Below are 140,419 nucleotides of genomic sequence, written 5' to 3'. Positions count from 1 at the left end.
ATTCTTCCTAATCTAAGATCCAGTATAAAACAGAAAGTAATTATCACAGGTCTCTTGTAGGGAAAAAAGCAAACCAATAGTTTTTTTCTTCAGTACTTTGCATGATTTGACGGTGCCCCATTCACGGAAGTAAGCTTGTATATATCCTTCATTTACGTAGGGATTCAGATCTTCTACAAGCAGTCCATGATCCTGTTAAATAGCAGAAATTCAAGAGCTTCATGAAACATTTAAACATAAAAAGATAAAAGGAAATAAAATAATAGCTTTGCTCAAAGATATGGGAATGAGAAAAGTTGTTTACAAGCTCATATTGCTCGGCCAAAAGATTTATGAGTTTTTTCGGAATACAGATGTATGGCCTTTTGTTGGGCGCTGTCTTCATGCTGTCTGGGGGAAAGGTGAGCAAGAAAATTATAACATAGAAGGGTGATGCATCTAAAGCAGTCGCACAACAATTTGTAATTTCATTTTCTTTAAAGATGAGACATGAAATCAAGAAAGCCCTTACTTACCAGAAGTCATTGTTGAGAGTCGGATGTGAGACAAACCTGCACTTCAGATTAGACCGAGGTAAGGAATAAAATGACCTGCTGCAGAGTGGGTTAATTTGTAAGGTAGGAAAACTCCTCCCACTTTCATTCTTGTGTTTTCATGAAGAAAAGTCAGGAAGAATTTCTGAATAACTGTTCAGAGTTACCCAACTTGTTTAGCAGCTAGGGGGAAACTGTATGGTGGCAAGGGACGGCTGGCATTACTGAAAACTTGTTAATGTAGCAATGTGCTAGTTAACTTACTGTATTTGGACATGGTGGTACACAGGAGCAAGTTGTCATATTTTTAGACTGTTGGTTCATCCAGCTGGACTTTTCTCATTGAAACAGTAAAAAAAAATGTAAATAAAATAATTATAATATTTTTATTTCTTTTGATGAAACATATTCCTTCAGATTTGGCAAATGTTCTTCAATTGTTCACTTGAACTCAAGGATGAACTGACTAAAACTTGGTGGTCCAAACCATGAATATGACTCAATTTGTTTGTACTGGAAAAGAAGAACAACAAAAAGATCAAAGAACAACTTCAAGTCAGCTCAGGTAAGTTTTTACTCACATAACCTTTAAAGGTTTTACAGTCAAGCAAAAGTCGTTCTTCACTGACAACATATCCAACAGGACCCCACTTTACTTTTTCTTTCGCACTTCTGCATATTCTGCATATTTTACCGGTTAAACGATGTCACGTGGAATGTGTTCTTAAGAAATCCATTGTGAAGGTATTGATGATGACTGATTTTAAAGAATCTCGGGTTGTGTGTTGTGTGCTAAGGTCTCCATATCCGGATATGTAAAAAAAAGATCATTTTTTAAAGTAAAAAGACCACTTTTGAGCCGTGTCTTTTTGGCCGTAAAGAATCCGAAAGAACCGGAATTTAACACTTGCCATGTTTGAGCCGATCAGATAAAAGAAACAACAGGGACAAAAACAAAGAAGAAATTTTATTTTGTCTTGTCATAAAATACATTGAAGATCATTGTACACTGTGATAATAAAAGCCTATAAATAAATATTAATAACCCTGCTGAGGTGCCAACAGTCAGTGATTCAGTTTTCAGAGATGACCAAGATTAACATGGAATATATTTAAAAATAGCAAACTTTACGGTTACTGGTTTTACTTTTATTTCGTTCATGTTTTTGTAGCATGTTTTAGACATTCCTGTTTATCTGGACAATCAACTCAGCTTTGAGATAATATAGAAGCCGAAATACTTCTCGGTGAGCCAAACTGCTGCGTAGTGAGAGATGTGTAGTGAGAGAGTGCACTTTGTTCACAGTGTGTTCAGCCAGAGACTGGAGAAGAAAAGAAAGTTCATATTTTGACTTGAAATACTAGTGCAAAGCAAAAAAACTAAACAAAACAAAAATTATGTAGCCTCAGTGAAGAGCTGCAGTATTGAGAATACTCACCCTTGAGAGGAAGTGGGATGATTATTTGCATAAATCTTGCAATTTGGCAATGAGGAACTTTTTGTCCTTACCCTCCTGTGAACAGCATTAAAACAAAACACAATGCATTGACATTAATAATGACAAAAATTTGATTTCAGCAGTTATTAAAAAATAAATTGATTAAATAAATTAAAAACTGTAATAAAATACTGACTGAGCCAACCAGATGAGCTGAGAAAGGCTGTTTCAAAGTTTTAGAGCTACTGCGTGAAAAGCGTGGTCACCTCTGGTTATAAATAGTGTGGAACTATAAACTGATGATCAGAGAAGTTGACTGCTGTTATAAGCTCTGCTATGTAGGCAGGAGCCTACCCATGTCGGGTCTTTTTGATAGGTTTATGTTTGTGGCTAGCTTGATGTTGGTTGTTAACTCTGACTGATCCTGTTCTCAACCAAACACTATATAGTGAAAGTTATATGTTGTGTTTCTTATCTTATCTTGTGTTTTTGGTGACTGTTAACAGGGCTGAGTATGGCAGCTGTTGCTTCTGACTTAAGTTTCTGAAGGAACCTTCATGGACAGAATTGTATTTGTGTAGAAAAGATGATTTGTCTTCCATAGCATAACACTTTGAATTAAATGTGAGCAAGCAAATGCTTATGAGAGATCTGAGAAATGTGGTCTCAAACAAACTTGTGGGCTCGGTTCATCTTGTCCTCCAGTTTCACCTAATAGAGCTACACAAGCAAAATTTGCTCTGCCAGTGGATGATGGGGAATTGGCTGCTATCGAGACACACCCAAAATTGCAAATTGATCTAGCTCAATTAGTTCTTTTCACTTCCTGGAATAAAGGAAGAAGCATTTCTCAAGGAATGTTTAGCAGGATTACAGTTGGAGGCTCAGGATAAAGCATCGGACAGAGTTTGAACTTTGGAAGTTGGAGCTGGGGTGGGGTTAATTAAAACAATTCAAACCCAGAGCCTGATCCATGTTTTGAACAATTTATCTTTCAGGGATCTTTGTCTTTAACAAGCAAACCAGAGGTTGAGCAAACTATAAAGGTCCTGAGGGATACTGGTAGATCTCGGTCACTGATAGTCACTGATTTGTTGCCCTTGAGTGAGTCAGCTCCTCTAATCATAAAGGCTTTTTTACCATCTTTGGCCTCCCAAAGTCCAAAGTAGTTCAGACAGACATAGGCATAAATTTTCTATCAAAACTCACTCAAAAAGATGAAATTGGGTGGTTGTTACATTCAAATTCAAATTTGTAATTTGAACTAAATAATTTCATGTTTCTATGGTGAATGTAATTAAATCATGTAGCATCTGCATGAAATTCAGCAACTTAATTTGTTCTTGTTGAGATGACATGATACAATCTAGTAAGAGTGGTTAGTTGCCTGGACTCACGGAAATCACATTCGATGTCAAACTGCAGGAAAATCGCTGGAGTTTTAAGAGGCAGACAACTACACCCACACCACGTGTATCCTATTGCTATTTATTGCGGTTTAACCTGTCAAGGACAAAAACATACAGAAAATGCTGCATCAAGCCTTGTAATCATAGCTTTCCTAGTTTGTTAAGCCTGGATTGACAGCTTGGTGGTGGGATGGTTAGTGCTGTTGCCTCACAGCAAGCAGGACCTGGGTTCAAATCCACAATCTGGCTAGTTTGCTGTGTGTAGAGTTAGGTTAATTGGTGATTCTAAATTACCCGTAAATGGTTGTTTGTCTCTATAAAATGAGAGACTATGAGACTATGTTTCACAGATCTTTGAACGCTTGTAGCAAGCCCTTTCAGTAGCACTGGAAGCTCTTTTGTCTGTTCAGATCACCATGAAGCGGCATTATAAAAAGCACATGAAAAGTCAGTTACAATGATCAAGACAGGAAAAAAATTAAAGCGTGTATTAAATGTCCAAATTATTGGGTGTCAGTAAAACGGGAGGAAGAGAGAGTGGAAATGTGGAGGGATGCATTGGAGAGAAGAGAAAGGAAAGTCAGTACAAGTAAGACAGAGTATATGTGTATGAATGAGACGGAAGCAGGTGGAAAGGTGAAGATGAGGGGAGTAGAAGTACTGAAGATGGATGAGTTTAAATACCTGGGTCAACCATCCAAAGCAAAGGACAGTATAAAAGAGAGGTGAAGAAGAGACTGTAGGCTGTAAGCTTTAGAGATGATGTCACAGACAAAAAGACAGGAGGAAGAAGTGAAAACCAGGAGGGAAGAGACGAAAGAAGTATTTTCAGGGTCAGCCTTAACATGGTGCGAGTGTTAGCGCTTAAACTCACAAATGCCGCTAACATAGACAAACTTATGCATACATTTTCAATCTGCTTTTCTAACCGGCTGATGATTTTCCTCTGGCCATCAACAACTTGAGCCTGAAAGTATATCACCATTCTGCAAAAACAAAAGCAAAAATAGCAATGGATCATTTCAAAATTTTAAGAGCGTAAAACCGTTTCTGTAAGTCACGAACGTTAAATGTTTCAATGGAGGCGACGCTTGCTGCTACAAATTGCTACCAACAAACAACGCTGACTTGCTAATTAATGAAACGAAATACATAGCAGAAACAGGAGCGTAATCATTACCACTCACAGAAAGACTCCACTGGCGAGGAATAGAAACACTGGATTCTCTACCAAACAGTCGTAGACCCAGCTGAGCCACTTCAGGATTGGATGAGCATCCTCCAGGTGCCTGGTTGACATCTGCCCTCCCTCAAACATTGTTGTGAGATTCCTGAAAGGGCCGCAGTTTTCCGAGGGTTTGATTCTGTGCGTGACAGGCAGATGCATTTAAGAAGATACAGTACAGAGTGTATATATATATATATATATATATATATTCACTGTCATCTTTTTTAGCCTGATCCTTTATGTCTCGTGTTTTTTTGTTTACTCTGATCTGAATCAGTTGATGAGTTTGTAAACTCATTGTCTTTTCCTGTAGTTTTGAATTCACAGAGAGGAAACTCCAAGTCAACTCAAGATGAATCACGTGGGAACCTTCAGCCTGCTTATCTACCAGATGTCTCTTGTCCTACTCTTATTTCCTGTTTTTGTTTTCTTCCTGTGTGATTGCGGCTCAGTGTTGATTCATTACAGCAGTTCTGAAGGCAAAAGAGTGTCCAGCCTGTTACTTCAAAGTGTACCTAATACAGTAGCAAGTGAATATAGAAAGGTTTGAATACATAGATTGTAATCGTTAAGTTTAAACTATTGGTTTTGGTCTTTCTTGAGAAAATGTCATTTCCAGGCCAGACCTTCAGGGTAAAAATATTCCAGTTGTAGTTTTAGTTTGTACTTAAGAGATTGTTGTTTTACTTAAGGTTTGTTTTTAGCGAGCTGCGTGTTTGTGGTTTTGAAACGCTCACAAGCGTTTTCACTCTATAAGCATGAAAACGCTTACGTGCATTCCAAGAAGATTGTTATACTTACGTCCATACTGTATAAATGATAGTCACGACAGTGCCAAGAAATGAGGGGAACCACAGTATGCAAATGAACAGCGTTGTCATTTGAGTGGCCCTCCAGGGCTTTCTCGAGGCCTGACAGTTGAGAATGAGACTTCTCTGGAAAACAAAGAGGAAGAATCATGTTTGCAATGCAGTCTTGGCATACGGTACTACAGCCCCACTGCATACACACTCTACCAACCTTCTTCATGTAAAACAACACAATCAGTTTTATTAGTTGGACTCCAGGAAGAAGTGGTGCAAACAGAACTCCGATCCTACAAGAAGAAATGCAACACATGACCACTGGTTTTCCTTTTTAACGCTGATATTAAAGCTGTGTTTTTACTGAATAATCACCATGTAAGAGTTTGCCCGTATATGAGCTCCAACACGTTACGAGCAATGTCGAACACTGGCTTTCTTTTCTTTTGCAGGATTGTCTGGGAAAAGACCCTACAGGGGAAGAATTAGGCTTTGGCTTAAAACAGAAGTAAAACCAATCACCCGATCTGGCTCTAACTGGTAAACTTGCCTCCATAGGAACTCTCCCAAAAAAGTGTAAAGCACCGTAACGATGAAGTCCATCACAAGGAGCCGGTACAGTTCTTGGCCAACTGAACTCTCCCAACACTGAAAAAAATGTAAAAATGTGGATGTTAAATGCTTTCAGATTCCAAAACTGTAGCTATAATATCGCATGTGTTAAACATCTGCATCCAAAAAGCTTTCTTTAAGGAATAAAAACAATTGCATACAGTAACTGAGTGCTGAATCATGTAAGAGCGTAAGGATGTTACCAACCTCCAGACCATTGGCTGGAATGCTCTCCAGCCAGCGATAACATAGAACTCCAATAACACTGACCTTCAACAGCAGGTTCCTGAAAAATAAATGATCAAATACTTTATTATAAATATTTAAACTTCAATCAATCCACATAACAAAGACATTGTAAATGTTCTCACTATCAGTAAATAATAATTTTACATCGTGTTGAACTATGTTATTCATTTGAAAACTTCTTTTGAGTGTTTTCCTTGTTTTTCCTTACCTGAAGACAGAGACATAGACACGTGTGCCAGGTGATTCATATTGCTCTGCCCAAACGCACAAGTTGAAGAAGCCAGGGAGTAACAGGTTAATGCCCGACACCACTGCTGACAAGACCAGCAACTCAGTGTCTTTGGGCAGATTGTGGGCTTTTAAATTGGTCTAAATCACAATGAAAAATGCAGACGAACAAGTTATAATCAAAACAAGAAATGACGTTCCGCTTAAACATTATATGCAACTGAAGTAAGATCGTCTTGACAACCATGATATTTAAAAATGAAGTATTGATATAGTATCAGTAATCCTCTCATACCATCTACCTGCAGTTGTGTTTGATATCATGGGGACGTGTCCAGGTTATACTGGAAGTCAATCTGCTAATGTTGACTGATTCTGATTTATTACTAAAGAATTGTCTTTAGACTTATTCAGAAAGAGAAGAGTGAAATTGGCGACACCGCTTTGAGTATGTACAGTGCTGTGAAAAAGTAGTTGCCCTCTCTTGTTAATCGTGAATTAACTGCGATGAACCGAATGTTTTAGAAAGCTGAGCCAAGGGTGATACGATCAGCTGTTAGGTTTAGGCGCAGTTACTTTTTCACACATTGTCAGGTAGGTTTTGGCAGCTTTTTTCCCCTAATAAATGAAATAATGTCAAAACTGCATGTAGCATTTATTTTGAAGGTCTGAAACGCGTGCAATATGCAAAAATCTACGAAATAAGGAAGAGGTCAAGTACTTTTTCACCGCACTGTATATGCAGGTGTTCAGGACCATCTTGAGCCTTGTGAGTCATGAGATGATAACACAAAAGTTTATTACTTCTATATTATTCCTGTTATTTCTATTATTATTTGTCCTTGCACAGAAAAGCTTTGAAGCACCAGTATCTTTTTGGGGGTTTTTGTGTGTGTGTGTGCATGTGGGGTGGGGGGGCGCTTATTATCACACAAAGTAGACAGACAAAGATATCAAAAGGTCTAGCAGGAAAGAAAAGAAGAAGTAGCTAACCACAGTGGGTGGGGAATTAAAATTTACATACTTATGGTGCTTGACTGTGCATGAATGCTACCATTTCCTTTTACCAACAATGTACCTTGACGTTGAAGTTGAATTTTTTTCCTGACAGGTAGTGCACTCCTATGGTGCCCAAGAAAATGCTTATTAAGCATGCGGTCCACGCCAACAGATGAACAATAAGGCAGTAAAGTTGTTGCATGCAGGTCTTTTTGTCTTCTCCCTTGATCATCTCAGACAGCTGCTCCTGTTGGAAAAGCACCATTTGTAAACGAAGCCTTTCAAATAGGGTGCTTGTTCTTTTTAAACTAAGAACATGGCCCCGAGGGTGACATAACACGTGAACATGTGATCAGGTTCCTGTGAGCAAACGATAACCACAAACACTACTATGTGTGATGTCAAACTGACAAAGACTGCTGCGAAAACTGAAATACTTGTTGCTAAGAATCATCAAGAAAGCATTCAGTGTAAAGAAACCCTTTTTAAATAGCTTGGTTTGTTTGGTCTATTTTAAAAAGAATTTCAACAAAACAAGAACCAAAAGAAAAGTTTCACACTTCAGTGAGTATTCATATAAGGTCGTACTTTGAGCTGAGTGCTGATTTTCTCAGACTGGAGTCTGACAGATATCTTCTTGCTCACTTTAAAGTCCCAGCAAGAAAAAACTTTCACAGCCATATTCTCGTTAGATTTGAGGACTTGAAAGTTTTTTCCGAAGGATTTGGACAACCTGTCAAAAAAAAACAAAAAAACACCCAGTATAACCAAAAAAGACACAACAAAAATAGAATTAAAGCATAAGTAATTGAGTTAGAGTTCCACCTGTACACAAGGATGATGCAGATAATGAAGAGGGTGAAGCCAATGGTAAAGAAATAGGCTGCTGGCATTCGGTATTGGTCTCCAGGTAATGTTTCATTGGAGTAATAGCCGTAAAACATCAAGCTGTCAGAAAAGTAGCCCTGTCAAAGAAAACATTAAAGATAGTTTAATGTTCTCTGGTTTCTTTGTCGCTGAAATAAGCTTGTAAATACAGCTGGGATATGATGTACAGCCACCTCACCGTGCCCGTGAGAAGCTCAATACCACTGAAGTCTGCTTTAGGACTAGGAGGAGGGTTGATGGCTTGTGGGATGATTAGGAACAAGCCAGTGATGACAAAGAGGAGAAGGTTAAGGAACAGGAGTGTTCTCAGAAAAAGGAAGTAGGACAGCACGCCGGTTCCGTAACGTCCGCTCAGTGTCTTCAAGGCTGAATGCCACAATTTGAACGAACTGAAGACGGGCAGGCAGCTAAAGAGGCAGTGGCGCCAAGTCTGAGGGGAAAGTTACATGAGCGTGTTGCCTACACACATGGCGAAATCTTATCACTGTGTACGCTGTTTGCACCTACCATTGAAATGTACATGCTTAGATGAGTGTAGCAGGGTATATTTCTGCCGATGAATGAACTTTCAGTTTTTAAACTGAAAGCAACTTTTCTAGAAGAAGATAGGGCGATGGAATAATTGTCAAAAATGGTGAGACTCCATCCAAATGGATTCTAAGATTCTTGAAGATGACGTAAAGTACTGATCGTGATTTCCATTGCACGACTCCTCTGGTCACGCCAGTGGTTTGTGTCTCACGTACCTGATTTCGATCTTATCTGCCAAGCTAAGTGGCATTGCTCGCAGCTTGCGGGTGCCTTCACTTACTGAGAGGCCTTGGAGGCTGGACACCAGCTGGTCCATATTATTTTCAGCGGTGCACAAATTGGAATCTGTGGAATAAGAGGGGTCAGATCTCACTGCAGTGAGAGGGTTAAAAGTAGAACGAAAACACTTGTTAACACCTGTCAAAAAATTAGCAAATGCCACCTTCAGTGTTGATTTCCTCCACCTCTGCCAGAACAGAGGCACCCTGGACTGGTCTGGAGAGGTGAGGAGATTCATGGGATGAGGCCTGATATCGCACTCGCCGGGATTTATTTAATTCTGTGTGGATGAGGAATTTTGTTTTGAACAAATGTTGTAGTTAACACGTGTGAATAAATCCTAGCAAACATTTAGACAGCACGGAGAGATTTTCCCCTCACCTGCAGTGCGACTAGGCATCGAGGCGAGCACCTTTACTGTTGCAGCCGACCAGCCATGTCTCTGCAGATGGCTGATCTCTTCTCTGTCGAGTGATTCGTCACTCGTGTAACTGCTTCTGTTTGACTGTACATCTACAAAATGACAGGTTTTATAATGTGTAGACATCAAAAATAAAACTACAGATAGAAATTGGATTCTAACATTTCACTGGGGTGTAAACAGCAAACACTGAGTCATTGTACCTGTGCATTCTTTAAAGACTTCCATCTCCAGTATTTCAGGGCAATTTTGGGTGCTGGTTTCTGGCTCATTGATGGGAATGAAGGAGAAATCCTGAGCTGGTTCTCCATCTGCCAGATTCCTACAAGGCAGTAAACAGAATAATGACCAAAAGTCCCCAAAACCTTTGACCAACATCAAAGGAGCTTGCAAAGAAAAGCGTCTGGACTTCTTTAAGTTACTTGAAGACGTTTCACCTCTCATCCGAGAGGCTTCTTCAGTTCTAAGGTCAAATGGTGGAGAGTCCCAGATATAACCCTAGTGGGAGTGTCCCCCCACAGAGGGACAAAAGGACCCCCTGATGATCCTCTAATCGCCTGAGCCAAGGTGTGGAACTGGGTGTGGGTCCCAATCAGCCAGAGTTTCAGGTGATTTCATTGTGAAACCTGGCCCCACCTTATCATGCGAATTCCTGAGGTCAGATGAGCGACCATCTTTGAACAGAGGCGGTGGTTTACGACACCAACTCTCTGCCATCTATAATCCAGTTTTGAGATCCCTTCCCAGACGCCTTAACGCCCACTCACACCCTGGGCCATCTGACCTCAGGAATTCGCATGATAAGGTGGGGCCAGGTTTCACAATGAAATCACCTGAAACTCTGGCTGATTGGGACCCACACCCAGTTCCACACCTTGGCTCAGGCGATTAGAGGATCATCAGGGGGTCCTTTTGTCCCTCTGTGGGGGGACACTCCCACTAGGGTTATATCTGGGACTCTCCACCATTTGACCTTAGAACTGAAGAAGCCTCTCGGATGAGAGGTGAAACGTCTTCAAGTAACTTAAAGAAGTCCAGACGCTTTTCTTTGCAAGCTCCTTTGACTACGATGACCTGGATGACTGAGAACCTTCACAGACATTTTGACCAACATGAAGAGAAGTTATAGCGCATGTTGTTTTATATGAATAGGTTTTGGAGTTTTTCTTTGGACATTGGCTGCTTTTTCACTTATTTTCAGGGGAGTGCTTTTTTCTTCTGTTACGCCGCCTAACTCTGAACTTTGCATCATTTATGCATAAAAATGGACCCTAACTCAAGTGAGGAAACAGCGTTATGTCTACACATAAAAGACAACTGAGGAAACAACCACAACTGACCATTTTAAATTGTATCTTTAGGCTCTTGTATATTTTAACTCACACAGCTATTAGCTGAAAACTTGGCATATCTTTGCATGTTGGTCAGTGAGTCCTTACGAATTTGAGGAAATTGAACAAGTGGACCACAAAAGAAGAAGCAGTGAGCGTAAAAAGGAAAAGGAAATAATATATACAGCAAATGGACAGGACCTGAAAATCCATAAAAATAGAAAAAATTTCCAAGTAAGACCAAAAACAGGACCTAAAAGATGCATTTGAAACTTTATTTAATCCATCTTTTATTCACTGAAACCTCATCAGAAATGTTTTCAGTGTTTGTCCGAGATATGCCAAGTTGCACAAGAAGTGGAGTGAAAATCAGTGGCAGCAGGTCTGGTGGAGCGATGAACTAGTGATGGGATTTCCGGCTCTTTTTAGAGAACCGGCTCTTTCGGTTCGGCTCACTAAAAAGGTTGTTTTGTTGCTTTAATTAATTTATTATTAACAATAATATAAAATTATGCAAAAAAGGAATTACTAATGTAAAAAAAAGTGGTTTTATTTATATATGTTTATATATAAATATATCCGGTGTCCCCTAGAGACAGAACACGTACAAACTCCAAAAAGTACATACAAACTCCAAAACACATTTCTAGCATGAACTGAACTTCCAAAACAGAGCTACCTAGATCACTTAAATTACACAATTGAAAGCATGAAAGCATATGTGTATTGTTTGTGTATTTACACACAAGCATTCATATATAGTCAAATAATTAAAAAAAAAAAAGTTCATTTACCTGTTACTACCACACACCAAATCCGGTCGTTGATACTTGCTGCCTTGTGTAGCCACTAGGTAACAAAAGCTCAACACTGCCCCTAGCATCCTGGAGCACTTCTGTTGTGTTTTGTATGTGTTTTAAGTTTTTATGTTCTTCTGCGTTTTTACGTGTTTTGGAGTTTGTACGTGCTTCGGAGTTTGTACGTGTTTTTACGTGTTTTGGAGTTTGTACGTGTTTTTACGTGTTTTGGAGTTTTTACGTGTTTTAGAATTTTTACGTGTTTTTACGTGTTTTGGAGTTTGTACGTGCTTCAGGGTTTGTACGTGATTTGAAGTTTGTATGTGCTTTGTCTGTAGGGGCCACTGTAAATATACTTTTATTTATTCACTCCACATAAAATGTAATAAATAAATCATATAATACAAAAATCAACTATTCACATTTCAACTTTTAACTATATAAATTTTCAGCTTTTTCCTTTTACAAATTTAAAGTGAAACAACACAAAACACTGCAAACCACAACACAATTAAATAGAAATTATAATATGAAAACAAAAAGAACATGCATATTCTCTGTTGTATGGACCTGCATGAAAAAACTTTCTGAATCCTTTATCATCTGCAACTGAAAATAGTTGTGGATGATTACTATACCTTTCTAATGTGACATTGTTGTTCCTGGCTCTCTTTCTCTCTCTCCCTCCTGCTCTGTTCCTGTGCTACTGAGTGTAACTACCACCCCTCCCCCCCTCTTCCCAGCGTAAAGCACAAGGCTCGCATGCGGAGTGAAGCTGAAAAAAAGTGCGAGAGAGAGGGTGAGAGAAAGAAGAAAAAACCCACAGCTTGCGATAAGGAGCCGGCTCGCGTCATTCACGTCAAAGAGTGGGCTCTAAGAGCCATTTCGTTTCCGACCGAAACATCACTACGATGAACCCAGATTGGAAAGTTTTTGGTTCAAATCATGGTTAACATGTACGCAAGACGTAACAACAGAGGTGCAGATATGAGTGTTTATAGTTTTAAAACACAGTGGCGGCTCGACCATAGGTTACATTTTATGTGTTGGGCATTTTACCAGAATTGATGGAATTACGAACACAGAAAAGTGTCGTCAGGTTTTGATTCACCACGTAATACTGCAATCTGGAAAACCTGTGATTGGCAATGGCTTTTAGTGATGGGTCGGTCGCGAACGAAATGGCTCTTAGAGCCGGTTCTCTGACATGAATGATGCGAGCCGGCTCCTTGTCGTGAGCCATGGGTTTTTTTTTCTCTTTCTCTCACACTCTCTCTGGCACTTTTTTTTCGCATGCGAGCCTTGTGCTTTACGCTGGGCAGAGGGGGGAGGGGCGGTATTTACACTCAGTAGCACAGGAACAGCAGTGTTGCCAATTTAGCGACTTTGTCGCTATATTTAGCTAGTTTTCAGACCCCCTAGCGACTTTTTTTCTAAAAAAAGTTGCTTAAAAAAATGTGAAAGCGCATATCGCTTTTACTCTCAACAAGCAGCGGGTGCTGTAACGCAGTCAGTTCTTCTTTTACTCTTATGCTGTTTTGTGGATCACAAGGTTTAAAACTACTTATAAACACACACACACACAAAGTAACTCCACCAGAGTGCCTATTTCGGGTCACTTTTGCCGGTCCAAGCCCGGGTAAAGGAGCAGGGTTGGAATTGTGACATTAAAAAAACAATAATTGCTAAAATTAATTTAATTTGTAGTTCTAAATAAATTCTAAATGCATTTAGGACGTTTTTTACTCACTTTATGTCTCTTTCACGATGTTATTTCTCTCTCCAACAACATAGATTACAATTACATTAACATGACCAATTATGCAAATTAGGTGATGACATCATTTAGCGACTTCTAGCGACTTTTAGGACAGCCAATAGCGATTTTCCTTACTGAGGAGTTGGCAACACTGAGGAACAGAGCAGGAGGGAGAGAGAGAAAGAGAGCCAGGGGCAACAACGTCACATTAGAAAGGTATAGTAATCATCCACAACTATTTTCAGTTGCGGATGATAAAGGATTCAGAAAGTTTATTCATGCAGGCCCAAATGACAGAGAATATGCATGTTCTTTTTGTTTTCATATTATAATTTCTATTTAATTGTGTTGTGGTTTGCAGTGTTTTGTGTTGTTTCACTTTAAATTTGTAAAAGGAAAAAGCTGAAAATTTAAATAGTTAAAAGTTGAAATGTGAATAGTTGATTTTTGTATTATATGATTTATTTATTGCATTTTATGTGGAGTGAATAAATAAAAATATATTTACGGTGGCCCCTACAGACAAAGCACGTACAAACTCCAAAACACGTACGAACTCTGAAGCACGTACAAACCCTGAAACACGTACAAACTCCAAAACACGTAAAAACTCCAAAACACGTAAAAACACGTACAAACTCCAAAACACGTAAAAGCTCAGAAGCACATAAAAACTCAAAACACGTACAAAAGACAACAGAAGTGCTCCAGGATGCTAGGGGCAGTGTTGAGTGTTTGTTACCTAGTGGCTACACAAGGCAGCAAGTACCAACGACCGGATTTGGTGTGTGGTAGTAACAGGTAAATGAACTTTTTTTTTTTTTAATTAGTTGACTATATATGAATGCTTGTGTATAAATACACAAACAATACACATATGCTTTCATGCTTTCAATTGTGTAATTTAAGTGATCTAGGTAGCTCTGTTTTGGAAGTTCAGTTCATGCTAGAAATGTGTTTTGGAGTTTGTACGCGTTTTGTCTCTAGGGGCCACCACATATATTTATATATAAACATGTATAAATAAAACTACTTTTTTTTACATTAGTAATTCCTTTTGTGCATAATTTTATATTATTGTTAATAATAAATTAATTAAAGCAACAAAACAACCTGAAGAGCCGGTTCGGAGCCGAAAGAGCCGGCTCTTTTTAGTGAGCCGAACCGAAAGAGACGGTTCTCTAAAAAGAGCCGGAAATCCCATCACTAATGGCTTCATTTTTAATCACAACAATGCAGTAAAAGTAGATGTGGATTTAAAAAAAAAGAATAAAAACACAGTAGAAACACTGTCAGTTATAGCCTGGCATCTCCCCATGCGTGTGCGCGTCGTGTTCATCATTTTCACAACTTTTCATCCACTTGGCAGATGCATTGCAAACGAGTTTAACCTGTTCTTTTTTTCACACTAATGCATAGCATGTTGTAAGGCCAGTTTCCACGGCACCTACGAGGTGCTTTTCAGGAAGATTGTTCAACAAATCGAAAGTACCCAACTGTAATAGGAAGGCTTTTCTTTTTAACTTAAAACTGTCTGATAGGCAATTTTTGTGGAGTAAAATGGAAAACACTGGCAATCTACCCTCATTGGATAATGATTCTTTTGATTGGAGGAGATTTATAAAACAGACTGTTTTGCGCACCCTGTGCTGGGTGAGTGAAATTATATTAGTATCAGAGTTAGCCAGCCACATTACTCACTGCAAAGTAGTGACTAATGCGGGTTTTTAGATATATGTGCTAAAACCTGTCTACATGAGGCATGAACACCCAGTGTAGACAGGTTTAAACATTTTAATTAACTGTAAATTAAATGTAAACTATGCACCGACCGATAGTAGCAAATAACCCTGTGTCACCACACTGCCACCTGATGATGAGTGACATGTCTTAAAGGCTTTAAAGTTTATTTGCTCCTGTAGTTGAAATTTACATTTAAAAGTCAGAGAAGGTGCGCTTCCTTTTTTATAGCACAAAATTTTAAGCAGCGCCTTCTCTTAATCATACAATAGTAAGCGTAGCTAATTGACTATATAAAAATAACTTAGAAAAAGATGCAAATCAACACTATCACAAACAAGGAAGTCAATGCTTTAAAGTATTTATATTCATATATTTATTTAGTATTTGCGGTGGCTGCAGCAGGAGGAGGTAAAACAGGTGGAAGGTTTGTAGTTTGATTTCTCTCTGCAATCACCAATCTGTAGTCCAGAGCAGTGCCCCACCTACAGGACTATGGGAATATCTTTTTTCCAGAAACATGTCAAACATGTTTATTTCATGTTTGACATTCTGTGTAGGCAAGCAAGTGGATGTTGATAGCTATTTTGTTTTCTTTTTTTAGACTGCTTTCTTGCAATATCATGATCTTGCAGTGTTTACCACTTCACCCAGGACTGAACCCTGAGTGTCTCCCCTTTGCAGGTATTTGCCATTGTGGTTTTTGGAACCATCTCAGACCAAGGCTACTATAGCCCCACGAGTAAAGCAAATGGCACCTGCATGTTTAACAACAATGAATGCGTATGCAGCTATGCGGTGGGAGTTGGAGTCCTGGCCTTTGTGGCTTGTGTTGTGTTCCCCATCCTGGACGTCATCATTTCAAAGATCTCTGGTGCCACAGCGAAAGATCGCATTGTCAAAGGAGATCTGGCCTTCTCCAGTAAGTCAGCTTTAACTTCTATGCCATATAGTTCATTAAAGGAACAAAAGAGTGCAAAAGAAGGAAGCGCAACCTGTTATAACTTGAAGCTGTCATCAGCTCTAATCTTTTCCCCTGAATTTGTTTCTCTGCTTTGAATCACCTGACAGTGGCTATGACCGTCCTGTGGTTCATCTGCTTCTGTGTCTTGCTCAACCAGTGGACCAGAACTAACTCCGAATATGTCATGGCTGATGCTGCCCGAGCTGCCATTGCTTTCTCCTTCTTCTCAATCATCACCTGGGTATTTCTGACATACAACTCACAGTTGGTTTGGAATCTCTTGTGCGAACAATTAATGTACTAATTTAAATTTCTCTCAACAGGCTGTTTTGGCGTACGTTGCATATGGAAGGTATAATGTAAACCTGAACACCTGTGAGTGGCTGACTGCTTTATTTCCCAGAATCATTGGAAATGGAAATTCTGAATAGATGTTCTCTCTCCCACGGTGCCCTCTGTACAGCATAGACTTTGATTGTTCAAACCCCACACAGGTGAGATTTGGATTCGAGGCAGCAAATATTAACTTTGAGACTGACTTTCATCAGCCAAACAGATTGGACATGTAGGCTACTAAAAGTAAAAAAAAAAGGAGCCTGTCTGTGTTTGTTGTTTACTTACAGTTTACTTCAACCATTTTCAACCAATGAGAAGCTACATCTGTAAAAGACTTTCCATTTGATTATTTAAAAAATGTTCGGATTAGAAAAAGCTCTGCTCTGTAACAAGACATTTTTAAATTGTACTACAGAAAATGTGTGTTCCTCGTTAGTCATGGTTAAAACAGACACTCGGCACTCCTCTGGCATTAAACGCATCACCTATTATCCCAGGCCTTGAACGTGTGAATTATGTGTTTTTATAGGCAAACTAATGTATAAATAACATGTTTACAGGAAATACCCTAATCTAATAAATGTTGATTTGTGGTAACAGCTTCATTATGTTTTTTCTCTGACAAACCAAATTAATAAACTGCAAACTAGCGTTTAGGTAGCATGTTATTGTGTCTCATTGTCTATTCCCCCTTTTTGCTATTTTTATTTGAAGTGAAGCACTTTGTAATTTTACCTGAAAAGGTGCTATAGAAATACATCTTTATTACTTACTTACATCACAGAAAAATATTTTTAAAAAACTTTTTTTTTTTTAAAGAGACTTACTCGTAGTCGATATCTGTTTCACAAATGTTGACATTGTAATCCATGGTTTTTGATGATCACCGTTTATCTCAAACACGACGTCCAAGTCTGCTGTGTAGTGGAGCAGTGCTGTGTTGCACTTCTGAAAATAAACTATCTGCAAATGAGTACGATGCTTTATTTTGTCACACTGTCTAGCCACTTCTCTGATAACCTCACAGTGTTGCTTTTCTACTTGTGACATCCTGCCACAACCTTTATCATAGCTGCTGGGGTATTAACAACTTCCTGATTTACGATCTCTTTTTTTTTTTCTTTAATCATTTGAATATGATGAATACAGAGCAAAGAGGAGGAGGTTAGGTTAGTCTTTCTTGACTCTTTAAAGACATAAATGTTTCCTGTCAGTTGTTTGCTATAACATTTCATGACCATTCTTTGTATGGGGACAAAGTACATGAGTAACTGTAACACAATAACAACAGCAATAATAGAAAATACATCTAATTAATTTTTTTTCCACTGGAAACATTTGTATTTGCATTCAAGACAGCTGGAAGAATAAGATGAGCATTTTGAGTTATGGTTGACCCTCCAGTGGTCATAATAACAAACTACAACATTATATTAGGAAGCTAAATGAGTTGCAGGAAAAAATATACTGGCTTTTGAAATAAAGGCAAAACCAATGTATTGTAGTACTGTATTTCATGCATTTGAGAGTATATGTCATTGTGTCTTGTATAATTATTTTTAATTATTTTTGTACCATTGTTGGCAAATAGTTTGTGCTTTGTAATTTGTTGCAATGTGCGTGACCTTTTGGTTACCTATGAGTGGGTGAGTGAATAGTATTATGATTGGTTACTTCATGGTTAAATGGCTATTTCCAGCCCTGTGCTTGTTTTAGAAATGACCGTTCTCACTCTGGTGTAGTGAATTTGAGGGACTAGAACAATATTTTCAGGCCTTTAATATAGGACACAAATAAATCAAACCTTGCAAAAATAAGCTAATTATCGAAAGGAAGAGAGATGAGAGGTTTCACCTCTCGGATGAGAGGTGAAACGTCTTCAAGTAACTTAAAGATGTCCAGACGCTATTCTTTGCAAGCTCCTTTGACATCGAAAGGAAGAGATCAGATGAGAACTGAATGCAGAAGGACAATAAATACACAGCACTGAGGTAATAATGTAATGCTGTACTAAATTCAGTAACCACTTTAAAGTGATGTCATTACTTCCGTTACAAAGGCGCAAAGGAATAAAACATAAAAATCAAACATGTCTTTTTCTCCTTGTGCACTTGCACTACAGTCAACTGATGGCAGAGGGGAGGAGTGGAGATGTGAACAGTATCTTTATTTTTATTCCACAAAAGCGCAGGAGTATGATGGCAACGTGGAAAAAAATTCATTATACTGTTAGCTGTTCCTTTTTTCTTTTTTTTTTTTGATAGGGTTGGGTGAGGTTTCACAATGAGCTTACTCGAAACCTGGGCTGATTGTGACCCACACCTGTTTTCACACCTTGGCTCATGTGATTAGGTAGACGATCATTAGAGGGTCCATTGTCCCTCTTGGGGAGAAATCTCTTAAATCTCGGACTCTCCACCATTTGACCCAAGAGCTGAAGAAGCTTATTGGATGAGAGGAGAAACATCTTCAAGCAACTTAAAGAAGTCCAAATGCTTTTCTTTTTCCAAGCTCCTTAGACTACGATGGCCTGGATGACTGATAACCTTCACAGACATGTTCCTTTTTTTGCAAACATCTGCACATGCTGACCCCAGCCCAGCAGCCAGAGATTCAAAAGAGGCAAAAGCAGTGATGAGTAGTCAGTCAAAGGAAAAGTTCACATCTGTGTCCTCATTAGGATGGAGATTTGTGTCTGTTTGTGGGACTGTAGCCTATAGGTTTATATTGTTAACTGGTAATTATGTGATGATCCGTTTCAGGTCATGTTACAGAATAACGAGAAAGTATTGAATGGAGTAGTTACGTTCTTTGATGAGGTTTTAAGTATCACACTGCATCACTTTTAATAAGAATAACAAGTAATTTGTAATGCATTCGTTTTTGAGTTCAGACCCCAGCACTGTTCGTTGATGCCAAAGAAGAATATCCAGGCTGCTTGGAGCTGATAGGCAGATAGACTCCAGGTGGTGCTCAAATACTTGCCCTTTTGTTCTCTTAAGTTCAATTCAGTTTTATTTATATAGCACCAAATCATGACAATTGCCTTTATATTGTAAGGTAAAGACCTAAAATAATAGAGAGAACCCCAAAACAATCAGGTGTCTTCTGTCTATTATTATATAACAATCAAAATAGCTAATGATTAAATGCAAAGAGGTGCATGGGTGACTGAAAACGGAAAACTAATTGCATCATGGAAAGCCCCCAGCACCCTAGCACTATTGCAGCAGAACTAAGGGAGGGTTCAGGGACACTTGATCCTGCCCTCTCTGCAAAACAGTTTCTTTTTTCATCTCAGTGTGAAGTGATAATTTAGTAGAAATCTGTTGATTATGAGTGTTTGTGCGAAATGAAAAAAAATCAGCACATAAAAATGTAACAGATATGCAGCTGTGTAAAAATTTATTAGCTTTTTTTTGATGAGGGATTTTTTTTTTTTGTGCTCATCTGTGGCAAAAGTTATTCAAATAACCATTTGTTACAACTAAGGTATAACAAATGTAGATTTGTTATACCTTAGTTGATAACAAAGATAACAAAAAAAGGCTATTGCTCATTTTAATTCAATGAAAATAAATTATACAGTCATGTGAAATAACATACAGACGCTTTCTGAACATGAAAGCGTCTACCCAGCCTGTCTTGTATCAGTGGTATAGGCTACTGCCGGTGGTGTAATGGTATGGGGATATTATTATTTATTTTATTTTTTGGGCAGATTTAGGGCCCCTTAGCAGCAACTGAGCATCATTTAAATGCCATAACCTTGCTGACCATGTCCATCCCTTTATGAATACCATCTTCTGACAGGTAAAGGTCAAAACATCTTAAACTGGTTTCTTTACCTCACATTCAGTGCTCGACAGTCATTAGATCTTAGCTCAATGAGCACCTTTGGGATGTGTTCGAATAGTTCACATGATTGGTTCATCCATGCTTCACATCATGGATGTGCAGCTTGCAAATCTGGAGACACTGTGTGATGCTATCATGTCAGTATGCACTAAAATCTTTTCAGCACCTTGTTGAATCTGTACCATGAAGAATTAAAGCAGTTCTGGGTGGGAAAAGGGGCCTTGAACACCAAACGGTAAAAGCAAGGTTTACATAATAACACGGCCTGCGTAAAGCCCACGGCGTTGAAAAATTAAACTTCCGGGAGTCCCGTGAACGCATCGCTGCAGGGGCGGCGTTAAAAAAGTTTTGAGGAAGTTTTTTTGACAAATCGAAACTGCCGCAGTTGTGACAGGAAGACTTGTCAGTTTGTCCTTAAACTGTCTGACTGTCGGGGTTTTCTTCACGGGGAAAATGCAGAACAGTGCTTACGGGGCCTCTTTGGCCGGTGGCGCCTTTGATTTAGCGAACTTTCTAAAACAGCCTCAAACTATTTTGCGCTTCCTGAGCTGGGTGAGTGACTTCACGGAAACGTTAGCATCACAGTTAGCCAGCTGTCACTGCACCGAGTTTAGCTTAACAGATGTGCGCTGCCAGCGCCCACCCAAATTAGTGAAAAATGTGTTTTTTTAGCTTTTTGTGCGGTCAACACGGGACATTATCTGAGTGTCACGTTTAAACATTTTAATGAGCTTTCAGTAAAGTGTCAAAAAGGTATTTCTGTGGCTCTGGTTGGTGGTAGCTAATAATAACTAGCAACTGCCCAGTGCTGTGTCACCACACTAACTGCCACATGATGATAAGCGATCTGCTGACTTTTAATTTAAAGTTACTGTGTTACCGTGGTTTAAAAACGAGACAGGTTAAAACAACAGGAGTTGTTTGCTTTTTTCTTGCAGTTTTATAGTTTAGATAATTGTCAGAAATTGAAGCTTCCGCCGTCATCTGTTGTCAAGTCAACTCCAGTTGTCAGGTGATTGGAAATGCTTAATGTGTAGGCACTGCAGTGGAAGCTTACGTATGCAGTGTTACTAAAGCACACCTTCACAGTGCTTTGCAAGAAAAAAACCAATACTAACAGAAAACAGACAGGTAAAAGTTGTGCTACAGTGTTAACACTGTAGCACAACTTTTACCTGTCTGTTTTACCTGTCTGTTGAACTTAAATGCACTTACGGTAAGTGCATTTAAGTTCAGTGGGCCTATTAGTGAAAACCTACATCTGTGAACAAGACTGGTCGAAAACAAGGATATTTTATTTAACTAAAACTATGAATCAACTGTGTTCAAAAGGTTCCTGCACTGATTTTCCTAAATCTCGCTTCTGACATACACCCTCCATACAATAATATTCAAAACAAAGGCGAAAACTAGCACTGAAATTTATAAATATTAAACTAAAACCTTTTCAAACAATATAAAGTAAACTGCAATAAGTCAATCCAGTCTGGAAACTAACTGAAACTAAACCGAAAGAAAAATGAAAAGTCACTATGTAATACAATTCAAAAGAATACAAAACTATAATAACTTCTGTAGGAAAGTTTAAGTGTTCAAATGTTATAAATAAAACCAACATGGTTTTGCAGTTTATATTCTCTTCAGATGTCTTCGTGTAGAGTATTTATGAGAATGCTTAAAACCTGTTCAAAATCATACAAAATGCATGAAGTCTTCATGAATTAAGAAGCTAGAACGGAAGAGGTGTGCTCCAGTGAACAGTGACTCTGTGATTCGGTTGCCTTTTAAAAGTAGTATTTTCATTTTGTGTCACGTAATTGTGTAATGTTTTTCATGTTAGCTGTGTTATGAAAAAGGGGATGTGGGTCACGAATAGCTGAAAAGGTGGTGTTTTACTTGTTTAGATTGGATTGACAGATATTATTTTTTGATTAAAGTAGCTTTCTTGTAATGTGAGTCATGCTAATTCCGCAAACTCCTTAGCTGCGTGGCTTAAACTTGGCCTTGACCTTTTTGTGTCCCGTCTTTGCAGATATTCTCTATTGTGGTTTTTGCAACCATCACAGCCGAAGGCTACACCAACACGAAGGAAAAAGCTGAAAACGAGTGCATGTTCCACAACACTGACAGTGCTTGCAGTTACGGGGTGGGAGTCGGAGTCTTGGCCTTCTTGGCTTGTGTTTTGTTCCTCGTGCTAGATGCCTACTTCCCGAACATCAGCAATGCCAAAGACCGAAAATACATTGTAATAAGTGATCTTGCTTTCTCTGGTAAGAGTTGGTTTTCATTTTTTCACCATATAGTTTAATGAAGGAACTGTGCCATAAATCAGGAAGTGAGACTTAAAGTTAACACATGAAACATGTTTCTCTCCGGTGAACACCTGACAGCGGTGTGGACGTTCCTGTGGTTCATCTGCTTCTGCGTCCTGACGAGCCTGTGGTCCAAGACGACAAACGAAGAAGTCGTGGCCGATGCAGCCCGAGGTGTCATTGCCTTCTCCTTCTTCTCGATCATCACCTGGGTGAGCCTGACGCAGAGTTCGCGCTAGCTTTGAATTTGCTGTGATAAAAGATCCGAGCACTAATTCAAGGTTCTCTCTACAGAGCCTTTTGACCTACTTTGCACTTGCAAGGTATCGCCAAGGAGTGAATGAATTCGAGCAGGAATACAGAGACCCAGCCAACGACCACAATGCTCCTTACCAGAGCAGCCCCTACTCCAGCACCAGCGGGCCCTCTGGCTATCAGCAGTCACCTTTCTCCAACACCCAGGAGACTCCAGGAGCATATCAGCCTCCATCTTATTGAAAGACTAAGATTCAAAGGCAGGAATCAAATGAGGAAATTTTCTTTTTAAATATGTGTGCCAGTTGTTTCTTTTACAGAGCCGGACCGTTCTGTGCACTCCCCTTCTGTTCCTGCTGAACGCGTTTGGTTTTCTGGGTGCACTGATATCTTTTTAGTTTCCTGCAATGGTGGAAGTTTTGCTGTGTTGTTCACAGCGGGTAAAGTCTAAAGATGTTCTTTTATTTGCTAGCGCGTGATTGTCTTGGTTAAAAAAAAAAAAAAAAAAAATGAGAGAGAGAGCATGGCCACGCCTGAATTGCCTTTGTACCAAAACTGCTGCAGATTTTTCAGTGCCTCCTTAAGTTACTATTGCGAGTGCAGTTTGCTGCTGTTCCTATCAAAGCACTAATTATCAGAAAGGTTAGACTTAGTGTAATTCTTTAGGAAATCTGGTTTGCATTGAAAATTTTTACTGAATATGTAACTGTTCAGTGTTTACTTCAATAACTGCAATTCAAACATACAGCTGAGTATACTGCTCTTTCACCACATTGCAAACTCATATTATTCAATTAGTTGGTAGATCAGAAGTATCGGAAGTCTATAACTACTGTAATGCTACGTGTTTGTGTCTTTTTATTAAGTAATCCACCACTAAATAGGCTTTCATGCACTGAAAAACTCAGTTTGTTTCTGTTTGACATTTTAATTTGTCACATTCGCTTCTTTTTATAGTTTGGTTTTTACAGGTGTTTTGATTGATTTGTATTGGATTCTTCTGTTGAATTCTTTGCTTAGGATTTTTAAAGTAATCAATGCCATAAATGTCTCAGCCATAGGTTTAGCAATTCTTTGATGTTGTGGCAAATTTGGTATTTATTTTCTTTCTTAATACTGTTAAATTCAGGTACATGACAATCAAATCGAATCATTTTCCACATTACTTTTTCCCTCTTGCTTTTTCTTCTCCTCTGCACTTTTGCTTTGTCACCGCTTTGCAAATGTTCCTCATTAAAGTGCCTTGCACAGTGATCCTGTATCAGACGGAGTGTGCCAAATAAAAACAGGTTTTAAAACTCTGAGTCAGACTTCTTTAAAAGAAAAGGCAAGACTGTGTGCAGTTCCTGCCTCTGCACCTTTGTCAAATATTTGAATAGTAAATGTGGAGGAACACTTGAGCTGTGGAGACAGTAGGATCCAGACAACGACTGAGGTACTAAGATTTGAGTAATGTATTATAGATCAAAATAAAAGTAAGTAGAAGTGAGAGCTGCTCCCTTGACTTAAGAGGAAACCACAACGGGAAGCTCCACGTTTGATTTGAGATTTACAGCAGTAGTCCTTCCTGATGCAACACTGAAGGGGATTTTTTAAAAGTAAGGCTTAAAACAGTATAAAATAAAATATATCAATTAAAAATGAACTGCAATAAAGCAAAGTAATATATTCAAAGTTAGGTTTTATCTTAATTACGGCAGAATTTTCATTGTAACAAACTTAAATAGACAATGGTTTATACTTTTATTTGAGACATCTACACAAAATCTAGAGTGAATGCTCATATTCTAACACCTATCTTCTCTATCCAATAATAAAAATCATAATAAACATGGAATAGTAGCTTATCTCTTACAGTACTGTAAGCCTTTATCATAAAGGCTTGCAGGCATAAAGGTATAAAGCCTTTATACCTTTGAGCAAAGTGTGTATGTGACACATGTTCTGAACTTCTTAAATGTGATAAACACAACCTGTAAAAGAAACAAAGATAGATGTGATCTCGTGGCCAAGGTAGCAGCCACACAACCCAAAACAAAAAAAGATTCTAAAATACATCGTAAAAAATAACATCCACAACACAACACACAATATTTAAATAGATAAATGAAACATCTCAAAGTCTCTTTTGCATTCCTTATTCTGTTTTTTTTTTTTTCACTAATAGAGAGACATGTTTAAATTTTGGTCTTTCTTTGCATTATTTAATGTATGTAAAACTAAATTAAATTCTAAAGAAATCCATAAAACATAATAAAAGTATAATAATTCTCACAGAGGCTGAAACTTTAAGTTGTCATATTTCCGACAGCCCCTGAAGGCAGCGTTCTCCCCCCTCCCTCTGCATCGACTACACGTAAGCACGACATGGTGCTGTCGTCATCAAACTGACATAGGAAGTAATGATCGGCTGTCCGGACAACGCAAAAAGAGGAAAAGGGGCCGAGGAAGGAAGCGACACAATAATGACATCCAAGCTCCGACCACCGGCGGACTGAGAGCTGAAGATCCCACATCTGCGGTGAGTAACGAAGCGGGAGGAGGGGTTTGATCGGAAACGTTTCAGGTGGCCGTTACTGACGGCATCTGCGTTTTAACCTCTGAGCTCCTGGCAGGAGAGAGCCACAGCAGCTAAAAGCACGCTTGCAAATGAGATGATCGCGTGTGTCAGTCCAAAAGCTTCGCCTTCTTCACCGAGAAAATCAACTATGATGGTCCGGCAGACATTTAATTCCCTTACAGGTTTAGCGTCTCAGCGCTTAAAGGCCTGGAAATAAAAACTTGGGTATTGTCCTGGTTCACCCGCAGCTTCTGTTATCTTCTGGGAATCTGCAGACAGCGCAACCACGTAACATCAGGTCCATAGTGTGTGATGCACATTTGTTTGTGGCTCCTTGACACGCAGGGTGTTTAAAACCCGAGTTAAAGTACTCAGTAAAAGTGTTTATTGGCCTCACACACACTTTGAAGGTCAGCCCTACCAGATGTCATCGTTTATGGGAGCACAGAGGCAAGTTTATGGTCAGAGAGGCGTTTGAATGGACACTCACTCAACATTATGCACAGTTGCTACCAGGCAGGGGAGAACTTTAGAGAACTTTAAATTATTCAAGTAACTTAGAGACCTGCAAACAGAGATTAAAATGCTTGACTATAATGTGTCTGATTGTCATTTTTCTGACCTATTATCCGGTGTTAGTGAGCCTGTGTAAACCGTAGCTTCAGTTTCCTGTTCTTGGATGACAGGAGAGACACCTGGTGTGGTCTTCTGCTGCTGTAGAGATCCAAACGTTTCTGGCCCAACTTCACCTACTTCCAAGGTGCGTGAAGAGGTCCATAGCACACTATGGACCTGGTGAGGTGAAGACTCCAGCAACACATGAAACACTAGGGAACAACTTTATTAGCAGGCCAACACATTTCGGCTTGTGGCCTGAATGACCCCGATGAAGGCCACAAGTGTTCCTGGAGTCTTCATCTCACTCGTTCTGCTGCTTTAGCATGTCTGCTTCAAGGGGCAATGTGTTGTGCACCTTGCTTCTAATAAGTGCTCATTTAACGACTTGAAGCAGCCCAGACTAATCTCCTCTGAGAGGCATTTCCACCCACTGCCACTCACTGGTATTTTTCTCCCTTGTGGACCATGCTCTAGGGATCACAACCCTAGAGATGGTTGTGTGGAAAAATCATCAGTTTGGCACCAGCAACCATGCCAAGTTAAAAGGCACTTCAGTGACCTTTCTTCCCCATTCTGATGCTCAGGTTCTACTCTTACGTTTTTTAATTTTGCTTGTTTGATGTTGTCAAACGGATGTTTTGGGGTGCGGTGCAGCTGCAGAGACACAACTAGCCAAATCTATTGGTTCGTTTTAGGAGAAATGCCGTCAGCTTTTTAACATAAGTGGAACGTGATCATTCCAATGAGCAGCCTTTCACCATCATCACCATCAGCTAGGATGCCAATTCTAAGCAGTTCAGTGTTATATTAGAGGGAAACGTCTATGCTTTTCTTTAAAAACAAAGGCTATTTCAAATTCATCCCAAACTTTTAAGTGTCTTCTTATCACCCAGTGCTGCAGTCTTGTCTATTAGGTCATCTTCACTGTGTGGGGAACCTGAAACATAAAAGTATCGGGCTGAGAAGCTGAAAGGTTGCTTTTTAAGAAGCTGTCTGTGCTCTTAACATGTTTCCAACTAAAGCCCAGAAGGTGTTAATCACTTATTAACAGACATTACTGCGTCTCAGAGTCAGTGAGGTTTCCTGCGCAACTATGCTGCTCGCAGTCCTCAGTGTAATGATTACATCACAGGAACGCCTCTGATTGTAGGTTTGCAGCTAACTTCTATTCATATGTCCAGGGCTGTGGCTTTTCACCTTTATGCCGATAGTCGCTGAGCACTTAATAAAGATTTTCGTAACCCTCAGTACCTGTTCATTCATAGGCGGTGATTAATAACAAACTGAATGAACTGCGTTGTCTCTCAAGAGGCTTTGCCCCTTTGGACTTGGTGATAATCCTCCAAGTGTAGGTAAAGTTCACTAGCTTTGTAACAACATAGTCATGGTTGCAGTGCAAATGATCAGTGAGGAGAAAGACAGCTTTCGAGCTCAGGACTACTTGTGGAAGGACTCGTGGAGTAAACTTAATGACACAGGATCAGCGTGCGGGCAGGAGGAGACGAAGGGGTAAGCCGCGTCATCTGATTGTGTTGTGGGGCACAAGCAATTTTTACACCAACAGTTAATCAGCAACACTGTTTCTATTCTCAGCCACTCACTGAGTGTAGGTACAGTGGCGGGCCTCAGAGAGGGAGACCCGATGCTGCTGCCACAACGGACGGCTGTTTGGCTCAGGGCCCTCGTATGAAAGAGCCTTTCAGCTCCTGCTCCCCTTTAAGAAACGCGTTCAGGTTTTGGGGTATGATCCTGCGGCAGCTGGGCTCAGAGGAGCTTTAGGGTTGCAGAGCTTTTCAGGAGACCCTCTAACAGCGGACAGTTCCACTGCTGTGTTTGGGTTGTGTTGATTCAGCTGAAAGGTCACACGCACTAGTTTATTGGGTGTGTAAGCAAATAACAGGAATGTAGTTTTCCCAAGTTACAGGCCTTTCAGCTCTACGTGAGCTTGTTAAGTAAAATAAAAATGCGTTGTTTAAATTATTCCCAATTAATCCAGCTATTTATCTGTTATCTCACTATCACGTGGTTTATCTGAAAACAAAATATTTAGGACGCTGCAATTCAAAAAGAGGTGAAAACTTCACAAGTTTGGATGATTTACCTGAAATAAAAACAGGGAAGAAGGGACAGAAGGTCCTGACAGATTAATCCAATTGTAACAATCTTTATTTTATATATTTTTAATTAATACGATGGGCTTTTGGACAGCTGGTAGGGCAGGATTTTTCAGTTTTCTGACAGCTTATTGAATGACAATAATTTGTACTCTCTTCAGCTCACGCACACAAAAAATCAGATATATTCAGATATGACAGAAGATGTCTGAATATATCTTTAAAGCGGCTGGACTTACCATATCATTACACTACATGTGACAGCTCATCAGTGTGACAGTTGCTCAGTGATTGTGTATTTCCTGAATAACTTGTTCAGCCGCCCTCTTATTACCTCAGAGCAAGCTCCTCCCATCACCACGTCGACAAGACTCATTGTCAGGCGCATAATATTCACCTAGAGCGGTTTCTTCCTCCTTCTAAGCAATCAATGTTCAACCAGTGGACTCGCTTTTGTCCGCTCTGACGCTAACACTTAGTAGAATAATTAAACCAAAAAAAAAGAATGAAACTATAACCTGAAATGAGTCATCTGCCTGCCATCGTTTATGGAAGTGTGTAAGTTGAAGTTAATTATTTTAATTGCGTTCATTCTATCATTTGTGGATTAAGAGAAATGACTAAAATGAGCCTTTTGGTTAAAATACTAATTGTCATTTTGAGATTTTTTTTTTTTGTTAATACTTTTGCGTTGTCATTTTGGAAAGTCGTGTTTTAACTACGAGCCGAGGTTGCGACTTTTGCTCGGGGTTTAGGATCAACCAAGCCCATTGTTTTAGTTTTGGTGTTTGCTCACAGGTATGATAAGTGTTCATTTCGTAAGGGCTAGAGCAGAGTGTCAAACTCCAGGCCTCGAGGGTCGGTGTCCTGCAGGCTTTAGAGATCACCTTGGGTCAACACACCTGAATCAAATGATTAGTTCATTACCAGCCCTCTGGAGAACTTCAAGACATGATGAGGGGGAAATTTAGCCATTTGAATCAGCTGTGTTGGATCAAGGACACATCTAAAACCTGCAGGACATCGGCCCTCGAGGCCTGGAGTTCGACACACCTGGGCTAGAGCAACTTTATGTGAATAGATAACCTCACTGTGGCTTGGTGCTGAAAAAAGGATCTCCGATAACCTCTATGTTGACACCAGAGAACCAGACTGAAGTATTTTCCAGTGGCCTCTCTGACAGTGAACTCACATTCTCTCTATTTTTCTGTAGGTCACTCCAAGCCTGGTTCCCCCATGCCTGCTTCTCCAGGCTATACTCGACTTGAGCATAATGAGCCTATGAACCCGCTGCGTATCTCCGTAGGAGGCCTCCCCATGTTGGCTTCCATGGCCAATGCCACCGACCCCCGGTTCCGCCTTAAGTGGAGGCCCATCGTGGCAGTAGCTGGCTCTGTGGCGTTAATCCTGCTGCTTTTTATGCACTTCAGCTCGGGCTTACGGTACCGCTCCTACGGCTCACGCAGCTGGAGAGTCAACCCGAGCGACGGCCACCAGTCGGATTTGCAGTACAACGACACCTACCCCCTCAGTCCACCCGAGCGCACGGCGCAGGGCACCCGCTATCGCATCGGCGTCATCGCTGACCTGGACACCAGCTCTCTCAGCGACAAGAAGATGACGTGGTTCAGCTACATGCGGCGGGGGTACCTGCTGGTGTCAGAGAGCGGTGACAAGGTGGCCGTTGAATGGGATGTTGACAGGGTGGTGCTGGAAAGCCACCTGTCGGAGAAAGGCAGGGGCATGGAGCTGTCTGAGCTGGTGGTGTTCAATGGGAAGCTTTACAGTGTCGATGACAGAACGGGTGTAGTCTACCATATAGATGGAGAAAAGGCTGTACCCTGGGTCATCTTACCCGATGGCGATGGCAGCGTTGCAAAAGGTTGGCGTTGCACTGATATCTCTGTTATAAACAGTTCGATCTTGTGTACTTTTAGATGATTTGTTTCCACTTTTCATTTGCTTTGCATTTACATGGTGCCTTCATCTGATAGGATTCAAAGCCGAATGGTTGGCAGTGAAGGACGAGCAACTGTATGTTGGCGGTCTCGGGAAAGAGTGGACCACCACTGAAGGCGAATTTGTCAACAACAATCCAGAATGGGTGAAAGTCGTGGGCTTCAGAGGCGACGTACAGCACAAGAACTGGGTTCCCAAGTACAAATCCCTGAAGTCTGCCGCAGGGATAGAGCAACCAGGTAAAGACACAGATCTGATCTTGCCAACAGCTGCCTCCGTTTCCATCTCCGTGCTTTACTCATTACCGTATTTCCCCGAATCTCCTCAGGCTATTTGATTCACGAGTCTGCAGCATGGAGCGACACCCTACAGCGCTGGTTTTTTCTTCCTCGCCGCGCGAGCAGCGAGCGCTACGAAGAGACGGCGGACGAGAGACGCGGCGCGAACCTCATCCTTAGCTGCTCGCCAGATTTCAACGACATCAAAGTCAGCCGAGTGGGTGTACTTAATCCTACCCATGGTTTCTCCTCCTTCAAGTTTGTCCCCAACACTGATGACCAGATCATCCTGGCGCTCAAGTCTGAAGAGGACGCTGGGAAGATTGCCACGTACATTATGGCCTTCACACTTGATGGGCGCATCCTTTTGCCTGAAACTAAGATCGGGGATGTAAAATATGAGGGCTTGGAGTTTATATAGAGGGCTCACACACAGAGACACTCACACTTGAGGCCACTTCACTGTGGTTCTAGTTTGTTTACAGTCACTGTTGAACTTTTTGCACTCGCTGCTTCCTCATTGAGTCTAAAACACATAACTCCAACCATTGAAGCGACATCGTCAATACAAATAAAAGAACTAATGGCTGAAAGAGTAAAGTTTCAAGAATGTGCGGATCTGGTTGTGGTGGACTGCGTTCTTCCTAGGCCAAATGTGGGCTTAAACAGTACTGTAGCCTTTCTTATAATGAATGTACAAAAGCTAATTTATCAGACTGTGATTTGCTTTGGTTTTTTTCCCTTGGAAAATTCATCTTTATGCACACACTATACACACTCAGAAGGTCTAAGGTTTTTCCCCTTTGCTCCGTTTTCCATAGTATCACTCTGTCCACACAAGTATTGTCAGTGGGATAGCAAAAGCCTTGTTTTTAATCCTGTATATTGTTTGAAGAATGTTTTGGTGATTTTATCCTATGTAGTTTTGTTTGGGTTTTTTTGTGCGTGTGTGTGCGTGTGTGTGTGGAAGGAGGTGACTGAGTAAAATCTTAATTCCTATTTTCTGAGTCCTGTCATATCTTTTTACATGTTCAAAACGCAATCTGCCAAAGTTAGACATTGTCCTCAAACAAGTTCCTGTTAAACCAAGAGCAGTTGTGCAATCAGGTATGTGCTCACAGACCTCGAACACAACTTCGTAACCACAGGAAAGAAGGTAATGCATTTTTATTGCACGTAAGGATTTAGGTAAGTTTGTATTTAAAGTTTCACCTTTTAATTTTTTTGTGCTATCAGTTTCAATTTGAATAGATCTTCCTCTCTATCTCATGGAAATATATAGTATAAACTCTTTGGAAGTACTGAGCAGGTTGATTATTTATTCTTTGGAGGATAATTTTAGGACGTAAAGTAAAGCAGATGGAGCATGTGTCATTTGCCGCTTCTTATTTTTTTGTCTTTGTGTTAGAGTCGTACACTAGCTGTTGGAAATGCTCCCGCCTCGAAATAGTCTTTGTCTTCTCCTACTTCTGTATGTCTCTGGAAGGGCATACAAATTTGACATTTTGAGTGAGTAATCCAAACCACAAATACTTTTAAGTATATTCCTAGTTTTATAATTACACATAATAATAAAAAAGTGTAAATAATATACGTTAGTATCAACGTTATGTAATGACTATGATCATTTAGTTAGTTACATAACGGCTCTCGGGCTTTGGAGACCTGAAACTCTCACTGTGCTCTCTTTACATGCAGTCTTGTTTGACTATCTTTGATAAATGTACTGGCTGGTTTGGAATAGTTTTTAACTGATGTACCTCATATCAGGCACCTTTTATACACAGAATGAAGTCATTTGTGGGATACAGCAGCGATTGATTGCTTTCTCAGTGTTTTCAGAACAAATGGCTCATGAGGTTGTCTCCTAAAAAGGGAGGCAGATTTAGTCATTAACTAGATTTTAGAATTTAAGGCCTGTTTACTTTTTTGTTTGTTTTATCTCAACCAAGATACAGGAGAAATAGTGTTTTCACTCTGTTTATCCAATATGTATTTAATCATTAGTTATTGTTAGTTATTATTAATGTCTTGCTGCTGTGGCAGATGGCTGCCCCTCCCTGGTTCTGCTGGAGGTTTCTTCCTGCTAGAAGGGAGTTTTTCCTCCCCACTGTCACCAAGTGCTTACTCATAGACGGTCATTTCATTGTTGTAGTTTCTTGGCAAAATATAAATAAAAGTGTGTTTAATTAATTCAAAGGTTTAGAGAGCAACAAAAACCAAAAAGCAAAATACAAAATTAAGGGTTGGTATACAATGTCATAAAAATAGGTTTTTGTTTTATTTTGCTTTAATTGAGCTTTTACAGGATGCAAAATGAGCTAACAATATTAATATTGTTCAATATGAAATAAAAATGTATGTATTTACTCTTTTTAAAATATATATATATTTTATTATTTTGAATAGACAGAAATCATGAGCCACAGGAAGGTGATGTGAGGCTGTTCGGTTCTAAGAACGTGTCAGAGGGCCGTGTGGAAATCTACCATGATGGGAAATGGGGAACAGTGTGTGACGACAACTGGGACATGGCTGACGCCCAGGTGTTGTGTCGCCAGCTCAACTTCCCTGGAGCCAAATCTATTGTGACTGGGAAGGACTACGGACAAGGTGGCTTTTATTTCCACTGATCCACCACCAGAGGGCAGTGAAATGATTGAAATTGTAGTTTGTGATTTCAGTTTAAACAAAGCAACTCTACATGTATGTGTACACTCACCAACCACATTTAGGTACACTTATTTACGCAGATTTCTAAGCAACCAATCACAACTCAGTGTATTTAGGAAATTAGGCATGGTTGGAGTCACTAAAGTTCAAACTGAGCAACAGAATAAGGAAGAAAGGTGATTTCAGTGACTTTGAATGTTGCATGGATGTTGGTGCTAGATGGCCGGTGTGAGTGTTTCACAAACTGCTGATCTATTTGGATTTCACTGCACAAGCACCTGTAGAACAGTCTGAAAAAGAAAAAGTATCTGGTGAGTATTGGATGTCTGGGCAAAAATACCTTGTTGATGCCAGAGGTCTTTGCAGGCTCAGATTGCACAAACTGAGTCACCCTGTCTACAGTTTGCATGGGCTTGCCCAAATTGGACAATAGGATATTGGAAAAACTGTTTCCTGGTGTGCTGAGTCCTGATTTCTGCTACACAATGTGAATGCTAATGTTAGAATTTGGTGTAAACAACCCAGAGGTACAACCCAGTACCAGCAAGGTGTACCTAGCAAAAGGGTAGGTGAGTGTATGAGTGCTGCCTAATATGTTATGGCAAGATGATTCAGTTTTTTTGAGTGTTGCATCTATTTCCATTGTAGCGCCTGGACCTATTTGGCTCGATGATGTAAACTGTAAAGGCACAGAAACACATCTCTTCACCTGTGAATTCAAAGGCTGGGGAGAAACTGACTGCACGCACAAAGAAGATGTTGGAGCAATTTGTGAAACAGGAAGTAGGTATCAAAACTCTTACAAAACAAACTTTACGTAGAACCCATAGTAGCACTGATGTGGTATGTGGCATCAATGCTTAATTAATTATTCTTTTTCAGGCATTAATGTGGACATTAATGATTCTACACAATCACTGGACCACAGTATCATTCTTTCTGACTTTCTCGGCCAAATCTTTGATGATGGAAATGGCTGTGACTTCCTGATCGTAGTGCAGAGTCCTACTGGGAACAAACAGGAGGATGGGACCCCAGAGATAAGTGTGAAAACCATCTGTGCTCACAAAATGATCCTGTCACAAATCCCATTCTTTAATGCTTCAGTGGGGATTACTAACATCACAGTCAACCTCAGCTTGACCTGCCAGCCACATTTCACCTCCTTCATCAGGTATAACGAATGTAATGTTTTGCTGCATTTGCAGTAGATGACTTATTCTTTAAAACATCTAAATGTTTTGCAATCATCTACAAATGTGTACAAATTCAAACATGAAACATCCTAATATTCGATAATTTGATCTTCATTAGGTACATTTACACCCGTAAGATAGATGTGACCCTCTCCTCTGCACTGTGTCTCCACCAAATGGCTTCTAATTTGAGGTTAAAGCAGCTGATGGAGGACATTGGCCGACTGTTTTCTAAAATCCTCCCAGAAGACTCCACCTTTCACAACCAGGTGTCTTTTTACAAGTATGCAGTGGAGACCAAGGACTTAGTGCTTGAGGAGAACTGTGTCCAGTACATGGCCTGGAACTACCAAAACCTGACCAGGTCTCCAGCTTGGTCCGGCCTCTCAGTGGGGCTTCTTAGAGCTCTTCTTACTCGCTCAGATTTGGTGGCGCCAGATGAATATTTTGTGCTGCAGTCTGTAGAGAGATGGATCAGTGAGAAAGGCGACTCCATCGATTTGGAAACGCAGGCTGATCTGTTGGGACGCATTCGTTTTCCTATGATTCCTGCTGAGAAGCTGTATGTGATCGAGTCCAGCTCTCTGCTCTACAGCACTCACAAGACCGTGTATCGTGATAATATGTTGAAAGCTTTTCAGTTTAACGTGCTCCTCTTCAGTAATCCGACAAAGCAAAAGTTCGGCAAAGAAAATAAGGATTACCAGCCCAGGATTTACACTGCTGAGCCCTGGAGCATCGTTTTAGATCTTTCAATCAGAACATCCTCCTCTCAAACCCACTCAAGACCGATTGACAAACGGCAGCGCTACAATAACCGCTATATCCACGGCTATGGCTATGAAACTTCTTCCTACAGTCAAACCAGATCCAAGTCATTTAGCACACCTGTTCACAACAGCCTCATCTTCAAGGACACTGTAAAGAGGTGGCAAGCAAATATTCTCATGAACAGGGATGAATGTTCAAACCATCGTGTGAGATGTGAGTCTTTTCCTGTGGCAAAGCTGACACCCCAAAGCTACATCAGCCAAAGTGAAATCCTCTTTCGTAACCGGGTCTTGCTGGTCTGCCAGGGCCAGTATGTTTGTCAGATCAAGGACTTCAAAGGCAATATGGCTTCCGTCTCTGCGAATGCTACTCAGGTCCTTCCTTATCCCTGTCCTGATGACCAGTTCATCTACCAGATTGTAGTGACACCAGAGTACGTGTGATGAAGCGTCAGCTTCAGGATCAATGCGTTCATCATTTTGTATTCTCATTAACTGACCAAATCACTCTGTAGTCCATGAAGTAATAAAGAAACAACCAATATTATCCATGTGAGTCATAATTGTTTTGACTACTGACAAGTATTTCTGACAAATATGTGAAAAAATATCTTTTGCCTCATATAACCATCCTAGCATAGTTTATTGACAGAAAAAATGCGAGTTCTATACCATTTTTGTGTTTGTCTTATAAATTCGACATTCGTCATAAAAATCACCAGGCCAGGATTTACACTGTTAAGTCTGGGCGCTTATGTGGTGGCCCATCACACAGATGTCATTACAGTCAAATCATGTAATTCAGCACAATAATCCGATGTTTAAGGACAAGACGGCCAACTGATATTGTACGTGAGGCTAGACACTAAGGAAGGAAAAAAGGACTTTTATCAACTGGCTAAGCAAAGACATTGAGCTGGAAGTGTTGTGCAACAGGTTAGGGTGATCAAGGAGAAGTGAAGAGTGTCCTTTAAAAGTGGAAGGAGTACTTCCACCTTTAAAGGAAAGACAAAGGATTACTAAGGTGGAAGTGAGGGCTGCTATGAAGAGTGGGAAGACAGCTGGTCCAGATGACATTGCCTTGCCTGTCACGTTGCCTTTCCTGGGGTTAGCTTCTGCTTCTGGGGATGGGGGTTGGGCGTGCTCTCTTACCTTCAAGGTAAGCTAGGTTAGCCTTCTTCTGCGAGCTTTTCAAGTGCACTTTGAGGTTTGTGGAATTTTCCCCCTTTATAAATATTTCACACATTTTATCTCATTTCACTACAACATTCTTGCTTTAATATAAAACACAGTCATAGTCAGAGTAATCCTAAATTGGACTCTGGCTTTGGACTTTTTACTTCTAGTTTTCATTATTTTGTTAGTTTTCTTTAAATATTATAATCTTGCTGGACAGTTTAGCTACTAGTCCACTAAAGGCCTTGACGATCGTCAAAAGAGGCCGGCAAAGTTGCCTCTTGACTGCTACTGAATAAAAAACAAACCAATAAACCAACATGCTCTATTACTTTGTTGCGTTCTCTCTTGGCTCTTGACGGAGGCGGTCGCACATTCTCCTTCTCCCTCTCCCCTCTCCCTTATCTTTCCTGGTTGACTTCTCGTGTCTTTGTGTAGTCTTGCTTATTCTCTAATCCTAAGAGAGTCTCCCAGACTTGTTCTCTAAAAACCTAAAGAAGAATTATGGATTTGATCAACTGGTCCCTTAACGAAACTGACAACTCCTGGGCTTGGGAGAGCCTGATTGTCCTGCAGAGACGTTTGCTGCCGGATACCTGATGGTCGGTTGCGTCGTGTGTCTGTCGACACTCTCGATGGAGGACTTTGAATGACATCTACCAATTCGGAACCATGATAAGAGAGTTCTGGCTGATTGGAGCTGGCTCGGACCTGGCTTATCGAAGAACAAGAAGCGGCTACAGCTGTTCAAAATCCCACAAGGCTGGCCAACATGATAGACGATGGTCAGGGCTGCAAGTACTCAGACTGTGTTCTTTGGAACACATTAAGGATAAGATCTTGGAGAAGCTCATGGCTCTGCAATATGGACAACATCTTGAAGAAGAACAACAGGAATTAAGAGACCTGGTGACCTGGTGACCTGGTGACCAGTGACGGACATTAGACCAACTGTAAAATTGGAAGCAGTTTGTTCGCACTAACCAAAACAGCTACCATCTTCATCTCATGCGACCCCCCTGGTGCCAGCTGGATGCTCAAGGCAAAAGCTGACAGGAATAACAATTCTCTCCTTTAGATAACAAGACTGTGTTGTGACTCTCTTCCCCCTCCTTCAAGGCCACCCGAGTAGACCGAAGACTGTTGACTTTTGCTTAACTGGGTGAAGGGACACTTTCTCTCGGCTGAACACGGAACACACACACACACACGCATGTACACTGACACAGACCTACACTCACCCCCCACCCCCTCCAAACGCCTTCGAAGCTTGTGTCTTCCATGTTGTGAGATATGATGATTCATGTGCTGAGGTGTTTTTTTCTGTTCTCAAACTGATCTCCCTGTTGGAGCTCAGTCTGGGGGGGGGGGGTTCTTTTTTCTCCTCGTCTCTCCTCATGTTGTGTATTTTCCATTGTTATACCTCTCTGACCTGTCTACCCCATGTGATGTTTGTGTAATGTATGTATGGTCGGAAGGGTAAGATAGCGCTGGCAAAGGTCGGCAGCCTTAACCCAATTTCCTTCGGGGTCAACCTTCAGGATCAATAAAGTTTTATTGATGAATTGAATTGGTATGCATTTGCTTTGGCATCTTTTTAAGCTAATGCAATGCCACAACATTTATTTCCATCCACAGTTAATTATTTGGTGAGCTCTTCTGTTAATATTGACAGAGTCGTACTGCTCCATAAAGTCTTCTCATCCCAGAGATTCTCAATAGGTATTGGGTCTGGTCTCTGTGTTAGCCAGTCCATGCGTGAAAATGATATCTTATGCTCACTGAACCATTCTCCCATAATCTGAACCTCACATATTAAAGCACCCCAAAGCCACCAACCCGGGTTGTTCTTGTAGATCCCAGACATGATGGGTGCATCATTTCGTCTGCTTGTCTTTCTGACAAGTAGGAAGACAAATTTACCGTGGAACAGGGTGGAACAGGGTAAATTTGGAACTCCAGAGCCCTATCTGTACACTGTGTTTCAAACTGAAGCCTTTTTTTTTTTTTTTTTAAATCCTCTCTGCCAAGTGATTTTCTTAAGGCAACTGTTCAGTCCTGATCCCCAAAGCCTAGCCTTGAGTTCTGCTGTTTAATTTGATTTGACCAAAACTCATTTCCAAACACGACCATCAAAGACGCAGTCACATTTCTTTCTGGAAGACAAAGCTTCACCACTGTCAGTTTCAGCAGTTTTGTAGTTTCAGCAGTCTCTTTAGTTGTTCTCTTTATTTAATAAATCGACCCATCTAAAACAGAAAGATGTGTTTTTGCATGGTTGTTTGGGAAACGAGCAGCTACTCACTCCATCAGTTACGTTTAAATAACCTCAAACATTTGTCACTACAGTAAGTCCCCAATGAAGCACTCTTACCTATTTGCATGGTGGTGATTTTTTTGTATTATTATTATCATTTTTCTTTTTTTAATCTACGCACCCCGGTTTGTTTACCCGTTTACTTTTGAAAACTGTAAAACACATGACTCTAACAGTTACAGAAGTGTAGTCCCATTTTATTCTTCAGTTGAAAATACATGTCAAATTGGAGAATGCAGGGCTGTATTGCGATGGATCACTTTCTTCACAGGTTAACTGGTGAAAATTAAACATTAGTGTTTCCTTTCTTATACAGATGAATGATTTTTCAGATTATAATTATTTCCTCTAACTAACTTTTGGGGCTTTACAATCTCAAAGTCAGTGGTTGTTTCTTTTCCATTACTTGTCTGTTTTTTCTGCTTTTCTGCTGACATAGGGATCTTTATCACGAGTTCAAGTAAAGTGCAGACATTTTGATCCGACAAGTTTCGACTTACCCACAAGAAGTTATGCAACCAGTGTGGTCTTCTGCTTTAACGTGAAGTGAAACTTAGGAAAGGTGCTTGGAAAAGAGGAGTTTAACGTGAAGTGAAACTCACAGAATCTGGAGGAGCGCACCTTCATTTAGCCCCCTCTTCCCCTCTTTTTCTTTTGTCACGGGACTTTAAAAGGAGTGAACCTTGGGCAAGACACACTCAGGAGCACATTTGCGGACAGCGCAGCTCGATAACACAAAAAGGGTAATGTGGCTTTATTGTTTGTAAGGTTTTTAGATTTAAGTTTGACTTTTTTTTCATGCACAAATTTGGTCGAGACATTTAATTTGAGTAGACTTTGCAGTGCGCTGTACTGGAAACAAAAGCAGCTGACGGAGCAGATTTCTCACATTATTTCTTTCTTGTTAATCACTGTGTCAGTCCTACACCGGAAGTTGAAAATGCTCACGCATCAAAATCTACGTACTCTTTGGATTCTTCTGCTTCTGCACACGTCTGCAAGGGCTTACAAATTTGACATCTTAAGTGAGTAATCACCAGTTTGCATACGAAGCAGTTCAAAAAATCCTGTAGCTGCTATGCAGTAGATATGACTATGTGAGTATGATATGTGAGTATGAAAGTGAATTACAAATAGATTTTGAGAGTGACCAATTAACTTGGAATGAAGGGCTAGAATATGTGGTTTCCATCATCATGGTCTTTGCTCACATAACCTATTTTTATGTATATTTCATTAGAAACACACCACGAACCGCAGGAAGGTGATGTGAGACTGTTTGGCTCTAAGAACGTGTCAGAGGGCCGTGTGGAAATATACCATGATGGGAAATGGGGAACAGTGTGTGACGACAACTGGGACATGGCTGACGCCCGGGTGTTGTGTCGCCAGCTCAACTTCCCTGGTGCCAAATCTATTGTGACTGGGAAGGACTACGGACAAGGTGGCTTTTATTTCATTTATATAAATGATCCTCCAGCAGAGGGCAGTGCAATGACTGTACAGAAAATAGTTGAGATTAGGCTCAACGTAACAACCACTACAAATCACAACTCTGTGTCATAGCTAGAAATGTAAACAAATTCCCTTCCCTTTAAATTTCCATTGTAGCGCCTGGACCTATTTGGCTGGATGACATCAATTGTAAAGGCACAGAAACACATCTCTTCACCTGTGAATTCAAAGGCTGGGGAGAAACTGACTGCACACACAAAGAGGATGTTGGAGTAGTTTGTGAAACAGGAAGTAGGTATCACAACTCTTACAAAACAAACGTTTTGTAGAACCCATAGTAGCATTGATGCTGAATATGGCTTGATCACCGCTCATTCCCCCTTTGTTCATTACATTAATTATTCTTTTTCAGGCATTAATGTGGACATCAATGATTCTACTCACTCACTGGACCACAGTCTCGGTCTGTCTGACTTTCTCGGCCAAATCTTTGATGATGGAAATGGCTGTGACTTCCTGATCATAGTGCAGAGTCCTACTGGGAACAAACAGGAGGATGGGACCCCAGAGATAAGTGTGAAAACCATCTGTGCTCACAAAATGATCCTGTCACAAATCCCATTCTTTAATGCTTCAGTGGGGATTACTAACATCACAGTCAACCTCAGCTTGACCTGCCAGCCACATTTCACCTCCTTCATCAGGTATAACGAACGTAATGTTTTGCTGCATTTGCAGTAGATGACTTATTCTTTAAAACATCTAAATGTTTTGCAATCATCTACAAATGTGTACAAATTCAAACATGAAACATCCTAATATTCGATAATTTGATCTTCATTAGGTACATTTACACCCGTAAGATAGATGTGACCCTCTCCTCTGCACTGTGTCTCCACCAAATGGCTTCTAATTTTGGGTTAAAGCAGCTGATGGAGGACATTGGCCGACTGTTTTCTAAAATCCTCCCAGAAGACTCCACCTTTCACAACCAGATGTCTTTTTATAAGTATGCAGTGGAGACCAAGGACTTAGTGCTTGAGGAGAACTGTGTCCAGTACATGGCCTGGAACTACCAAAACCTGACCAGGTCTCCAGCTTGGTCCGGCCTCTCAGTGGGGCTTCTTAGGGCTCTTCTTACTCGCTCAGATTTGGTGGCGCCAGGTGAATATTTTGTGCTGCAGTCTGTAGAGAGATGGATCAGTGAGAAAGGCGACTCCATCGATTTGGAAACACAGGCTGATCTGTTGGGACGCATTCGTTTTCCTATGATTCCTGCTGAGAAGCTGTATGTGATCGAGTCCAGCTCTCCGCTCTACAGCACTCACAAGACCGTGTATCGTGATAATATGTTGAAAGCTTTTCAGTTTAATGTGCTCCTCTTCAGTAATCTGACAAAGCAAAAGTTCGGCAAAGACAATATTAATTACCAGCCCAGGATTTACACTGCTGAGCCCTGGAGCATCATTTTAGAGGTTTCATCCTCTGAAACCCAGTCCGGACAGTACAACAACCACTATAACAACTATGGCTATGGCTATAATCCTTACAGTCAAACCAGATCCAAGTCATTTACCACACCTGTCCACAACAGTCTGATCTTCAAGGACACCGTGATGAGTTGGCAAGCAAATATATTCATAAACAGGCAGGAATGTTCAAACTATGGTGTGAGTTGTGAGTCTTTTCCTGTGTTAAGGCTGACACCCCAAAGCTACATCAGCCAAAGTGAAATCCTCTTTCGTAATCGTGTCTTGCTGGTCTGCCAGGGCAAGTATGTTTGTCAGGTCCAGGACTTCAAAAGCAATATGGCTTCCGTCTCTGCGAATGCTACTCAGGTCCTTCCTTATCCCTGTGCTGGTGAACAGTTCACCTACCAGATTGTAGTGACACCAGAGTACGTGTGATGCACCGTCAGGTCCATTATCTTTGTTTCCATATTATTTCATGGAGTGAAATCAATTGGCTTCATTATTATCCATGCGAGTCCTAATTGTTTTGATTACTGATATTTCTGACATATATGAAACATATCTTCTTCACATATAAGAATCATAGCATCATTTATTAAAAAGGTGAAAAGGGGTTTCTGTGAAAATTTTATGAGTCATCTTCTTTTGAATGATTTGTTCCTGATTAAAAGAAAATCCTGGTGACTTTGTTTCCTTATTATTTAGCGTGTTGCAATAAGATGCTTTCATTACAATCCATGTGAATTATCTTTTTCTTTTTTATTACTGACAAATATTTTTCTGGCAAATAAACAGTGATTTCCGCATTATTTTTGTGTGCATTCATCTTATTTTGAAAGATTTGTTCCTTACAAGAACAAATAAATCATAATGTGGAATGTAATAGGCAGTTTAGCACGATATGAAACACAAGACAAGTATAAATGTTACATTAATCACCAAATTGATTCATACATTCATTCCACCAGACATAATGCATTCCGATTTATTAATATTATAAGTTGTTTCTTCCACAGGTTTTAGCCAAATTCTAGCAAATACATTACAGATCCAGACATGAACCCTGCTTAAACGGCATCTGCTGTCAGACAGTTTGTTACTGTCCAGAAGGAGAAGGAAGTATGACACTGATATGAGTAATAAAATGTCTTTACGGCAGATACTGCAGATACTCCAGCTGTTCTTTCCAAAACTAATACTACTTTGTCATGATTTTTTTACAAATATCTGAAGATGTATTTGTTCATACAGATGACATATGAATGCAGTTCTGCACTCCACAACAGACTTTTGGCACATTTCTCAAAAACTGACAATATTTTTAACTGCTCTTCACAGGGGGTGTGCTTGAGCCAATGTACCTGCACAGATAACGGCAAGTAAGATGATACAAGCACCCTCCATGTGAAAAAGGTCAACGGTCACACTTAAAGGTCTTAAAAGTTAAAATGAATAAAAACAACAGATGTTAAGCCTGTCAGATTTATCTCCCGGTAGGACACCGAATACAAAACTGTTTACAGGGCTTTGATTAAAGGTTATTGCAGTCTCACGTCATGAATCATGGAATTTTCCCAGGTGATTGTTTTTACCACCCTCCAGACTGTCTTCAAGTCTTCCCGCATTTCATCTTCACACAACTGAGAGTCATTCATGACAGCAGCGCCCCTACATGCCCGGGCAGGTGGGCAAAACAACAAGAGCTGTACCGAACCAGTCGATCAAACTACGTAATTTGCGTGGGCTTTAGATTTAAAGATTACCAAATACTTAATCTTTAGTCAAGTATTAACTCAGAACAACAGTTTGGTTGATAGAAAATAGATCAATTCACAAGTAGCCCCATCCTAAGGCGATTGTTTAATGTACTCTAATATATACTTACAAGAAGGAAACGTTTGCCTATTTCATCATAAGGGCAGACCTGCTTTGTGAGTAATATCTGGCAGCTTTTTCATTATTGTGTCACTTGACCCACCAAAAAATTAACCCCGCATGTCATGACATATTCTGTTTGTTTGGTCAGCCCCAGAATTTTGAAATTCCACATGGCTTTTATGAACAATGTTCTCCTCACTGTAATTTTCATCGTCTGAACATCCTCCAGAATTTCCCAATTTCCACCGATGTCAGATGCAACTAAGTGTGTCGTTATGGCAAAAGTGCACAACAACATAGCAAACCAAGTTGCAAACGTACCGAGAATTAAGCATCACATTAATACTGAAATGTTCCGCAGCAAAGGGTCTCAGTCTCACAGCATCGCAGAGGGTTTTTGTCCCGCTTTTCTTTGCAAATGTGAAGGTTCAGCTGTGTAGAAGATAGATTGCGCATCCAAATGCAGGAGTGAGGAGATAGGAATTGTCCTCAAAACGGCGTTAATGCTAACAGAAATACAGGAAGTTCAAAATGTCACAGAACGGGAACAGGGAAGTGGCAAACACAAAGGTCAAGGTGACAGAGCTAAAAGAGATGATAGGACAAAGGCACAGAGGTGGCACATGGAGGCACAGAGGTATACAGAGGAGCTCAAGCTGGTTTGAGGTATTTGTGCTAATATGCTGTTTGATTTCACCAAATGTGGTGCAGTGCATTACGGCCAAACATCTCCACTTTGTTCCAGAAGTCTCGTGATTTGTTCAGATGCAACTTTACAAACGCAAGCTGCGTGAAAGAAGACACTTTCTCCTGGCAACCCTCACAACCAACATTTCTTCAGTCTTTTTCTAATTGTTCTGTCACGAACTTTAAAATTTAACCTGCTAACCGAGGCCTGTAGAGCCTAAGGTGTAGCTCTCGGGTTTTACACAATTTGTCCGAGGATAGTCTGACCTTAGGGTGAATTTCCTGGAAGATTGCGACATTATATTAACACATAGCTAAATGCCCCAGACCAACAAAGTTCAAAATCTTCTGCTTTTCAAGGAGTGCTCACACTTAGCTGATGCTCAGTTAATCGAGTATATTTTATTAGCAGCATGGGGCGATCGTGGCTCAAGAGTTGGGAGTTCGCCTTGTAATCGGAAGGTTGCCGGTTCGAGCCCCGGCACGGACAGTCTCGGTCGTTGTGTCTTTGGGCAAGACACTTCACCTACCACCTATTAGTGTGGGCCAGAAGGGCCGATGGTGCGATATGGCAGCCTCGCTTCTGTCAGTCTGCCCCAGGGCAGCTGTGGCTGCAACTGTAGCTTGCCTCCACCAGTGTGTGAATGGGTGGATGACTGGGTGTGTAAAGTGCTTTGGGGTCCCTAGGGGGGACTAGTAAAAGCACTATACAAATACAGGCTATTTACCACCTGACTGCTACTGACCCCTTTTCATTTCTAAGGAATAAAGGGTAGCAGTGAAGGTGTTCTTAGCATTTGTTGTGATGCTACGTGATGTTTCACGTGACTTTTTAAGAAAAAAAAAAGAACTATGCTAACAACTACTGGAATACTGAAAACACATTTCTGATTTCCTCTGAGTCTGTTGGATGTAGCTCAGAACGTAGAGCAGCTCATTTACTAATGAGAAGGTTGGTAGTTTGATACTTGGCTGCTCCAGTCTCCGATGTGTTCCTCACAGTATGAATGTGTTTGAATGTTAGATAGAAAGGTGTAGTTACTATATTCAAACCAGTCCCATGTCCCAATTCCCATGTGTAAGAGGAAACAGCTTTCTAGTGGATTTGGATTTCTGTGGGAATTAGCAGGTTAAACAAATTGCACAACATCTATTCCCCTCTTTAAGTTGCTCATCATTTAAGGAGCTGCCCACAGTACCAAAGTCACGAAATGGTAGTGCTATTGTCTACAGAGGAAATGACTGTACATTTTGTACAAACTTGATATTTTACAAGTCTGTGCCTGTTAGGTAAAAGTGAAAGTTCCTGTAAACACACTCACCGTAGTTACCCAGAGAGGCACCACTTATTAAAATGCACTGAAGAGACTGAGAAAGCTGGATATTTCTGGATATTATCAGCAGACTCATGGTGACTAACATCTCAGTTGCTAACATCTGTGGATGTGGACATGTGAGACCATTTGACCTAAGAGTGCGTGGAACTTCAAACAGATGTTTTCGTCCACATTGGTGTCCCTGAAACAGTTTCCTAATGCTGATTCACTGTCTTACATTGTCACCGGTGAATTGCGAATAGCAGCAATGATGGATGGAAAGTTATTGGAAATACCCCGTGGGTTGTGGCTGGGGGTGCAAAGAGGGGCTGGACAGTTGGAAATCTGCGTGGCGGTCAGGTCATGTGCAATGTGTGCAGATAACAGGCGAGGGGTCTGTTTGGGAGTAAGAGGATGTGGGTCAGTGCCACAGCACCCACCAGTACCCACAATGAAAACCTCTTTTTTATGCCTTACTGGGCACTTCCTTTTGAGAGTATTCCTGGCCTTGCAAGTCTGTAATTTAGGGAATGGAGGTTCAGGCCATTTTTAAGCCCCTTTTGGCATTTGTAGCTGGTAATGTACACAGAGGGGGCTGCTTACATTGCACTTCTTTGACAAATCCGCCCTCTTTCAACAAATTAAAACCAAATGTTGATACAATCATCCAGATCTCGACTGGTGGATAAAAATCTGTTCTAAAGAGAGAGTCGCAGTGCGGGAAATCGCTCAGAATGGTCTTGCTCTGAGGTAATTTGAAATATACCCAGGAGCTCAGGACAAGGGTGTGATGTGAGCAGAGCCCACCACATCAGTTAGCATATGAGTGTAAAGGAAGCAGACTGTTTGGACAGGAGGCAGCAGGCCTTGCCTTAAAGAAGGCATCTGGTGTTCCCCCAGTGCCCCTGGTAAACAGTTGTATTAAACAGAAGCATATTTCTGGCAACTCTGTCTCAGATGTGTCACTTCCTTTTGTATGTTTGTCTTGATTTTTCTCACACCCATCTTCTGTGGTATTGTCCCTCTAAGGTCTATTGTTTCTGGTAAACTGCAGTCTGTTTACGAGTCATAACGACTTACCAGAGTTCAAACAGTTTGGGATTTTTTTTTATCTAATTGGCGGTGATCTCACTCCAAAGGTACATGTAAATACAAAGGTAAAATAAATGTCTGAATTTAACAAAGATAATGAGTTACGCAGATGACACCAATTTGGTTGTACCATTTTGCTTTCTTCATCTCCTGCCTGTGTTTTTTTCTTTAACACAGACATCAAGTAAAAGACCTGTGGAAAAGAAAAACAGGCAAAAATTGTTCAGCCATGAAAAACAGTGGAAATATTTGCCGGAGTGGCCAGAGGACTCACAGTCAGTGGCCAAATATGATGTCAGGGAGCAAGGCAGCTACAGCAGATCCAGTCCCCTCTCTGGCATTCTTCTTCATTCATCATCAGCTCTAATCGCTGAATACTGTACATCATGCCCTCGCTGTGATCTCGCCCTCCTGTGCCAGAATCAACACAAGAGGCCGCAACCCTAAAACTCTTAAGATCCTCAGTTTCCAGAAGCAGCGGTAAACTTTCCATTTATTTCTGTACATGAATACGGGATGAGGAACGACTCAGGAATTCGACTATAGCATAATGTTTCTTTCTCGGCAGGTTGGGGGTGGGAGCTGCTGAATTGCTGCCAGACTGAGCTCATTAACTTTAAGGGCATGATGTCACTTCTCTCCACCGTGCCACACCTCCTTCTGTCAGACAGTGTTTTAGGAGTTCCTGAAAGTGACTATAAGATACATAAACACTCTCGCTAAATTCCAACCTCAGATAACTGCGCAGCGTGGGCTACGGATTACTCAGCCTGACCCACGTTAGGATTTACTCATAGGCGAATTGTCATGTGTGCAAATGTTTAAAGCATCTAAAATCAATATTTTTGTGACAGTGAATCAAATGTTGCCGTGACAAGACCTGGCAACGGGAAAGGAGTTGAGCGATGAACCTGCAAGGGATTGTGGCCTGAATTTCCCGCTACCCACAGCTTAAGTGAGATTTATAGCAAATTTTAGTAAATTGTTTATCTGTCCAGGCCACAGCTTTGCCAAATGGTTTTGCCCTCACAGGAGTCTCATTGATTTTATAGGATAATTTTTTTAGCATGATAGAATAATTATTTATGCCAAGACAGAGATTTCCTCCAGGAGTTTGTTAATGCAAAAAACTTTGCTAAAAGACACTAAATATCAGTGTTGCTCCATGATTGCTGAATGTGTTTTTAAAAGGTACGGCAACAAATGGCTCATATAGTTGTTGCTGTACTGGGGATTTCTCTCAGGATGTGATAATTGAACCACTTCATTTGATGAGACTATAAAGACTTTTTTTTAAACTTCCACAGTATTTGCTCCTTTTGGTCTCCCGTTAGTGGAGAAATGTAGTCACAAGACTATTCTGATGTGCTGAGCCATTGCCTCATGGTGTCCGGTACAGAGACTATAATGAATATAATGTATTAACAATAGTAATACATTGTAATATGTCATATTTATTATCATTAAAACAAACAAAGCTCCTGTCCTTATCTAACAATTTAAATGAGTAACACACACACACACACACACACACACACACGCACACACACGTCAATCTAGAAAGGCTTTTCATTCCAAAGTTGTATTTTAAGTTAGTAGCATAGTTGTAAACGTCAGTAAGATTTAGTCTGACGCTTTCTTTCCTCTGGAGTTGAATCCAGATGTTCAGGTTTCAAGCTCTTTGATGCCTTTGGTAGGAATTTATATATAATCCACTGAGAAATTGTTTATTATGATTAGAGAAACAAATGTTACCTCTGTGGCAGGAACCACACAAACTGAAGAACAGATAGTTTTTTATGCCAAATTTTAGTTTTTACTGCTCTACTGTATTTCGGAGGGAAATATTGCACTTTTTTATTTACTATTTCTTAAAACCTCCAGATAAAAAATGATAAAATATAAAATGTTGCTATAATTAAAACAACGCGAGAGTTTACACGCGCGAAACCACACAAGGTATGAGTCAAATAATTAAGTTAAATGAAAGAAGGGGCCTTAAAAAAGTACAAAAATTAAACAACTAAAACATTTTAAAATATTTTTAGATGCCCATTATTTCCATGGTAATACCTACATACTCTCACTGCAAGACTTGTACTTTTATGGAGTGGCGTGCAAGAGTGAGGAAACACTTAGCGTAAAACTTACGGAAAAAAAAGTCAGAACGTGTGTCACAGGGTGATGCTGTTTGTTATCACAGTCGTTTCCTAAAAACAATTATCCGCCTCCTCATGCATCAGCCTGAGATTTACGTAGTTTAAGGGGTGCGTGTGTAAAGTCGGCAGCTCCTGACCTCTGTCGCGCTCTTGCGCTCTCTGGCCACCGGAGGGGGGGAGGAGTTTGCTGCTGCCTGCTAATAAAACGTGGCTGCTGCTGCTGAGGGTAGTGGAAAACAGACTTGGTGTGCAGTCTTTAGCAGGATTACACTTTCTCTCGTGCCCTGTGCATCATTTTCTGCACAGCACCGTCGTGCGTCGACTTCTAGCCAAGGACAGCGACTCGTTTCCTTTAAACCCGACAGGCAGACGTTACATCTATACCCTCACTCACTTTTCCAGTTTCAGTTAGAAAGCGTAGTTTTCAGAGATGACCTGGACGATGAAGAGATGTTTTGTCACTCTGGCCATCCTGTGTCTTTGGCGAGTGCAACAACTGGCAGAAGCCTGCAGCTGCTCCCCGAGTCATCCCCAGCAGGTGTTCTGCAACTCAGACGTCGGTAAGTTGATTTTTAGACTAACAATCAACACATCAAGTTGTGTTTTTGCCATTAATGTATTAGTTAGCAATGTCTAGGATAAATTGGTTTGGGTTTTTTTTCCCCCCCACAAGGAAACCATCGTATTCTGAGAGGGAGACTGCCCAGCTCCCGTGTTTACAGTTGCAGTGGGAGGAGGATGGAATTTTCTGTCCCCCAGTCTTTCTTTCCACTGCCCTCCTCTTTTTCTCTAATCTTCTGTTGATAGTTTCAAGGCTCTTTCATAGACACATCAATATACTGTCTGGAGTTTTGTCTTCTTCAATACAATTTTAGGCTTTTTTTTATCTACAGTAAACCACATTATTCCTTGTTGTTGCTAAGGAGACTTTAAACAAAATCATTTGTGTTTGTGCTTGTTTATGACAACATGAACATAACTTCATTTTCTTTCACCAGTATCACCTCAGTGATCATATAGTTTACTGAAAGGCAAATTCATTTAATCCCACTCAAACGCTCCTGAGGATAATTTCCCTTTAATTTCGCCTGTTACAAAAAAGTACTTGTTGCTGCCTTCAACACAGACCTTAAGCTAACAGGACTGTTAACAGTGACCAGCCTGTCCAGCTCAGGGTCTTTTTTCTTGCTTCTGAGATGGCTGAGTGTGTGGCATGTGGACAGAAGGTGACTTATTCAAAGATTTTTACTCACTGGATTCCATTGCTCAAGAGGATGAATAAACTTTATTATGCTACCTGAGAATGTACACAAATGGAAAGTCAGATACCGCACTAAAAGGGAAGACAATTTATCTTTCTGTTTGCCCTATTTTGGTGCTTTAGGCTTTACAAAGTGAACCTATTAAAAAAAGTTCTGTTTTTTGATTAGGCAGATTGTGCAGAACTCTAGATAAACTAAGATGCTGGCAGTCATCTGAGCCTCACAGCTGATTCACCTTATTTCCATCTCTTAAGTCAGTTTCTAACATGACCTTGACCCTCCGCTCCTGCTTCAGCACCATGGATAGACCCTCACATAAACATAAACCACCATAGAGTCTCGGGGAATCTGTTTCTTGGCCAAATATTCTTGAGTTCGTGTCTTCGGGGGTTTAGGCAAAGTTTAAGAGTGGGCTCAAGCTAGTTGGAGAAGAAAAGCGCCAGCAAAAGTTCACCAAGTTGCTGGGTCACAGAGAGGGCAGTCAACTGTTGCACACTTGCACAACTTATTTAAACGTCAGAGAGAAGTTTCGGGAATTTACGAAATTGTTGGCATTCCGCTTCACCAGCCCCTATACAGTTAATGAACAGACTGCTACCTCAGTGGGTTGATGAAATTTAGCATTAAGCAAGCTCATTCAAAATTCTTATTCTTCTTGGGCTTAAAATGAAGGTGAATCATGTTTTTCTTTGAACCATGAGCCACTTGTGTTATAATAAATGATGTGTGTGTATTAAATACAGCATTCCTATGTAGATTAAAATAAGTCAAGATACTATCTTAATAAGTGCCAGACAGCTAACTGACTTGGAAGCATTGCTAAAGTTTCACATAGCTAGTGCTGGTTTTGGTTTCTGGAGATTACAGATACTTACTGAAGAGCAGTTCATTTCCACAGTGCAGGAAGATCATTACACCACTTGTGATGTCATTTTTAAAGGTGGGCCTTCGTATAACCTGAAAGTCGATATAAAATGAAAATTCCAGATGTAAGTTTGATACTAAGATTAATGGAGGCTTAAGCCTTGAGCCAGAGTTTTTAATCTCATAACAGTGGTTCTCTTTTTTTTTAACCTCAGTTGATCGCCATGGTAACTTATGCTGCAGACTTAACCAGCTTATTTTTAGAGATTTGGATAAACATGGAGATGGGTTGGTTTGATGTCAGTGAGCAGTGATATTTAAGGATAAGTAGCACCTTTTAGTATCTATTGCAACTCCTGGGTGCTACAGGAACAAAAAAAGCACACACACACACACAAAAAAAACCAGAGACTTCTTTTATCCTTGTGTCTGGAACAACAATGATTTTCAATTTAATTCAATTTTATGATTACAGTACCAAATCACAACAGTAGGAAACCTCGGGCAGAACCAGGGAGGGGCAGCCATCTGCCATCATGTTCCTATTTACTGAAGTCAGCTGTTGGTCAACTTTGTGCAGAAGAAGAGTCTAATGTCTTGTCAGAACCCCCCCTAACTGGGAGTCAGCACAGAGGCTGATAGAGAAAATGTGATTAGGAGAAAAAAGTAACTGCCACTGATTGGTGTATATGGTTTTATCCAGCCAGCAAAGTAAGTCTGGCTTTGTAGCGCCTGGTTTGTAGTGCACGCCTAGGATCAAGTTTTGTTGTAAACAGTTCCACTGTCAAAACAGTCAGAGCAATCTTTCCTCAGAAATGGAAATCTATCTTCTGGTTCCTTGGCGGAGGCAGAGGAATGTTGGGTATTCATAAACCGCACTCATTATTCTTTACTTTTCTTTTTCTTTTTAAATTTAAAAACTATCTGCGCTGCTTTTTGTGAAGAAAGAAAATGAGTCATATTGGTTCCTGAACAGAAAGTTAACATTAGTGGGTACGACTTCTGGGACAAAAGCAGCCCATAAATTGCAAGCTGTGCAAACACAGCTGATATTAAAACCAGATTTCCGTCCTTTGAGCTGGACAGAATTTGTGCAAATAACCACAGCAGCTGCCTTAAACTCCAGCACCACTTGCAATAGTGCGCTGGATTGATCCGTGCAGTGCGACACTTGCAAATCCCCTTTAGGAAACTGCATGTGAACGTTATGTCCATGGCTTCAGTCACATGCAGACTGTTAAAAAAACAGGAGAAAACGCTAAAAACGCTACATTTTTATGTGCAAGGCATAATAAAACTAACAGCTAATATAGATGATGAGATTTTAAAGTTATCTTCGGCCATAGCTTCATGTGTTTGCGTTTTACATCGGATGCTCTTCCCTGAAGGCGATTTGTATCCCTGGCTGGAATCGTACCGGGGACCTTTTGCTTACCACACGCACACCGATGAGGTGATGAGTATCTCTACAATTGTCCGTTTTTAAAAGGAAAACAAAGGATTACCTCAGATTAGTCTGTATCTCTTTGCACAGGATCAGTAGGGTAGTCAGTTTGAATTTGTACTTGACTTTTTCGCACTCTGACCGCTTTGTGGCTCCTCGGAGAGGAAGACGAGGGCACATGCTCTTCAATTACATGACATGCATTTGCTTTTTTGTTCTTTGTTTTTAAAACCCTCCCATGACCACAATACTGCATGCAAAATATTGTGTTTATTGTTTGAGTAACTAGAAAATTAGATGGTTCCTTTGGTTTCCAGTTCTGTGAAACTTATGATTTTTAAAGGGCTTTGTCAGCCTGTTCCAGTAAACATCCAGGCCCTGGCAAGAACTTGCGTACACACTATATACCAGCACAGAGAATAAAGTTGTACTTCTAAACCGCTCTAACAGTTTGTGGAGGAAAAATCCATCAAATCAAATAGGTGGCATGTGGCTATCATGAATAGTCAAAGGAATATCACATTAATTAGCTTAAAGATCCTTTTTTTCCCAATAACTTGCCTCATTTTCTCATGTACATGTAACTCAAGAGCTACACCTTTTTCTAAAACATGCTAAGATTATATATCAGTATGCGCATAAGACCCCATTTTCAGTATTTTTCACTTTATGCCTCTTTAACATCCTGTGGTTATTTCCACCTGCTCTAATTCCTGCTTTTAGGCGTAGAAGAAGAGGTCTCTGTTTGATTCGACACATTGGAGCAGAGGGGGATTACCGCTAATACACTCTGCTGAGAAATTGGAGAGTTTCTCGGCACGGCTACCTCACTCTGCATCAAAGCGAGGGAGGGAGGGAGGGAGTTTGTGATATGTAAACAACAAAAAAGAAAAAGAGAAATCCGGTGACTGGTGTAGCTTTTCTTTTGTATCCCTCTTGACTTTAAAGGGCTGTCTTCTTGTATACACAGCACATTGTTACGCTAAGAATACTTCGGCAATGTGGCTGCCTTCCCGTGCTTGCTTCAGGACCCATTCCCATCACTCCATCACTCCATGTGTGTGCACATTCTCCTTTTTTCTCTTGCTTCCCTTTGTCTGGGATTGATGCTTTAGACCCTTAAAAGGAGATGTTCTCTACGCCTCATGAATGAGGGCACATATGGCTCACATCATCATAGCGTCATATAAAAAAAGGCAAATGAAAGGGCTTGATATTATTTGGCAAGGAGCGATCAGAGACAGTCAGTAGCTGCCACCTTGGGAAAGCAAGGACTGAAGTGGAACTTGAGAGAGAACATCTGGTTAGCGTTAGCGCTGTCGCTTGCTTCCTTGCAGTCCTGTGAATATACAGTAACTGCTGGGTGTCTGGTTGCAATTGACATGTGATCATACTGTACTGCACTTCCACATTTTGAACACACATGGAAAGAGCAGCAACTTTGAAAAACACAAGTTGATTTTTTTTTTTTTTTTTTTTTTTGACTACTCAAGATTTTAGCTCAACGGCTCATTTGTATGGCTCTAATAGTAATTTTCCATTAAAGCCTGTTTTTTTTTCCACATGAGCTCTTTTCTTCCAGCTTCAGAGTGCAAGAGAGAAAAAGAGGAGGCTACATGTGAAAGGAGGAGGTTGATTTGCATGTCAGCACCTCTCTCCAGACAGAAAGGCAGGCTGGCTGAGAGGCCTGGGGGCAGGGGGGCTGGGGGCAGGGGGGCACTCTAGTTCAGCTTTTTCAAAGACTGCTGACTGGCTTCCTCCTGTGTCGGCCCAGGAACCTGGGAACAGGCAGCATGCATTCCTCCCTCTGATTGCAGCTGATGAAACACTCATGCGCCTCTGTCTTCCCAGGACCTGGCACATGCAAACTTCTCAGATTCAAGCCACAGCAATGTGCTGCGGCCAACTCCAGCATGCCAAACCTGGGCAGGGCTTAGATCAGATACAGATAGATGCGGATTCTTTTCAGTTTTAACATAACAAAGCAGCGTTCCAGTTACAAAGCTGGTATTCACACAAAATGAATGTTAATGCAAGTTGTTTTTTCTCTTTTTTTCTTGTCTTTATCCAGTTATCAGGGCAAAGGTAGTCGGAAAGCAAGAGGTGGATGTTGGCAATGACGTCTATGGGGATTCCATCAAACAGCTTAAGTACGACATTAAACAGATCAAGGTATTTAGGACAAAGCTATTGTATTTATCATTTTTCTTCCATGTGTAAAAACTTCAGTGGAATCTAAATGTTTTTGCTTGAATTCTCAGATGTTCAAAGGTCCCAGCAACGCTATAGAAGCCTTCTACACAGCTCGCTCTTCTGCGATGTGTGGAGTGTCTCTGGAGACTGACGGCAGGAAAGAGTATCTAATCACAGGTATGACTTTCAGTGCAGTGTAAGGCACATGTTGTGTAATATAACAAAACATGTTCCTTAATGTGGCTTCATATAGATTCTTATATATTCTCTAGATTTACACTATGCTCTCCTTCCACTGTAGGAATGCTGGAGGCTGAGACTGGGACAATGCGCGTCACTCTGTGTGGCTTATTTGAACCCTGGGACAACCTGACTGCCACTCAGAAGATCGGTCTTACTGAGCGCTATCAAATGGGCTGCGAATGCAGGGTATGGAAAATTTATGATTAAAAGTCTAAGGGAGTAGTTAAAGTTTACATTTACCATGTTAAGATGATCACTTCCCAGTTGCATAAAACAAATCACCGCTAGATGCGCGATGTTGTAACGATCACTGTGCTTTTTATGATCCTCAGATCACCTCCTGCAGCTCCATCCCCTGCATGATCAACAGCCCATCCGAGTGCCTTTGGTTGGACTGGTTGATGGAGAAGACTGAAAATGGAAGACAAGCTAAACACTATGCATGCATCAAGAGGAGTGATAACTCTTGTGCCTGGTACAGAGGCTCTGCAGCGCCCAAAAAGGATTTCATGGACATCGAAGACCCTTAACTTTACCACTGTGCACATGTCTGCAGTTTAAATATGCCACCATAGAAATATCAAAAACAAAAATAAAAAACTCATCAAATTCCCCTTCTTTTAATTAGCAAAAAAGCTGTAGAGTGGATTTTTTAAAAAAGGGAAAAAAAAGGTTTTAATTGCAGATCTCATGTTTTCACTTATCATTCCTATGAGCTCAGCGCTTTTTGCCACACCGGCCTCTGAATCTGAAGCACATCCTCATAAACCACTTCTCCTCCAGCTGGAACAAAGGGGGGAAAAACACCATAATTCAATGATACAATTTCTTCCTGAGCTATTAATCTGTAATTCTTTATTCAAGTTTTAAAGGGTTCTATAATTAAAATAACATGTACCTACTGATCAAAGTTCTGTGAATCTGCTTTCATAAATAACACCAGGAAACAATCATCATCCTGGCAGAGCTATCACAGGGAACAGGAGCATGCTTTTTAAATGTGTGGCAACTCTGATTTGTGTTAAAGCACGACTCTTTAACCACAGTCGCTGCTTTTCTTATCCTATAATCCTGAATAGACAAGAATGCACTTTGAACATAATTATATCGCAACATTCATATTGTCTGTAATGAAAAAAACATGTTGGAATTAAACGAGGATCAAATCCTCCATGGTTTTTTGTTTTGTTTGTTTTGTTTCTGCATATATAGATCACAGCTCTAGGCACTGTTATACTTTAGTACGTGTGAGCACATATTTTATTTAAGGTACTACACATAATAATTATTGGGAAAACACTTAAATTCTCTTTTTTTTGATAAATAAAATATGTAAATGTAAGTGTATGTGTATACTGCGGGAAAAAAATTTAATGGCCCATCGGCTTGGTCAGTGGAAAACAACAAGATCGTTGAATTGTTCCCTTAATTTTTGTTGCAGTATATTTATATAAAGAACACCATATATTTTCATAACATTAGTAAAATACATTTTTGTTGGGAATAACAGATTGTAACCAATCATTTTTCTCGCACTGACGGTACTAAGATTGCCGTCAGTGTGGCGCAAATGTGACATGAATAATTAATATGAGAGTGTAAAAAGATTCTTCATTTGAAACTGTAGTCAAGTATGATGTGCTGGTTTCACATGGGACTTTTTTTTTAAAGATTAGATGATTTTTGTATGCATAGCCATCTGAAACATTACTGTACATTTGACCCTTACAATTAAATTCATAAACCTCTTTCGGTGTGCTCAGTATTTTCATACCAGTACATGCAGCAAGCACACTTTGCTGCTAAATCTAAATGCCTAGGAATGTGCATTTAGTGCAGATCATCATGCATCATTCTAGCTTACTAAATCTGTAATTAAGAGACTCGTTTGAGGCAATCTACTGCCGCCTACTGGAGACAACAGCAACGTGACATTCACGAGCCAATCCATGTGCCCAGATCAAGCAAACATGAGTCCATTCAGCATTTCACAGCATGCAATCCTTTTTCACTGTAGATTTTAAATGTGTTACTATTCTAACATTAAAACGTCCTGCTCTTATGATAACACTGCTGGTCTTTGCAATGACAATCGAATGAAATGCAATCTTAGAAAGAAAAGCAAATGAAAAATCATCATTAAAAATGTTAAATTGGGGGTGGGAGGTGTTTGGTTTTTTTGCCTTCCTCTGGGAATTTTCATGAGCATGAGTAGCGGTGTGATTCAGGCCCTGCCATGTTTCCGCGCGTTTTTGTTGTTATATAAAAACATAATCAGGTATCGCGCATCAATGGTAAACAGCGCTGGCTGGAAGTCACGTGTAGCCCTCCCCCGACAGATCGACGTCACGTTAAGCGCCGATTGGCTGAACCTTTCGGCTACAGCGTGACCTGTGCTCTGATTGGTCCGTGATTCCTGTCAGTCATTTTTTTTCTATCGCCCTCTCATAATGCAGCATGGGCGAAAATACTAGATTGAAGAGCTTCATCTGAGGAAGCAGAGTCTTCTAGTTTAAATTATTTTGTCCCGTTGAGTGAAAGGTAAGTGAACGGAAAGGCGTATTCGTGTAATATCTGTTCGCTGCTTGTTTACGTGGTGCTGTCGTTGGGCTAAGAGGCGAGATGTGGCGGTTAGGGAGGTTTGTTAGCTACCTGGGTGCTGGGATGCTAACCACATTGCAGCACTGAGGGAGGCTGGCTTTCGCCACGTTAAGTTAGCTTGCCTGCTAACCGCGTTGCTCCACTATTAAACGATTAAATAGCAGAACACGAAGCAGTCGACAGCAGGGACAGATAAACGATTAAATATCGAGCAGTTGCGATATTTAGCGACGCTTCCTGTTTAAATTTTAAACCATTCAGGTCGAGATTAGCTGCGGCTGTAGATAAGCAAACTAGCATTCAAGCTTTGGTGATTGGCCCATAGTGGTGGGACCAGTAGGTGAGCAGCTACACCGGCTACTTCATGGAGCTCTTAACGACATTTAGAAAAAACAAGACCTCAAAATAGCTTAAATTATGCGTCCAGGTAGATTTATAAGCAGGTCAAAACAATAAGCTGTGGGATTTAAGAAGTGAAATCTCTACACTTTGAGTGTGTGCTTGTGGGAATCTGTTGAAGCGAGTGAGTAGCTTTTTGTAGATCTATATATTAAACCTGGAGTAGTCCAGTTTTGGTTTTTTGGTGTCATTAGACAAAACTTTGCAGCATGTGGTACTTCAAGTTCTTTAAGAGTGATCTGAACCCTCAGTTTTAAAAACATATAGGATGGCAGATTTTTTTAGAGCAATTCTTGCCTGTGGGAAGCGCCATGTGGTGTTGCAGTGGGTTTAACCCAACGCTCGTCTACTGGTGGTGGGTGACTTAGAACAGATATGGGAGAAGGTGAGGGCTGAATGCATGTTTTCATATTCTGGTGTTTTGTTTTAATAGTTTATGGATTTGTTTTCCCTCTATCGTTTGAGTAGTAGTTGAGAATGAATTATTTCAGAGATTAAGTAATGTTAATTATCCAAAGCTTCTGTGGCTCAACAAGAGAAAGTTCCCCTGCTCAGTCCCGGGAGGAGACACGAAGCTCTAGGGGTATTTGGCATTAACAATAAATAAATAAAACATGTAAAGCTACCGGCTGTGGTGACCCCTTGTAAATAAATGCATTTTTTAAATGATATATTGCCTCTATATATTCAAAAAGTATAGTTTTTTAAATGTTCTCATAGTTTGTTTTGTGTCATAATTCAACATTTTTGGTAGCCCTCGAAGTCACCTGCATCCAGCAGTAGTTTAGGCAGGATATGTGCATGATCTATGTATATATAGTTTACGAAATGCAAATAAAAAGTCAGTATTGGCTAATGCAAGTATTCACTGGAGGGTACTTGAAAGTAATCCCACTGTCTCTACATTTTTGTTTTTTTTAATTCTTTGTTTAAATATTAGTAGCTAACATAGTCTGCTATTGACTGTCCATAAAAGCACTTAATAAACTAATTCAGCTGTAATCTATCCTACAAAAGTAAAAGCTAGTTTTGGTTGCTCACTTATTCGGAAAGGATCGCGCTGCATGTTTGCACAGGATGCCCTTCGTGATGCAATCCCAGAAGGAACTTTGTTTTCTCTCAGGATCAAACTGAGGTTCTCCAAACTTTCACTGTGCAATATGGAGTCAATCTATCCTTTACGAGTCAGTTTTCTAAACATCTATATTTAAGTTCAATATCAGTTGTGTTCCTACAAATTGAATGGAATATTTTCATATCAGTGTGAGGATTACCTTTTAAAATAGGAAACAACCAGGTTATAATTTTTTAAACCCCTGTAAATAGGCTTTAAGTCGTATTGTTTAGTTTGACGTTGCACTACATATTGATTAATGACTGTCTGCCTGTGTACATCCCTTCCTTCATTGAATGGAATAGCCCTTTACTGTCATGGTACATGTACAACGAAAAAGGCAAAGGGCATTGATGGAAAACGGAACAGAAAACAAAGCCATGCTAACATAAATTACCACATAAAGTGGAAACTTATTAAAGTTGGCTTTAAGATATGTAAAGTACTCTTAACATTAAAAAGCTTTACCAGTCTAATTTTATGCTTGATGTAAGCTTGAGTTGACAAGGTGAGGAATTGTATTTGTGTTATTTTTGGATTTAATCGATTTTTTTCAAATTAAGCTTCGGTGTAAGTAATTATTCCCAGATTATCACTGTTTGTGAAAACCTTCACTCACCTTAAAATGACCCGTGTCTTAAATAGCATCATTTGTTAGTTATGCAATCAGCATATCCCAAACAGCAGTCAGAAAGTTTCTGTGTGTTATCAGTAATGTGACACAATCGGATTAAACATCCGTGTTTTGGTCAGCGCATCAGCAGAGCTGCCTGTTTGGACGGTTGCATCACTGCAGTTAGCTCCCTCTCCCTGTGGGCTCTGTGCTTCTTAGTTGTATCAGTATCAGCAGCACGTGAAGGTCAGCATGCCCTTGTGCATACAATGCATGTTCGGCCCTCCTTCCCTCTTCATGACGTCACTGCCTACTCTGATGAGTAAGTCATAGTGCTGTATTGTCTCTATGATGTAGCCTTCGCTTCTGTTTGTTTTTTTTCCCCTTAGATGTTTTGTTGTCTTTATCTGGGGGGACGGTATCATTTGTATGGTTAAACTGAGAGAAGATTGAATGTTTTACACACTCACCATCAAAAAATGGCTTTGCTATGCTGTGTAATGATAGCTTACTCGTAAGTTTAAAAAGTAAGTCACAGGTTCAGCGATTGATAGTTGAATGTTTTACTCGAGGGATTGCAGGTCACCTACTCTCCTTACCCTCTAATGCTCCCGTAGTTTGGAGTTGCTCTCTGTTAATTGCAATGATCAGCTGTGTAAACAATGTGTCACTCTTTCCTTTGGACTTTGATCTCCTCATTTCTTCCCGCTGCAGTCAGCCAGCCAGTCAACTTGATCGACTAACACCCTTCATCAGCTGTTTAGTTTAGCAGCCTGAATCAGAGCTCCTTTACAGCTGCCTGGTGTAAAGCAGCAGTTCTCAACACTAAAATGGTCTTTGTGTACATTAAGCTGCTTTTTATGTGTAGAAACAGTACATGGAAAACACTTTTAGGTTTACTGTTATTACTTGTTACTGTAGATCTCTCACTGTTGTGACAAAATTTAAGGAGCTACAGTTTTACTGATTATGCACTCACTGGAGTCGAGAGGATGACAAAAAATTTGATTAGGTCAAAATGTGACTTGTATAAATGTAATTTGGCAGTTAACAACAGCTGCTCACACCTTATGTGTAAGCATAAATGCTCTCCCTCTCCTATCCCATACACCCCCCCACCCTATGTTACATCTGATGCCTTGCATAACTGCAGGGACAGCTGCCAAGACTCAGCTGGAAGCACTCAGACCTTATCTCTCTTGTAAGGTGATGTCAGAAAATGTGCCTAGGGAGGTACTCACTGGAGGGCAAACAAACTGGGGCTTAATTTATTAGCTATGAGAGCAATTTAACTTGTATTTGCAGGTTTAATTTTGCTCATGTTTAACTCTGAAACAAAGTACTTTTGTGTGAGCATTTTTTTGCAGATATAAAAAAAGGATGGCATGTCATTGATATCATTGAAATGGTACATTTTTATTTATTTATTTTTTTGTGCAGTCTTGTGAAGTGATGCTGATACCCAATCTGTTTGTCCCCACAGTGATGTTCCAACAATGCCGATAGTGGATAAACTCAAGGAGGCTTTAAAACCTGGCCGAAAGGACACAGGCGATGAGGGTGACCTCAACAAGCTATTGGCCTCTTCTGCCAAGAAGGTCCTTTTGCAGAAAATAGAGTTTGAGCCTGCCACCAAGGGGTTCTCCTATCAGCTCGACAGCCTAAAGAACAAGTATGTGATCCTCAATCCTAGGACTGAGGGTGCTACAGCACAGAAAGCTGCAGAGTCTGCTCAAATTAAGAGGCAAGGTAAGCTCTCAAAATGAACTGAAAATTGAGCAGAATTTGATGGCCTGACATTTTCCATGTTTGACCTTTTGTTCTTTGATGCTTACCCTGAGAGCTCAGTTCTGGCGTTCTGTCCTCGGCTAATGTCACAAAATTGCCTGTACCCCTTCTTCAGTCTTAGAGAATGTGGTCGGGGGCCAGAGCGATGGGATCCCTGCTCCGCAGAAGATGCTCTTTCCGGGGAACAAGATCACCCTTAAGTGGGAGCGCGTGTACAGGGTGGGAGCCGGCCTCCATAACCTTGGAAACACCTGCTTCCTCAATTCCACAGTGCAGTGTCTCACCTACACGCCACCACTTGCCAACTACTTACTCTCAAAGGAGCACAGCCGTGTCTGTGAGTAGATTTACTATCCCATTTACTTCTTCTTTTTTTTTTTTTTTTTTTTTTTTTTTTAAAGAAAAACACTAACAGTTTCTCACACAGTTTGGGGAATTACTTTTACCTGGCCTATATCCCTGCGTGTGCCTGAGGAAGGAAAAACAAGAAGTGTAGCTTCATTTGGTTCAGCTAGTTTATTTTGAGCTCCCAATCATCCAGGGATTTCCTTACCTGGATGATTGTGCATGCATCAAGACATTTATTATTTGGAGCGGGGGTTTTTTTTACTCGTTTTGATCATCTCATTCAAACAGACTCTATATAAAAGATTAACATATTGTAATATCAGCAGCTGGTTTGTGGAATGCCTTTTAACCCCTTAAATTTGAGTTAAAGGTATTGTTTTTGTGTTTAATGCTAACACCTGCTTATACTTTTATGTTATGTGTAACTCCTCTTCCTCTTTGTTGTTCAGGTCACCAGTCAGGCTTCTGTATGATCTGTGTAATGCAGAACCATATCATCCAAGCCTTCGCCAACACAGGCAATGCCATTAAGCCCGTCTCCTTCATCAGAGACTTAAAAAGTAAGATCGCCCTCCTTTAACAGTGCCTGAGCAGTTTATGCCTTCTAGGTTTATCTCAGAAGTCACATTTATTGGTTGGCTTCTCTCAAGGGTAATGTGTTGCAACAGTGTCCCGTATGACAACAATGGGCAGTAACTGCAGTATAGAAGTGGAGCAGTGAGACTGCAGTTAGTGAATGAATCCCACGTAGACAGTAGCGATGAGGTGTGAGTAGTGCCCTGACACGGTGAGTTACTGTGCTGTAGTTTCATTGCGCCCTAGTCCCCTCCCTACCTGGCTGCTTCCTCCTTATGTGCTGCTGCAATCATGTCTCCACCTCCTGTGCCTCATTTTCTCTGCCTCCCTCCTTTCCCAATGCCCTTTCTGTCTCCTTGTGACTGCGGGCTTTAGCACAAAAATGTACAGGCCACCTGCTTTCCCCCCCCCCCATCAGAGCTCAGAGATGCGCTGTATGTGTGTTCAGGTTCTTTATACATTGATTTAGCTAGTGGCCTCCTCTGTAGCTTAAAATGTGCCGCTAATGCTGGAACAGTAAATGCCCACATTGAAATATCAACCTCGGTATTTCTAGTCCAACTCTAAAGCCCATTAATACAGTGCCATATCACTGCACAAAAACAAAAGAGCTTACTGCTGCCGATTCCTGAACTGCCACCAGATCTCCCAGCTGAGGTTTCACAAACAAAATAAAAACACGACACACCAGTCTTAATGCCCACAGCTTTAATGTCTTCAAGATGTTGCCTCTCTCCTCTCCTGGAAGTGCCTGGAATAGATCATTAGTGCTTGATGTATTATATTCCTTTTTCCCCACTCTCGGGTGACTCATTGTTGTGAATGTGCAGGGGTGCTATGCTCGGAATATGTTGATGACCACATTCTATTAGCTCATCCAGTTTTCCATTAGGAAATAACAGTAGGGTACATTATCTCTACTATGAGACTCTTACTGCAGATTAGACGCCGCTCTGTAACCGTAACATGTTTATTGGGTCATTATGCCATGGTCTGGGTGAAAGCTCTAGTTTGATTGGCTGCAGGGTGTACTGTATTTCCTGATGAAGGACCTTTATGTAGTTACAGTGAAACAGCCAGCCCACTGTTTGAAATGAATGTGCTGACCTAACCTGTTTCTATAATAGTTACAAAAAGTGTGACTGTTAGCCTATGTGGGGAAAATGACAACTTGGATGGCTGGAGTGTAGCTAAAGAGACTGGACACAAAAAGGACAGGAGGTGCTAGTTTCTAAAGGAAGAAACAAAGGACTGCTAGAGTTTTGTACTGTCCAGTTTGCCAGTGTAGGAAGAGTATAGTGTCAGCCTATAAAAGGAGTGGTATTTATCATTGTTTAACTGACTCACAAATTACCTCGACATGCATGTTTTTCCTTTGAGTGCCGAGAGAGAGCCGATGAATCTGCTCACTGATTGTTGTACATCACTACTATCTGTACTATCCGTTCACTTTATAAGTGTGCACATGTGCCGTGTCATATTTTAATAGTTAAATGACTATAATCAGTTATTCTTGTTATGAAGACTATAGAGACGGGATGTCAACATAATTTTACGTTGTGGGCCAGTTCAGTTAAATCTCAGTGGGTCAGACAAATTGGTCAATCACCTAATGACCTTTTAAAAAAACCTGATGTGCTCTCCTTAAGTCTCCATGTTTCTGCATTGTAAAGAAATGCTGCTGTAGTAAATCAAAGTATTGATCTTTGGCATGTAATTAAAACAACAACAAAAATAAAAAAATAATAGAAAAAATCTTTGAATTAACAGCAAAATTCAGTTTTTACATTTTGTCTGTGTGTTTGTGTATAAATAAAAACATTTCTGTAGAAAATTATGGAAAACAATAACTTTTCTGTTATTTAACAATAAAAATATTATTTCAATTTGTGACCTTTAATGGTTTACTTTGGTGTCTATCAGGCCATAAGTGATAAGCTGTCATGTTGTAAATAAGAAATGATTTTTTTGTTAGGTTTTCTTTATTTTTAATGAACCTCTACTGTTTCTTGCTTTGCTCTCACTTATTGTCAGAAATCAACAATGTCTGTGTAATGTGTAACAAATGTCTGTGACCTCAGTCAGATAATCTGGGTAGTCAGTGGTTGATCTATTTCTTTAATGAACCTGTGGGTCATTGCAGTTCATCAACATTTTATCAAATACAAGGAACATTATTGACAAGTTGGAAAGTGAGAGACGCCTTTCTCTGAGCCTCCCTGTCTCAGTAAGTGCGAGGCTAGAGGAAAAATGTAACTGTGGTAAAGCATGAAATCTGACGGGCTCTTTGTCTTCCACAGAAATTGCAAGACATTTTCGCTTTGGTAGTCAAGAGGACGCCCATGAATTTTTGCGGTACACCATCGATGCCATGCAGAAAGCCTGTCTCAATGGCTATCCGAAGTAAGGATTTATGCTTCTTATGATATTTGTTTAGTCATTAGTCATTACATGAATAACTTTTGTCTTTGTGTTTTTAGGCTCGACAGGCAGACCCAGGCCACGACACTGGTTCACCAGATCTTTGGAGGTTACCTCAGGTCAAGAGGTATTGACTGAATAAACACGCAGCTCAGATTAAGTCTTAATGGTTTGATGCAGGTTAATACTCAATATACTAAATTAGGCTAATATAATCTTTTTAGTCATGCATGGAAAAGAGAGGTGTCATATATGTGTATCTTACCTTGGCTTAAGATGCAGGTATCCTGTGTAATTATTTTATTTATTTATTTTTTAGAAAAAAAACTACATTGAATAAATTAATTTTGACAATCTCTGTGTTTTACTTAAGAACCCACTGCTCAAATCTTCTAATTTAAATTGAATGTAATCTTATTAAAAGAGACATTCATTATGATTAAGGAGCAGCTCGTGTAATTTTAGGGCTCTCTTTTGTGTGGGTTCAAGAGTTTCGCTTGTTCTATAATGGAAAAATAGAAACGAGTTAAAATGTAAAAGGAATTTCCCCTTAAAGTTTGCTCTAATAGTCAGATGAGGTTGTTTGAGGTGCCTGACAGTTTCATGTTTACAGGAAATTGAACTGGGGTTGCTGCAGCTTCAACAGATTTTACTTACAAGTACTGTCAGAAGAGTGAGACTTGTTTTGTTTTTTTTGCCTTTCAGTAAAATGCTCTATTTGTAAAAGTGTCTCAGATACGTACGATCCTTACCTGGATATCGCCGTTGAGATTCGGGTATGTTGCACGATATCTCCTTATTGTATAACATTTATTTTCATGGAAATGTTTCTGTTTTTGGAAAGTTTGGTAACGTAATTTCTGTTGTGTTGTTTTAGCAAGCAGCAAACATAGTGCGAGCCTTGGAACTGTTTGTTAAACCAGATGTTTTAAGTGGAGAGAATGCCTACATGTGTGCCAAGTAAGTTCCCCTCTCATGTAGTCAGAAATGATTCAAAATACTTTCACCAGACACTTTATTAGGTACACCTTGTTAGTACTGGGTTGGACCCCATTTTGGCTTCAGAGCTGCTTTGATTCTTTGTGGCACGTATTCAGCAAGGTGCCTCTTGGGCCATATTGACATGATGGCATCACACAGCTGCAGATTTTTTGGTAGCACATCCATGATGCAGATCAGTATAACTGCAGTAGCTCAGTAGTTTCAGAAATAGTCAGACTGGTTGTTGACGGCAGACAGGCCAAACCACGTTGAAAGTAATTTAAATCACCTTTCTTCTCCATTCTGATGCACAGTTTCAACTTCAGCAGGTTGTTGTGACCATGTGTACGTACCTAAATGCATTTAGTCGTTACCATGTGAATGGCTGACTAGATGTTTACATTAAGCAGTTGAATAAGTGTATCTAACAAAGTCAGTGGTGAGTGTAAATCTTAAAATTTTGGGGGAAAAGGTCTTAAAATTAAAAAAGATTAAAGAGTGTCGTCATCATTTTTATTTTCCGTCTTCTTCAGGTGCAAAAAGAAAGTGCCAGCCACCAAGCGCTTCACAGTGCATCGAACATCCAATGTACTCACCCTTTCACTGAAGAGGTTTGCAAACTTCAGCGGTGGAAAAATAACAAAGGTTAAAGAATTTTCACAACACTGACTGATTTTTAGCAAAACTGCCTCATTCCTCTGTATATCTCAGTCCTTTCTGTCATTTTCTTCTTCTTTTTCAGGATGTTGGTTACCCCGAATTTCTAAACATCCGCCCTTACATGTCTCAGAGCTCAGGCGATCCTGTCATGTACGGCCTCTATGCTGTTCTGGTGCATTCAGGCTACAGTTGTCATGCTGGGCACTACTACTGCTATGTGAAGGCAAGACAGTATAGATAAACACTCTTTTTTTTTTGTGTGTGTGAGTGAGTGAGTGAGAGAGAGAGAGAGAGAGGAATGTGAAGGAAAATTGGCTTTAAAAATCCTTCCACTCCCCCTTGTGGATTCCGATCGGGAAAGGTGACAAATTAGGTGTCAGCTATCTGAGTTTAAAGTTCCTTTTCTACACTGTTTGTGAAAGCTTGTTGTGAAACTTTCCCATTAATATGTCATTTTTTAGGAGTCAGAAGTGACTATATGTGGACAAGAGTGGATTGTTAATAGCTTACCATAGCAGACCTGGATAACAAGCTGTATCCATAGAATATACCAGTACAACACATTTACACAGATAGCTGCCAGTTTTTGCCTAATATCAATCTTCACCAAAAGTCAGGGTCACATTGGTTTCTCTCAGTTCCTTTTTAAAAGCTAAAAGTAAATAAATCCCTTTCACAGCTAAACTAGTGATTAAGATTTGAGAGCTTTAGTTATCATTACAGGGAAAATGGCTTTATTTTATGTTTCTTCTCTCTTTTATCCTCACAGGCAAGCAATGGACAATGGTACCAAATGAATGATTCAATGGTGCACTCAAGTAACATCAAAGTGGTCTTGAACCAGCAGGCTTATGTGCTTTTCTACTTGAGGTGAGACGGTAGCGAGTGATGCAAGAGATCAAAAAAGATGTCTGTACCTCCTGGATGTGCAGTCCAACAAACTAGTCTGTGTTTGTGTGTTAAAGGATACCTGAAACCAAGAAAAATGCAGATGGGCAGACCACCAAGCAGGGGATGTTGTATTCCGGGAAGAATACGGCACCATCGGAACAGATAAAGAGGTCCAACTTGAATGGGCCTCTCTCTTCCCCACAGGTGAAAAAGGTATAAGAAATATTTGGCTTTTTGTAAAATAGTAAATGTATGTGTTAAACTTTCTAGCTTTTAACATTCTGGATAAAAAAAAAAATGTAAGAAAAGTCCACGTTTTCTTGATAGAAACTTGAGCCAGCCCAGCTGCGCAAGATCCAGTCGATGGACGGTGGTTTGGGTTTACCCATTTCCAGGAACGGTGTGAGCACTCAGCCACAGCCCCGACTGTCCAACTGGACATCCTCCTCCAATGGTCTGCCAAAGCTGCCGGGTGGACCCGCAGTTATAGAGGAACCTTTCAAGAAGGTGAAGAAGCCCTCTCCGCAGAGCCAGCTGCCATCCCGCAGCAGCACTCCGACCCCCTCCAACAACGGGGTCAGCAGAACGGAGGGAGATAAAAAACAAGGTGGAGAAGGCAGAGGCATGGCAGCGTCTACCTCATTTAAGTCTTTGTCTGACTCCTCCTCTGCTGACACCACTGAGTCAAAGGTACGGTATAAAGTGAACAAGCATGAATACAAATGTTACATTAAGGGTGAAATCTTGACAGGGATTTTTAATTTTGATCATCAGGTAATAAAAATACTCAAAATATTTGAGTGCTGTGAAAAGCAGTGGATTTCTTTAGGGAAACATGCTTTTCTACAGAGATTCAGTCTACAGTAGCATGAAAAGAAGGATTCTCTCACATTTCAGAAGCCATGTTTGATGTAGAAGATCAGATCTGCAGCTTCACAAAAGCATAACGGCCACCTGTGGTTTTCTCTCTCTGGACCAGGACTCCGTCGGTCCCAAAAGTGCACCAGTAGGAGAGACTCCCTCCACTCCTCGGAAAGGCTCCAGCAGCCTGGCGTCTCCAGCACGGAGCGTGGAGCGCTCTCAGAGCACAGAGGAGCAGAAGACGGCAAAAATTAAACCCCCGGCTCTCGGCAACATCACATCTGAAGCCACCAGCACCATGTCACCTCCACCTGCCAAGAAGCTTGCCCTGTCGGCCAAGAAGGTGAACGTCATCCCCATCCACAGCAGTTGCCTCACTTCCTGTCTTACTACAAACTCATAATAATTCTGCTTCCTGTCGTGTAACGCCACACCTGCTGTCACAAATTGCACCGTTGATTTCAATTAGTCTTTTTTATTCAGGCAAGTTAAAGAGTGGTGTTGTGCTACGTTTTATGCCTTTTATGTAATGTCTTATTTCTCCAGTGTACCGTCTAATCAACCACATGTTAGCACTTGTTTAAAGTTTGTCTTCTTTTCCTTTAGTTTGTTCTTTTTTCCTAATCATTTCTAATTCTTCTCTGCCATACCCTTTCCACTTTGTTTTCCTCTCTCCATCCCCCCCCAATCATCCTTTTAATCACGTTTTTTTCCTTTATTTACTCTCTTCCTTATTTTTGTCACACTCATGGCTATTTTCTTTAGACCACCAAGTTTTTATTTATGTCGATAACTGCAGGCTCGCAGCCGGAGTCCGAACAGCATTGATGTTCTGCCCCGTTTGCCGTCCAGTGACCCCATGCATCAAAATCAACTTAACTCCCTCACCCTTGCCTCACCCACTCCCACTCACAGGTATGTATATGGAAACCTGTTTCGTATTGCGAATACTCACACTAGGCATGGTTGAGTTGTACAGTCCTCTGCCACTTAGGGGGTCAGTATACTCTTAATGTGAGTGTATCCATTCAAATTTTGACACCCAAAAACAAAGACGATCCTTATTTCTTTTCCAGAGCTGATCCATTCCATTCATGTAAAGTTTCATCACCTTTAGCCCATTCAACTGGATCCTTCAAACTGCAGAGTCCTCAGAAACAGTCCCTTTTCTCCACACTGCAAAAGCCAAACGTGAGCCTTCCTCCTAAAACAAACGGTCTTCACTGTCCAGGCCCAAAGAGTCCCAAGTCTTCCAACAAGCTCAACTCAGTGGTTCAAGAACCAGACCTTGACGACCCTCCCGCTCAAAATGTCAAACACAAAAAGAAGAAGAAGAAGCGGCGGCATTCTGAGGTGGAGAGCGTCCCAGAGCCAGTCACATCCCCAGCTCCACAGACACAGTGCACTGCAGCAGAGTCCGATGGCGAGAAGAGGTGCAAGAGGAAAAAGAAGAAGCGAAAGCGGCTGGACGAAGACGGAGAGAAAGCGAAGGAGCGGGCGTGTGTCTCGTCTCGTTTGGACACGTCAAGCCAGGAGGACGACTGGTGTCAGGGTGGCATGTGGAGCCTGACCCCTCAGTCCAGTGCAGAAGAGTCTAAGAAAACGCCTCAGTTATCTGCTACAACTCCATCGCAGTGTGAGTCAAACCAGAAAAAGCAGGAAACGGATTGTGTGTTGAAGAAGAAGAAAAAGAAGAAAAAGAAAGACAATGTAGGTCAGTCAGGAGACGCTCTGCAGGATACAGCGTCTGCACGCTCTACAACAGAAAGGTTGGTTCGAGTCTGGTTATGTTTGTTCTTCACCTGAAGTTGAGTTTGTGTGTAAAGCTCTCTCAGAAAGTCTACATTACTGGCTTGACTCTAGGAATCAAGAACTTTTCTAAATGTGTTATCATTATTTATATCTTCATAAAGGACTTGAAATAAGATATTATTTTTCATTAAATATTTGATCTTCTCACCCTTAAGGGTTAAGAGTGAGACATAGTTGCTTCTGCTATATGCCTTTCATTACCTCGATCTCTCATCTGCTTTTTCCCAGAAGCAGTTCTGAGATGAAGCCCACAGGGAGCCAGAAAGATACAGATTTGTTAAAAGTAAAAAAGAAATTAAAAATGAAGAAGAGGCTAAAAGAAGAGATGCGACAGTGGGAGGAGAGCAAGCATTGTCCTGATGCTGAGACTGAAGCATCGGAGCCCCTGTACAAAAAGAAAACGATGGAGAAGGACAGAATAAACAAAGAAAGCACAGGTGTGTGAGCGAGAACTTAAAATTACATCGATTACCCTTGGAGTGTCAATGTAAAATTTTGATTGGAGCCATTTGACAAAATCACTTTGCACCTCCGCAGCCTTTCAGCCTTTCTGTGGAGTGACCAGTTATTCTACTTTTGTGCAGAGTGTGACTCATTGCATTTTGAGAATGTCAGATTTAATCACAGTTCTGTGATTTTTGTTTTGTTTTTTTCTCAATTCCCAGCCACAGTGGTAGTGTGGGACAGCCAAGTGAAGGACGGCTACAAGCGCAGCGTGGCACCAGTGGCTGATGGAAGTACATCAGATGGCTCGACCCGCGCTGCACCCGTAGCTTGGGATGGGAAAAAGACGAGTAGTGTGGTAGAAGAGCTGCTCAGGAACGCTTCGGATAAAGCCTACGGAGCCAATGGTGTGATGCAGAGTCATATTTGTGTTTTTAAATGCAATTTTAAAGAAAATGTGTTTTTAAAGACACTAAAGGGTGTTTATGTCTTGTCTTCACTAGTCCTCAGTTGGGATGGTGAGGTCTCTGCTGTCAGCAGAGATGCCATTGAAGATGCCCGCGATGCCAGGTGTGACACTGTGATCGATGAGTGGGATGAAGACTTCGACAGGGGAAAGGTGAGGGGTGAAATGCAACATGAAAAAAGTCATTGTCTGTCTGTTCAGTTCACAAGAATCTGTACTCCTGCATTAGAATTGGTTATATTTCAGTGAAACTTGCACACAGTGATCACCTAATGGGTCTTCACTCAAAACGTGCATGAGGTCAAAGTTCCATTTGTCATTTCACAGGCAAATTTAGTGCCACTAATTGCTCTTGCTCCCTGGAAAGATTGTCTAAAAATGTGTTGTTGTAATCTCTGTTATTAAACAACACAGCTCCCCTATTTCTCTCTATGATGGCCAGTTTTTACCCTGCTTTCCTGTTTGGTATTTTGATTATTAACAGCTAAAATACTTCTCCGAGACAATATGCAATTATTTAATTTTAATTTGTCCCCTTTTCCACTTATTAACAGGTGAAGAAAGTAAAGCAGTATAAAAGAGAGAAGTGGAGAGGGGCCAGCAGCATGTTCCAGAAGATTCAGGACAGGCGGAACAAGTGGTCTGTAACACCCGGAGGGAAGAGAGTTTTTGGAGTCCGACGCTGAGAGTCCAGATTGCTGCTGAAGTCTTGCTGACTTGAAATTGAGACAGAAAATACTTTTCTTACCAAACTCATTTACCCAATCTCTCCCTCTCTCTCTCTCTCTCTCTCTCTCTCTTTTTTCTTCTGTCTTTTGTTTGTTTAATCCCCCATATTCAAGAATAAGATATGTGCCAAAAAGCAGTACACATTACTGCATCAGCAGTCTGCCAACACAACTTTTAAACTAACCAATGTGAAATATTGTTTTCAGCAGACAGCTGAATTTCAATATCTCCCCTTTAGATGCCACCATGAGCAGCTTAAAGTTTTTCTATGCATTCAGTATTTAATTGAAAATCCTTACATCACGAACGTCAATATCGCGCTAGATTTGTGTCCTTTGAGCCCCGATTATTTCCCTGAAAATGTGCTACCATGAAATACAAAAAGCTTTACCGTAATTGTGAAAGGTAGGCTGTGACTCATTGGCCTCGCTGAAAACTGTACACAATCTGAGCAAAAAAAGTGACCTTTTTAACAAAAAAAAATGAAATTATTCTATGTCAAATAACAAAGCTGGACTCATTTATTATTCTTGTTTTAGATTTCTTAAATATTTTTATGTTATTATTATTTTTTTTCTCATAAGTTGGGATTTTATTTTGTACTTTAGTGTCTTTACCACACTGCTTCTTTTTAAGGACCAAGTTTTGCCTGCATATTGTTGGTAAAATTGAGGTTTAAAATAGCCACCGTTTCCTAAACTGGTTCAAAACCCATTTTAAATGAAGGGTCGTTTGTAGTTGCGCAGTTCTTGTTACACACGTGATTTTCCCCTTCCTTACCAAGTTCAGCTTTAATGTTAATACATTAATAATACAAAGGAATGCTCGGGCGATGTCATCGATATGGAGGAAACGCATCGGATGCTGTTAGTTTTATTTTTTATTCATGAGTTATTGTTTTCTTACAGCTCGGTGCAATCATTGTGTGCGTCGTAGAGGTCGGCATTTCTGGAGGAACTCTCGTTGGCGCAGTTAATTTTCTACTGTGCAGCTATCCAACTATGTAGCTCATCTCATCAGTTCTTCATTTAGAGAAGCTCAGTTTGGAAACATGTTTTTGTTTTCTGTAAAGAAGGAAAAAACCTCCACAATGGGTCCTTCACCACTATACTGCAATTAAAGGGTTACATTTTATACTTCTGGCACTGTGTTATGATGCGATAACTACATGATGAGATCTTCTTGTCCCCTTGTATCTTATACCTCTATGCAATTTTCTGACAGTCATGCTCGCCGTCTAGAAACTGGGCTGAGACTCAGGAACCCAGAACCTCCTGTATTCCCATCTCCACCCTTGATCAGACCCCATTTCATGTAGGAGTCATCCCTGGACCTAGGCCACCTCGTTGCATCCTGTACATCCTATAAACAACTGTTTTATACAAAATATATCAGGTGTGGAATCCATCTAATCATCTTGCACCAGTTTGGGCACAGATGTGTAGAGAAACTAAAGTTAAATAAACAAATGCTTTGCCAGTGTAGATTGTACAGTCCATCTTGTGCTACCAGTGTTTCCCCCACCCCGACAACGCTGTAAAGATTTACCCATGCATTTCTTTTCATTCTAGAGATGTTGCCTTGAATTGGCTATAAAAAGCATAGGTTTTAATGTTATAAATATGTAATTTAAAGAAGATCTTTACTGTGCTATTAAATACTCAGAGTAGTCGGTGGGTGTTGAGAATTTATCTACAAGTGTGTTTGTTCAGTTGTGTGTAAGAGAGACATTTGTTTTTCATGCAAGTCCTTATGTCACTGTAATGTGTACAGTACAAGAGGGGCAGTGTCATTTCCAAAGGACAGCTCTGAAGTAGACTGGCAGATGAACATTTACTGGCGTGAATGGACAGTCCACATGTTTGCATTGATGGTTCCATATTTTGCACCACCTTTTCTGACCAGAGAAGAGAGCTTTCATAATGAAAGTAGCTCTTATCTCGTAATAGCTAACTGAAAAGGTGCAATAAAGTTGTGACTTTTGTGAGCTGATTGTGTGTGTGGTTTTTTTTCTTTTTTTTCTTTGTCTTCCTCTGCTTTTTTCAAATATACAAATGGTATGTGGGTAAACAGCACAAATAGGGTCAGCATCACTGTTTAAGAAGGGTTCTTTCTTTAAGAAAGTCTGACTTGAGAGGTGCATGTATGTTGTATTGCCTTTATCTATGGAAGCTGAACCACTTACTGCACTTTCTTGTTAGTACAGCATGCTGCTGGTTGGGTTACATTTAAAATGTACCTCAAAACATTTGTGTACCATTTCAAGGAAACATGGCGCTCAATGCAATTGCAAGAAATTATGCACGATGTTCAAATTTTGATTTAAACAGATCTGACGAATTAGGGTGAGCTCTGACTGGGAAACCAAAAACTTGTAACCCACAGGCAAAGCTCTAAAGTATACACTGCTTTCTTGTCTTTTTTTTTCTCTCTGAAAAGGACTGATCTACAGGATGAACAACTTAACAAGTCGTAAAACTACAGATGGAGACCAGATCTCATTAGCAGGACGTTTACTGAGGGTGATCGCTCAAGTTAGCACAAGTCTCTCATTCTCATACACTTTTGTATAATCACTTATTTTTGTAATAGGGGGAGTTGCCCCCTGCTGACCTACTAAGTTGGGGAGTTTTTGGTTTGTTTTTTTATTTGACATTTCAGACCAACCCATCTTTTACCTCCAGTCTGTGGCTATGATGTATAAGAGATACCAGTTGGATTTATGGATGCCCAATCCCTTCCAGATTTCTAGGGCTTTCTGAGCAGACTTTGCATACTCTTCCTGTGCTTGGGTGGGATTTGTCCAATTACTCTGGTTTCCTCCTGAATTACAAAAATATGTCAACTGGTGATTCTCAGTTGGCTGCAGGTGTGAATGCAAGGTAGATGAAGCACGCAAGTACAGAATAAAGTGCTGTGTGAATATATGTGGCAAAGGTAATGTTGCTGCAGTATAGAGTGTTTTGAGTGGTTCAGCAGCTTCTTAATGCCAACAGCATATAATCACATAGCAGTAACCCAATGCATTTAGACATGTAGAGATGGTCAAGATCACCTGCTGAGAAACAAGGTAAGCATCAGAATGAGGCAGAAATTAAGTGTAAGTTCAATAAGGAGGGATCTGTAGTCACTCATCTGTCGGTTTTCCTGTGTGTTCAGCTGCTTTTCTGTTGTTTACAGGACTACTGCTTTCCCATGCTGTCAATCTCATTTCTGACATCATTACTCTAGTCCAATCAATTCTCGCCCGCCTTCTTTGAGCCAAAAGCCTCAGCTTTGCATGGTTTAAATCTGTGCTCCCTGCCATTCTCCCTTTCAGACTCTCTTTCGTGCAGCCCACCTCCTCCCCATCTCCACTTCAGTTACCTCAGCCACAGCTCTATTCAAGCCTTAGTCTTCATCTTTACCACCACCAGCACATAGAATTTGTGGAGGTCCTGTCTTAAATCCTATCACTGCTGGGATTCTGTTCTGCCATGATGGGTCATTTGGTGTATAATCGCCCAATACGCTAATTTCTTTATCTCAGTAAATCATGTTTAGCTCTCTCCTTATTGAAATGTGATTTAAGTACCTTTGAACATGGCATGTTGGGGTCAGACCAGGGGTCCAAGGTTCACAGAGAACGGTCAGAAAAACAGCAAATATTTATGAGTGGAAGAAGTAAGAGGAAAAGGACTGCTTCAAGCTGATAGGAAGGCAACAGTAATTCAAATAACCACTCATTAGCTCCAGAAGAGCATCTTTAATTGCACAACATGTAGAACATGTTAGCAGATGGGCTACAGCAGCAGAAGACCACACCAGGTGTCACTTCTGGTGAGCAGGCAAACCTAAGTTGAAGCTGAAGTCTATTCATTAGCTCAAAAGGAAGATTTATTTACGTCTGGGAGCTAAAAGAGACTGAATAACGCTCCAATAAACAGAGGATCGCCTAAATCTGTTTTGCTTCTCGCATTACATTTAGTAATTTTCTCATATTTTCACTGGACGTTGTATTTAATGAATTATATGAATAGTTGCATGCACACGTTACACGGCCCGTCAAATAAGCAGCAAGTTATAAAACCTAGCAGCAGGACATTTAGTAAACTTGAAGCTAAGTTAGAGCGTGACATCACATCTGGGATGGGAGGGGTCAGCATGTGCACCGGCTTTTCTGGAGAGCTACATAACAGCGGAGCAGCCAGGCATCGGCAGCACACACCTCTGAAACGGCAAAAAGGAAGGGACAAACAGAAAAGCAACAAGCTAAGAAAACAAAAAAAAAGTAAGCTTACGCCTGCTTTCAAGTTGAGAGCTGGGAGGTGAGGCGAAGCCAGAGAAGAGACGAGAAAGGGAGGGAAGGAGGGCGGCAGGTAACGGAGTTGCTGCGGGCGCTTCGAGAGAGACATCCCCGGACAGAGACGCCTTCATCAGCCGCAGAAGCAGCAGCAGCATCAGCACCACCGGGATGGAGGGGGAGAATTACGGTTTGTCCTCATCGCACTGTTTCACGCAGACTGTTTGGCATGTAGCAGACGCTTTGATCCAAAGCCTGACACTGCATGAGCGCATGCTTTACAGCACTGCCGTAGCGTGTCCGTGTTCCTGCTGTGCCAAGAGATTAAAAAAAATGCAGCCCACTGAGCTATGTCCACACTACTGCCTGTCTGTTTGGTGAAACTGTTAAAAAATGACAACGTGTCACACTTCAAAGTAAGTCCTAGTCCGCAGCAGGCCTGTACGCCGTGTTGTTTTCATCCTACACTTGCCCGTGTTTATGTAGTCTAAGCGCATACACAGGAACAGGAAGAAGGATGCAATCTAAAGCCAGCTTTAAAACAGGTGGTCTCTGTGGTATGCACACATATAAAAAGGTCGACGCAATTAATTATTTAGCATCTCACTGCAGCTATGACAGCAGGGTGACAGCTGTGAAAACAATAATAATAATAATAATAAATCGGATTTTTACACTCCAAAACAACAGCAGGGAGAAACAGAAAAGTTCCTGCTCTTTTGGGAGTTTACATGATCCGGACTGATTTATTTATAGGATATCAGGCTGGGATCTATTTTGAGGCTGACATAGTTTTTCTTTCTTTCTTTCTTTTTTTTTTTTTTACAGAATGCCTTCTTATACAACTACTTGTGTTGAAAAAAATGTGAGCCATATTTACTGGAAATTCAGCATCATGTCATCAAGTGTATGGTGACATCCCTGATGATGTCAGACCGGGATGAGCTAGCTGGTGGCTCAGCTTAGAATATGATAGAGCCTTCATCTCAATTATTTAGTAGTTTAGTTTTTTTTTTTTTTTTTTTAGTGATCTTAATGCATCTCAAAATAGAACCTCCAGCAATGGCCTCATTGCAAAAAAAAATCTACTGATGCTCTGCTGAAGGGAGCAGGAGAAGGAGGGGGATGATGTTCTCATCTCTTTTCCAAAAATGAGGGGAAGTTTTAGTCTAATGGAAGTATCACAGCTCCTAACAAAGGAGCAATTGCTATAAAGAGTCCATAGGTGGTGACTTTGGGTAGCCTGTGCAGGGTGTTTTCCTGTCAGCCCCAGAACAGGATAATGATATGCCTTATTTGCAAAGGAGCTGAAAGAATCAGTTGGTGATTATGTAATTATCTGCTGAAGTGTGAGGTATAAGAAAAGAGACACGCTGAAGCACCCAGTGCATTCAGATAACACTCTCGCTGTCCCCGACACCTTCTTAGTCAAATCGACAGCTTGTGAATCTGAATGAAGAAGTGCAAAGCATATCATCTCCTCTGTGAGCAAGAAGACGGGAAGAAGATGGAAGTAAAAGTGGAGATGTCGTTTAATTTTGGCACAATTTTTTTTCCCCACTGCAGTTTAAATTAGTCTGGACTTATATAACAAAACACAACATTCGTCTGGAGGCTGGCTATATTTCTAATGTAATTTGTATAATTTATTGCGTCGTGGCTTCACCCGCGTAGCCGCCTTCTTACATTTACAGCAGGATTATCATCGAAACAGGTTTCTGAACTGTGTTCCAGTGATGTTGCTAGGTGCTGGTGCCCTAAATCAACTACCTGGGGATTCATGAGGCGTGGCTGGGTTTCAAGACTTACTTAAAAGGCTTTGAGCTGCAGGGTGTCAAAATGTTTTTTTTCTTTTGTGTGCACCCCCTCCCATCTACTTGCACCTGTCAGCGCAGTTCGGTTTCTCTTTGCATAATAAAATGCGCACAAAGGAAACAGTGCAACTGCTCATAGGTGTGGTGCGCTGGTGCTCTAGGGTGACAGGTATATGTGGTTTCTGTGGTTATGGGTGTCATCTTTCTCTCTGTCAGTTTGACCTCTCCTGAAATAGAGATGCTTCTGCTGGTCTTAATGCTGCGTGTGTGTGTTTTTTCTTGTTTTCTCTTTGTAGTATTTTTCCCTTAAACTGTCACTCTTCAGCCACGTGACACGTTTACTCCAGCTCTAAGCTCCTCTCGTGTTCAAAGCATACTGACACTGTCACGGAAGCAGCAAACTCTCAGCGGGCTTATGCAGACACAACTTGTTCTTAATAGCAAGAAATAAGTAGTTACATAAAAATCACACCAAAGATGCTACAGCTGTTCTACTTTCTTGATCGTGTAAGATATAACTCCAGAAATAAGAAGCAAAATGAATTTAACGGTTTGTTTAATGTGATTAAATTTACACCGATCAAAAAGAGACACAGATGAAGAGAAGTGCTCAAAGCTGAGCAACGAGTGCTGCATGATGCTATTGTGGAGATATTGTTAAACTCATTCAGCCTGTTCAGGTGTAGAAGCTCTAGCCTTCATATTCACTCTGGTTGTATCAGCAGAGTCGCTGGCTCTGCCCCCACTCAGCCAGTTGTTAGTCACCAGAGGTGATGCTATCATTAGGCTCCCATGTAGGAGTTCCACCAACACAGATCAGAAAGCTTCCTGTAGATTTTATCTTCCACCAGGGAAATGATTTTATCGAAAAAGACAACACGTTCACCTCCGTAGCTGTCTACTCATTTACTGATGACTGATTCACATCAGAATCGTGTAATCTGATGGGGAAGTTATCGGTTTTCTTATTGTAATTTTTACTCATGACTGTTGCACTCAGCCCACATAGATTTCATAGTTAGATTAAATCTGGGTCTGCTAACTCCAGAAGACTTGTAGCCTGCTAGGGGAGGTGAAAATAAGAGTTGTTGTTGCATGCAGTGTCCACATGATGGCATGCCATGCTCAAGGAAGTGGTTCATCTGGGGCCAGTTAAACGCAAAAGGCCTTTATGCTGTACATGGCAACACTTACAAGAAACCATATCAAAGCAAACTGCTTCAGTTGTTACGAACTGGCTCAATAGCACAACATAAAGTGGAGACTGACACTAGATCTGGTTTTATTTGGCATTATTTTGATTGACTTCAGCTAAAAATGACAGCCCAGAGAGCATGAGGCCAAGAAGTGGCATCCATACTTTGTTGGATAAACACAATTAGCAATTAAGCCATGACAACACCCAGACTCTTGCACCGTCACTATAAGACAAGTAGGGGTTGGATCGGGTGTGACAGAGTACAGTCGTTAGCCTCCTAGCGGTTTAATCACTTAGGAGTGGATGCATTAGAGTATTTGTATAATTTAAACTCTTTTGATTTGTTTAGGGAATTCTTTTGCGATGCCATCCTACTCTGGAAACTCATATTGCAGAAAAAGTGCAGTTTACGTTGTAATCAATGCATTGCTGTAGATTTTTAGTTTACTCACATATTTGAGGGTCATTAGATGTTTTCTCCCGTTTGGGGTTCATGAGGAATTAATCAGTGACTTAACATGTGCTTTTTTGACTAAAGCAATCTAAAGTGTGTTATATAACAAATCAGTATTAGCATTTATATTGTGACAGTTTGGGCATCTTGGGGATCTCTCTTTGAATGACTGCATTTGCAGCTTAGTTGCGTGTTGCACTTGACGTCCTCATTAGTCCATAATAAACTGCAGTGCAAAAATAATTAATTCAAATGAACTGTTGTCGATTTGGCTAATTGGCTTTTATGAGTTTCATTAGAGCATTTAAAGTTTGCTCTGTGGACTAGAATAGCTCCATAAAAGTTCAGTGAAATACACAGATTTAAACATTTTCAGTGTGTTTGTGTTGTGCTGTCGAGCGAGGGGGGAGGAACAAATCTGGAAAAAAAAAAAGAGGCGGAAGATTTGTGCTGACTTCACTGTGTGCTGTTCCTCTGGTGACAGAGCTGTTCTGTCTAGGTGATGTGCAGCTGCAGCATTTAAAGTACCCAGAACTGACTTTGCAGTTCATACAGAGGTCAAGTTGAAGCACTGTGCCCTCGTATAATGAACTAGGCAGTGCTTGTTAGATCATAATGATTTCCATAACCACGAAGCACGTCTTACTTTATTGCATTCCTTATCGAGTCACCCCTATATTGCTTTTCAATGGAAACATGATTGACAGAGAGGGCGGAGTTGAAGGATTAATGAATGACTCGCAGAGAAGGAGTAATTAAGGAGTGACTGACAAGTGGGGTAATGCAGAGTGGCAGGTGACACGAGTTCAAGAGGGAAGCTAATTGTTTGCATTTTGTTCCACGAGAGGAAGCGAGAATCTGAAACAGATCGTTGACGAGCACATTTTTGTTGCCGTTGTTGTTGTTGTGAAACCCATGTGCGTTATACAGCCCCAAAATGCGATCGTGTCACTGCGAATAACCCTCACCGAGTGTGAGAATAATCTAATCAAAACAAATGGCTCACAGTGTTTGGCCCAGGAGCTAGTTATTTCTTCTATCCTGTTGCCAAGCAACAATGAAATCTTGCCTCTTTTTTTTAATGCTTTTCAAGCCAAAAAACCACGAGTGACTAAAAGCTAAAAGCAGCAGAGGGTGGAGATGGAAATAAAAATCTGGAGTGGACAAAAAAAAGCATACTGCTGACTTTCATCTATTTATTTATTTTTGCCATAATTTCCATGAAAACAACAGAACTCCATCCCTTCTTCAAGCGACTTTTCAGATTGAACCAGTCGTACGCGGTTGCTGCAGCAGTCACAGATACGTTAATATATTTTGTGTGCAGCCTGTCAAGAATTAGTATGTGAGGTAGCTAGTGGGAGAGAAAGAGAAAGGGAGAGAGAGGGAGCAGAGGAGGATAAGAGTGAGGCTCAGATACCAACGGAAAAGGGGAACGGGGGAGAAAGCAGAAGTGATTTTAGCATCCGATAGCAAGTTGCACATTCTCAACAAAGGGGAAGAGAAAGTAGGTTAGTGTAAGACATTGGCCGAGGAGCGTCATCCAACTAGGGGTGGGGGGGGGGGGGGGGGGATTAGGTGAAGCAAAGTGACACAGTGCAGGATCTTACAGTTGGAATCCTTCCATGGAGGGAACAGCTGGGAGCAAGGAGTGACAGGTGCACTGGGGAGACTGGGATCTTCACAACTTTTCTTTCACATCACAGTCATAAGGAGGGAGGAACTCAGGACGATACACAGCTGCAGTCTGAGACATACACTCAGATACGGAGATTAACACGCCAGAGCTATGGGGACAGTCAGTGAACTATGTGTGTCCAGTTTTCAGACCTTCTTGTGCCCTGCTGTGAAGCCACTCGAGGAAGCTCCAGGTAAAGTAAAAGTTCTTTTCAGGAAGATCATTTTTCATTTTGCTGGCTTTTGGCATCATTACTATAAACCTACAGTGTTGAAACTATCACGAGCATTTGTTTTTTGAATGTGTTTTCAACCTGTGAGCGTGGTCATGTGTGCTTCTGTGACCACTGGCACGAACACATGACTAAACCAGAGATGAAAACAAACAGTCGGACAGAAATAGAAGGAGCTTCTCGAGGCTCAGGGAGGCTCTCATTTAGCACAGCTTAAACCTCTGCCCTGTGCGTGCACGCACACTAATAGAGCGTGAGCTAATGTTATTACTCACTCAGCTGATCGAATCTGCAGCAGGGCTGCTTCCTTCTTGATGGCTTCACATTCCTTTTTCACACACGTACATAAAATCCTTATGTCGGCCGACAACATGTGAAATCTCAGCTTGCGAGCCAGACTTTCTCAGCTCTGCCAAAGACTTGTGTTTCCGTCCTTTAACAAAGAGGACTGGCAGTGTTGTGCTTACTGGTGATCGCCTCCTAAAGCTGGGTAAAATGAATTTTCTGTGCTTCTCGGTTTAATTACACACAGAGAGACACAGATTAAGATGTTGGTTTCTTTCGAAGTTTGCTACTCACCATCTGGACAGCGATGGAGCTGATGTGTGCGTGTTTGTTGTTTTGGATTGGTTGCTAAGCGCCGCGATGACATTGCACTGCAGGATGGTGTGCAGGTTCCCATTGGGGGTGTTTAAACTGCATGTTGACATGACTTAAAAAGCTTTGTTGGGTGGCAGTGAATCAGCTGACTTTGTGCGAAGCATGTGGAAGCGTTGCTGCCTCAGTCATTTCAAAATATCCACATCAGCACCAGGGCTCTGCCTGTCGATTTGGATATTCAACGGGGAAGTAATCTGGATTGTTCTGGTACTAAATGTGATGACAGCAGACTTTTGCTGATTTTTTTTTTTTTTTGTCAAGCCAACAGAACTGAATGGCATGTTGGGTGTTTCTAGTCACTTAGATAAAACACTTGCTTGCATTTGTACATTCAGCCGTCCCTGCAATTTGTGGGCAGCGTATTACTAAAGCTGCCAACTGCCTGCCTTGTGTCACGTTTTTTGATTAAACGGCAATAAAATGAAGTTTGTGTTGTGATGGCAACCGTTAAGAGTTTGGGCCACTTGTGATGTAATGACATTGGCTGATACTGTTAGTGTTGGCATTTCTGCTTTTAATGGTGAATCACGAATGACTCATGTGTGGCTCATCCAACTGTTGTTAGGCAAGTTCACGTTGTGTCATCTAAGCTATTACTGTAAACCACTCCTGAAATAAGTGGTGGAATTATTTGATTTCTGTACTTGCGTACAAATTGCATCACATGTCGCTGTTATGACATCTCAGTAGGAAATGGTGTACTTTTATCTGGTGGCTTTACTCTCTTGCACACACAACATATAAAGCTCTTAAAAACAGTTTATACAAATGCAGCTTGACGGAAACTATAATTTATCTACTGACTCACTGGTCACATTGTCAGTTAAACCTTTCTAGTACTGGGTTACACTCCTTTTAAGTTGCTTGGAACATTCCTCAGAGTTTTGGTCCATATTGAAATCGTGGCATCACAAAGTTGATGTAGATTTATCAGCTGCACATCCATGATGCGCATCTCCCATTCCACTGCATCCCAAAGGTGCTGTATTGGAATGAGATCTGGTGATTGTGGAGTTCATTTGAATACAGTGAACTCAATGTCATGTTTGAGATGATTTGAGTTTTGTGACACGAAGCCGCCATCAGCAAATGGTACACTGTGGTCATAAAGGGATGGACACGGTCAGCAGCAACAACACTCAGGTAGATGGTGTTTAGATGATGCTTTGTTGGTACCAAGTGGTCCAAAGTGTGCCAAGAGAATATTTCCCGGACCATTAAACCCCGGTTGATGGAGCTACTACTTCCTGCCTGAAAGAAGGCAGGATGGATCCATGTTTTTTAATGTTGTTTACTCTAACTCCTGACCGCACCATTCAAAGGTTGCAGTGAAAATGGAGACTCATTAGACCAAGCAACATTTTTCCAGCCTTCTGTTTTCCAAACATGGTGCCCATGCAAATTGTAGCCTCAGTTTTCTTTTTTTTTTAGCTGACAGGAATATCACCGGGTGTGGTCTTCTGTTGTTGTGGCTTGAATCAGTCCATGCTCCTCTGACCTCTGACATCAGCAAGGCATTTTGACCCAGAGAATTGCCACTCGATAAATGACTGTGCAGGAAAAAACAGCTATAAGTTAAAAAAAATTGAAATAATTAACCTTTCTTCTCCATTCTGATGCTCAATTTGAACTTCAGGAGGTCGTCTTGACGATGACTTCATGCCTAAATGCAAGGAGTTGATTGGCTGACTAGATATTTACATTAACAGGTGTATCTAAGAAAGTGGTTAATGAGTGTATTCTGACAACAATAACTGTTTACATCAGATTTTTCTAATAAGACATGTTAATAATACTTAATGCTTTTATTTAAGAGGAGAATGTATATTGAAATTAAACTGATCTTTTTTTAAGTAAAAAGAAATTACTTGCTTCCTTCTTAGTCTGTTCTCATGTAGTAATATCAGACTCCAAAGTAAATACAAACTTTTATTTTATCATTTATTTTCTTCAGTTCCCTTTTGCATATAAATTACTGAGTCACCCGCACACTGTTTTGCACCTTTCACAATGTAATTGTTATTGTTAACCAAACGCTCACAGTGACAGTCACTGTGAGTCGGCATGCTTAAATAATCATCATAGCCCACAGAATGACAGTGATCCCAAGTACTGTGTTGTTTATAGAAGACATGATAGAAATTTTCTCTGAGTGATATCAGCACAGCTCCGTCAGCCATCTGTGCAGAGAGCCAGGTGTGCCCCGGATTTGCCGAGGCTCTCTGACGCGGAAATTACTCTCGTGGGCTCCAGGGACAGCTGAGGACACACTGATCTGTGCGAAAGCACAACAAGGCCGTCAGCAACAGTGTGTGTTTGAGAATATTTGCCCTATCAGCTTGTTATATATGAGACTGTAGTGATGGCAGCAGTTACCAGCCTTTTTTGGTTTGGGAGCCTTACACTGTACTGTTATCTATTTTAACAGCTCTTATATCAGTTTATTATTGATTATTAAAATAATGAGATATCTCACAAGTCAGATAAAATCAATAGTTTTTTTGAGAAAAAAAAGGTACAATGAACAACATCCAGAACCGCTACAGGTGGAGCTCTTTTTGAGCTAGAGCTATAAATGCTGTCATCGGCCACTTCATTAGGTACACCTATTCAGCTGTTTGTTAACACAAATATCTAATCAGCCAATCACATGGCAGCCACTCGGTGCATATAGGCCCTGTTTCAGGCAGGCAGCAGTGTAATGGTGCAAAATGTTCTTGGTACACGTTGGAGGACCAGTTGAGCATCTTTTAAATACCACAGCCTAGAAACACAAGTAATGCTGTCCATCCATGTCCATCCCTTTATGACCACAGTGTACCCACCTTCTGATGGCTGCTTCCAATAGGATAACGCACAATGTCACAAAATTCACATCATGTACAGTTCACTGTACTCAAATGGCATCCACAGTCACCAGATCTCAGTCTAATAGAGCACCTGGAGGATGCGGTGGACAGGATATTCTCAGCCGACAAATTTGCAGCAACCGCGTTGATGCTATCATATCTATATGGATTAATATCTGTGAGGAGTGTTTCCAGTGTTTGTTAAATCTGTGTGAAAAAAAAAATAAGGCATTTCTGAAAGCAAAAGGGAAGGGAAGAGTGTATGAAAACATAGAGAGACTCACAAAACCTAAGCTCGGGGAACTAAGTGGGTTCCTTTTCCTTTTGGTGTTATGGGAGGATATGTCTCAAGATATTTTTTTATGTCTTGATAAATGCTCTAGGAAAGAACAAGCAACGGATAGGACAGTAAAGAATTGATGTTCATAATTGTGCTATTTTGGCTATATCTGACATGACCGTCAGTTTTCATCTTTAACGCTAACTGCTTAGCAGCATGCACCTGCTGCCCTCGATCTTTTAGTTTTTATGACTCAGATAGAATCCTGTTTATAAAGAGCAAAATGTATATTTAGTCATTTCTCTGGAGTGCTTATTAGTCAAACTCATGAATTTTTCAGCAAAGATAAGCAGTCGCTTTGTCACCGTGTGCTATCTCTTGTTGGGGTCACCATGTAAATGTCAAAACTTTGTGCGGTGCAGAACGCTGCACGACTAGCATGAGATGAGTACGTTTTCTTATGCAAACAGGTTCTCAACTGTCATGTTTTATCAGAAGCGCTGGAAATTTTGCATGCTCCTCCTGAAACAGTTTCTGGCAGCAGTATTACTGCGTGTAGGTGGGTCCTGCTGTAAGCTGTGTAGAGTTCTGTATTTTAATTGCAAATTGATTGGCCGCCCACAGAGTTCTTTCTGACATGCAAACATCAGAAAAATAGCACCAGAGTTAGATGTATTCTGCTATTTCTTTCTTTTTTTTGCACATGACTCATGCCAGTAATTAATCGTTCAGTCCTGAATTCCGTCTAACCCAGAAAATTACAGAGTGCATAGAACCAAAGGTCTCATTACCTGTGATTGCACCTGTAAAAGGAAAGCAGTGGTTTCAAAGTAAACTTGTGCAGTGACTCATGCGTCAAGCAGCAGATCACTCGAGCCATGTTTAATGCCAAAGAATATTTGCTGTGCAGGTTTGTAATTGTCGTGGTGGCAGAACCATTTTTTATGCCTTGTTTCGAGCTCGTCTGTAGATATTAACCTCCTGTTTCTCAATAAACCTCCTGTTTGCATGTTTTGTAAGTTAGAAAAAAACAACATGACTCTGTACAGTGACCTAACTTCAATATGACGCAGTGTAGTTAATTTTGAAATGCTTTTGGTTGAAATCATTGCTGTTTGATAGTAAAGATAAATTTCTCTAAAAATTTCCTTTGTGGGGTTTTTTCTCCCCTCCTGCAGCTGTAATTAATACAAATGATCAGCAGGAGTCACTCTTGGTACCTTTTGTCTTAATGATGGGGATTATTTTCTCTCACAGAGCAATTTTCCATCTAATTCAGGCTATTTGAAGCCTAAAATAAAGATGTATTTTTAGTTCAGGAGCTGCCAGGATATTGTTTTGACTCTGTGGTTTCACTTATAATAGCCCCGGCACACCCACAACTGATTTTACACATATACACACACACACAGAAACACAAAAAGCAAAACATTATTTTGCTTTCCAACTTCTGTGTTTTTGAAGACTTTTTAAGATGTTTGAAAACGTATTGCATCAGTGTTTCTTGGATTAGGAGGCTATATTTTTATGGCAAGCCTGCCTTATAAACTAGGACTTTGGTTTTGGGACTCTTCCAGGGAGTCGCAAATTGTAGTTTTTGTGAAGTGGAGTGTTTTGGAGCTCGGTCAGACATAAAATAAAATTCGCCCTCTGTTGGAATTATCTTGACAATCGTTTTCTTTCACATCCTGCAACCTTGAGTCATATTTTGAAATCACTACTTACGAAACTTTATATAAGATGTCGCTGAATACTAAAAACCTGGTAGTGACCTGCACATCAGTAATGAGTGCTAATGATTGAAGTCAAAACATTCAATCATGTGTTCATTACACTCAGCTGAGGGCACCTTTAAAACCACAAGCTTTTTTGAGACTCGCACTTGCAATCACGCTTTAATCCACATTCTTAACATAGCACCGTAAGACTGAACAACAGCTATTTCACAATACGAGCCAGACTTGTGTGAGGTCAGAACATTCCCAGAGGTTAGAGAGCTACAGTCACCATATGTAGACTTAGAGGGTGATACCAGAAAGCTGTCAGAAAAAGCTTTGCTACAAATCCAACACAGCCTGATTTATATATAATGTGTCACATAAGCCCTGTGAGGTGTGTCCTGCATGTACATCTTGCAAACTGCTACATAAAATGTAATCTTTAAGCCTGCGGCAATAACGCATGCGTGGTATATCTAGAAGTTATAAATAATTAAGCAGTGTTAAAGTAAATGTTTACCTTTGCTGTAGCAGCACTGTTACAGACACCATGCAGTTTGTTGGACAAAGCCAACAACTTCACACAAACTTACTGACATGAAGACAAATTAACATTGTCTTGTGGTCTTCATACATACATGCTCTAAATAATATATTAATAAAATTGTAATAAAAAGATATCCTCAGTAATTAAAGCATCATATTTTTTCTTTAAAAAATTTATAACAAAAAATACATTCTGGAAAAAGTAAAAGATGCGGCTTTCTAAAACAAATGCTGGAGAGCGGTTAAAAATCCTTTATAAAAAACGTATGTGTCATATCATTAACACCAATTCATATAAATCTTATTGCATTTACTAGAAAATAATATTGTGTTACACAGGTAAACCTAGTTTCCCCATTTGGTTGTGGCTGACCTCGTAGTTGAGACTTTTATAGGTCATAGTTAAAGGTTTTGCGGTAATGGTATTTTAATTTTAAAACTGAAAAAAAGAACTAACGTCCTACAGATTCTAAGACGAGCAGACCTTTGTCTATTTGAAGAATTTCTCTTTTCCTTTGAAACTCAAAGCTGCACCTTTTAGCACAGACCTTGTTCTTTTTTGGTCTTGATTTAAAGTTTGCATAAATCCTCCATTTATCTGCCGATCCGTTCTACTTTAGCTCGTTCAGGAAGCTATGGATAACTGTAATCTTCATGTGTCTATGTCATCTCATAATCTTTTCATTTAAAGGTCAGGCAGCTGCCTGAGTGCTCTTGTTCTGGGTCCTTGAGCACAGATTTACAGCATTGCTTGGGGGAATGGATGCACTTCTAACAATGAATTGAAACTTTGTGTGCACGGGGGTCTCTACACACAGGCTGCATTGTCAGCTGTTGAGTTTGCGCGACACAGCTGAGGCATTCATGGGTCACAGAATGAAGTTGAGATCCCCCCTAAATGAAGATTCAGTGCAGTGAAGCACTTTACCGTAGTCTTCTTAGTAGCTGTGTCCTGATTCCTGGCTCGGTGCTCAGAATCTTTTTAAAATGCAGCTGGACAGCTCATACACATTTTTCTACCGTACATCAGATAAACAAAACAGATGAGCTGTTTTCTCCCCTTACCTGGCCTCTGTCATTGGCTGTGAGTGGAGCATTCCTCTTGGCTCTCAGGTATTCATCGACAGGCAAGGACAGGCTCAATCCTCTGCTATCTGACAGCAGTATGGCTGTGCAGGTGTTATACAAACAGAAGACTAATTTATTCACTTTCAACAGGGGGCTGTAAATCCCTCATAGTTTTCCCTAAAATATCTCTCTACTAGGAAAAAACGACCTTTCAACAAACCTTTGATCAGCCTTTGATCACAGGGGGGGAAAAGGTGAAGGTCATGACATCAAATCTCTAAAGCTGCATTAGGCACAAACATTCTGGTGAGTATCACCAAGATGTAGCCAAACCTGTTTCATCGCTACTGGTAGGCCCCTGCATTGTTGTGGTGTAATCATAAGAGTGCAATGAAAATCAGCTGTTTTTCAGAATCACTCAATCATCCCCAATAATAATAACAACAACAACAACAAAAAGATTATACAGGATAATGTGGGAAATAAATCCAGAGCCATTAAAGCACTAGACTGAAACATTTTGATTTATTTGTTTATTTATTGCAATAATATCATGTGGGAATAGGCTGTGCATCGAGTTCGAATATCCAACAGGTGTTCACAAGTGTTTGTCTGTGCAGGTGTTGTTGCTATTTTCTAAAGAACGGTTTAACATTTGTTTCTGAGGTAAACGTCCGACTGCACACACACGTCTACTCTCGGCGGATGTGGTGAATCAAAAGCCTTAAAAAGAGCAAGATCAGCAGCAGTAAACTGCTGTGCCTCGGTGAGTCTAACTCACTCCCTGCCCCCACTCAAACCCCAGCAACACGTGTGTGTGTGTGCGTGTGTGGGAGAGAGCCGAAGGCAACAGGGTGGCAACACAGTGGGGCAGACGCGTCATAGGGCACGTTCGCTGCGCTCTAATCAGTTTGCATAATCAGGAGACAGAGAGGCAACGAATTCCTTTCAAAACAAGAGTCTCACTTACTAATAACAAAGTCCAGTATATGACAACTACTCACACCTACCTTACTTTTTGTAAGTAAATAAAATTTATTTATATAGCACTTTTCACAGATAAAAATCACATAGTGCTTCACAATAAAGAGAAAGAAAATGAAAAAGAATGGAAATACAACAAATAACAATGTAAAACAGTAAAATACAACATAAAACAACAAATTAGTTGAAATCTTGTCTTCAGCTGCCTTTTAAAAGAATCAATGGAGTCTGTACAGCGTAAAACCAGTGGAAGAGAATTCCACAACCTTGGTGCCACTGCCTGAAAGTTTTAAATCCAGTGCGTGGGGCCACCAGCAGTCTCTGAGCTGATGACCTTAAATTCAAATTCAAATTTTATTTGTCACATACACAGTCATACACAGTACGATATGCAGTGAAATGCGTAGAACAACTGCTCGTGACCTAAAGAAAAAAAGAAAAGGCTATGAATAAGATAGGAAATAAATATGAAAATTAAAAAGGGTAAATTTAACTAGGAAGGAATAAAATAAAATAAAATATAAAAATTAAGTTAAAAATGAGATAACTGTACAACACAAATTAGAATGAAGGGTAAATTTAACTGGGAAAGAATAAGATAAAATATATAAATTAAAGTTGAAAATAAAATAACTGTACAACAAAATACACACAGTATAGAAATATATAAGAATGTATGAAGAAATATAAATATTTATATACACAATAACAGCAGCTGTACAAGTATTAACTGGGAATGAGGAATATAATGTCCAGTGTTGTGCAATCCACATTATTTAGTGTCTTGTGCAGTGCAACCTCTAGACCTTAGAGCTTGGAAAGATGAATGTGGTTTCAGCAGGTCAGATATATACTGGGGAGCTTGACCATGTAGGGCCCTAAAGGTTAAAACTAAAATTTTAAAATGAAACCTAAAACTTACAGGCAACCAGTGAAGGTAGGCCAAAACTGGAGTGATATGAGATCTTCTGTTGGTGCCTGTTAAGAGTCGTGCTGCAGCATTCTGCACAGTCTGAAGACTATGCAAAGCTGACTTGTTAAAACAAGTAAAAAGACCATTGCAGTAATCCAAATGGGAAGTCGTTTATGCTGAAGAACTGAATCATTTAAAAATATACTATGTACATTATATATTTATTTATGTATATATCTATATTTGTTTATTTTTTCTCACCTACTCACTGGCATCGTAAAGACACAAATCAAAACTGTTGTATAAAACATAAACCTGTAGGATCCTGCAGGATAAGCCTAATTTGAAAAAAACAAAACAACAAAGTTATGTGCTGAAAGTTATGGTCTGATTATACCAGCACCAACACATATGCAAACAGGAGTTTTGAGCTCTGCAAATTGGTATACCTCTCCAAGTTTATGTGGCAATGCTGCGGGGCAATTTCAAACTAATAACTGACAGTTATTCTTTGAAATTATTTGGATGTGAGGATGACGGGGATTTAGCCAGTTGAACGCTTGTTTGGGTGCCACAATGTCTTGAGTCAGTCTCATTATACACCTCAATATTCAAATCAATATAAAGTTCTTGTAATTTAAGAGTAGTGTTTTCTTGAATTTATATTAAGTTTTGTACTGTCCTGAAGATAACTGGTTTGGCTAATGGTGCCTTTATGAATACCACAGAATATCACAGAAAGAGTCGAAACAACAAAAAATTGTAACGGTGTAATCCAAATAAGGTTTTTTGGAAACGTTCTTTAAAACGTGTTTTAATTTGAAAGGCACAACCGGAAGCGCTCCTCTGTGCTGAGCCTGCTTCGCTTGCTACTTTCTCGCTCTCAGGAGCAAAAGCTGGTTGGTCAAAGTCCGTCACTTCAAACCACTCCCTTGAGTCGTGGACCGAAACAGTCTTGTTTTAGGCTAGAAGTCAATCTTCGGAGTAACTTTTAACTCGCCAATTGAGAGTTGAAAAGTCAATAAAGCTGTCGTTAATTGTATTCGGCGAAAGGTTTGACTCTCGGAAATCTTCTAGAAACTTTTCGGACTCGAAACCTTGAGGCACAGACATCATGGTGTTAAAGTCTGAAGACGGCGTAGGTGAGTGAGCTACTCAGGGAGAGACCTTTTACTTCGTGTGAAAGGAATTTAAATGGCACCACATGGCATTTAAAATATACACATATATATCAGAGATAATAACTTGACGGTATGAGAATGGAAAATCTCAGTGGATTGTAACTGTCCTTGGCCTTGTTGACATTGTTTATTCTCCTATTGTTGCTTTGCTGCTTGTGTAAGCGCGGCACTTTTCTGAGCCTTATATAGCAAAAAAAGACAAATAAAAAATATGTTTACACAATCATTGGGGGTTTTTTTTAAGTCTATTTTTGTTTATCTATATCATATTGACTGATCCTTTTCTACAAAATTCAGCACATTACCACATATTTGTACACTGAATCAAAGAGCTGGCTGTATTTTCACATTTAATTTTGAGCAGTGCTGTGTCAACATTATCAAGCACTTTAGTAGTAACACTCTGTAGACTTAATGCAGACTCTAACACGGTCAGAGTAAATATCGTCGGTGTCATTTTTCACTGAATACTCAGCAACAGGTGTGAGAGCAGACCGCGCACTCCTCCAACAAGCTTTACATGAGTCATACTTCATCATTCCAGCCTTTGGATGGGCCACCTTTAGTTGAAATTATGCCAGAGAAGCCTTGCTAACTGTTGCAAATTACATTTGTGGCTGTAATTCCTTTACATCAGTTTGATGATGTGCAGTCATAATGAGCCAGTGTGCCGCCTTTGGTGTGAGACAGAAAGCCTTTGTTGCTGAGCATCATTCTTTCATCTTTTCTCTTTGACTTAGTTAGCCTGGCAGCATTAATCAGGAACTTTGCCTTGCGTCACTAATAATCCTGTTAGAGAACAGTGGCTGATCCTGTTATATGCTGCTGCTCCTTTATTGTTCTTGGGAACTTGCACACTTTGCCCCCCTCTCTCTTTTCCTTCCATAGCCTTGGCTGAACCTGGCTGGCACACACAGCTGCATTGTTTTTTGGAGGCAGCGAGATGAGAGAGAGGTCCATTCGATTTCTTTTGAGTCCATTTGTCTCTGCCACTTAGCGGTGGGTGGTCTGGGAAATTAAAGTAGTTGTCACTAATGGTTCCCTAATGAGTGGTGCTGAGAGCTCTAATGGGGCCTCTGGTACGTTGTACCCTCCCTGGCACTAATGCCCCCGTGGTTTGATAATCTTCATCATCTCGCCATTATCATATTTTAGCTCTCTTTCTGCATCAGTTGCAGCGCTCCTTTCCACGCAGACCATCGTTCACTCTGCGTTGTTGGTGCTGAAATGGAAAATGTGTTTAGAGCAGAGAGCACTAGTGAGGTGTTGTTGAAAGTCTGTTTGGTAGCTCAGCAGCACTTGGTTGGCTGTTTTCGCTGATGTTGTTAGTGATCTCGCAACTGAAAGAGGAGAGAAAATGAAGGGTGTGCAGATTTTAAACTATGACCTGTCACATGAATATTGCAATGGTTTTATGAGAGACTGTGCTGAACAAACTTTTTTTTTTCTTTCTAATTAGTCAAGGCAAGGGGGGAAAAAAGTTTGTTTTGGATGAGCCTAATTAAATAGGCGGAATGGAAAGATGTGGAGAGTTTGGAGCCAACTGTTGATTGTCATTTACCTGCATTGTTATTATGGTCAACTACAACTGACTTTCTAGTTGGTACTGGGCTTGGTCTTCATGTGACATCATGTGACGCACATCATGATTTCATAACATCATGATGGCGAGCTATGATTAGTTGGGGAAGTCTGTCATGTCTTGCGGTCAGGTCATTATTATAATCCCAGATAAATGAAGTCCAAGTCTTTCTGGCCAAGCATTTTAGCTATCGTCCTTTTAAAAATTTCTTCTAATCAAGAAAAGGGTTGTGGTTCTAGTCCACATTTCGTGACATCTTGTCATGATGCTGCCTGTCAGAATGACAGGAGGTTGTGAGGACAGAGTGCAGATAAGGGTGTAGCAAGACTTTAACTGCTGTTTTCACTTCCTTCTCGGTTTCTCAGAAAGAAATGTGTCAAGTTCTCTTTTTTTTCTTTATTCTTTCTCTAGGAGTGGAAATCACACTGCAGTCTCAAAGCTTAGCAGTTTGTTATTCCTCGCCTCTCTCAAAGTTACTGACTTTTAGTGACACTCAGCTTCGTCTGCAACAGGTAGAGACATGCCTGGAGTTGCTGTCTTATTACGGGAAGGGGAAAAAAAAAAGTCTGACTTCTGCTGGTAATGTGAAAGAATCCAAAATGGCGGCTGGGAGGAACTTCTTGATAGATGCCTTTTTAAAGGAGTATGCTGATTTGCCAATCAAGCAGCTGTGCAGCAGCTCAGGGTTTGAGCTGTGACTGAGCTGTGCTTACTTGATCTACTCCTGGTGTTTCTCCACTGTTCAGAGCACAGTGAACCAATGCCTATTTTATTCCCTTCCCAACAGGATGGGAGGGTTTCGCCGCAGTTTTCACTCCTCCGCCGATCTGTTAGAGCAGCTCACAAACAGGAAACTGAGGGTTTGATGATATGCTTGACAGGAAGAGACATCCTACAGTTTGTGTGATGGGTACATTTTTTCACTCTTCTACAGCAGAAAAAGCAACACTGAGGCAAAAATAAAGGTGCTAAAAGATAAAGATTTTTGGCTCTTCCAGCTTTTCCACCACATGTTTTTCAGATCATGTGTGTGTTATACTGGGAAGGCAGGATGTTGATAGTGGGAAAGCCCTGATTAGAATCAAGGCTAACGGCATCAGAGGACAAAGGCATGTATTGTGGGAAGAAATAGCACTTCCGCTTTTGAGGAAAAACACAGAGTTGCCTCCTCGGTGGCTTCTAAAAACAAGTTAATGTCAATAAAACAGAGCAGGGATTATGTAAAAAAAGCTCATCTTTTGTGTTTGCTACCGTGGATTATGTCTATGTATGTGCATGCAGCTGCTATGCTGCTGTTGGTCACTCTGCATGTTTGCTTTACATGAAATCTGACGCTGACACAGTGTGTAGGGTGGCGGGCCTTGCTATACATTCTTTAGGCTCAGTTCCCACCCACTCACATCCTCGGGTCTCTACATTCCTGCACAGCAGCGTCAACAAAGCTAGCCAACCCACTGTGAACTATGTCTGGGCTGTCAGGGGAATGACGGGGGCGTTTCTGTTTGACCAGTCTTCTTTTGTGATGGCATCGACTTTTTAATGTGCCTTTTTAAAGGGTGTAAAACATCTTCTCATAACACAAAAACTCACACAAACACAAAATGCTTTGCACTTTCACCTGTTGAGAGCTCTGGAAGACAACCAAGTTGGACTACATGAGAGGGAAAAATCCACTGAAAAGTGAAACTAGTGCTCCTCCTTAAAGTGGCATTTCTTCTAATAATTGTCAGGGTGTCCTCTGATTGCAAAACAAAGCCCAGATGCAGAGAAGTCCATGAGACGATGTTTCCTCAGATCACTTGTCTGTGACCTAATTAAACCCTTTCCTTGTGTATTTATGGGCACAGTCACTATTTTCAAGTATATTAGTACAATATGGTGTGTATGTATTAAATTATTTCCCCATTAATGTCAAGAATGTTGATAAAGCAGCATATGCTTCAGGGCAGACTTTTGTCAAGTTTCCATTGGCTTCACCACAGGACGTCAATGACCAGTAGGTGACATCTGAAGCCCCTCAAATTTAGAATTTTATTTAAAATCAATACTGATGTTTTTAGGAATTTAATAATAATAATAATAATAATGAGATTGGCACTGATGGCACAAGCAGAAGAAAGGGATCTGTCAGTCTTATTGCTTTCTCAAATCACTTTACATTTGTATTGCATTATGTTTTATTGGAACATTCATTAGGAGAATAACACCTTTGACTCTCCAACATAGATCCTTGTAATCGTGAGGCATGCTACAAGTGAATTTACTGTTGCTATTCCATTCTTGTCTAAGATGGGATTATGTGAAAAATGGGTGTAGCTTCACCAGCACATGGATCCCATCCTGACAACTATCAGAAGAAGCTCAGTCACTTCGAGGCTGCAGAGTGCACTCAGCACGGCAGAGGGCTCCAGCATGACTCATTCATCTTTATACAGACATCAGACAAGCGCTCATGTCTGCTCTGTGCTGCAGACGTACCCGGGGCAAGTGTACACTCATACTGTAAAAACACACAGTGAGGAGCAGTGGTGAAAACCATTCTCTTAAAAGATCATTAGACTCAGGATAATACTCATGGCCTAGACTTAACAATAAACACATAGTCGCCTCCAGCACAGAGTCCGTTGTTAAAGTGGAGTTTGGAGGTGGTAATTTTGGAAGCATGACTGGTCAGGAGAGTGAAGAACTGGCTTGAATTGCTTACTCACAACACCAGCTCATAGTAGAATATATCCTCGCTGTCTCTGTGGGAGATGACGGCAGAGGAGGAACCAATCATCATGTAGTTATTTGGTAATTTAACTATTAATCATCATTACGAACATAAGACAGGCTGGATTTTTTTTCTTTTTCAGTCTTATGGTTCTGGGCTTTTTCATTTCATCATTCCTGATACAAATAGGGCAAATTCCCACACTTGAAAAATCTGAAATGGGGGGGAGTAATCGGATTACTACCTGAAAAGTATTTCATCCTCTAACTAGAACTCAGCATGTTGAATTATAAGCATGGGTTGAACGTATGCCTACAGGTGTGTATGCAGCATATTTTTGGGAGAAGGGGCAGCAGCTAAAGAAATGACCACCGGGTGGAGCCACCATGTTCGTCGTGGAGACAGGAAAGCATGTGGAGAGAGAGAGAAAGAGGGAGGGCGAGGAGGTGGTGAGCTAGTGAGTAAGGCTCCTTCCCAAATAGACTGTATCAGTGGCTGTGTGCCTTGAGCCGGCTGGCAGCTGATAGTTGTGCTGAAGAAATCAGGCAGTGTCTCTCTCCCTGTCCGGAGGAGCAGGACTCTTCCTTCTGTCACTTGACGTGTGGATGTTTTGAATCGCCAGAATTAAGCGGTAGAATCTGACAGGAGCCAGGACTGCTGAGCCTGTTTGTGTACAACAAGGTGGAGTGAAGAAGTGGAGTTCTTCAGAAACCCAGAAAAGTAACACTTTGGAGATTTTCTTGTTCAGGTTAGCACCAAATCTTGATGATGCTTCTGTGTTTAGCTGATTAATTAATTGCAAGGCTGTTTTGTTGCTTGCTGTCATGTTGCTGTCATGTGGGACTTTGGTCAGGTTTCATTGAGTCTGTGCCTGCAGTTGCACTTTGACAGTTTTTAGGGTAAAATCAATGAAGCTGGAAAAAATGCATGCTTTATAAATAAAGAAACTGCCGGGAGATGATTCATATATATATATATATATATGAATATTTATGTGTTTTAAATCTCCTGGCTGGCCTGTTGTGTTGACTGTATACCAGAGCTGGAGCCCCAAAACTGGGTAACAGAGTGATGTCAGCAGTGGTGAGTTTGTTGGTATGAATGAAGCCCTTTTGATGATGGATGTATGTAGAAGTTGGACTTAAACACCACATCATCAGGGGTCTGTATGGAGCACATGGGATATGTCCATTCAAGAACATTAACAAGGATCAAGCTGGTAAAAGTAAAGGCAATTCCTTATCATCAGCCCATGTGTTTGGACCTTGTTAAGGAATGAAGCTACTTGTCGACACAAAGAGAGAGCTGTGATCATCCCACCTCTCTTCCCACAGTTTCTGTGTTCTTCTGCCATTTGCTGTCCCACGCTTCCCTGGCTAAACACAGGGCTTCTTCTCCTGTTGTCTCTCCTCTGCCAGTCCCCCTTCACATTTCATACCAGCAGGTCAGAATGAATGGATTTGGGCCTTTTTTTCCTTATTAATCCATAACTGGTGGTCCTTTTCAGTCTGGTGTGTGGATTCTGTTTCTTTGTGTGCTCTAGAGGAGGAGGTCAGAGATGAATGATTTTTTTTTCTCCTTTTGGTGACCACATTCAAAACAACCTTAGCTTTGTTGCCTTTGCTCTGCTTTGTTATAGAATGTCTATTCCTGTCTGTGTGTGTGTTTGCTTTTAGATATAAATGAGAGAGGGTGCCCGTGGGATTTGCTAAAGTAATGAGATTCAGTCTGAGATATGTGGATGAGATAGTCACATTTAAATCACTTTCTGTTTAAGCAGACAACAGCAAGAATCAGAAAGCTTAGAGTTATTTATTAGACTGAAAATCAGCACCATAATCGATTGTGTGTGTCCTGTGCTGAATTAATTAAACCTTATCAAGAAGTGGACTGCTTCTTTTGACCATTTGTGCTCTTATTGGTATTGGCTAGGGAGCAATTGATTGGAGCCTACGTGGCTCTTGAGGCCAGTGGCCAGGTTTTAAAGGGAGGATTGTCAGTGTAAATATAAGGTCAAATGTTGAACAGCAGCAACAGAAACCTGATGGAATTGGGGGAGAGGAGCAGGTAGATGTTGACTCGAGAAAACTGATGTTCTCAGTTCAAATGAGATCGGCTGGAATAAGAAGGGAGTGCAAAGCATAGATAGGAGTTGGTCAGACCAGAAGGATGGTGCATGAAGGAGAAAACCTGCAGACACAAACAACAACAAAACCTTGTGCAAAGAATGATTGCTGCTGACAGTGTCATTTGTTTACCTCCATCACTGTGTGCACTTCATCAAAATAAAAACAGTGATCTGTTTGTGTCTTTGCATATTCCCTCACTCAGCAAATTGTACGTGCAAATATATTCCTGATGTCTTCATCTGCTGCTGTAAAACACCAAGACCTTATACACATCTGTCTACTAAACTGTCATTTTACTATAAAGATCACTCAGCATTAGTTTCTTCCTTACATGCAATACGTACGCATGTCTAGTATCTGTGTTGCTGGAGCAGCCTGAGTAAGGAAATTACCTAGTTAATATTTTTTTCTCTTGGTCCTTGTGTGCTTGGAGGAGCTCCCTAAATTGGGTCACATCAGCAGGGAGGGGGAGCTAAAAGATCTTATGAGCACTCGGAATTCTAATTTCCGTATTTTCCAAGGAGAGTTCTTCAGTGATCTGGGTGGAAATGAGACGTCTGCTTCTTTTGCCAGGATGGCAATCAGGATGAGTATTAGTGGCTTCTGCCGCTCTGGGAGAGTGATCTATAATTGGTATCTCTCTTGATGCCACCTCCCTGGTGCGCTCTGCTGACCCAGCCTTCACTAAAAAAAATGCTTCACCCATCTAGGAAGTCTTAGATTAAAAAAGTAAGGGTGCACCGAGACAAGGTATTATTCTGATTTAGGGCTCAAATGAAGCTTTGGGGAAACTAAAAAAAAACTTCTTAAGCACTTTACCTAAAGTACAGAATGTATTTGACAAGAAGTGGGATGTACCGGTTCAGGAGTAAGCGCCATGATTATTCTTGCAGAGTGCATTGAGTGTTTCAAGTCATACATTTGGGTTGAACTGCACCCAGGAGTAATGAGGGCCAGGCCACTGCAGGACAGCTCTGATTGTAATATGCCAGATTTAGCAAAAGAGCACTTGTGTCAGTACCATTAACCAATTGCTTCACATTGTCATCTTTTTCAGCAAGGTATATACAGTGGGGCAAAAAAGTATTTAGTCAGCCACCGATTGTGCAAGTTCCCCTACTTAAAATGATGACAGAGGTCAGTAATTTGCACCAGAGGTACACTTCAACTGTGAGAGACAGAATGTGAAAAAAAAATCCATGAATTCACATGGTAGGATTTGTAAAGAATTTATTCGTAAATCAGGGTGGAAAATAAGTATTTGGTCAATAACAAAAATACAACTCAATACTTTGTAACATAACCTTTGTTGGCAATAACAGAGGTCAAACGTTTACTATAGGTCTTTACCAGGTTTGCACACACAGTAGCTGGTATTTTGGCCCATTCCTCCATGCAGATCTTCTCAAGAGCAGTGATGTTTTGGGGCTGTCGCCGAGCAACACGGACTTTCAACTCCCGCCACAGATTTTCTATGGGGTTGAGGTCTGGAGACTGGCTAGGCCACTCCAGGACTTTCAAATGCTTCTTACGGAGCCACTCCTTTGTTGCCCGGGCGGTGTGTTTTGGATCATTGTCATGTTGGAAGACCCAGCCTCATTTCATCTTCAAAGTTCTCACTGATGGAAGGAGGTTTTGGCTCAAAATCTCACGATACTTGGCCCCATTCATTCTGTCCTTAACACGGATCAGTCGTCCTGTCCCCTTGGCAGAAAAACAGCCCCATAGCATGATGTTTCCACCCCCATGCTTCACAGTGGGTATGGTGTTCTTGGGATGCAACTCAGTATTCTTCTTCCTCCAAACACGACGAGTTGAGTTTATACCAAAAAGTTCTACTTTGGTTTCATCTGACCACATGACATTCTCCCAATCCTCTGCTGTATCATCCATGTGCTCTCTGGCAAACTTCAGACGGGCCTGGACATGCACTGGCTTCAGCAGCGGAACACGTCTGGCACTGCGGGATTTGATTCCCTGCCGTTGTAGTGTGTTACTGATGGTGACCTTTGTTACTTTGGTCCCAGCTCTCTGCAGGTCATTCACCAGGTCCCCCCGTGTGGTTCTGGGATCTTTGCTCACCGTTCTCATGATCATTTTGACCCCACGGGATGAGATCTTGCGTGGAGCCCCAGATCGAGGGAGATTATCAGTCGTCTTGTATGTCTTCCATTTTCTGATGATTGCTCCCACAGTTGATTTTTTTCACACCAAGCTGCTTGCCTATTGTAGATTCACTCTTCCCAGTCTGGTGCAGGTCTACAATTCTTTTCCTGGTGTCCTTCGAAAGCTCTTTGGTCTTGGCCATGGCAGAGTTTGGAGTCTGACTGGTTGAGGCTGTGGACAGGTGTCTTTTATACAGATGATGAGGTCAAACAGGTGCCATTCATACAGGTAACGAGTGGGGGACAGAAAAGCTTCTTACAGAAGACGTTACAGGTCTGTGAGAGCCAGGGATTTTCCTTGTTTGAGGTGACCAAATACTTATTTTCCACCCTGATTTACGAATAAATTCTTTACAAATCCTACCATGTGAATTCATGGATTTTTTTTTTCACATTCTGTCTCTCACAGTTGAAGTGTACCTCTGGTGCAAATTACTGACCTCTGTCATCATTTTAAGTGGGGGAACTTGCACAATCGGTGGCTGACTAAATACTTTTTTGCCCCACTGTAATTGGAAAGCATTATCTTTGGTTTAAAATAAGATAAATTTAGTACTTTGTAATACTGACTTGGTTAAATGACCTCTGAATAGAGGTGAACACACTTTGGGAGTGACAGTTTCGTAATGATGTGCTGGAAATGACAGTCTGATGGTGTTAGTGCTGTAAAATGAAACAAAAAGCAAGTTGCAAGAGTGCTGATCATTAGTTAATATGTGGGTGTGCAATTCCATGTTACTTTTCCCTGGTCTCTCTGCATGACGGCACTATGTGCAAACACACCCCCATGTGCGTTTGCATGTAATTCCCCTAAATGACTTATTTTTCACGCATTGCAATTCCGAAAGTAGTGAGATGTGGGCGTCATGTGTTTTACTTGTGAAATAGTCTGTCGAGTCTGTGGTCATCACAGGTTCGACCCTGCCCTTTTTCCATGTGAGAGAGTAAGAATTAAGATAGATGAGGAGGCGTGGTGTGCGTGGAAGGAAATGCCTAATTTATCTCTTTTCTATAATATTGTAATGTCAACAATAAAATATGGATAGTAGGTGGTTATCACAAAGTATCTTTTAATAAGACCATTTATTTTCATTGTTCCAAAAACAAATAGTCCCTTCATTCTTCCTCTACCCTCTCTGACTCTCTTTTTAATGTCCTGCCTATTGCTGATGACAGCCACATTTCATCGGCTGTGTCAGTGCAGAGGTTTGCTGAATGTGAGCCAAGCAGTGCTCCAAGCATTTTCTTAAGTTGATGAACTCCCTCTTCATCTGCTGGTTTCTGGGAAATTACACCCACTTGGTGCCCACCTCTGAAGCAAGCATGTTTAGGGCCTTTCCCTGCTGTGCTGTGGTTATGGTTATTTTGGGTGGAGCAAGGAAGGCATTGATGGTTTCAACCATGTTGCTCCGTGATCATGTGGATTCAGATGACATGTCGGGATGCAGTGTACGTTTTGATTGCAGGATCTGGGTGCCATCGTGCATCTGTCATATGGATTTTGCACAAACTATTTTTATGTGCTCTCAAAGAGGAAAGTGTATAAACAGTTTCCGTCCTTAAAATTATTAGTTTGCTAATTTTTTCAGTTTTCTCCTTGGAGTGAAATTATAGTCCTGTATGCAGCTCTTCTCTAATGTCAGTCCTCCTCTAAGGCCTGGAGCAATGTGGCTGTTTCATATTGGGACCTGCTGTCCTGTGCTGTGTCCTGTTCATTTTTTTAGGGTCTGCCAGGCCCCCTACTTGACATCGTGTTTCTAGAAAGACAATTGAATTTTCTTCTTTGAGATCATCCTCCCTGTTGTTATTTTTTTAGGCTGTTGAACACAAGGCCCTGCTCTGGATTTCATCATTGTGACACTAACTCATCCAGGCGATCAGGAGATAAGGTCATTAAATGCAAGGAGGGCCATATATTCTCAGACCTATCACCACTTTGTTTGTGTGTTAGGTGGTGCCTTCTTGTGCATCTGCGAGGAGGAATTGTGACCAGATTTTTAAAAAATGCACATATATATTTGGGATTGTGTCTTTGCTCAGTATTATCCTGTCAGCTCCCGCTTATAAACAAAATTCATTCAGACCCGACTGTGACTTTATATAGCAGAACGCTTGGTATGTATATGGCCGGTATGCCAGAATTACTTAAGGTGTCGAGGTTTGATGTGTGAAAGGTCAGCTTCATGTGGACTCCCATTTTCCCCCAGCTGTCTGAAAGCAAAACAGGAAGACAGCATGGCATTGTTTTGGTGCTCCTTCAGTCTGCTCTAAAGCAGTCCCTGTTTTTTAACTTCCATTGTCTATTATCCCTGTGTTAAATATTATCAGAAATTCTGGGAAATGCCATAGTTATTTACCCCAATGTCTTTAGGTTTACTTGCTTCTCTTATTAAAATAAGCATCCTCAGTTATACAGATTTCTTTCTGCTGGTTGTATATTTAAAGTTGGATTTTTTTTCTTCTTCTTTTTGCTATTTGTATGTTTGTGTCTCGTCATTTATGAGTGACGTGCTTAGGATAATTTCTGAATGTCAGTTGTGTCCTTCGATTGTTTGCTTCTCTTTTTTTTTTTAAAACCATCATCATTCCACTAACACTTTTACATGTGGTACACTGTGTGTTACCCAGTCTCATTGAATCAAGAATTTTACCTCTACAGTTATGTTGAGTCCTCTGTCCTCAGCTTTTGTCTCTTTATATCTGTTACTTTGTTAACTGCTGAAGACTGACTGAGATCCATAGAGTCATCCAACCTTTGACCCCCTTTAACCTTTAAACTCTGCTGAGGAAATGAAACGAGGAGGTTACAGAACAGATCTTGTGCTGAGCCACTGCAGGAACTGGAGAAATGGCCTCGCATGCCAAATAATGTATCTTCTGTCTTTTTTATGCAAGTATTTAAAGGCAGCTGATTATCAAGCAACACTTTACAGCAAAGTTTTGGGCACACACCTTTTTCTTGGAAAAAATTTTAATTATGAGAGAAGCCATTGAAACAATTTGAATAGCAACGTCAACATCAATGTCTTATTTGTTTTATATTGAAATGTCATTATGTGTTGTTTCCCACTGGGAATCCACCTTACTAACAATGCAGATTAATGACATTTACTACTACTACTACTACACTTTGTGACTACTTCCCTTACTCCATACCATTAGTTTTTGTTATTTTACATGGTATAGCATACATTTTGTTTATCAAGTAAACAAGTTAATCAATACTTGTTTTTAGAAATTGACTGTTAAATATATAAATTACACAAACACACAAGATGCAGCTAAGTCATTATTAGCATATTTGTAAGGTTATGTTTGGTCTCAATAGGGCTGCTGACAGAATAACCTGATTGCTTTATTAGGAAACTGTCACTGTTTTTTAAAGAGAAAATGTAAACTTTCTAGTTCAAATGTAAAGCAAATGAAACGCACTGTTTGGAGTGCTGCTGTGCTTACAGTGCTCGGTGTCCACACATCTAGTTTTCGCTCAAGTGGACAAGCAGGCACGTTGTCCATCAAACAGGCTAATAATAACTAAGGTGTGAGTGACAGGAGGACTGTCAGCACTTTGATACCTGTCACATTTGTGCTTCTTATGCACTGATGCTCAGTGCTGATTGGCTGACCAGACATTTAAAAAAAAAAAAAATTGTAGTTCCACAATAGCTGATTTCCTGTTTGATCCGCATGCGACCGCTGCTGATTAGGTCACTCTGTTGGTGTAGGCATTTTGAACTCTTTAGTGTTTGTAATGCAAAGGCTTATTTGAGCCATCACTAACACTTTAACAAAGAAGGACTTTTACTGTATTGTCTTACGACTTACGGTAGCCCCTGCAGTTGAAAATGTCTTCTCATAAATCACCACTGGTTTTCATTGTTCCTCATATCATCTTCCACATTCCTTGCTATGTGTGTAATCACTTTTTGGAATGTTGAAGAAATGCTTCAGGGACATTTATTTATAGAAATGGCAGGGATTGTGCTACATAGTGGACGTGCACATGGTCATCTATGCATGCTGACAACTTGCCATTATTGTATTGTTTCTTTTCCTTGTGGAGGACTGATGTACATTCATGGCACTTGTATTGTGTCTGTGCAGGCACGTCTGCATGGTATGCCTCTGTCTGCGTACAGCCTTATGTACACCCTTGGATCATGACTTTTCTGTTACTTTAACCCTAGTGGACCATTACCAGCCCTCACACATTGGGACAGTATTTCACTGGTTATTCTAAGTTATTCTAACCCTTCATCTTCTTTCTCATGTGTCTCTAGTGCCGGACGACCTCACTCCAGAGGAGCAGCAGGAGCTGGAGAATATCCGCCGGCGTAAGCAAGAACTGCTGGAGGACATTCAGGTAATCCTAGAGGAGGATATGTAGGCAGCGTCAAAAGAGACTCTTTTAATGTTAGTAAGGAAATTGGATGTCGTTTTTATTGTTCATTTATTGAAAGTGTTAACATTTTAACATTTTCTTTTATCTGTCAGTTTAGTGTTTTATCTTTCAAGGATAGAAACTCCTTCAGCAGCATTCTTAACTCATGCTTGAAAACCTTGGTATTCAAACAGAGAGAGATTTGCGTTCACTCTGGGGAAATCAGGTGACAAAGAAGGCAAAAACCATCAACCATCCTGAACCTGTGCTGTCATCTGAGTTCAGGAAGTTGTTTTCTGCTCGTCACTACCTTATACCCCGAGTGTAGAACAAATGGATACTTTAAAATCCTTCATTCCCTCAGTTATTAGATCATCAAACCTGAACAGGGTTTATTTTAGTTTCATTATTTTCTGGCGTTGTTCGTTTTTAGACTTGTCCTTTTTAATTTTTTGTATTTATTTATTTTTATCCTGATTGTTTGTTGATCTGTGCTAACAGTGCAACAGTTGCAACAGTGTTTGTGACCACAGCTTAAAGACTGTATGTTGTGTGACTAGGTTGAGTGGGTAAGCTGCAAATGAATTTCCCTTCTTGGGGATAAATAAAGTTATCTTAATCTCAATCTGACAAAAACGACTCCACACACAGATAAAAGGTGATTATGTTCTTATGACTGCACGTTTGCAGGAAGCTAGTAGCATATCCCTCCTGATTTACAAGCAGAGCCAGGATTCAAAGCAGCTCTGCTGAATTTCCATAAAGTGGTTTATTTGATTCCTGTCCATGGCCCATGATGATGTTTGTTGGCTTCAAACTTGAGACCAGAGCATAGCTTGTGAATCTAGCTCTATCTGTAGGTCAGTCCTCTCACTCAGTAGGCAGCGATAATAAGCAAATAGCTCGCAACAAAGGTGAGAGACTGTCATGCCCTGGAATTAATTATGATGGTCTCCTGAATTCCCAGTGGGCGAATTGGCTTCTGCTGACCCCAGTGGATGTTTGAGGTGTGATCTGTCACCCTTACTTTTATGAGCTTAGGCCACCATCACTGCCCTTCCCCCTCTATGGCTGCCCCTATCCTGTCCTCGTCTCTTTCTCGGTGCTCTGCACACTGACCCCTCTCCTCCTCACTGGCTCCCACACTCTCCTCTGCTGGCCCTGCATGTCAAGGCCTCGGCACCACACCCACTCTACTTTCTGTATGAGCACAGCCTTTGTTTGTGCAGACAAGCATCTGAGGAATGTGTTGTGATTGCACAGGCCTTGAATGGACAGATGTTGTCTTTGTGGTTTCACAGTTGGTAAGTTGGCATTGTGTACAAAAAATATTGCATTGTCACGCATGGTAAAGGAAAAGGCTTGATGATTACTGTTAGTAGGCAAACGAGATCTATATTTGACTTCTCTTATGCTACTGTCTGTTCTCCCATGCTTTGATCAAGCTGATCTCATCCTCTGCATCCTCTGCCTTTACTGTGCCAGTCTGGCACCAGCAGGTCTAGCAACTAAATCTGCCTCTGAGACCATTAATCGGTAAAATACCACACAAAATATAATCCTTTTCCATGCTTACTTACTCCATTTGTATTGAGGTTATCCCCTAATGTTCTCCGCCCAGTGAAATTCAGATTGAGAGGATTGTTTGGCTCAGACACATCCTAGCAGGCTTTCTGTGAAATAGGAGCTGCTATCACTTTATAGTTTAAGGAGCATGCACAGTGTTGCATGTGCAGCATTATCTGAAGAGGCCAAAAAGTGACTTTTCTCTCTTTGTTAAACTGTTTGCTCTGATGTGAGTATTTATGCAACAAAAGGCCACTGACTTACAGACAAACAATGATTCAGCCTCTCTCTGCACTGTTTAATACCCTCACGTTTGGGGGGGTTGTAATACAAATGCGTTGCATGTTATTTGCATTGGTTATCCCTTTCCACGCCTCTTCGAGGGAAGTTGATGGACATATGTTTAACCTGTTCCTGACTCCCAACAAGGCTAATATATATATATATATATATATTTTTTTTTCCTTTGTAGCGGCTGAAGAATGAGATAGCAGAAGTTACTAGTGAAATTGAGAACCTGGGTTCCACTGAGGAGAGGTAAGAGAACTGGAGTGACTTTCCTCCCCTGCAAACACATTTCTTTCTCTGTTGTGTCTAAGTTGCTTGCTTTCTATTAACTTAGCAAATGAAGCTGTCAATTATTCATGTTTGATGGCTAAGTTGGGCCTCCCATCTCACCAAATTGGCTGTGCTTTTAAAGCCGTTTAAATGTTTCATCAGGCACACCCTCATGATGGGAGGCCTCATTGAATAATGCAGTGGGTGTTCGGGCAGAAGCAGACAATGGGTGGTCTCAGGGGAGGGAGTGCTTGGGTTTGGTCTACTCTAGTGGATAGGGATTCCATCAGCTGCTGAAAATCTCTGAAACGCTCTTTCAGTGGTACCTAAAACCCCATTAGGGGTGCTTATGATCAGATATTTCTGTGATCCATTGATTGGAGATGGTACATAGTAGTTAGCGTGCGTTATTGCTCTTCATATGAGTGCTGGACTTTGGCTGACAAAAGCCAAAGGAATGCTAGTGTGAGTGAATCAGTGGGGAGAGGTGGAGATGGAAATGTAACCATGGTGACTGCGGACTCTAGGATTGCACTTTGACCCTGAAATTACTCAAAGCCTGAGAAACCACACATTCCCATATCCATGCTAACCTTTAACAACTGTGTCTGACCAACACCTTGTCATCACAGTTGAGACGTACGGGAAAGCTCCTGACAGGCCTTTTTAAAAAGAGACAGACACTGAGATAGGTGAATTGAGCAGTAAATTGAGTGTGTTTCAGTTTATCTAAATCTCTGAGCTTCAAATTCTTGTCACTGCTTCATATATACTAGATCTGCAAAATACTGCTTTAGTTGATTATTATTTACTGATCAAGCATTTTTCACCATTTTCTAATATAGGTGATAGAGCCTGACAGATATAGGATTTGTAAGACAGATATTGATATTGACTGATGTATAAATTCAATATATGTATTTTATTCTTTCAAAAATACAAAACGTAGAGATTTCCCTAACATTTGATATGTGCAGCTCTGGGTCCTTATTAACATATTACAATGCAATTTAAATCTAATTTGTTTTGTAGTTATGATTTACTCATTTAAGCTCTGCCTGATACTCCTCAGATCAGTTGATTGTTGTTTTTGCATGTTCCCAGCAGGGACGTTGCAGAGTGCCCTCTAGTGGGCATGCTATGCAACATCAGTACTCAGACAGTTGAAGGGTGTTTCACTCTCTTGCTTCTTTACTAGTTGATATTTTTTGTATGAGCTGTTATGAATGCTGATAGCAATATATCACCAAATGGCTACAAATAGTTACCGGCTTCTTATAGACAAGACTGTTGATTGATCAAGAAATAATTAACAAATAACTGATAATGAAGTAATACCTGTTGTGTCCATCATTGTCATTGTGTCACCACATTATCATAGTATAACTATTCTGCATTATGTTCATGTTAGTATTAATAACAACATAAACTCTCTCTTTTAAAGGAAAAATATGCAGAGGAATAAACAGGTGGCCATGGGCCGTAAGAAGTTTAACATGGACCCCAAAAAGGTAGGTAAAAAAAATACTGTGGCTCAATTAGAAATATGATTTGTTTGTTGTGGTTTTCGTAATCAGGATATAACCTGGGGTTCACTTTCTTTCTCAGGGGATCCAGTTTCTGATTGAGAATGACTTACTGAAGAATACCAGCGACGACATTGCTCAATTCCTCTACAAAGGAGAGGGCCTCAACAAAACAGCCATCGGAGATTATCTTGGAGAGAGGTCAGAAAGAAGATTTTATTCACTCTCTCTCTAACTGTCTTCCACTCATGCTGGCCCATTAGTCAGCAACCATACACGTGGTTGATAAAAGTATCAAATAGAGAACACATAGTTTCCTTATTGCTGTATTTCCTCTTGGTCAAGCTCACGCCCATCCTTTCCCAAACACAGGTTATTGGTTCCACATTTAGACCTTCCTCTCAAGACAATGATCGTTACTCTAAAGCCAACATCTGTGCTTGATTATCTTACTCATAAGTAACTTGGTCAATAGACTCACAATTTTGGAATGTGTGTGTTTGAAAGCAATTAAAGATTTCACTCGAGTGAAGAGATCATCCGTGTTAGAGTGAACACATAATACAGGAAATATTGATGGGCTTAATGTACGGTATGCACTGTTCGGGGACTGTAAGGATGGCAGTGTTACAGGCAGGGTGTGGTCTGTAAGGCCATAGCGGGGACTGGAGTGCTGTTGATGTATGCTTTTTGGTTGTTATCAAGCTATCTGGTTCTGTAAGGAGGGGCTGTGGCAGCATGCTAGTCTTAAGACATGATTGGTCATTTGTCCACTTGAGATGGTGTTGAGTGGATATGACTCTGAGCTCCTTAAAGCCTTGCTGTGATCCCAGAGGACAGATCGTTTTCTGTGAAGGGCATAAAGGTCGGGGATGATGTCATGCTAGATAAGTGAAGAGGGCTGGGAAGTGTGTGTGGTCCGTCATGTGGGGTTTGCTGGGAGTATCCATTGTATCGTCACAACCCCTTGCTTATCAGATTACCACCCCCCCCCCCCCCCCCATTTAATGCTAAATTTTATCAAACACATACTACCATTTTATTATTTTAAGTCTTATTAACAGAATATAATATGGACATATTCACTGACAGGATAATTTACCCTTTTTTATCTACCTTAGAGATGATTTCAATATCAAAGTACTCCAAGCCTTTGTGGAGCTTCATGAGTTCACAGACCTCAACCTGGTTCAGGCGTTAAGGTAAGATATCCTCCTAACATCTGTTACACACACAGCTGACTCCTCATACTGTTGCTTCCTTGCAGGTTTATGTAAATCACCTGCACTAACATCAGTTTTCACGAACAGCCTCATTTGCAGTTTGTAAGGATGCAGCTGTCAGTTTCAGTCTCGAGGAGGAAAAGAAAAGGAAATAAATAAATAAATTCTTTGACACTTGAAAGGAAGTCTGTTGCTCACTGCAGAGTTGTGTCCCTTGACAGACAGTTCCTATGGAGCTTTCGGCTGCCAGGAGAAGCCCAGAAGATCGACCGCATGATGGAAACCTTTGCTCAGCGCTACTGCCATTGCAACCCTGGTGTTTTCCAGTCTACAGGTATAGCCGTCGTGTCTTCCAGCCCAGCTTTTAGTGCTGTCATAAAAACAGAAATAACCATAAATGTTAGAGCAGTGAAACAGAACAAAATGACTTCACTTCATATTTTCTCCTAATAAAATATCTTAATACAGATTTAGATGTTAAACTTGGCCTGTTGAATAGATCATTATCTGTAAATTTCCTCAAATGTCTTCTGTGTTACCCTGATTAAATGGACTGGCTCTTATGTAGTGCCTTTCTACTCTTCTTGAGCACTCAAAGCATTTTATGCAATGTGTCTCATTCATTCATATTTTCAGTTATTTCTGCATATAAGGGCTTTCTATTTAACATTCACAGTATGATAAACAAGAGCATTTCGAGGTTCAGCATCATGCCCAAGGATACTTTGACATGTGGACTAGAGCAGCCAGGGATCGAACCACCCATCTTTCAATAAGTAGATGATTTGCACTACTCCTGAGCCACAGCCACCCCAATTAATCAGTAGTATCTCTTTAAACTCATACCTTTTCATGTTGCGCTGCAATCCAGTGACAGGTCAATGGAAGTCATGTAAAAGCTGGATCATTTAGCAGACACAAAGTCTGTTGTGGTGAACTGTGTCAGGAAGTGTCTGGCTTTTGGGAAATAATGACACTAGCAGACAGACAACTCCATCCCGTATGGATGCTGGTGGATGTAAATAATGCACGGGACTGCCTTAACAGGCTTTTATAAAGTGCTGCTGTTTCAGCCATGTGCTTCGCCTCAATGTCTTTTAGCTTATGCATGTATACACATTAGACAGCACATGCAGAAGCATACTTGGCTGCCCACATGCAGTCCTCCTCTCCTGCCCACTCTGCGCCCTAATGAAGCTACATCTGCCTTTTCCCTCCCAGTTTGACTGCAGTCCCCTAAGTGCAGTCCTTTCAGCTCGACTAATTTACATTCATATTTAAACGCAACATTAAACACCCACACCATTTTTATGGTAAATGGCAACCTTTCACTGCCTTTCAAACCTCACCCCCTCTCATAGTGCGATCCCACTTTTGTTTTGTTTGGGGTTTTTTTCTTACAGACACATGCTACATTCTGTCATTCGCCATCATCATGCTAAACACCAGCCTCCACAATCCAAATGTAAAGGACAAGCCGACCGTGGAACGGTTTATCTCCATGAACAGAGGCATAAATGATGGAGGTGACTTGCCTGAAGATCTGCTCAGGGTGGGTAGCCCTTCCCAAACTTTGTTTCCTGAAATCGCCCTTCTTTCCTTAATCCCACACATTCTTTACTCTTTGTTTTAGAATTTGTATGAGAGCATCAAGAACGAGCCTTTCAAAATACCAGAAGACGACGGCAATGACCTCACACACACTTTCTTCAACCCGGACAGAGAGGGCTGGCTGCTAAAACTGGGTGAGTGTGTACACAGCTACACGAGAACACAGAGAGGCTATTTTCACCCTCACGACTGCTCCCATAGATGACTTTGTTGTGTCATTAAAGCTGCACATATTTTTGCATACCCTGATAACCAGTGTCTCCCCTGATGTAAATAGCCTATGAGTGTGCGTGCGTGTGGGTGCGTGTTAAAGGTTACTGTGAGCACACGCGAATGGCTAGAGACACGTCTCCCCGCTTTAATGTATTATAAATGTGGTCTTGAGATCAGACCACCACATGTGGAGACCTTTGAATTATTTACGATGATGCATATGCACACACTGACATGCACACAAATACTGCGTTTCAAAAGTTGTAAATCAAGTCAACACACACGCATAAAACACACTCTAAAGTTCAGACATTTTTAGGAAGCTGTTCTCATTTTCTGTGCATTTTATAACTGAATTTGATATTTGAGATGTGTAGGTTGTCCCAAACTGAAAATGTTAGTGACATTTCTATGGCCTCTTTGACCCTCATGTGTAAATCAACTGTATAGTTTGACATAAGCAAAGAAATAACCTGTATCATTAGAAACGTTTACAGGATGGTAACGAACCTTTCAGTGGTCACATTCAAATCGCTCCTGGATGCCAATTCTTCATCTTCTGTTTCCTCTGACATATCTCTCTGTTGTATAAATTCACAAAAGAATGCATGAATGTATAGAGTGAAGACCTTCAATCACTGTGAATCTTTACAACAGACTGTACTAAGGGAGTCAGAAATCATCTCTTTCCACTTACTCCTAAATGGCAGATTTGAGTAAAATAATCAGGGTGGAAGGTCAAAAAATTACCTGATATAATAAGGTGAGAACCCAGTGAGGGATATATTTCATGTAGTGCTTCACAGTAGCTTTCTTAAGTCCACATGGACTAGATCGCCCTCTTGTGGATTGGCTTGATATCAGCAGATGGGAACGTTTGCTGATGGCAAAAGCTGTGAAGCAGTGCATTGAAGCCTCACTGCGACCAGATTAAAAGGACTGTGGTGCTATATTTCTTTATCATTTAATTTGATTATTTTTTTCTTTTCCTCTTCGTTTGTTTGTTTGTTCCCATGATTTTGGCTGTTGTCTTTCCTCAGGAGGTATGTACACCTGCTCTTCCCCAACGCTAGTCCATCTCTCAGCTCTCAGGTGCTTTCGGTGGCCTGCCATGCTTTCGTTCTCTTCCTCGTTTATTACATTCATACAGAGTTATTTTGTGTGTAGATTTTTTTTTTGTCTCCCCATTGACTCATTTGAACTTCAGATGTTTGTTTGTTTGTCTGCTCAGTCTCTCATGGAGCTGGTGGTTTTGTCCATGCTCTTTTATCTTTGTCGGGCAGTCGCCAGGTGCATTTGTCACCCTGTGGACTCGACTCGGGGAGCTACTGCTTTGTGACCACACTACTGAGCAATTTGCCCTTTTTTTTTCTCTCTTTGCACTGTGGTGGTCACTCTCTTTGATCTCCCGTTTTTTGGAAGCTGCATTATACCTTTTTTCCATACAGCGAGCGCAACAAAGGACTTAGCTTTGAAAAATTGATCATGAACCAGTGTACACATTGGAAGCTGTTGTTTGCTCTCTGATTGAATGGAAAGGGAATACTGCACCTTTTCATCAATGCAGCTTTCCTTATCTTCTTGTATAATTCCTACACGTGGATCTGAAGGTTAACATTGTGGCTCAGGTTGGTGTGGTGCTGGACCGGACTGGACCAAGATGTGGGAAGATGGCATGGACAGAGGAGTGTGCTGAAAGGAGCCAGACATTGTTTTAATGATAAATTTATATATTGGTGTTAGTGGTGCATGTTTTCTTTAAATTACAAAAAAGGGGGTAACTAAATTCAACTTGGGGTTTGTTAATCATCAATTGCTAATTGATCGGAATGAGAAAAATCATCCTCAAATAAACAATCACCTCATAACCTCCTCTCGTCCAGCCTCTCACAGTCCCATCTTGCATGGGTGACTCACTCCACTCAGCCCCACTCGGGCCTTGCACCGTCCACACGCCTCTCTGCAACAATCTGCTGGGACGTCCCGCCTCGTCCCAGACATTCTTGCACAGGAGGCAGTGAACTCTTTATTTTTCTCAGAGTGACAGGAACTGACACGGCCATCAGACCAATCGCTACTTTTAGCCAACCCAATCAACTTTTAAGCCCGTCAGCTGTGTGATTCTGCCATCGCGTCTGTGCTCTCTGTTGGTCTGCTTTTGTTTTTTGTTTTTTTTGTTTTTTTTGCTGTTGCAACATGCTGACGAGTCAAGGTGCGGCGAGGAGCCCTATATCTCCATTTCCGTCTGCCAGTTCAGGCGTGTCGACAGTTTCTGTAGCTACTAAACGTAGACTGAAGTGTTGTGCCTGTCATGATGTCTGTAATATGATGGGATATCATATACAGCTGTCTGCTGCTATATGATAATACAAGTGTGTTCTACATGTCTATAGAAACATCTTCAAACCCTTGCTTTTGGTAAATGGGTTTCAAAATGCAGCTTTTTACTAACATTGGTGGTGGGAAAACCTAGTCTAGACTTGGCTTAGTAGGCTTATGACTGTCATCGTTAGAAGGACCCCTCCCCAATAACTAAATACTGTTTCTATATAGATGCAAAATTGCTTAACTAAGCCCAAACAGGATATTTAAGATTGAAATGCCTGTGGAGAGACTAAGCATAACTTCAGGCACTGAGCTTCCTGCCTCTCTCTTCGTTGGCATCCTATCCTCCCAGAGTGTGGCTGCCATCTGGTCCTGCGATCATGTTTCCCCTCACAGGAAGCTGGGTGACAAAGGGGGTAAGAGTTCAGCTAGAGATCAACAAGAGCAGAGTCAAGTAATGAGCCCCTGCTGCACTTTAAAATGAAGAAGATAACTTAATCCACAGTCCCTCCTCACTTTCTATGTTCAGCCCTTATATATGGATTTTGCAGCTTTCTAACTGTTGCCCAGTAACATAAGTGGTTCATCAAGCTTAGTGAATGCAGAGCATATAGATCTGTATGCTCCCTATTGATTCTGGCTCTCTAGCCCTCTGAGTAAAATGGTGTTGAGTCAAGAGAGGAGATGCCAGTTTTTTCAGTCATGTCAAAATATGATTGAAAAGTAGCAAACAGCTTTCAAATCAATCCTCAGATGTAAACTCTGGGTAGTTTTTATATGCATTTATCACCTATAAGGAGTTTCTTTATCATATGAACAGTATATCAGACTGGAAAATGGCAATCAGGCCCATAAATCAACAAATACAAGCAAAATGATAAAATAGTTATTATAGCTACAAATGGAGTGGTGATGGGGAGCACATGGCATGGACGTGGATTAGGGTGGATAGTGGGGTTCCTTAGGTAAAGGAAGTCCTCTGGAGCCGTCATCTGTCTGTCTGCTCATACATCTGTCTGCCTGTCTGCTGCTTGACACGGTGCTTTGGTGCTCGTTTCTCTTTCCATATCGCTTTCTCTTGCTGAGCGTTTCTGATGCTTGCTGTTTGCTCAACAGGGGGACGAGTTAAAACTTGGAAGAGGAGGTGGTTCATCCTCACAGACAACTGTCTGTACTACTTCGAGTACACCACAGTGAGTACAGTTGTTTCTCTGTTAGAGTTCCCTCCTTTGCTGTTGTCGCGCAGTGCTCTCATTTTATATTTGTGCAGGACAAAGAGCCAAGAGGAATCATCCCACTGGAGAACCTGAGTATCAAGGAGGTGGAGGACAAGAAGCCTGTACGTACAGCTCCCTCTAGTGGTTCATCTGTGGATTACCCACAGTTAGAGACTCAAAATTGCATTTTTGATCAACAGTTATTTTTAAAATAGTTATTTTTGTGGCATTGTCATTTCTAACTTAAATCATCATCACTTCTGTAGAACTGCTTTGAGCTTTTCATACCTGACAGCAAGGACCAGGTGATAAAGGCATGCAAGACTGAGGCTGACGGACGGGTCGTGGAGGGCAACCACACCTTCTACCGCATCTCAGCCCCCACAGCTGAGGAGAAAGAAGAGTGGATGAAAAGCATCAAGTAATTTATATGTTTTTAATTACTTTACCTCTTTTGAAGTAGCTTAATTTCAGTGATGGCAGTGAATGTCACCACCCTAAAACATGAGTTTTTGACTCTTTCTCCCCTTAAAGTCAACATGAATGATACATTTTGACAACTCAGTTTATATAAATAAAGGTTTAGGGTTTTTCCCTAAAGAGTAGTCCTAGTAAGCTGTATAGGCAGAAAACACCCTCACTAACTTCTGATTGAAACTCATTTGTTCTGGAGTCTGCAGTCCTTAAATATGACAGAAACAGCTCTCTTCAGAAAATAGAATTCCATTCCCAATATGTGCTAGCATGACGTCGGGGCAGCATGAGTGCGAGAAATTTTTACTTTTTTTTGCCGATGCCCGTGATGCTGCCCCAGGCAACCGCCCGTGTCGCCCATATCAAAAACCGCTACTGGGTGGATTATTTTCTGCTGATATCTGCGAAAGCCCTGCAAAGCAATGAAACGGCTTTTTAAAGCTGCTAAATCTGAACATATTGCGTAAAATCTTTGTCCGTTTTTCACATTTCTTTTAATTCTCCCAAAATACTTTGTTTTCAGAGGCACATATTTTTCTAAACAGATTTAGATTTCTTGTCCTCGCTCTTCCAAAAGTACAGAACAGTATATTGAGTCTGATTATGCTGACTAGCTCCTCTAAATGAATGAATTAAACAAGAAGAAGAATTTTGCCTTCCAAATGACTTTAATTAGACTCATCCTAAGAATGTTTTTTTTCCAGACAAAAAAGAGAAAAATTAGACCTTCTTGCACAGCTGAGCCGTGTCTAACATTAGTGTTTTATGAGTGCGTCAGTTTGCACATTTTATGAAATTTTGCTGACATTTTTCTCTGCTTCTGCACCCACAGAGCTGCCATCAGCAGGGACCCCTTTTACGAGATGCTGGCAGCCAGGAAGAAGAAGGTGTCATCCATGAAGAGACATTAGGGGCACTCGGCTCTCCGGACGTTGCATTTGACAGAATAAGGGGTGCGGGGTCTGTTTGCCCTTCCTGGGCCATTGCAGAGGTCATGACCGAGGTCTGCCTCTGACCTCCCCAAGGCTTTTCTCTAGGATACACAACAGGTCTGACTTTTGGACTCTGCAGGCCAGAAAACAAAAAACAGGAAAGCATGCTGGGTTTTTAGATAAGAGTCTGGGCTGAGCGCCTCCTCTAACCTCCTGTCTGAATGTGTTGCTTTCTCTCTCAGCTTTGTATGTGCTCTTTGAGACCGGAAGGGAGTGTTACTGTGCAACTCAGAGTCCCTTTTGAAGACGCGTTAAAACAACACAGTTCTCATATACACTGCATACATACGCAACATCACAACAAGCATACTTTCATGGAGTCCTCCCCCGTCGCGCACATTGTTTTAACTCAGCAGGTCTGACCGAGTGTGGCACCCCAACCAGAATATTCCTCACTGTGTGGAAGAAAAGCAAAGATCTTTTCTGACGTGCTTTAATATGTTTTGGTAATACGTGTCTATTTTTACAGCTTTTACTGTCAAGTCCTCTCGAGCCTTTTGTTGTTTGCTTTTGTAGAATAAAATGTTGTTGAGATAGAAGCTGTAAAGGGGCTGCTATGAGAGGGAGGGAGGGTTATAATTTGCCAACTGTTAGTGATTTTTTTTCTTTTTTTTTAATAGAAAAAAGAAAACAAACTTTTTAAAAAAAGGAGAAAAAAAAGTTGCCACTCAGGAGATTGCTACCATGTTCAGAGACTTTACAGGGCGGGTTGACTTGGATCATGTAAACAACTCAAGAGATGCATTCAAAGGAACGAAAGGCACGACGGAGGCCCGGGCTGAGCTGTGTTTGTATGTGAAACTGCAGAGAAGGCGTCTGCTTGTCTGGGAGGGGATGCATCCCAGGGATTATGGGCCTGTCTATCGCTTTGGGCTTTTCAGGACTGAGGATTGGAGAAAAAAAAGCAAAAAGTCGGCCCATATTTTCCCCCTCTTTGTCTCATTTCGACTCTAAAACCAAATCATTATATTCCCGTATCATGCAAAAGTCATTGAAATGTCAGAAAACTTACTTTACTGCTGCACAGTGCCTGGTGCTGTAGATGAAATGTGATGAGAAATGCTGCTGGTTAGCAAAAGTAATTTAGATATATATTTTTCTTCCTTTGTTCCACTCATCCCACCTGTCACGCTTCTTTAGAGGTTTGCTTTTACTGTTATAATTAAACAACATTTTCAGCACAGCCTCATTCATCGTTATGTTTAAGACACACTGTAGTTTATGAATATTGCTTTAAAGGAGCAGAAATAAAAGTTTGTATTATAGAAACAGTCCGATCCCTGTCTTAGTCCCTGTCTCAGGATCCAGTGTTCCAGGTGAAACAATACTGAAGAATGTACTGTGGTGAACCAAAATATATATATTTATAGATATATATATGTAGAGAGAGGGCAGAATGGCTGATTAGCGATGCACCAAAAAAGCAAAAAAATAGTTTTGAGGGTACAGTTAAACAAATAGGGTCTGATTTGTACACCAAGCCATCGTCTCGACTGCTCCACGGTTGTCTCTTATCTCATCTGTGCCTGCTGTCCCTAATCCCACCCCCAGCCGTCCTGTTTCCTGGTCTCCTCCTCTCCTCTCTGCTCTTCCCGGCGCACTACTCCTAGAGGATTAAGCAAAAATGCAAAACAATCATAATTCTAGACAGTATTGGTTTATTTATCAAAGTTGTACATATTTAAATGTATAGTGGGTATTGTGTTTCTAATTTTGTTTATTTGTTTTGCCATTTTCCTTTGGCACTCTGTTAGAATGACTGAGTTAAGGTTTCTATCAATGCCATTTAACCGAGCTGTAATAAAGACAGAATTGTCACAATGCTGACTGTTGTATTCTGTTTCGTTTAAATAGAGCACGGAAGCATATCATAGTTTTAACATGACACCACCGGGTGGCAGTATGTGATAAGAATCATTGGCCATTGTGCTGCAAAGACAGGCCGCGCTATTTTTCCGTTGCAAATGGTTTATTGTGCACTTTTATGCTGCTAATTAATGCACTTTTCCCAAATCGATGCCTAAATCAAATTATGGTTTAAATGTTGCCAGTCAGCCACATATATATGGCTGTGACTATAACTTCCACTTGAGGGCAGCCTTGAATTTGAATCATGCCCCCTCTGTCCTAAACACACAAGTCCCAAAGAACATTTGCCCTTATAAAATCCACCCTCCCCTTCTGTTACTGTTTAAAACCAGGCCTTATTTACCCTTATAACATTTCATATCTTTTCACGGGCTTGATTTCAAAGTATTTATGGCAGAAATGTCAGGACAGCAGGGAAAGGTCGATATTCACAAGTGAATATGTATCATATTAAATGATGCCTGGAAAGGCAAATCAATAGAAATGACTTTCTCAATGGAGCAGGCATGCAGGAACCAGCAGGATGTAACTGTTGGGATACAGTGCAAAGGGAGAACATCTGGGGTCACAAAGGCTAAGATGCAGCTGGATTTGTGTTTTATTTCGATGCCGTGTGTCACAGTGTCATGGGAAAGAACTGGCTGAAAAGTGATTTTTTCTTATTATTAATGACTTTGTAAAGCAGTAAATGATAGGAAGCAAAAAAAAGTCACAATCCTGTTGCTTCTGTGGGGAGAAAAAAAAACACCATCTTTGATGAATGGTCTGCATATTTTTTCCCTATTCTTTCCATCATGTTCAGCAGTCCATGTGTAATTTCACACAAGACCCTTCAAAGTAGTTTGGGTAAACATTTCAGCTGCAAAAACACAAGTTAAACAAATCAATCCCATCTAAATATTTGCAGGAAATGCTAAATTGTCCTCACGCATACGAGCTGTTTCTGAGTACACGGATTGATAAAGTTACATCTAAATTGTTTCTTCTCGGGCTTTAAAACATTTTATGAAGCGCCTTGAGGCGACATTTGTTGTGATTTGGCGCTATATAAATAAAATTGAATTGAATTGAATTGAACATTTCGACTATCTACTTTAATTAAAGTTGAAATGTGTTTATCTGAACTGAAAACACAAAAAACAGAAGTTCTGTGATCTGTGGAAGATTAAAACCTTGTTGCTTTTTTTCCTTTCAAACAAGCGATGTCTAAAATCAAGGCTAAATAAAACTGTGCTTATTTGTTTGATATTTTCCTCTGGGCCATTGCCTGCAGTGTTTTGTGAAAACATGGGTACAAATTATGCAACAATTTCTTCCAGATGTGCGCTGAAGACAAAAAAACACAAAAATGACAGCAAGAGATTTGTAGCCCTGAATTCCTGCGTTGCACCAATGCATTCTGTTATTAAGTGCATTAGTGTATAATCAAAGTGGTTGGTAAATGGTCCCTGATCATCTTTGCATAGCCGCATTCAAGTAATATTTTGCACCCGTGCTGCGAAACAGGGTGATTTTTGAGAATTGCAGAGCCAGAGCGAGGAGGTGATCGTGACTGATGGGAAATGAGAGGCACGCTGCCACTGAAAGAACAAAAAAGAGTGAAAAACTGAAGGTGTGGTGGTTGCGAAGCGGCGGCAGAAGCAGGGAAGTCTTTGTTTTTTTGTTTTTTTTATTTCTGCACTCTTCGTCGCTTCTCGCATGTCTCACTCGAAGCCTGGTTAAGCAGAAACGTGAAAGGACGGTGACCTCGTGCGTCTTCTTTTTGGTGGTTGACGTTGGAGTGTGCGTGACAAAACTAAAGGTGATATTTTCTTCATTAGGAGTGGAGAAAGGAGTGGACGGGCTGTACTGAAAGAAGATCCCGGGAACAAACTGTATCCACAAATATTATTCAAAGCCAAATATTCTTAAAAAAACAAACAACTAAAGCACGGTATAAATGGCATGGCTCAGTATGACATAGCCGACCTTTGTGCGCTGAAACACACACCGCTCGGCTGTGCTGTCACTTTAGGCTTGCTTGGTGGATTCACTTCTCTGTGGTTAAGCTGAGGAAGGAGGGGGAAGGTCTGGGCCTACTGCAGCTCTTATAGGCCAGGGAGAAGGATCCTCCGTCTTCTCAAGTAAGTGGAGACATGTGAGACCAGTAAGGCTCCAATTAGGCCCAGACTATTTCCCAGAAGCACTGGAATCCTCCCCCTGCCTCTCAGCCCACCTCGGTGGGAAAAGGGTGCACCCCACGGTGTCCGGACCTGACCTCAGCTGGCACGAAATGGGCCTTCTCTCGTGGTGGTTCATGCAAGCAAAGAATGTTACACATAGAAAGGCATGCGCATACAAACACTGTGTCACGCAAAGAGAGATGCAACACAGCCTTGTGGATGTTTTCACCCAAACCCATCCACAGCTGCACCGCATTTGCTCCGACTGCTCTCTTGGGCCTCAGGTTTGCATAAAATTACCAAGTCAACCCAAAACAGAAGAGTGTTGTTTGTCTGGGATTTTTTTTAAGCTGATCTAGTAAGTCTAAAAGTCATCATTCATGTTAAGCAGCATTGCTCTTCTACAATGGGAAGAACCTGATCTCAAATGGCTAAAAAGAAAAAAAAAATCATGCTTGAGCAAACACAAATACACACAGAGACAAAGCACGACACAGACAGGCTGGAGCCGTTTGCAGGTGGCAATTAAGCATGTTTTCAAATGCAGGATTGTGCAGCATTCAAGGTGCATGTACACTTTAGGTGCTGTGCTGACACATGTGTTGGTGGTTTCCTGGAAGAAAAGATCCTGCTCAGATCACTTTAGCAACCTCTCTGGTAAAGGACAATGAATATAACCTCAGGGCAGGATTTCTGAGAAAGGGAGTTAAAAGGAAGAGACAACAAAGACAAGACTCCCCCACACACAACCCCCCCCCTCACACACACACACACACACACACCCTCAACTGTCTCTCCTGCCTGACATACCCCTATAACTATGCAAACAGCATATTTACTGTGCAGTGAGTTGTGCATAAGCTAGCTGTTGGGAGCACTGTTTAAAACAAGTGATGGTCAACAGCAGGAAAACATAGCTTGCATGGAACAAAAATACAGTTCACTTTCAAAGTGTTTGTGCGTGCGTTTTTTATCTCAAGCATGCAATTGTGTACGTTTGAAAAGTTTCCTGCACACAAAAATCTCAGAAAACGTCTAACTAACGTCTAACGCCAACTGAAGGAGATCTGCGTTCCAGCTTAAGATACGTGACAAAAAACCCTTCTAATGAAATCAAAACAGCAGATATGTTCGCTTAAAATCGTTTGTGACCCTCTTCCTTCCTAACAGCTGCTTATTTTCCCTGAACAATATAGTTTTTCCCATACATTTTAAGGACGTCCTCTTTATCGCTGACATAGTGACCTAGTTGTGAGAGTTTGGAGGAAATAAAAAGTGCTCACAAACAGGTTCCTCTTAACAATCAACAAGCTGACAATGTCAGTGGTAGATTTATGATTTAGTTGTAAAGATCACAAAAGGAGGCGTAACTGATTAGTACCTGTAAGGAAGGTATGCTGATTGCAGTTACCGGCATTGTAGCTGAGAAATGAGACAGCCACTTGTCTTTACACACAGTTGTGATATAGTGGAGTAATTGAGGTTACACTCCTGTTCATGTCATAACAAAAACATCTCTAACTTATGTTTTGGTAACGAGTTCATCTACATATGAATTCTTTTCTTTGTAACTGGTAGCTCTGGATATAATTATACAGAGCGTTAAAGTGAACGCAAAACTTGCGCTGGAGCCATTTTTTTCCATTTCAGCTCTGCGTTGGGGTTTGCTGCTCTCCTCGCCTGTCGGTATACAGAGCAGACTCTTGTCAAAGGGCTTGGCCTTTGTATCAGTGGGCTTTCTGCAACGTATCACAGCCATTCAGCATCCTTTAGTGTTCAAGCACGGACTAATGGTTGTGACTGTTTCTTTTCTTTTTTTTTCTTGAAAGCTTTCACATTTTCACATAAACTGAAACAGAGAGCAGAGGTGAGCAGCAAAGCCGCATCAGAGACTCAACACGACAGTGGGCTTAGCGTGGGCTTACAATTCTTGTGTGACGGAGGGGTTGGTTTTAATTTTGTGATTGACTTTTTTGAGTGTAAACTTTCATATATGCTTCCAGGGCAAAACAGAGAGCAGAGGAGAGCAGCAAAGCAGCGTTAGAAACTCTCGGCATAAAGTTTTACTCAGTATGAGTTAACAATGGTGGCATGGTTGAAATTGGATTACTGTTATTATTATTATCCATGCACCAACCAGTTTGTTACCCACCTGGAAACATTCACATCAGCAGCCAGTTTAGAATCGCCAGTTAACCTAACATGCATGTATTTGGACTGTACCCATAGAGCAGGGCATCTAACATGCTGACGCTCAGAGGCTCTCATTCTGGAGTATCCTTGGGCGACACACAGAACTATGAGTTGACCCTGGTGCATATATCAGAGTGCAAATGTTAACCAGTGCTAAGAGTGGTGCTTTGAGTGCTCAGCTGAGTAGGAGTAATACTTGCTAACACACAGCAATGGAGTAATGGAGAGGAGGAAAAAAAGACAGAAGGTTGTTTGTTTCAGTGGGAAAACAGGAATTTATGAAATTTTCTGCACATTCGTTGAACTGTGGGTGGATCTAATTCTGGGAAACTGAATATTTGTGTGAGTATGTGCGTGCACTGAGAAAGAGAAGCACATTGTTTTTCTTCCCTACGAGTTTTGTGTCCAAATGAAATCTCCTGTAGATTACCTCATGTCGATTGAAGCGTATTGTATAATTTGCAGCCACAGGACTTCGAAGAACCTGAGATTAGAACTTCAGGAAACTGGGATAAGCTGGAGTAATTTCTGGAACCGGCAGATTGTTTGTTTACATGCAAGCGTATGTTTTGGAACAGGCTGTACCTTCCTTCCAAGATTTTTAGTTAAGAACAGGAAAATGAGGGGAAAGGAGGCGGTGGTTTGGAACAAGTCCAGAAGAATTTCCTGTCTATAGGGAGTGCCCGACTAGAAGAGGACAAAAGGAAATGCCTTGCAGAAAGAGAACGGGAAAGGTCTGGCGGTTGCAAAGCACTTTTCTGAACTCAGGGCCGGTTAACACTTGTTCTTTTTTGTGATTAATGTCTTTGCTAATGAGTCAAATGTTGCTGTATTTTAGGCACAGAGCCAGCGTAAAAAGTCCTTCTTTGTAAAATATGTAATCACAAAACATATCTGAAATACGCAGGAAAGGCCATGCAGACAGGGCCTCCCTCTGTTAGGGCCTCTTGGAAACACTGAGCTGCTGTTTTCGGAGGCCGCAAACCTCAAAGTGTAGGAGTTGCATTTCTCTGATGCAGGGCAGCAAAAAACAGGATTATCGAGAAAACAGAACTGCAAAAGGAGAAGAAATGCATCTGTCCTGAGCTGTTGATTTATGACACACAAGGAAACAAACACTAGCAGATGATGATGGAGAAGATGAAAGAACGTTCCTCTAACACTAAAAGAGAGTCAGACAGGAGCACACCTGCGCTAGGAACAATAGGCTCCATTCAATCCAGCGAATGACATTTAGTCCATTTATAGTCTCATGATATGACTTCATTGTGTCTGCGGAGATCACGTGCAAGGTCAATGAGGTCTCACAGATATACGGAAATGTTTACAGATTCAGAGAATAGTTGGGATCAAAGCTTTCCTGCGTGTGACTGATATATCCCGAGAAGTATCCTCACATATCTGAGTCGGATCTTTTAGATTGTCCGGAATGACGTCAGTGAGTGCAAAATCCTCATTTGAGGTGAGGTTGATCTACAGTTTGAGACTATATTCCAGGTTAATCCCCTTTGATCCACTGAAATGTCCCTGTCCCGTCCCTAGTCCATATCACAAGGATCCATCAGCACTTTTATCTCAACAGTAACCGCAAAACCTGTGTGTGAGCGTTGCACATATACCGAATAAATCCTTCCGGAAATATCGTGCTTACTGGCAAAGCATGGGATCAAATTACTACTACTGCGTTATAGAGGAAGTTTGCATTTCTGTGTTTGCATGTTGGTGCATTTGGATGAGCCCTACATCATTCTAGCATCTGCATATAATAAATATCTGCATGCACGTGTGCGTGTGTTCCTTGAAGACAAGGGCGATCATGTGTGTTTTGGCAGCACGTCCCCTCAGTTGAGTGCATTTAAACAAGGTGTTCTCGGTTAACAGTATCCCTCAGCCAACCTGCTATTATGGCGCAGACAGATTTATTACCAGCTGCCTGAATGACATCAGCCAGCTATTTCTGGGATTTGTGGGAATCAAAGTCCATTTTGAAGATCCCGATTATGTCATTAGCTCCCTCTGTCCCCAAGCATTCGATACTGATAAAAGAATGGTGGCGGCAGAGGCAGATGAGCCAAGATAGGCGGACAACGTCACATCAATCATATTATCTGCACTGATCTGAATGTTTTGAGGCAACCCATCACATCTGGACACCGGCCATTTCAAGGAACGCGCCACGTGTGCATTCTTCAGAGACAGCTCGTGGTCTGTGCATGGTTGTATGCCCTAACATACTTATGCAGTGGTCAAGGAGGTGCAGATTGTGAAACCCAATGTGATGTTTTTGTTTTGTTTTTTTCAGGTTGTGTATTAGCTGTACATCACTCATGCATTAAGTTATCTGAATGAAATCAGTGGAAAACACAGTTATTCTCCCAGAGCTGAGAGCTGGATGATTTATACGACTCAATATGTTGCCACCGCCTGACTTAACATAATGACAAAAACTGATATCTAAAAACCCAAATTTTTCATTTCATGGTGTGGTTGTGTGCCAGACTTTTAGGCCACTAAAAAGAAAAGTGCTCTTGTTGCATTCTGGTTTTTAGATGGATTAAGCAAACAAAATAGAATGGGTTCATTAGTGAACTTTACAGGCATTGGTACACAGAGTTTGTTACTTTTGGACAGAGCCAGGAATTTCATTATGTAGCCGCATATTCAGGGGCTGCTACTCAAACTAAGTCCTGGCCAGAAATAAATAAGGATATTTCCCAAAATATTGAAACTATTCTTTAACAATAAATACACTTTTTTGCATTAGATTCGGCATGTTTGGCCTGTTATTGTTTGAAGTGAAGAATGGGATGTACTGGTATGGAGAAAGCTTCACTTGTACCTACAAAAAACATCCAACCCGAAGCCGCTTTCTGTGGAAAATTATGTGGATCTAGGCGACAACTCTTGATGCCATTTGTTCCTTTTCTTTCCTTTTCTTCCTTAATTTTGACAGTAATCAGAGTGAATGAATCACACAATCGCAGAGCCAACTCTTCCTGAATCAATTTTCGCTTATTATGCACGTCAGTGTCAGAAAAAGCCACTAATCCCAGGGGGTCTAAGATTTGTATGACTTATATGATTTAAAGATGTCAGGACTCTTGTAGGAGCTCCATCTTTACTGGAAATTTTCTAAAATGAGTATTTGCATATTTCAGATTGAACTGAAACAGATCACCTGAAACACTCAGTTTATTTAAATCCAGGTTGAAGACTCACCTATTCTCAGCTGCATTTGAATAAAGCACCAAATCCACACTTTTAAGCTTAAATTTCAAAACTTATATTTTAACTACTGATTTCATCTACTGTTCTGATTTTATCTACTGTTTTTTTTAATCAATTTTAAATCATGCTTTTTATTGTTTTTGTTTTTTAATGTCTCTGTAAAGCACTTTGAATCACCTTGTTGTTGAATTGTGCTATATAAATAAACTTGCCTTGCCTTGCCTTGCCTTGAACTGATCACAACAGCACTCCTCCCTTTGTCTCACGGCGATGGTAGATAAGAAAACAAACCCGCGTCTGGAAAAATGAGGCCAACAGTGAACATGCAAATGCAAGTATATTCCTCTTCCTCATCTAGAAGGAAGAAGAATAATTGGCATTTATACGGAAATGGACCATAGTGTGTTGTAATGTAAATATTGCAACACTGCTTGGACTGAATAAGTTTGCTGGTCGTTTGCTTGCAGTCGTTAATTGAAAATAATTTATTCATGAAGCTTTCCCAGCAATTTAATAAGCCTAACATTAACACTTTGTCCAGAGACAATAATCTATGCACTGGGTGCATAACATGATTAAAGAGTTTTGTTTATCTCCCATGGTAGTGCTGTCAAACATTGCAATGATAGTTTTAGTGTGAAGAGTAAATTAATAGCGCTATGTTCTGCTTTTAGCTCTTCCCAGAAGGCAGCTATGACATTTATAAATAGACACCATGTGATACTAAGCGAGGAATGCTGCCTGTGCCAAAACGTGACACCCAATGTCGGTGCCAGCTTTCACAACTTTACAGATCACCAAGTGGGAATCAACCATTTATAAAAAAAAAACAAAAACACTGCACGTTTAATCACCCGTGCACAGAGAAATACAGTAAACTATGTACTGGCAGTATGCATATTAAATAAAAGAGAAAAAAATCTGCACAGTCTGATTGTCTGCGAGCTTTGAATGGATGGTGTGTTTTCATTTTTGGAATTTTATTTTGAATTTTTTTCTTTTTCCTGAAAAAAAAAACAACGTTTTACTTCTCATGTAGTATCGTCAGTTCTCATTAAGAGGAAAGAGTGAATATTAATAAGAAAGCACTCGTCTCTGTCAAAATACAGGAACACTTCTGCAACAGAAGAGTTGCGCAATCAGAGTGATGAATGGTATTCGTAGTGCGCATGAACAGAACATCCCCAAGTGTTTCCCGGACTAACCTCGTATGTCGTGAAAGACAACTCTACAATGGTTACAGTAAACACAAAATTCATGGATATGTTTTCATCAACATATACAAGGACATATACATTTGAAGCAGAAGAAGAAGAAGAAGCAGAAGAGTAGCTTGTGAAAAACAGTGTTGCCATCGGCGTTTTTGTGGCATTCTCAGCTGCGGTGGTCATGCATAAGACTTCCCATAATTTACAGAAGCACAAAGAACGACATTGATAGCGACACTGTAAGAAAGACACTGAAAAAGTTACCAGGAAATCATTACTGAATGATTGGTAATAACACAGAAGTTGCCTTGCCCAATCAAAAAAAGGAAGTTTTACAGTAATTTAGCTCCAAATGGCGGTAAGTGGACAAATAGAAACAGGGGAAATAGGCAGGTAGAGACACAAAGTGCCATTGTTCATTCATCATAAAGACTAACACATTTTAGACTGACAGGCATACCAGGAATCTACCATATTATCTTAGTTCATCAGTGTCTAGCGGTTCTACGGGAACTTTTCAGGATTACCTTTTACAGTCCTTCCTTTCGTGAAATACAATGTCTGTGTAAGTTAGCGCATTAGGGAATAACGATTTTATTCTGGCTCTTCTGTGTATAATAGGATTTTAAAAGGAAAAAACAAAAGAAAAACACTGTTACCAGTATTGTTGACTCAACTGGAATTCAGGATCAGTGCATTCAGCTGTGCAAACACAAAAATAAAAAAATAAAAAATACAAATTGCAGTGTTTTTCAAAAGGTCTTCCTCTCAAGTGAAACTCTGCTTAACCAAGCAGCTCCAAAATATTTTGTTGAATAATATTTTTTTGCTTTTCGCCGCCCTTTCCAGTTGATAGGTCTGCTATTTTGCCCTCATACCCAGTGGGTTTACGGGAACCACGAGCTAGGGTAAATTTCCGAGTCAGTCTGGGAAAACCTAAACAGCTGTCTCTTTTTTTCTCCCTAACCAGTGGTTTATAGCTAAAAGCTAGCATCTGCTGCCATGTGATGCCTTGTCTAATCCACTTAGAACTAATTCTAAGAAGAACCACACAGAAAATTTGGTTGTTGTTGATGTATTTGTTTGTCAGTAGACAGCGCTCATGCATTTGAACCTTTAAATATGAACAAATGCTCATTTTTGGTGTAGTATTTTCATTCGCTAAGACTACTATAAATATAAGCCAGGGAATGGCACACACACATGCACACACACACACACACTTAGCCTAAAAAACCAAATGTGTCATTGCCAAACCTTCCAGCCACAGATGTTTAACCGGAGTCCCACAGTGTGCTAGAGCAAAAGGGAAGAAAGCTGCCTCAGCTACAGGTCACTTGGTTTGCCTGCCACCTTGACTGACAAATGTATGCACAGCCTCAGTTTATTGTAATCGACCTGTAAAATTACAGTACACACATTAAACAGCCAAGTCAGCATCCCATAATAGTGTGCATAATTGTTCCTGTTGAGCACTGGGGAGGCAGGTTCTTTTTCCCAGCTTCAGTCAGCTTACTAGTTCATTTTTGTTCCAGTCATTCCTAGTATGGACCCTGGGGAGCCTTTGAATACCAAATTGATGCTTTACATTGATGACATCATAGTTTTTCTGGAAACAAGCACACTGTTACAGGGCTATCCTAGTGATCCCCTCCCATCCTGCTTGCCTGTATTAGACAGCACCTGACTCATCTCTGTGGACACAGCTGGTCTTTAACAAAGGCCATCAGGCACTCTGGGGTCACTCTGTTTCCCTCAAGCTCCCCCTCTTGTCCTGAAGTTTGTTAAAAAAAAAAAACAGAGAAAAATTTGGGGTTTTTTCTCTTTATTTCTATGGATTCCAGTTTGTGTTAAGAAATGTCAAATTTCTGTACGATTCCATGGCCCTGCCTAATAGATCTCAGCATTAATGATTAAGCTGGACAGAGATCCTGACATGAAAAAACAGCCTGGGGTTAATCTACAGCAGAACAACCAGCTGAAGCTGAAGGTCATAGCTGAATCAACAGGGAACAAGATGAGGTGGACAGTGTGAGCACTGTATCAGTCACAATTTACCAAAGATAGGCATTTCCACAACTGAACAACTGACTTCTGGTGAATTAAAAAAAAAAGTCCTTGTTTAACAGTTCTACAAACTGGCTTATAACACTCATTCAAAGTGTCTCTAAAAACATATTTTAAACATTTATTTTATAATCTGCCTTTACACCCGTTTTTATTCATGTGTACCCACCGAAAAGGGGGCAAATAAACAATTGCAAAGGCACCTTTTCAGCTGAAAAACAGCAGCACAGTCTCTGTAGAAGAGAAGCATGATGTAATGGCTCATATTAATGAGGGTATACCTCTGCTCCAGACCCTACTTGGACATATACAGTCAGGAAAATTGGTAAAATGGTATTAATACTTGTATAAAGACAGCTTAACATAGGACTTAAACTGCTCTAATGTCCAACATTATACAGACTATGCAGGTGTAGCTTCAAGACATAATAAATACCTTACAAATGATCACCGTGTCACATTAAAGCATATCAAGGTTTATAAGAGAGCGCTCAAATATCTCAGGGCGCTCATTAAAAGTGCACAAACGCAAACGGGAAAACTGTTAAAACATCTGACGACAAGAAGTAAACAATAACCCGCTGCCCTTGGAAACCAGCTGTTGCCGGTTGAGAAATAAAATCAAGTTTCCCAAAATCTGTCGCCCTCTATGGGAAGGCAGCGATGAGCATTCAACCCTCTGTTACTATGAATTTCTCAGAAACCGATTGCACAAAGCGTGGCAGCTGAATCATTACCTCACGCTAATCACTAAAAGAGGAAGAGGAACTTTTAATAGGAAAAAAATGACTACATAGCCAAATATAGATTCATGGTCATCGTCAATAAGCATCGAGGCTCGAAATCTACAATGAAGTTAAAAGTTTGCGTGAACAAAGACACAGAGGTGCAGGAGGAGTGCTTGGAACTCCTCGCTAACTTCATTTGGAGGAACATCAGCGGGGGGAGGGGGGGCAGTGCGCTTCTCATAGCAGGAATCCTTTAAAAAAAATAAACACACGCTTCCTGTCAATCTGCCAGGAGAGCAGCTTTACTGGAAGTGAGGGGGCGGGGTCTCAAGACTCAGCCTCGTCTGTATAAAAGGTTCCCTGCTCTCTGAGAGGCGCACTCAGCTTGTTACGCACAGAGACGGCTCTTTTCTAACCTGCCAAAAAGAAAAGGCAAGACAAAAAAAAAACTTTAAAGTTTTTTTCTCAAACACCCCAAAAGGAGGCAGGACAACTCACTATCCGAGCAAGCATTTGGATTTAACTTAAAAGAGCGACTTTGGAGAAACATCACAGGTACGGATCAGTCTCTTTTCTCATTTTTTGCACTCTCTCGCTGTAGCATAAAATCCTTATTATATAACCAGAATGTATAAGTGTATAATTCAAGTCAAGGGTGTTTAACTAACTGAGGCAAACTGTTTAGAGAAGCCGACCGTGGCATGTAAATTGCGCAATGAATATTATGCTGTCTTTACTGGAACTGACCGTGGTGCCTCAATCCCGAGGGCAGATTACACACACATACGCACATACACACTCATACACAAAGTTTCCCCGAAACGGCTGGAAGTTAGCTGAAGGATATTAGTCAAACAGGGAGAGCAGAGTAAGGCTGGGTAGCCCCAAAGTTTTAAACATGACATACAGTTATGGAAGGAAAAAAAAGTTTCCAGTAGTGCCTTTGGGAGTTTTATGGGTATTCAAGTTGAATTTGTAGTTAAAGTTTAAATCAGAATGTTAATGTCTGTGTCATGAAAACTGAGTTTTAACCCAAGCCTCTTCTTTCTTTTCTTCAGGTGTTTCACTCAGGCAAAGGCTGAAAACAGACCGCGTCTTGCCTACTCAAACAACCCTCTCCACCTCACCTCTTCTCTCGTCTGTGCGGCACCCGGTGCTCCTCAAGCTGCCAAGAAAGCGGGCATAGCGCCATGGTAACTCACAGCAAGTTTGACTCCGCGATGAGTAGCAGCCCCTTGGACTCCAAAATGCGGCTGTCTTACCATTACAAAACTTTCACCTCGAAAACTCAGTATCAGATGGTCCTGTCCACTTTTCAAAAGCTCCAGGAGAGTGGCTTCTACTGGAGCACCATCACTGGCAAGGAGGCCAATGCCATGCTGGCGTCCGAGAAAGTGGGCACGTTTCTGATCCGTGACAGCGCTGACCACCGACACCTTTTCACCCTCAGTGTCAAGACGGCCTCGGGCACCAAGAACCTTCGCATCCAATATGACTCAAACTCTTTTTACCTGCAAACTGACCCTAAGAACGTTCAGTCTGTTCCCCACTTTGACTGCGTTCTCAAGCTGGTTCATTTCTACATGGCTCAGAATAAAGGGAACATTCAAAGTGGGAATATCTACTACATTTACTGCAGTGGGCAGAAGATCCCTCTGGAGCTCATCCGACCTCTCTCCTGCTGCATGTCCACTTTGCAGCACCTGTGCAGGAAAACCGTCAATGGACATTTGAACATTTCTTCCAAAAGAGACCAACTTCCTCATAATTTGAAGGACTTCCTCCAGGAGTATGACGCTCCTATCTAGTGGCATTTGACTGATCCCTGTGTTAAGAGTGTAATGGAAAAAACCTGGTTGGTTTCAGAGCACCTATACACAGTCGGGAGCTGCATTTGAGGAATAATGAAGCAGTAGAGTCGACAGAATCGAGCCCAGGACTGAGCTTGTGAAGGAGGACCACATGTGTACTGACAAGATGTGTGTTGTTCTTAAGAAAGACATTTAAAAAGACACTGGATTGAGGACCAATCCACAAAGAGGGCCAAGAGAGCGAGAGCACTGCTGTGATCTGGTGGCACGAAAGAGAGATAACACCGCTATCTTTGTCTGCCTCACTGATGACATGAAACTTAGTAAAAACCGAAGTGAGGTTCACAGCCAGCTGTCTACAGTGCAGTGACACATAGGTTCCCTCTGCCACCGCTGCTGCTGCTAACCAGTGTACTGTGAGGCTGTTTAGCTCACACATCAGCCTTAGAAAATGATCCACCAATTACAGCTGGACTGGCTTTGTTACTGGATGAGAATCTTGGATGTGTTAGCATCCTGGGATTTCCAGTGTTCGCTGGAAATCCACAGACGATAAATGGAAAAAGCCAGAGTACAAATAAATGGACACTGATTGGTTTTCTGGGTTTATTTGTGCAACAGCTTGTGTGGGATGTATAAAGAATGGAAAATGTGGACATTTATATTTTTGATTTAGAGAAAATGTTTACGCCAAATTTTGCCAGAACAAGACCACAGTTTGTTGGAAGGTCAACAAGACTGAATCCTCAGAGATTTTACTTGAGAAAGGAGCATCACTGCCAAGTTAAGCAAATACAAAGACACCCTTTTATTGGCTGAACGGTGTCTTAGTATTTGTGGCACAGGCAGGATCATTACTGCATTCAAATGAATGTCAACATCATTTTCCTTAAAACCATGAGCTAAAATGAAATGGTTGATCTTTTTTGTGTGTGTGCGCTTGTATGCGCCGTCTTTCATAAAGATGTATTTTTTGCCAGCCCAACCACTTGCTGGGGATGCTTGAAGATAATTGAGAAGTTTGACGAAGCAAGCAGACTGATACAACTTTGCACTTATTTATATGTGTACAAACGTTTCACTAATTTATAATAAAGAGTGATATTTTTTTCTAAAAACTGACATCTCATTGTTTTATTTTACTTTGCCTGTGTGTGGATGGGGAGTTGTGGTGGACACAAAGCTGACATGACATGCCTGGATCTTTAACTTAGGGTTACATACACATGTAGTTTAGTTTTCATGCCACATAATTCAGGTCACAAAATTTCTGCTCATGATTTCCACTTAGAGTTTACCAAGCGCCACCTTTAACCGAGATGGGAAACCACAGCTCTATATCTGACACTATTTTTTTTTTCTTTTCTTTTTTGATGTATTAAACACAAAGATATAAAAGGCGTTATACTTTCTCTTTTAAAAGATTAGCTTCCCCAGAAGACAGCATGCTTGGTTTGAACTTCAAACAAAAAAGTTATTTCTGAGTGTTATTTCCTAAGAGTATTTCTTCCTCTAACTGAGAAGCTGCCACACACAAAATACTCCAGAACTGTATAACAATCTAGTCTTCTAGAGAAGTACAGGCTGCGTCCTTTATTCTTGCGTGACTCACTGGATTCTTTGTAGGTGTTAGTGTGACTTAACACGCTCGCACATGCACAGGCATAATGATGCCGCAGTCTGCTTATAACATGAACGGATCTGATGAGTGTTCGTGCTCTCTGTCTGGTTCTCAGAAATGCTCAACACCCTGCGCACAAATGTATAAATAAGTCAACACGCGAGGTTTAGTTTAGTACAGAGAAATTCAGAGAGGTGACGTATTCACTGTTTCATATGATGTCAGTCGTGAAATAATGTGGAAAGCCACTAGCCCGCTTAAGAACAGTCAGTTCTTAAGTTTTATCACGGCGTGTCTGACATGTTTCTGCTCTAAGACAACAGTTTTGCGTCAGCAAGCCGTACTACAGGGCTGCAGGATTGAAAACAAAACAGGAAAGATGTGAGCCATTCTCCCAAACACGAGAGATTAGATCGACTTTCTTGTGCAGTTCTGTTTGCGCTGGTTATTTATGAGCACAACACATCCTGAGCTCCGGGGCCATCTTTCCTTTGGAAAGGAAGGCTGTCTCGGCTGACAAAGGATTTAAATGGGCCTAAACACAAGCATTGCTGCTATGTAACCAACAGTCATATCTATTTCCTTCCTGGCATTATTAACAATGATTTATGATCAGTTCTGTACTTTGTTACCTCTAATTTTTTTATGCATAGTTAATCAGATCAGAAGGGGGAAAAACACACATACAAAGTCAGTAGGAACATCAACATTGAGGAAGTGAGACTTAAATATATCCCCATCAGATGATTCGGATTCATCAGTTGTTGTCTACCCCTCTCTTTGTGTTCTCTCTGTGACCCGGGCCCTGCACCGGGGAACCTTGTAGCCAGGATAGGGTTGAGGCCCATCACAACCCCGCTTGGATAAATGTTTATGAAAAAAATATTTAAATGTATTGCAAGATAAAAGATGCTTTTTTCCACCCACACGAAAAAACGGCCGCACCATCTCTTACAGTGTATACTGCTACATAATATCAAGAGTGACTACAGCAAGGAACACATACACAATTGCAGCCAGCTACTTGATAAATGACCAGGAATGTGCAATAACCTCAATGTGCAGCATAATTACAGCTCCTACTTTGCTTGCTTCAACAGCACTTTGCTGTTTTCCTGCTGCCTCTGGGGCTGAGTGGAGAGATGTCAGAGAGATGAAGGGTGACTGAGGTGATGTGTGCTCTGTGGTATATGTACAGAACCCTGTTTTAGTTTTTCTCTTAATACTACTACTACTTTTAATAATAATACTGATGTGATATCATGTCACTGTTCATTCACTGCTTAGAAATGCAATTTAATATCTCAGAGAAAACTGCATGACTGGACTTGTGACGTGTAAAATATTCAGAAACCGGCTTTAATCCTTCAAATATTCAAAAAACAGTCAAAAGGAAAGTTTGTAGATGTTATATTTGAATTTTCTGGTTTTATTCATTTTAGCACAGTTAATACAGAGTGTGGAACATAACCTTTACCATCACCATGAATATGTTTAGCAACAAAGAAATGAGACAATAATTTCCAAAGTAAACCTGAGTTTATTGTCTGATAATTACAGCTGCAGTTAACACGTTAAAATGTATTTCTGTCTAAAAAGACCGTGGCATATTTCAGTCTTGAATGGCAGCTGAAACCAGCCTGACCTTCTGTAGAGTCCTATTAAAAGCACGCTGGCTTGGCGTGCTGCTCGGGAGAAATTCTCTGGTAGTGATGGTCATGTGATTCTAGAGAACGAGCTCTGAAGCTCTTACACAGTCGTAAATTTGTCATAGTGGCAACACCCCCAGGCAACTGCTGTGTCTGAAGCACCAATCTGAAACCATTACAGCTCCCACATTAACTGTTTTTTTTCACAGGAAGTACCCGTATGTCGTCTGTAGTTGTATTCAAACCTGTTATACAGTTGACACAAAACGCTAAAAAACACAGATAGTGGGAAGACAACATTTCTTTAAAAAAAAAATCTTGTGCAATAAAGAGGAACTTAAAACTAACAAATAATGTAATGAAAAAAAGTTTTTTAATATTACCCTATTGTGGGAAATGGACTGGTTCTTATATAACGCTTATACACCATGTCAACTAAGCACTTTTTTGCTATGTGGAAGTGCTTTCCCATTCACTACTCCAGTGAATACTTGAGTTTCAGTATCATGTCCATGGATACTTTGGTACACAGACTGGAACAACCAGTGATCGAACCACCATCCTTCCAATAGTAGAAAACCTGTTCTGTTTCCTGAGCCACAGCCACCACCTTTACAGTATGTTAATTTGAAGTAGTACACTGGTAAATGAGACTAGTTCCTGAGAAAAATACTCCACTGAACACAATGTCCACAATGTTGATGCTGACTGAGCTATCACAGAGGAATGATGTGTTCTGTTGTTAAACCAGTGATAAAAATCAGAGACTGTGGACTGTCTGGGACAACATGCCATATCGTCTGAAGAAGGAATTCCATGCACTTCAGCTGAGGGCTATAGGTGACGTGTACACTTCCACAGAAATGAAAGAAATTCCCCTGGTGTTCACTGAAATTTGTGTTGTAGTGTATAGTTACATATAAAATGCCATTTATGGCATAAATCAGAATACATGCGCTGTGGTTTTTTAATCCCATACTTTAGAAGGACGACAGATCTTAAGCAGAAGTGAATGGATGGATGGAAAATTAAGCTTACTTTGAACTTACTTTACACTTTATTGTTACTTAATAGAATTCCAAATATTGTCACATTTTAAATCTGAGATGCTAAAAAATAGCTTTAATCTGATATAATCATTTCCTCAGTGTGATAAAAATGATCAAAATGGGTAGCTAGTAGGTTAGGGTTATACTCTTTGTAGCACAGGCCCTGCACACATATTCTGGCTTTAATTCTTTAATTTAATACTGGAAATGCAATGTAAGGCAATGTCAACCATCTGTGTCACCAAACCTCACATACTAACAAACATAAAGATGTCCAAAATGAATGTTACAGTCAAATATATGCTAATCAAACCCAGCCTATTCATCTGGTTCTAAGAAGAAGTCAAATCAGCCAAAATAAGTAACAACACCTGTGTTTCCCCTCACTGAGATGAGTGGGGGGGTGTTAAATATTCAGCGCCTTGCACAGCTGCTAAGCTATTTAACTTAGCAGTCCCTTTTCTCCTCACACGGTTTGATTCGTCATGGCAGGAAAAGCATGACTGTCACAAATTAGATACAACAAAGCAGCAGGACGCATACTCGGACCCTGAAACCCAACTGGATAAAAGTACACATTTTTATTAAGCGTATTATGGTCTCATATTATTCAACCAACTAACTAGTGAAGTGATGAACCATCAAGCAGACATGTAGTGGAGCTTAATGTTTTCCTGAAGCAAAAATGACTTCATGTGTTTTTACACATCCACACTGAACTCGAGACCAGCAAAGCAATGTTGAGACATGAACTGAAATAATTGATGGGTTCCTATGGGGAAGAAAATAAATGTGATAAAAAAAAAACGTATTCCCCAGGGAATTGTTCTCTAGCCGTCTAAGTACAGATTGTGCAACAAATGAGAGTTTACAGAAGTTAAGCCACTGAGTTCTACTCAGACTGCTCTCAAAAAGTACACAATGTACATTTCCTGTGATAAAGTTATCTTCTGCTCTTGAGCAAAGCAGACCTACAAAAAGGTTCAGATTTCACAGTCTTGCTGACACAGAATAGAAAATAATGAACATTTTGCAGAAAAAATGAAAAACAACAACAACAACAAACAAAGGAAATAAATACATAAAAACAATACCCTCACTGATTGCTGAGTGCAGCTCGATTTTCAATACTATAATCTGCGTCTGTGCTGTCGTTTTGCCTCCCTGCATGGCCTTAACATGCATACACACAGCGAGCTGACTGCTCAGCTGGAGCTCTGGAGGTCACTGTGGAGAAACAGTGAAAGTTAGCTTCCCGCTCATCTCTCCACTCTCTCAGTCTGTTTACAATTCCATAACTGCTCGTTTCTATGGAGCTGTTGCCAATGATCTCCAGATGCCAGGTATCAAAACCAACCGGGGAGAAGCTATGACTCATCGCAGCCCGCAAATCCCTCCCACTGAGTCTCTTCTCCTGGCATGCTGGCTCTTTTCTTCCGCCAAACCTCTGGACTTACTGTTAGCACTCCACTCTCATGTGCTTTACTGCACTGCCAAGTACTGTAAATCTGCACTTGTATATTCAGGTTTTACTAGAACTGGAACTCTCTGCCGCTTCAGCAGGTTAATCTCCCTGTTTTGCTTTGATTCTAGGAAGGAAATTTGAAGAAGCCCACGAGAATATTCTTCACAATTAGACCTTGATTATAAACCATTTATTGGCTTTGGTTGGTTTGCATACGAGCATTCTCTGAGGGCTGCAGTCATTTCATTCTTAACACATGCCCTGGATTTTATGTAATCATTACATAAGCGAGGGTTTAGTTACAGTAATAAACCTTTGAGTTATAGCTTTATTAAGCTATTCTGCTAGTGTTATGTAGTAATGGCATGTTTGTCATTTTCATAGCCATCAGTAACCTCTTGCTGGTTCTTTATAATTGCCTTTTTAGATTCAAAATTCATGACTAAGCAGTTATATTGATTTACTTCAGGTTTCACGTTTTTAACCAATAGATTTTGTGATTTTACTTAAGGTGATGATTGAGCTTAGCATTAGTTCACGCATGAAGTCAAGCTCAGGTGGTTGTCTAGGGGGATTTTGTTTTTGTTCACCTCCTGGGAGGAGCCACCACTACACGTGGTTCTTTTGATTGTAGTGGTCATGCTTAAAATGGAGTTATAGAGAAGCGCTTTGACTCAACAAAGTGTCACTCCTACTATAGCTCCACAGGTAGTGTGAGAATCTGTCTACAGTTTTACTGGAAACCAGTCATACAAGTACAACAAGCCACTCTGAAATTCTTACATTTCCTTGGTAATTTAATTCGAGTCACCGAATTGGTCCTTTTTTTGTCGTGAAAATGACAACTTGAGTCACACAGCAGCCAGAATTAAGCCATGCCTGCGCATGCTACCACACACCTGCACAGGGAGCTGTCAGTGGTGGGCAATAAGATGACAAATCACACCGGTCATAATTCACGCGACACTCTATGGGTGATAAAAACGAATCAGAGAGAGACCGAGAGAGTGCTGTGTGACTAAAAAGAGGTTTTGCTTTCATTTAATAATGATCACAATCAATTACAGAAACACCTCCAGTTCAGGTAAATCACCGATACTTTTTCTTTCTTTTCTCTATTTCCAGGTACCAAGTTACAGTTAGCTGATGTTGTCATGCGAGTGCAGAATGTAAACAATGTCAGCTGAAGAGAAATCCCTTAAACGTCCTCCTGCACTGCTGGGAAACACCCTCTGAGTCATTGCTACGAAAAGATCTGTGCTCTGTTGTAGCAGTAAGCTGGCTCTGAATGAAATGACATATTTCTTGTCCATGGTTACCACACAACAACTCAACGCCAGACCTATTTTATAGCATCCAGTAGCTGAAGTTAAAAAGAAAAATGATTTGGTTACATCTGAAAGAGCTCCAACAGCAGACAAAGCCTTCCCCTTAATTTTACGAGTGAGGGTGCTGACAGGCCAGACAGCACCCTGTAGCAAGCCTGATGTGTCTCTCAAAGTTGAATATCAGTGCTTTACAAGACACTTCCATACACTGTGCAAACACAGTCTTCATTAGTTACAGAATGGAAAAACACAAGGCACACTTACACAGCATCACAAACTGCAATCAAATAACACCTAATGGAGTGTGTAAGATGGAAAAAATGTAGTGAGGTCACCTAAAAGTTTGGTACTGTACACTACTCTCGTGACACTCTAACCTTTTAGTCTTTTCTTACTGAGAAACCCTTTAACAATAGTCATTTGTTCTATAAATAATGTACACATGGCACGACAACTTTTGCTGTATGACATAATATCACTTTTTACTGAAACTGGGTGTGTCTTTGTTGTGTCAGGAAATTTGTTCGCATACTGAGACATAGCTGGTAAATGCAGCACAAGCTGTCATCGCATGAGAGATGAATACTTACACTGTACAGTACACTCTGTACTCTGTAAAAGTAAAAACAGAGTACACATGCTGCTCACGCTCATCTGGCTCTGACAGCGCCGCTTCTTTAATATTCAAAGACAAAAGTGACGTCTTGGTTTAGTTCTCATAATTGCACTGATAAAAACATTGTGTGCTCCCAAAATACCACTCTGGCACCCAAGTCAGCAGATTTACATGCCAAATAGAGAAGAACACTCAGCAACTTCCTTCTTCTAGTGAAATTGTATAGTTTTGCAAGAGCTGCCAAGCCCTTTTCCAGAGAAGTACTCAGTATTTCCATTATTATTATTCCAGGGATTTCCTCTGATGGTTCTTGTGTAGTTAACACACAAACTCAAATACCAACAATGCTCTCAAAATGACAACACCATACATGACACCTCGAAGGAGAATCGAACACACCTACAGTTGTCTGTCTGTGGTGTACCATATCAAACAGAAAATAACAGCTGGCAGACACACAACACAAATGCGGCCCGGCTTGTCGTTTCTCAGTAATTTCCTATGAGCTTGACTTTTTATAGAGGCACGTAACAGATGCACAGATAAATTTTTCTGCACACACACATTCACACACCCACTCTACTTTTATTACTAGCTTGCATGCTTTGTATGCTCTATATTATGTATTTTTGTGCTCTTAATTAGATTGCAGCAGCATGTAACTTTTATATGAAAACCAAGGCCACTGTATTACATTTTAAGTCAGTCTCGCTCACACTGTATTGCTGCTGTGAATACTCGCTCACCATAACACCGAATCCTTAGTTAAGACATGTAGCAGATGCCTGCCTTCAGGCTGCCAGCTGGACTGAAGACTTGAGTTCTCCTTGGCAGGTCATAGCACAATTACCTCTATCCCTGTAAATAGCACGTCAAAAAGCCACAAGCATTAAAAATTAAGCTCTGCGTTCAATTAAAAACTATGTGAACCTTTCACCTTTGGCACAACAATGGTCTTACGAGAAGCCAGTGTTGGCATGTCTGGTAGTCAAATTTAATTATTGGGTTATTAAATCAATACACTCATAACAGTTAATGTTATGAGTGACATTAACTGTTGAATGTTAACATTAAGTATGAATGGGTGTACACCTCACCCCCGGCGTCGTTGCCCACCTCTCAATTTTAAATACACGTAGACATTGAGGGCTAGCAGGAGGGACTATGCGCTTACCTGCTGCTCTCTGGCAGGTAGCTCCATGCCCTCCTGGGTTTTAAATGCACCTTAGAACACACATACATCAACACTACAATGAGCGGGTGGAGGGAGGTTAGGAGTCTTCTCTCACCCTCGTTCTCTGCTTCCTGCTGGAGCAGGGGGGCTAGGAGGAGGAGTTGGCCGTCCGACTGGGATCCGGAATGTGGGGCCTCCCTGCTGCTGCGGAGTCGGGGCGGTCTGCTTCTCCCCACCGCAGGGAAAAGGGTAACACAACCTGGGTCTGGGTGCAGTTCCCCCCTCCAGGGGCAAGGGTACCTAGACCCGGTTCGTAGA

General features: G+C 40.8%; 11 protein-coding genes across 21 annotated transcripts in view; 9 read left to right on the top strand and 2 right to left on the bottom strand.

Moving 5' to 3' along the window:
- Positions 1-661, bottom strand: part of LOC146520012 (heterogeneous nuclear ribonucleoprotein A0) — a 1,302-nt gene extending 641 nt beyond the window's left edge. The window contains exons 1-4 of the mRNA XM_085157605.1: positions 516-661; positions 305-390; positions 97-192; positions 1-12 (exon numbers count right to left, since the gene is read on the bottom strand). The exon at positions 1-12 is cut by the window's left edge and continues 135 nt beyond it. Of these exons, the coding sequence (XP_085013731.1) occupies positions 1-12; positions 97-192; positions 305-390; positions 516-525 (204 nt within the window). The 5' untranslated portion in view covers positions 526-661. The remainder of the gene's footprint in view (positions 13-96; positions 193-304; positions 391-515) is intronic.
- Positions 662-1,491: 830 nt separating this feature from the next.
- On the bottom strand, positions 1,492-17,653 carry tmc6a (transmembrane channel-like 6a). Its single transcript, XM_085157603.1, has 20 exons — positions 17,374-17,653; positions 9,823-9,941; positions 9,580-9,711; positions 9,362-9,478; positions 9,135-9,264; positions 8,896-8,983; positions 8,567-8,818; positions 8,326-8,465; positions 8,089-8,233; positions 7,580-7,747; positions 6,482-6,642; positions 6,232-6,310; positions 5,963-6,060; positions 5,788-5,883; positions 5,630-5,705; positions 5,411-5,544; positions 4,569-4,745; positions 4,289-4,367; positions 1,973-2,047; positions 1,492-1,855 (listed from the first exon to the last, which is right to left on the bottom strand). Exons 1-19 carry the CDS (start codon positions 17,415-17,417, stop codon positions 1,994-1,996), a joined length of 2,289 nt encoding a protein of 762 aa, XP_085013729.1. The 5' UTR covers positions 17,418-17,653; the 3' UTR covers positions 1,492-1,855; positions 1,973-1,993.
- Positions 13,123-19,032, top strand: LOC146520010 (synaptogyrin-2-like). The gene is made up of 4 exons (XM_085157604.1): positions 13,123-15,159; positions 15,931-16,168; positions 16,318-16,451; positions 16,534-19,032. Exons 1-4 carry the CDS (start codon positions 15,067-15,069, stop codon positions 16,639-16,641), a joined length of 573 nt encoding a protein of 190 aa, XP_085013730.1. The 5' UTR covers positions 13,123-15,066; the 3' UTR covers positions 16,642-19,032.
- A 1,728-nt stretch (positions 19,033-20,760) lies between these two features.
- On the top strand, positions 20,761-24,269 carry LOC146520009 (synaptogyrin-2-like). Its single transcript, XM_085156190.1, has 4 exons — positions 20,761-20,956; positions 22,437-22,674; positions 22,795-22,928; positions 23,011-24,269. Exons 1-4 carry the CDS (start codon positions 20,858-20,860, stop codon positions 23,212-23,214), a joined length of 675 nt encoding a protein of 224 aa, XP_085012316.1. The 5' UTR covers positions 20,761-20,857; the 3' UTR covers positions 23,215-24,269.
- A 1,041-nt stretch (positions 24,270-25,310) lies between these two features.
- cant1a (calcium activated nucleotidase 1a) lies at positions 25,311-31,499 on the top strand. Of its 4 annotated transcripts, XM_085156183.1 has the most exons (5): positions 25,311-25,492; positions 26,171-26,291; positions 29,477-30,145; positions 30,258-30,461; positions 30,551-31,499. In XM_085156183.1, exons 3-5 carry the CDS (start codon positions 29,500-29,502, stop codon positions 30,919-30,921), a joined length of 1,221 nt encoding a protein of 406 aa, XP_085012309.1. In that variant the 5' UTR covers positions 25,311-25,492; positions 26,171-26,291; positions 29,477-29,499; the 3' UTR covers positions 30,922-31,499. The 4 variants fall into 4 exon arrangements, with proteins under 4 accessions (XP_085012309.1, XP_085012308.1, XP_085012306.1 ...); XM_085156182.1 differs by lacking the exon at positions 26,171-26,291 and having other exon boundaries at positions 25,312-25,492; XM_085156180.1 differs by lacking the exons at positions 25,311-25,492; positions 26,171-26,291 and adding an exon at positions 26,298-27,658.
- Positions 31,500-31,583: 84 nt separating this feature from the next.
- LOC146520007 (galectin-3-binding protein A-like) lies at positions 31,584-38,318 on the top strand. 3 transcript variants are annotated; one of them, XM_085156176.1, is made up of 6 exons: positions 31,584-31,688; positions 31,909-32,009; positions 32,910-33,113; positions 33,822-33,956; positions 34,056-34,347; positions 34,488-38,318. In XM_085156176.1, the coding sequence occupies exons 2-6, from the start codon at positions 31,931-31,933 to the stop codon at positions 35,581-35,583; spliced, it is 1,806 nt and encodes a 601-aa protein (XP_085012302.1). In that variant the 5' UTR covers positions 31,584-31,688; positions 31,909-31,930; the 3' UTR covers positions 35,584-38,318. The 3 variants fall into 3 exon arrangements, with proteins under 3 accessions (XP_085012302.1, XP_085012304.1, XP_085012303.1); XM_085156177.1 differs by having other exon boundaries at positions 31,598-31,656; XM_085156178.1 differs by lacking the exon at positions 31,909-32,009 and having other exon boundaries at positions 31,585-31,688.
- Positions 38,319-39,079: 761 nt separating this feature from the next.
- On the top strand, positions 39,080-42,368 carry LOC146520006 (galectin-3-binding protein B-like). Its single transcript, XM_085156179.1, has 6 exons — positions 39,080-39,375; positions 39,553-39,657; positions 39,873-40,076; positions 40,244-40,378; positions 40,500-40,791; positions 40,932-42,368. The coding sequence occupies exons 2-6, from the start codon at positions 39,573-39,575 to the stop codon at positions 41,992-41,994; spliced, it is 1,779 nt and encodes a 592-aa protein (XP_085012305.1). The 5' UTR covers positions 39,080-39,375; positions 39,553-39,572; the 3' UTR covers positions 41,995-42,368.
- Positions 42,369-48,903: 6,535 nt separating this feature from the next.
- timp2b (TIMP metallopeptidase inhibitor 2b) lies at positions 48,904-55,875 on the top strand. Its single transcript, XM_085156191.1, has 5 exons — positions 48,904-49,251; positions 54,333-54,433; positions 54,523-54,631; positions 54,756-54,883; positions 55,030-55,875. Exons 1-5 carry the CDS (start codon positions 49,122-49,124, stop codon positions 55,225-55,227), a joined length of 666 nt encoding a protein of 221 aa, XP_085012317.1. The 5' UTR covers positions 48,904-49,121; the 3' UTR covers positions 55,228-55,875.
- Positions 55,876-57,086: 1,211 nt separating this feature from the next.
- On the top strand, positions 57,087-73,393 carry usp36 (ubiquitin specific peptidase 36). 2 transcript variants are annotated; one of them, XM_085156175.1, is made up of 20 exons: positions 57,087-57,238; positions 60,908-61,173; positions 61,328-61,549; positions 62,010-62,120; positions 64,437-64,539; positions 64,617-64,684; positions 65,263-65,333; positions 65,435-65,517; positions 66,072-66,183; positions 66,281-66,421; positions 66,968-67,068; positions 67,164-67,302; positions 67,417-67,779; positions 68,069-68,293; positions 68,750-68,865; positions 69,027-69,719; positions 69,994-70,199; positions 70,428-70,613; positions 70,710-70,825; positions 71,227-73,393. In XM_085156175.1, the coding sequence occupies exons 2-20, from the start codon at positions 60,921-60,923 to the stop codon at positions 71,356-71,358; spliced, it is 3,441 nt and encodes a 1,146-aa protein (XP_085012301.1). In that variant the 5' UTR covers positions 57,087-57,238; positions 60,908-60,920; the 3' UTR covers positions 71,359-73,393. The 2 variants fall into 2 exon arrangements, with proteins under 2 accessions (XP_085012301.1, XP_085012300.1); XM_085156174.1 differs by having other exon boundaries at positions 57,089-57,238; positions 69,991-70,199.
- Positions 73,394-75,604: 2,211 nt separating this feature from the next.
- Positions 75,605-117,754, top strand: cyth1a (cytohesin 1a). Of its 5 annotated transcripts, none has more exons than XM_085156187.1 (13): positions 75,605-75,873; positions 104,128-104,210; positions 106,267-106,331; positions 107,797-107,863; positions 107,961-108,079; positions 109,000-109,080; positions 109,323-109,435; positions 110,505-110,653; positions 110,735-110,847; positions 114,365-114,443; positions 114,521-114,589; positions 114,734-114,888; positions 115,774-117,754. In XM_085156187.1, exons 1-13 carry the CDS (start codon positions 75,855-75,857, stop codon positions 115,850-115,852), a joined length of 1,191 nt encoding a protein of 396 aa, XP_085012313.1. In that variant the 5' UTR covers positions 75,605-75,854; the 3' UTR covers positions 115,853-117,754. The 5 variants fall into 5 exon arrangements, with proteins under 5 accessions (XP_085012313.1, XP_085012314.1, XP_085012310.1 ...); XM_085156184.1 differs by lacking the exon at positions 75,605-75,873 and adding an exon at positions 80,737-81,020 and having other exon boundaries at positions 110,735-110,846; positions 114,367-114,443; XM_085156185.1 differs by lacking the exon at positions 75,605-75,873 and adding an exon at positions 90,311-91,219.
- A 12,002-nt stretch (positions 117,755-129,756) lies between these two features.
- On the top strand, positions 129,757-132,320 carry socs3a (suppressor of cytokine signaling 3a). The gene is made up of 2 exons (XM_085156192.1): positions 129,757-129,943; positions 130,447-132,320. Exon 2 carries the CDS (start codon positions 130,579-130,581, stop codon positions 131,194-131,196), a length of 618 nt encoding a protein of 205 aa, XP_085012318.1. The 5' UTR covers positions 129,757-129,943; positions 130,447-130,578; the 3' UTR covers positions 131,197-132,320.
- The last annotated feature ends 8,099 nt before the right edge of the window (positions 132,321-140,419 follow it).

This window comes from Neolamprologus multifasciatus, chromosome 4 (assembly GCF_963576455.1).
Source record: "Neolamprologus multifasciatus chromosome 4, fNeoMul1.2, whole genome shotgun sequence".
NCBI lineage: Eukaryota > Metazoa > Chordata > Actinopteri > Cichliformes > Cichlidae > Neolamprologus > Neolamprologus multifasciatus.
The sequence above is the reverse complement of the archived record's forward strand: the minus strand, read 5'-3'. Positions and strand labels throughout refer to the sequence as shown.

Coding starts and splice junctions, on each gene's coding strand:
- LOC146520010 (XM_085157604.1), top strand. CDS start 15,067: ATGGAAAACACTGGCAATCTACCCTCATTGGATAATGATTCTTTTGAT. Junction 15,160..15,930: donor TTTTGCGCACCCTGTGCTGG/GTGAGTGAAATT, acceptor TCCCCTTTGCAG/GTATTTGCCATTGTGGTTTT. Junction 16,169..16,317: donor AGGAGATCTGGCCTTCTCCA/GTAAGTCAGCTT, acceptor ATCACCTGACAG/TGGCTATGACCGTCCTGTGG.
- tmc6a (XM_085157603.1), bottom strand. CDS start 17,417: ATGGATTACAATGTCAACATTTGTGAAACAGATATCGACTACGA. Junction 9,942..17,373: donor GAAACAGATATCGACTACGA/GTAAGTCTCTTT, acceptor ACTGCCTTGTAG/GAATCTGGCAGATGGAGAAC. Junction 4,368..4,568: donor CTCGCCAGTGGAGTCTTTCT/GTGAGTGGTAAT, acceptor TTGTTTTTGCAG/AATGGTGATATACTTTCAGG.
- LOC146520009 (XM_085156190.1), top strand. CDS start 20,858: ATGCAGAACAGTGCTTACGGGGCCTCTTTGGCCGGTGGCGCCTTTGAT. Junction 20,957..22,436: donor TTTTGCGCTTCCTGAGCTGG/GTGAGTGACTTC, acceptor CCGTCTTTGCAG/ATATTCTCTATTGTGGTTTT. Junction 22,929..23,010: donor TCTTCTCGATCATCACCTGG/GTGAGCCTGACG, acceptor TTCTCTCTACAG/AGCCTTTTGACCTACTTTGC.
- cant1a (XM_085156180.1), top strand. CDS start 27,619: ATGACACAGGATCAGCGTGCGGGCAGGAGGAGACGAAGGG. Junction 27,659..29,476: donor GGGCAGGAGGAGACGAAGGG/GTAAGCCGCGTC, acceptor ATTTTTCTGTAG/GTCACTCCAAGCCTGGTTCC. Junction 30,462..30,550: donor CGCAGGGATAGAGCAACCAG/GTAAAGACACAG, acceptor GAATCTCCTCAG/GCTATTTGATTCACGAGTCT.
- LOC146520007 (XM_085156176.1), top strand. CDS start 31,931: ATGCTCCCGCCTCGAAATAGTCTTTGTCTTCTCCTACTTCTGTATGTC. Junction 32,010..32,909: donor ATACAAATTTGACATTTTGA/GTGAGTAATCCA, acceptor TATTTTGAATAG/ACAGAAATCATGAGCCACAG. Junction 33,957..34,055: donor AGCAATTTGTGAAACAGGAA/GTAGGTATCAAA, acceptor ATTCTTTTTCAG/GCATTAATGTGGACATTAAT.
- LOC146520006 (XM_085156179.1), top strand. CDS start 39,573: ATGCTCACGCATCAAAATCTACGTACTCTTTGGATTCTTCTGCTTCTG. Junction 39,658..39,872: donor TTACAAATTTGACATCTTAA/GTGAGTAATCAC, acceptor ATATTTCATTAG/AAACACACCACGAACCGCAG. Junction 40,077..40,243: donor TGGGAAGGACTACGGACAAG/GTGGCTTTTATT, acceptor TTTCCATTGTAG/CGCCTGGACCTATTTGGCTG.
- timp2b (XM_085156191.1), top strand. CDS start 49,122: ATGACCTGGACGATGAAGAGATGTTTTGTCACTCTGGCCATCCTGTGT. Junction 49,252..54,332: donor GTTCTGCAACTCAGACGTCG/GTAAGTTGATTT, acceptor GTCTTTATCCAG/TTATCAGGGCAAAGGTAGTC. Junction 54,434..54,522: donor ACGACATTAAACAGATCAAG/GTATTTAGGACA, acceptor TTGAATTCTCAG/ATGTTCAAAGGTCCCAGCAA.
- usp36 (XM_085156174.1), top strand. CDS start 60,921: ATGCCGATAGTGGATAAACTCAAGGAGGCTTTAAAACCTGGCCGAAAG. Junction 66,184..66,280: donor GCGGTGGAAAAATAACAAAG/GTTAAAGAATTT, acceptor CTTCTTTTTCAG/GATGTTGGTTACCCCGAATT. Junction 68,294..68,749: donor TTGCCCTGTCGGCCAAGAAG/GTGAACGTCATC, acceptor CGATAACTGCAG/GCTCGCAGCCGGAGTCCGAA.
- cyth1a (XM_085156184.1), top strand. CDS start 80,939: ATGGGGACAGTCAGTGAACTATGTGTGTCCAGTTTTCAGACCTTCTTG. Junction 106,332..107,796: donor CTGGGTTCCACTGAGGAGAG/GTAAGAGAACTG, acceptor TCTCTTTTAAAG/GAAAAATATGCAGAGGAATA. Junction 110,654..110,734: donor TGCCTGAAGATCTGCTCAGG/GTGGGTAGCCCT, acceptor TCTTTGTTTTAG/AATTTGTATGAGAGCATCAA.
- socs3a (XM_085156192.1), top strand. CDS start 130,579: ATGGTAACTCACAGCAAGTTTGACTCCGCGATGAGTAGCAGCCCCTTG.